Source organism: Euprymna scolopes, chromosome 7 (genome assembly GCF_053919585.1).
Source record: "Euprymna scolopes isolate OS-2025 chromosome 7, ASM5391958v1, whole genome shotgun sequence".
Classification (NCBI taxonomy): Eukaryota; Metazoa; Mollusca; class Cephalopoda; order Sepiida; family Sepiolidae; genus Euprymna; species Euprymna scolopes.
Genome location: NC_136488.1, coordinates 144,264,799 through 144,408,977, shown reverse-complemented (window position 1 = coordinate 144,408,977; position 144,179 = coordinate 144,264,799). Strand labels below are relative to the sequence as shown.

Genomic DNA, 144,179 nt, shown 5'->3' with positions numbered 1-144,179 from the left:
TTCCTTATATTTTGTAAATATTTTAGAAAATACTGAACTCCCCCCCCCAAACAAAAGGAAGGTGGACCTGTAAATTGACCCTTGTCTGTTCGTCCGTTCGTTTATCTGCACTTTTCTCAATAACTACGCCTTGGAAATTTTTTTAAATTTTGCACAAACATTAAATAAGTAAAAAAACAGAACGGATTTTCTGGGAAAACTCCGGTTGTCCCCTCTAGGGGGTTGCCTTTCGAGTTAAAATGGCTAAAATTGATACTTTTGTGCTTATTAAAAAATATTGATGCATTGGAGTTTAATAAAACTTTCTGGAAAGTTGTAACTAACTAATTTCTATATAATTTTGTTTGTCTATACTTCGCAATAACTCTTGGGTGTGCCTCACAGGCTCTTTTAGGTTTAATAAAAACACTCCATTTTTTTTAGACTATTTTACCATATTTGTCTAAAATTTTCTGTGTATGTCTATTTAGTAGTTTAGCATGGTGCTGAACTCAAATTTTAAGGCTTGGAGACTTTTGGGGTTAAATGGGGGGTTGGGGGCAAATGGACAGTCATTTTCTTTCTTTTTTTTTTTTTTTTTTTGCATAGTGCAGAACTCAAATGTACATGTGTTAAAGCCTAAAACTGCACCGTTTGTTCATTTTCACTAGGATTTGACGTCCCCTGGGGACTTTTGGGGGCTAAATGGGTGGGTGGAGTCATTTTTTATGCCTCGTTCACTGTGCACTCACGGGACCATGCATGCTTCACTTGTTTTAATTTTATTCAGCCAAAAACAAAGGCACATTGTCACTGAGACATAAGGTGCTACTATGAATTAGAGGACAAATTTACAGGGGCCATTCTAAGTGGGAAGTTGTGTAGCAAAATGTTTAACATTACATTGAAAATTCTGCATGTTGGTACAGATGGAAACGAGGAGCAGGGCGGAAATTTCAGAATCAAGCAATTTAAGAAAAGATGGCTTTCCATTAGTTAGGTACACTTATAATAGAAGGGGTAGAATTTTTTGCTGATTGGCAGGTTAGTAAGGTGTATTTACACTGAGGAGGCACAAGTGCAGCAAGTGCATTGGGGCATATTCCGTTGAAGTACTTGTAAAACAAAAACAAGGATGCAACATTGCAGTGATGGGAAAGAGGCTGAAGCCTTGTAGACAGTATGGCACTTATTAGACTCTTTTTGAATCATGTCTGTAGGAGAGATTATTGCTTGGTGCACCTATCCAGATGTGGCAACAATATTCAATCTATGGGTGAATGATGACTTTGTAGAGGCGTAGGATACTAGAACGTGTTGGAGGTTTTCTAGCCGGTAGAGGGAGCCCACATTTTTGCAGTAGACTTGGCAGTATCTTCTATGTATTTGTTGAAATTCCTGTTGCCTGTGAATGTTAGCCCAAGGAGTTTTTGTAGGATGCTGTTAGCCATGGCAATCAGTGGTTGAAAGTAAGCTTTGCCTTAGTAGCATTAAATGTAGCCATTCACATATGGTTTCATTCCACTACAAATTGGAAGTCTTTTTTTTTTTTTTTTTTTAATGGAAATCGCTCTAGATAAGGCATGAAGCCACTTGATGTAAAGGAGCTGAAAAAATACTATACTACTCCAAGTTTAAAAACTTGCCAATGATAAGTTGGATTGGATATATTCTGACCCAGAAAATGACAATTCTTCCTTCTTTGTCTGAAACATAATATAAATCTCACCCGTCTGTTTAAATGTATGTATGTTTGTATGTCTGCCTAAAACTTTCGACAAAGGCGACGGATTTTCACAACATCAGTATCATTTTGAAATTCAACCTTTCAAACAACAAATATAAAAAATTGGCTAAAAACATTAATTCCTTCACCCTCAACTGGGCACTTTTCTACAGGGAGGGGTCGCTTTTTTCACTGATTTTTCGATTGGCTAGCCTTGATTTAAACATTTGTCACTTCCGGTTTGGTGATGGGCACAACAGCAAAGACATCACGGTTTTTTTTTTTTTAGGGGTGGGGCTCCTTTGTGGTATAGGTTCGGGCTTGCCTGCCTACTACCACTTTTTTTTTTTTTTTTTTTTTTTTGCTCAACATACACCTCCAAACATCCGGGCAACGCTGGGCACCCAAGCTAGTCACTAATAAAATATGAGGACTAAAGAACAAAATAAAGGAAGCAGGACTTATGAGGCTGCCAAAAGAAAACCCAAGATCCACTTTCTACTTTGCTGATTTGTCCGCATGTAGAGAATAAAGCATGGTGTCATCAGAAAATATACCCATCTCTGATGCAATTACATCAGAGAGGTCGTTTATGAAGATCAGGAATAAGTGTCCAAGGATTCACTTATGGCACACCTGCATTCATGTCATTTTGTTTAGATGTACTACCATCGAAGACAACTGGGATCCTTGTTTTGGTTAAGAACAATCAGATTAAAATGTTTGTTCAGTAATCGTATATGCATTAATTTTCATAAGAGCTTCATGCGAAATATTGTCAAAGGCTTTGGATATATCGAATACTATCACCCTAGTTTACCCCTCCTTTATCCAGTGCATGGTATATACATTTAGAAATGACGTTAGAATGGCCACAGTAGAATAGGGTTGCCTAAATCTATACTATTAATCGGAAAGAAGTTTAACATTTATGAGGTGATCGACTATTAATTAGTGATTCAAAGCTTTTAGTGATAGTTTTGCTTAGATAAACTGTCTTCTGTTATATAAAGTTATGTGAGTTTGGCAAGATGTCGTAAACTGCACAAAAACACTTAAAAACTTTACATAATAAGCTTTGGTGTGGACCCCAGCAATTCATATTTAAAAAAAAAAAAAATGCGTTAAAATTCATTTAAAAAAAACGCGTTAAAATTCATAAAAAAAACGCGTTAAAATTCATTTTTAAAAAAAGCGTTAGAATTCATTTTAAAAAAACACGTTAGAATTCATTAAAAAAAAACGCGTTAGAATTCATTTAAAAAAAACGCGTTAGAATTCATTAAAAAAAAACGCGTTAGAATTCATTAAAAAAAAAAACGCGTTAGAATTCATTAAAAAAAAACGCGTTAGAATTCATTAAAAAAAAACGCGTTAGAATTCATTAAAAAAAAAAACGCGTTAGAATTCATTAAAAAAAAAAACGCGTTAGAATTCATTAAAAAAAAAACGCGTTAGAATTCATTAAAAAAAAACCGTTAGAATTCATTTAAAAAAAACCCGTTAGAATTCATTAAAAAAAAACCGTTAGAATTCATTAAAAAAAACGCGTTAGAATTCATTAAAAAAAACGCGTTAGAATTCATTAAAAAAAACGCGTTAGAATTCATAAAAAAAACGCGTTAGAATTCATGAAAAAAAACGCGTTAGAATTCATTTAAAAAACGCGTTAGAATTCATTAAAAAAACGCGTTAGAATTCATTAAAAAAAAACGCGTTAGAATTCATTAAAAAAAAAACGCGTTAGAATTCATTAAAAAAAACGCGTTAGAATTCATTAAAAAAAAACGCGTTAGAATTCATTAAAAAAAAAAACGCGTTAGAATTCATTAAAAAAAAAACGCGTTAGAATTCATTAAAAAAAAAACTCGTTAGAATTCATGAAAAAAAAACGCGTTAGAATTCATGAAAAAAAAACGCGTTAGAATTCATGAAAAAAAAACGCGTTAGAATTCATTAAAAGAATGTGTTAAAATCCATATGATAAAGATTAGCAGGGACCTAATTCGTGTATAAAGCTGGGAAGTGGTTTAACAATAAGTGGTTAAAAATTTTGAATGCAAGAAAAAAGATTATTTTAAATTTGAAAAAATAAAAATCTAACAGGACCTTTTTATCTGGGTCAAATTCACTGAGCAACAATAACAAGGCAGAAAAAGAATTATTAAATGAAAGATATTAAGTACATTTTTAAATATTCTGTTTTATTTTATAGCATCCCGAGTAATGCCGGGTATCCCTACTAATATTTTATAAGATTTAGATTTTTGTTCATTCTTTTTACTCTTTCCATTTTATCTTTTTTTGTTATACATTTTATTATTTATTCATATATCCTTAATCATGTTGTTCTTTGCACGATTCATATTTTGTATTTACTTTGAGCAAAGTTTAATGGCATTTAATTATGATTGGCAGTGCCATCACTCTTTTGCTGATCAAATATTATCCCTTTATATTTTAATGTTCTGTCCACAACTCTCATTTAAGGAATTGTATCTGCAATTTTATTAAAGTTTTTGTTGCCAGTCTTTTTAACTTTCTGTTGTAAAGTTTTAATATCAAACTAGATTAAGGGGCGACAATCTACGGCCCGTGAGTCTGATGCAGCTCGCATGAACCTGATTACCAATGACTCTTAACATGAGAGACGATGCTTTCGAATTCAACAAAAGTCCTACGAAAGTCTTCCTTTGATCTATCAAACCGAATTTGAATACTATGACCACATAAGCACGATCAAAACCCAATCACCTCCATTTCTGCATAAAATATTACAAAAACAAAAAAAATTGAGAGCCAATTTGACTGACCGACTGGCAACAGACATTAGATAGGGACAGCTTCAAAGTGACAATGTTGTCTCACTCTGCTTTGTTTCATGCCTGTGGATATTACCACATATGTATGCACGTAAGTGTATATGCTTGCAACTATTTGTAGTTGTCTGTATGTAAGTGGTTCGTTTATGGTACAATTTTCGATAATAGTTTCAAACATACACATCATAATTTCATTCATTTCACTTCAATCGATTTTTTTTCTCTTAAATATTTTGATATTCCATGAAGAAAATCAAAGTTTTGTTTAATGTTTTTAATTTTAGATTTTCTTTTTTTTTTTTTTTTCTTTTTTTTTTCTGATTACTCACTGTTTATTTTAATTATGATTTTAAGCATTTAGGTTGACCTGGATCTGCATATTTAATTTTCCTTATTTTTTTTTTATTAATAACCTTCGTCTGGCCCATGATCAGTAATAACAGGTTTCGGCCTGTGGGATCGAATGCATTGCTGATTCCTGAACTAGATCGTTTGTGATCCATTGTATTAACATCGAGATATAGTACATTCTTCATTTATGCATTTATTGCCTAGGGTAGCTATTTTGTACAAGTCCTGGAAATGAAGAGTTTTCACTGAGTAGCTGTTCAGTATAAGTCTCAGATTTTTAAATTTGGCAGGCAAAGAGCAAAGATCTTTCTTGTGTGGACAATAATTGGTTTCTAGCAGAACACGGTTTCATTTAATTGGTCATTTCCTATCGCCAGTGTCTATAAGTATAATCTTACATTTTTTTTTTTTTTATCATACCCTCTTTATATAAAAAAATATTGCTATATATATATATATATATATATATGATGGCAGTAACTCGTTATCGAGTATTGCCATTACTTAATATATCTCTGGCTCAAATGACACAAACATGAGCGCAACTAGCAGCATGTGTCAGACGGTCACCTCTATGAACCTTCTGTAGTCTAGTGCATCCATTGATGACTGGGTTCAAGCTGTGATGCCCTGAACACCTACCAGGCCAGACCCTGGAAGTTCCAGAGCCTGGCCCTGAACACCTACCAGGCCAGACCCTGGAAGTTCCAGAGCCTTTATTGCCATTCACGCCCATATCTGCATCAGTTCTCATTGAATGTCCGTTTGCCGCTTTGTTATCGAGATACACACTGATTGCAAAGTGTGTATTCCATTGCATATCAAGTAATGCCTGTGCTTGAGCTTTTTATAGTAAGGAAAAACTTTGCACTGAGACAATCCCACTCTCTGAACAACTGCCACATTGAACCAAAAAGAAGAGCAAGTCACCATCATTGGAAGCAGCAATTGCCGCAGTTTTTATATCTGGGTTTTCCTTCTCCTAGAGAGGTTGCCTTCGCCATGGCTTACAGGAACCCTCTCCACCCACTATGCCATTTGATCCATGACTGGGACTTAGGTTGCTGGGCACTAGAGCATACTCCACACGCCGGTGGGTCATGTATGCCGCAACTGACAGGGCCTAAGCTCCTCTGGAGGTTTCTGTCAGGGTTACCTCACCCTTAGCCTTTGGTTAAAAGAACTTTGGCCCACAAGGCAGTGGAGGTCCAGTTATACAGTGTAGGACACTTGCCGTTCATCAGAGCCTTGTCTGCGTGGCAGTGGTCATGACGTGCACGTGGGGTTGATTTGTCTTAGAGAAGCACAGCATAACGCTAAGACATCTGTGTGCTTTTAAGACACGCACACACCAGACCTTGACCACCAATATATATTATACACACACAATATATAAAATATAGTCTGAAGAATCCAAATAATACCGATAATCAGTCCTTATCTCAAAAGCTCAGAAAAACTTGAACTAATGTTTCCATTTTTTTTTTTGCCTTAAAGAATTTCAATTTATCTATATAGTTTAAAGTTAAACTTCTTTTAAAAACCTCATTACTAACCAGCAAGTCAACCTCATTGGAAGCACCGCTGTCTACTAAGGAAAGAGTCTATTTGTATGTGATGTATGGAAGTAAAATATGGCCATTGACGATATATATATATATATATATATATATATGAGAGAGAGAGAGAGAAATAAGAACAATGCAATCGAGTTGCAATGAGAGTTTTAAAGGCTTACTTGGATCTAATGACCTTAGGAAGATTAGATCTTGACGGTGTAGGAAAATGTGTTCAGGACAGGAGACTTTGTTGGTTTGATCACATTAAAAGAACAGATTAGAGTTATCGGGTTAGTAGAATAGGTGAAATCGTATGTTCGGTTGGCAGACGAAGACCAAGGAGACACGGGATGAAGTGATGGATTTGAGAGCAAGTGAGATAAAGATCTGGTTAAAGATCGGTTGGTTTAGAAGTCAATTTCTAAAAGCTGTTCAACACATACAGGCATGTAAAAACAAATGTTAAATCGAATATTATTATGATGATACCTTTTTTTAGTTGAGTCATAAAGATAAAGGAAATAGGAAACTTTTTTTTTTTTTTTTTTTTTTTTTTTTGAACTTTCAAGCGATGTTGTATTGTAACAGACATAAGCTCTTCTGTGATTTTGGTCTTATTTAAACAATTCTATCATTCAAGGTTGGGCATATAACCCAAAAGCTTTCCAGTAGGGAAGTCCATGAAAATCCTAGTCTTTTCTTTCTCTTTATTTATTTAACTAATTTTTATTTTGTTTGTGGTTGTCATCCAAGTTCTAGTTAAATCAACTATCTAGATTTGAGATCTGATTTATTATTTCAGTTCATATAATAATGAAAAAAAAAATAATTGTAAAATGTCGGTCTTTCGCTATAGCAAATGAGTCTAACACAATTATGTAGAAAAGAACAATTGTGGTTTTGTTTCATTTAATGTTTTGTTTTCATTTGTTTTTCTTTCTTACACGCCTAATTTGAAAATTATCAAATTACAAAAATGTTTGTCTATTTATTGTGTCTTGTTTTATCTAATCACATGACTTAAAAAAAAAAATCTCACAATATCTGTATATCTATAAAAATGAGAATGGCGGTGTGTGAGGACAACTCTCAACCTATATACTCAACGAATTTTTGATCTACAGACTTGAAATTTGATATATAGGGTATTCAGACGTGTGGAAAACTTTAATCGGTTCGTCCAGAAAAAAACGGACTGCTAAGAGGTAAAAATTGAAAAATTGGTACTTGCAATCATCTTAGCAACTGTTTCATGACTGCGCATGTGCGAATTGTTCACATGACAGCTTCCTTATGTTAAGAATAAGTGGGTTTGAAAAACATTTTTAAAGATCATGGCGAGCTGGCCTAATGGTTACCATACTTGACTCTGTCTTAAGGTTTATCTTTCTAACTCAGCTCAAGTATTGTTTTTTTGTTTTTACTTACAAGTGAACTGTTTAGAAAAAATATAATACCCACATGCGCATGTCTCAGTTTCTACATGAATAAAAATATATTTATCCATATTTTACAACCGAGCAACGCCGGTCGACCTGCTAGTACAATATAAATTTATAGGTCAAATTTTAAATATATCATTAGATAGACCCCAAAAATTTTTTGTGTATAATTTTTGGTAATTTTTTTTACCATTATTTCTGAATTTATGCAGTATATTCTTAAAGTGATTTTCATTAGATTTGCTATTTTTAACTTGTGTTTTCTGAAAGCATATTACTCTACTAGAAAACAAAATCTAATTGTCTGATAGATTTAGTTGTTGAAATTTTTCTTGCCAATAAATTATCAGGGCAAAGAAAAGGAAATTAAAAAAGTTAAATACGAGACAAATAGCATTATAAAATGAAAAAAAAAAAATTGGTTTACAATTTTTATTTTTTATTGTGGACAGTTATCCTCATCTTTTTTTTTATTATTAGTTGTTTCATGATGTTTCGGCCAACTGTTCCTCTGGCTTTCGTCAGGTGGTAAACCGCGACGGATAAGAACTTTGAATCTCCTGACTGCAAAAAACGTGAGATGACAACAACTGCGGAAGACAGTAATTGCAGTCAGGAGATTCAGAGTTCTTATCCGTCGTGGTTACCACCTGACGAAGGCCAGAGGAATAGTTGGCCGAAACGTTGTCAAACGACTAATAATAAAAAAAAGGGGATAACTGTCCACAATAAATAAAAATTAATAAATAATGCGCATCTCAATGAATTCTAATTAAATAATTTATGATTTTTATTTTCTTTTTTATTCATTTTTATTTTATTTTATTTTTTTATAGATCCACGAACAAAAGATTGGTTTTTTATAGAGAACAACCCGCTAAAAGTATGGGTCCTTACTGCCTTATACATTCTTTTTGTCTTCTATGGACCAAAATATATGCAAAACCGAAAACCTTATGATTTGCGGATCTTCATGGTTACATACAATCTGGCCATGGTGGTTTTATCTTTATATATGTTGATTGAGGTGAGTACCTTTTTGATGTTGTTGGCTTAAAAATAGAAAATAATGCTTTCTTAACGAATGGCTACGCACTTATTAACAAGTCATTAGAAGGAAATGATCAAAGTTGATTCCTTTATTGAATCTTTTGATTAAAATTAAAATGGTTACAATATTAGTTCAAAAATGAAAATGTTAAAACAATTTGATTTTAAAATGTTGCTTTACCAAGATTTGGATGTCTAGTCTACCTTGCTAACCTATGCATAAAAGTTGATAAAAGAAATATATTTATACTTTCACCACCCCTCCCATGGAAGGATTGGACCTAGTAATTCACTCCTGTTTGGTCAGTTTTCTCAATAACCATGCCTTGGATTTGTTTTTTTTTAATTTTGCACAAAATTACTCATGGTAAAAGTAAATTTTTCACTCGTGGAAGGGAAGGGGGACCCTGCATGTTCAGTTTTTTTTTTTTTTTTTTTTCTATAAAGAATGAGCTTAAAAATAAACTCCACAGAAATGATTTTACAAGCCGCTTAAATAATCTTATCTAACATATGCAAAAAAAAAAGAAATGGTAATACTGACAACTCATACATTTTACTGATATGAGCTTTGTTTAATTGTAACTTTACATGCATACATAGTCCGATGCAATAGTAAAGGAAAAAAAGAAATTTAACTTTTTTTTACTTAAGGCATTTATTCCTGGTATTTCCAACAACGCACGGCGTCATGTGTTAAACAGTTCATTTCTAAGTGTTTATCTCGTCTGCCATGGCTTAAGATGCTCTTGTCACACACATGTCATCCACATTTATTTTCTGGCCACATCTAGAACACGGGCTTCTGTCGCTTCTCCAATCGAGTGACTTTTTGTCTGTTTTTTTTTCTTTCTATGACGTCACATTGCACACTGGCTCGGTCATTTGCATATGTATTATGCGGCTGCTGCTATCAGCATCAGTGGCTATTTTATGTAACATATTTTTCATTCAGTCAGAAACGAATATGAAATATATAACTTTGTAGAATACAAAATTTATGACATAATTCTAATAGAATACACTATTCACATAAGTGACGATGCATCTGTTTGACATATCAGGTGTGTGAATTGCAGAAAGGAAAAGAAATAAGATTTTTTTTATGTGGCATTAATTTGCATATGATAAGGATAGCTGTTTTAGGTGGGACAATTAGAAGAGACAAGGAGTGGAGTGTTTAACAGCTGAGAGTAAATATCAAAGCTGACCATAGCTTGGAGCTCAGACGAGCACTTACCATGAAAATAATGGTAATGCAAAAACAGGTCTGCAACATCTTTTCTATGGGAAAGAAATTGCACGAAAGAGAAAAGCCCCCCCCCCTCACTAGGCTATGAAATCTATTTTGAACTCTGTCAAAGCAAGATAAGCCGCTTCTAGTAGCTTATCTTGCCTAGATGTGGCAACAGTACTTCATCATTGGACATACTTGGCTCTTGTACAGGTAGAGAATTGCATCAGCAGTGAGATATCTACTTGAGTGGTAGAACGATCCCACCATTTTTTTTTCAGCAGCCTTGGCAACGGATTTGATATAAGGGGTAATTTTATGTTGCTCAGAATTGGATGTTAAATTTAAAAAAAAGTTATAATTATCACTTTCTTTAATTTGGATTATTGGGACTACAATTTTCGTCTTGGTTGTTTTCGTGTTCCAATCAATGTAATCGTTACCTTTTTTTTATATTCTATTAAAACAGGGCATATGTTACTCTCTGTATCTTACCTAAGACATTTGTATGATAAATGTAAACTAAATCAACCTGCTAAAAGTTGAATGGAAATTTTTTTTATTTACTTTTTTATTAAAATTCTGTGCTAAATTGATAGTTTTTTTGTTTTTTTTTTGTTTTTGTTTTTTTAAGAATTAAAATAATAAAAAAAAAATAAAGATTGATTTCTTTCAATTCAAAAAGCAAATTAAAAAAAAAAAAAAAAAAAAATTTGTATTTCAGGAAGATTAAAATTGTTATTAGGTAAAATAACAAAATAAACTTGGCTTGATGTCCTGCAGTGTAATGCTATAATTTATCAGAAAATTTTTAGTTTAACTCTTTGATTGATTTTTCTCTGGAACTCATTTAGATGTCCACCTATGTATAGCATTTTTCTATGTGACTACTAACATTAGGATAAACATTTTTGGAACTATCCAAAACAGTTCGATTTGTATGATGTTCGTTCATTGCTTGCAAAGATGATCATGTAATTATTCTGTGAGTCCAGAAATGACTCTTCCATCCTATTTGAGGTCTGAAATATCTCCCACATGTGAGACACCTGTGGGATGATTCTGCAGCAGTAGTGCTGATTGCTCGTTTTTCTAATAAATATGATGTACATAATGTGGGTGTGCTTAAAATATAATTTATTCAATAAAACTCAGATCAAATTTTTACAAGAATTTCACAAAAACTAGTTATGCACAAGGCATTAGTTTACTACTGCAACATACTGAAATAACACTCGCCCTATGCGAGTTGAACCAGCTTCCTCCAAAGGAGAAATTTTCATAGGAATATGAAACTCAAAAGCGGTCACCAGTCGCATGTATAGCCCCCATCAGGGGAGATGACATTAGGTTTTTGCAGCTCTTACAAGGTGTTGACATCCTCCTACATACATTGCCTGTTTTCCTGTATGGTCACCCATCTGGTACTGACCAGGCTCAATGTCATTTAACTTCAGTGATCCAATGAGAACCGGTGTGTCATGTGATTATGTTGTACAAGACACTAGTTTGATTATTATATTCACATTTCTTTACATAAGTGAGAATGCAGGTCAGTTTAGTTTTTTATGTTACATGCAAAGTGTAACATGTAAAGGCAAATATTTCTGGGTTTCTGATTGGCTAAAATGTGTCCTTGATTTTGTCCACTCGAGGCTAAATACTTTGTAACAACATTCGTTGGCTGCTGCTATAGTGCTATATCCAAGGTAACACTTTGGCAAAAGCCGATCAGGCTGGTTTTAGTGATGTTCTCATGTGTGTGAAGTCTGAAAGAAACTGGGAAATTGAGATAAAGCACTGGTGTGTTTAGTTTTTGTATTACGTGCGAAATATTGTAACATTTAGCAGCAGATATTTCTGCACCACTGATTAGTCAAAAGATTTTGATTGAGATCTTGTTTAATTGAGTTGCTTACCTCATTCATTGCTGCTGCATCTCTGATGGTGAAGTACATTTATTTTCTTACTTGACACTGCATCTTATCCAGATTTGCCAGTCATACAGCTAAACCTTCTCATACACAAATAATACCACTGACTTTGTGTGATGTGTCATCTATAAATATGAAAGCGAAAATTTGTGTGTGTATGTATGCATGGGCACTTTTTCTGTATGTCCGCAAAAGGCTTTTTTTCAGGGGAGCGCTCGGTTGGCTCACTCGTTCTTAAAACTTTTTATATGATAATATGTACAACTTAACAACGGGGGTCGCACGTGTATTTAATTTGCCTGACTTTTAAACGCTATTTTTTCCAGATTTTTAGATCGCCGCATGTTTCTTTCCCTATTCGATATAAAAATAAGGGAAACTGTATTTGAATTGGCTGGGTGGTCTCCAGAAAGCGATGTAAACGTTTGGTCAATGTCGGCTTTTCACCATCATATCAGATGATTGCTTTCATTTAGACAACCCCCCCCCAATAAACGGGGAAGCTGCATTTCCTCCACAAGTTAGGTCTTCAACTCATTAAAAACTGTCCTGCAGAAAATGTTAACTGCTGATTAGCCATTGCTTACATCGTCGTAAATCTTAACTCCGCAACTTCTATTCGACCTCATTAAGCGGGCACCTGTCAATTCTGCTTAAATAAATTCAAACATCTTTCACTTACTCTTTCTTGCTGGCCGAGCGGTTAACGTCTCACATTTTTTTTCCAACTTCGCCTCAGGGCTTTGGATTCGATCCTAACTACTTACCAAAACTCTGGGGGGAGGGGGAACCTTTCTGTCACGCTCTGGGAGGAGGGGGAACCTTTCTGTCACGCTCTTTTCTCTTTTTCTCTTCTCTCGTCTCCTCTTCTCTTTCCTCTCTTCTCTTTCCTCTCTTCTCTTTCCTCTCTTCTCTTTCCTCTCTTCTCTTTCCTCTCTTCTCTTTTCTCTCCTCTCTTCCCTCTCCTCTCTTCCCTCTCCTCTCTTCCCTCTCCTCTCTTCCCTCTCCTCTCTTCCCTCTCCTCTCTTCCCTCTCCTCTCTTCCCTCTCCTCTCTTCCCTCTCCTCTCTTCCCTCTCCTCTCTTCCCTCTCCTCTCTTCCCTCTCCTCTCTTCCCTCTCCTCTCTCTTCCCTCTCCTCTCTTCCCTCTCCTCTCTCTTCCCTCTCCTCTCTCTTCCCTCTCCTCTCTCTTCCCTCTCCTCTCTCTTCCCTCTCCTCTCTCTTCCCTCTCCTCTCTCTTCCCTCTCCTCTCTCTTCCCTCTCCTCTCTCTTCCCTCTCCTCTCTCTTCCCTCTCCTCTCTCTTCCCTCTCCTCTCTCTTCCCTCTCCTCTCTCTTCCCTCTCCTCTCTCTTCCCTCTCCTCTCTCTTCCCTCTCCTCTCTCTTCCCTCTCCTCTCTCTTCCCTCTCCTCTCTCTTCCCTCTCCTCTCTCTTCCCTCTCCTCTCTCTTCCCTCTCCTCTCTCTTCCCTCTCCTCTCTCTTCCCTCTCCTCTCTCTTCCCTCTCCTCTCTCTTCCCTCTCCTCTCTCTTCCCTCTCCTCTCTCTTCCCTCTCCTCTCTCTTCCCTCTCCTCTCTCTTCCCTCTCCTCTCTCTTCCCTCTCCTCTCTCTTCCCTCTCCTCTCTCTTCCCTCTCCTCTCTCTTCCCTCTCCTCTCTCTTCCCTCTCCTCTCTCTCCCCTCTCTTCTCTCTCCCCTCTCCTCTCTCTCCCCTCTCCCCTCTCTCCCCTCTCCCCTCTCTCCCCTCTCCCCTCTCTCCCCTCTCTCCCCTCTCCCCTCTCTCCCCTCTCTCCCCTCTCCCCTCTCTCACCTCTCCCCTCTCTCACCTCTCCCCTCTCTCACCTCTCCCCTCTCTCACCTCTCCCCTCTCTCACCTCTCCCCTCTCTCACCTCTCCTCTCTCTCACCTCTCCTCTCTCTCACCTCTCCTCTCTCTCACCTCTCCTCTCTCTCACCTCTCTCCCCTCTCTCACCTCTCCTCTCTCTCACCTCTCTCCCCTCTCTCCTCTCTCCTCTCTCTCCTCTCTCTCTCCTCTCTATTCTCTCAAACTCCTTTGCTCCAAAGAAGCTTTATTATCAGCTATACCTTTTCATCTTGGAAGTTAATTCTTATCACCTAAAGGTGGTCTTGTCACTTAACATAAAACATGTGGTCTACTGCCAATATATTCATGGATGTCAGCTAGACTCCTTGTCGACGATGTCGACTTACTGTCTGAGAAATTACTTTTTTTCTAGTATATCAGCCATGTAAACATATTCATTCGTTTCTCCACAATTTGGTCTATCTTAAACCTTGCGTCAAGCACCCCACCAAACCTATAGTCTGTAAGAAAGGTTACTTTGTATTACCTGGCGCATGCAACAGTGTTACATAATCAATCCTTATCTCCAAAATTCAGACCGAAGTATTGATTTATCTTAAAATGATATGAAGTTAAAAACTGAACTCTTCAATTGAAGTTTCACATGATGCCATACTTGATTCTCAGCACAACATGTTCACATTGTTAAATCATCTTTTTAAGGAATCTCAGATGTTGTATTCAAATACTTACTCTACATCTTATAGAAAATCTAATTCTGAAAACCAGTGGAAAAATGTCATGGTTGCATTTAATGTTAATTTTTTTTTTCTTGTAGATTATACTGAGTACACAAGATTTGGGTTACACGATTGTTTGTTCACCTTATACAAAAAAGAGTATTCAAAATCCTAAAGAAATGAGGGTAAGTTTACAGTTTTGTGATATTTCATTATGAACAAAAACATTTTTTTTTTGTTTGTTAAAAGTTACAAACTAATTTTAAAGATATGATTTTATTGTCGAAATGAGAAACAAATAAGATCGTTGTACTTTCATTTAAAAGTAAAAATGACCAGGAGCAGTAATAACCATTTTATAATTGTTAGTTCTGCTAAACAAAAAGTAATAACTATTTCATAATTGTTCTACTACTAAACAAAATGTAATGACCATTTTATAATTATTACTACTATTAAACAAAGTAATGACCATTTTATAATTATTACTACTATTAAACAAAAAGTAATTCCTATTTTATAATTATTACTACTATTAAACAAAAAGTAATTCCTATTTTATAATTATTACTATTAAACAAAAAGTAATTCCTATTTTATAATTATTACTACTATTAAACAAAAAGTAATTCCTATTTTATAATTATTACTACTATTAAACAAAAAGTAATTCCTATTTTATAATTATTACTACTATTAAACAAAGTAATGACCATTTTATAATTATTACTACTATTAAACAAAGTAATGACCATTTTATAATTATTACTACTATTAAACAAAAAGTAATTCCTATTTTATAATTATTACTACTATTAAACAAAAAGTAATTCCTATTTTATAATTATTACTATTAAACAAAAAGTAATTCCTATTTTATAATTATTACTACTATTAAACAAAATGTAATGACCATTTTATAATTATTACTACTATTAAACAAAAAGTAATGACCATTTTATAATTATTACTATTAAACAAAAAGTAATGACCATTTTATAATTATTACTATTAAACAAAAAGTAATGACCATTTTATAATTATTACTACTATTAAACAAAATGTAATGACCATTTTATAATTATTACTACTATTAAACAAAATGTAATGACCATTTTATAATTATTACTACTACTAAACAAAGTAATTCCTATTTTATAATTATTACTACTATTAAACAAAATGTAATTCCTATTTTATAATTATTACTACTATTAAACAAAATGTAATGACCATTTTATAATTATTACTACTATTAAACAAAAAGTAATGACCATTTTATAATTATTACTACTATTAAACAAAATGTAATGACCATTTTATAATTATTACTACTATTAAACAAAAAGTAATGACCATTTTATAATTATTACTACTAAACAAAATGTAATTTCCATTTTATAATTATTACTACTATTAAACAAAATGTAATGACCATTTTATAATTATTACTACTATTAAACAAAAAGTAATGGCCATTTTATAATTATTACTACTACTAAACAAAAAGTAATAACCATTTTATTACTACTAAACAAAACGTAATTCCCATTTTATAATTATTACTATTACTAAACAAAATGTAATGACCATTTTATAATGATTACTATTACTAAACAAAAAGTAATGACCATTTTATAATTATTACTACTACTAAACAAAATGTAATGACCATTTTATAATTATTACTACTATTAAACAAAAAGTAAAGACCATTTTATAATTATTACTAGTATTAAACAAAATGTAATGACCATTTTATAATTATAATTATTACTATTACTAAACAAAATGTAATGACCATTTCATAATTATTACTACTATTAAACAAAGTAATGACCATTTTATAATTATTACTACTATTAAACAAAGTAATGATCATTTTATAATTATTACTACTATTAAACAAAGTAATGACCATTTTATAATTATTACTATTATAATTGTTCCACTAAACAAAATGTAATGACCATTTTATAATTGTTCGTACTGGTCTCATAACCCACCAGAGTCGTAAGGGTACTGCATGGTGAATGAACAATGGAGCAGCTGGCTTCAGTTGGTTGTGAGTGAGTGTCTGGGTAACACCAAAACTTTTCTCTGTCCAATCAAGGATATTGTCAGCCCACTTCTTTTTCTATCTGCTTCATCTTTTCCCCCTAGACTGTTCCTTGCAGGATAGTCTTTACAAGTCACATTACATGCCCATACCTCGGAGTCCCCTCTTTTTCATCATGGTCAGTAGGTTGTCATAGTGACACTTGTTGAGTGACCTTTCTGCGGACTTCATTGTTGGTGAATGAATGACAATTTTATTTTTTAGTTGATGATTTGTTATAGAACTTGATTTCTATCAGCAAGTTATCAATGCAGCCTCCTTTACATTTATCAGGGGTGTTTTTAAGACACCAGTCACTGTTAAAAAAAATAGGAAAAATAGTAATAAAATGTAAAAAGAAAAATAAATTACATAATGTGAAGGTTGTCATTACATGTTCTGTGAATAAAGCAAAAAGAAAAAATCTTTTAAAAGAATGTATGCTTTTAGTATCTAATGTAGACGCATGTAAAATGGAAGTTGGAATGAATATTGTACGTAGGTTTTGGGAAAACAGTTTAATTGTAGAAATCGGTAGGAAAATGTAACATTTATTAAGAGTTTATTAAACTCCAGTTTCTGCTTAGGTGAACAAGTTTAAAGGTCTAACAGCGTGTGTAACTGTAAAAGGTAATTTCAGAAAACTGAACTGAAATAAAATATTTGTGGGAATAGAAAATTAATTTAAAAAATAAAAATAGGCTAGCTTGAATCAAATACACATAATACAAATTACTATTTGAATCTGATTTTGAAAATCCAATTTATATATATATATATATATATATATATATATATATGAGAGAGAGATTGTATGGCACAAAATGATCTATATGGTTGATGTTCAATAAAAGAAATCTTAATCCTTAAGTTTGTTAACATTTGATAATCTTGATGTCCTTTGACTTGTACATAATTTGTAAGAAAGAAAATCTAACATTTTAATCTTAATTATACAAAACTTCTCTTTTTTTTTTTTTTTTTCAGTTAGCTAAAGTTTTGTGGTGGTATTTTTTTTCCAAAGCCCTTGAACTAATGGACACAGTCTTAATGATATTACGAAAGAAACATGATCAAGTATCATTCCTTCATGTATTTCATCATGCGACCATGTTGAATATTTGGTGGTGGGTCATGATGTTTATTCCTGGAGGACAGTGTAAGTATTTTGAAATAAATTAAAAAAAAATTTTTTTTAATTAAAATATTTCACACATACAGAAAAATCATGGAACATCATTTAATTTTTTTTTACTCAAAAGTATAATTTAATTATTTTTAACTCGATACTTTAAGTGTTTTTTTTCTCCAAAAAATTTCCAGAAATATATAAAAGATGCACAATGTCTTTGAATTTAGAGTAAACCCCTTCCCCCTAAAGGTAGTCTCTTATGAATAAAGGTTGAGAAATTCCCATGTGGTAATGGTGCAGAGAGACAGAGACATAAGTGACCAAGGTTAGCATGCGCCCACTGTAAAGAAATGGTAACACACAAACTTAGAACCATTTGAGTACGAAGCGAGGGCGATTATGCAAATTTAGACGCTATTAGGAGTAATAAAAGGAGACAGATATTTTTATCCAAGAAAGTTTTTGTTTTGGACACGGTCATTCACGTTTTTTCTACTCTAATCATTCAATCTTTGTTATTGATGAAGAAAGGACTGCTGCCACTTATGCAAAGACTGAACATCTTTGTCATTAATGAAGAAAAGAAAATAATTCTGCTTGCATGTGTGTACTTTTAACTTGAAATAATTTATGTGATTGAAATAGGAATTGATTACTTAAAGACTGCAAACAGTGCCGAGATAAACAAAGAAAAACTGATGTTATTTCAGAGTTTTCTTTCTATATTAGTTGCACAACCAAGTCTTTGGAGTCTAGTTTGCTCTATTTAATCCATGGTACTCATGCACTTATTGATCCGTGCCGAAATAATGTCTTAACATGGGGAGGGTGTTTTGTACCTAGTCTGTACTTTGACCTTACAATTGAATAAAAAAAACATATAAAACATATAAAACTTTAATTTAACTTGGAAATACGATTTTAAAAAATAGCGCGGATCAGTAAGTGCATTAGCACCTAATCCATAGCTGAAGGAAGGTTGTATGGATTCATACCTTTCAGATATTCGTGAAAGTGATGAAGTATCCCTGACAGAACTCGAACCTGCCACACTGAGTTCACAGTCTATGCCTGTAACTATTACACAACACCGATATCATTTAGAATATGATGTTGATATACACTACATTTTATCATCAAACAAGGTATCATTAATAATATCCTGGCAATGGTTACTCTCTCATATGAACTCTAGAAAACAAGTGCCATGAACTGTTAAAAAAAAAAAAAAAAAAAAAAAAGTATATTTTCTGGTTATATAAATTCCATTCAAGCAAAGGATTAATTTTTTTGTGTAGAAAGAATAAGGCTATGTAAGTAACCTATCTGGTTTTGTAAAAGTTATTGTTTTCTTGAATTGTTTTTTATACTACGCCATCGTTACTGTTCTTGGTCAGTAGAGAAATTATTCGGTTATTCAGAATTCAAGTGTCCTTAAGGGGGGGTAACTCGAATTGTTGGAAAAAAAATTTTTTTCAACTACATTTAATGTAACAAAGTTTTATAACATTAATAACAAAAATGTAAAATGCGCCGATATTGTAATTTTTCTTAAAACATTTGAATAGTTGTAAGAAAAAAACGATTTTTTCATGTACTTTAGTAAAATAGTTAACCTCCTAAGAATAGGTTAAAATTCCGAATAACCAATTTTAGATTTTAGTCAATTTTTATTTTTGTCCTGAGCCAGATTGCTTTTTGGTATTTTTTTACGACCTGCTCTAGCGTAGTATAAATACCCCCAATCACCCTATGTTAAGAATGGCTTTCAGAATATCCCCCCCAATGTTAAGAACGGCTTTCGGGGTTGGGGGTATTTATTCCGAAAGCCGTTTTAACATAGGGAGGTTGAGGTGTTTATAATACGCTGGGGCACATCGTAAAAATGTACCCCTTTTTTTAACTGTATTTTCTCCCACCAAAAAAAATCAACCTTGTGTTAAACTTTGCTCTCGTGCAAAGGCATGTAAATAAGAACCGTGTCTTAGAAACTAGTAGTGACCCAGAATTAGTTTTGCTTTCACTAATAATTTACGTAAGTGAAATTTAAAGTTTTTTTGTTTTTTTTTTTTTGTTTTTTTTTAAGTAAAAAGTAGACTAACAATACAGAATTTTTTTCTTTTTAGTAGTTAAGAAACAGCTGAATAAAGGGAAGTAATTTTGTTTTGACAAATACAGTTACTTCCCCTTTTCATTAAGATGCCATTATTTTGAAAATAATTTTGTCAGCAAATTAATCAAATTACACTTGTAATTTACCAACCTTTTGCAAAAACGAAAACTGACAAATCAGAATCAGACATTGATTTCATAGGATGAAAACTATCAATGGCTCAAATCGACAAACAGGCTAATCTTATTTTATTATATCGGAGAAGGAATAGAAAAGACCCACTTCTAAAAAGAAAAAAAAACACTTGACTCTGAACAATCGCCGACATGCACCCAATAGCAACGCCAGTGCAAACTCAAATAATATCGACACAGACTAAAAACGACCTAGAAATCCACCAACTCTAATGCCGTCCTCATATTGCTCCTGCGCGAATGCATTCTCGTACCTCAAAAGGTCTTCAGTGAGAGCACACTCATACTGTTCTCAGGCGCTTCACTGTGTGCTCATCATAATCTTTCCATAGGTAAGATGGTGGAAATTATTAGTATCTATTTAATTCTAGATTCATATGAATCCATTTTTAGCAACAGTAAATATTGTAGAAATATCACCATTTCATTGCCAATAATAATATAAAAAAAAATATATATCAAATATGTCGGAATTTTCAATGAAATAAGTCTTTTATTTATGAACACCATTCTTAAACTATATGCACACACACAAGGCATTAAGAACTGAGCTCACTTTTAATATTTACTTTTTGTTTTGTTTTTTTTTCTAGCAAAAAATGTGAATTTTACATAAACTTCACACAATCAGTTTTTATTCAAAATGGCTTCATTTTTTTTTTTTTTTTCATTCTATTTAATTTGTTAAAAAAAAACTAAAATATACATTTTACTTTCTTTTTTTTTTCTTTTCTTTTCCTCAAATCTATCAATATAGGGAGGGAGTAATTTAGTTTTTTTTTTTTTTTTTTTTTTAATTTGTATATTTTTTTCCCCCTCCCAGCCTGGTTTGGTGCCTGCCTGAACTGTTTCATCCATGTTGTTATGTACACTTATTATGGCTTGTCAGCTGTACCTTCGCTCAAGGGGAAATTATGGTGGAAAAAGTATATTACTAGAATGCAATTGGTAAGTAATCAATTTATTGTCATTTCATGAAACCATATCATTTGATTCTCTGTTAAAAGTTTGTGATTCTTAAATAAATAATCTGATCATGCTAAGATCCCCCCCCTCCTGTTAATAGCGACCAGGGAAGGGGGGGGGTTGTAACTCCCCAAATTAAATATTTCTAAGCTACATTTTCAGTATGACACTGTTTTGGTGTCCTACATCTTGCACTTATTAATGGTCTAAGCATTTCTTAGAACTAGCCTGTTCTACTAGCATTACATATGCACGCACGTACACACGAGACATTTTAGCTCATTAAAAATGGCCCAAAATTGTAGCCTATTAATTTAGAATAAGTGCTTTGTCAAATTGATGTTTTAGTATGGTTAAATTTGTACTCATTTTTTTGCATTAAATATTGATCCATGTAAATCGCTAACTGTGCACCGAATGGATACCATAATACTTAGTTTACTGCACCTTATAAATAAAAAGTGAAATGGACTGACACTGAAATATAACATAAATTACTATTCATATTGTTGATTTGTGGTTTATGAGTCAGCAATGTTTTTTAATGAATGTCATTATTTTGTATATCTCTTTCCAGTGTCTTCAACCTGTCTATTGTACATGGAGACAAACAAGCAAGCAAGATTTACATAGTTTTAGTAGTGTAAATCTATATATCTATAAAAGGGAATGTGTCTGTCTGTCTGCACATTTCCATACGCAATAACTCTATCAATTTTCAGTCTGCAGACTCGAAATTTGATATACATGGTACTGAGATTTGGAAAAATCTTTAATCCTTTTTCAGCCAAAAATTTGGCTGTTAAGGGGGTCAAAGTTCAACGATTTGACCTTTGAGAACCCTACCAAACTCTTCCACCAATTTTGGGTATAAACAATTGAAATTTTAGATATAGGTTCCTTAGACATGGATATAACTTGATTTGAGCCCAAAACAATGAATGTTAAGGGGTCATAATAGGGGTCAAAGTTTTTAAAAAATTTGACCTCTGCAGTCTCTACCAAATTACTCAGACAATTTATGGTCTAAACATTTGAAATTTTACATAAAGTGTATTCAGAGATAGGGCAAGCTTTTTAATCGGTTTGGGTCGAAAATTTGAGCTACCAATATATAAATGTATGTATGTTTGCATGTCTGTCTAAAACTTTCAACAGAGGCGACGAATTTTCACAAGATCAATATCATTTTGAAGCTCAACCCTTCAGACGACAAATACCGAAAAATTGGTTAAAAACATTAATTTATTCACCCTCAACTGGGCACTTTTCTACAGGGAGGGGTCGCTTTTTTCACCAATATTTTCGAAAGTCATCCCCTCTTTTCGATTGTCTAGCCTTAATTTAAACCTACGTCACTTCCGGTTTGGTGGTGGTTGTAACAGCAAAGACGTCAGGTTTTTTCCCGTTCTTTTCCTCTTTCACGGTACGGGATTGAGCCTGCCTTATTTATTTTTTATTTTTTTTTAACACACACCTCCAAACACCCAGGCAATGCCGGGCTGAAATGCTAGTATATAATAGTTGCTAACTAAGCGTTGCCATTGCTTGATTATTTATTAAATCATTCATTGATGCATTTCACTTTTTAGCATTACTAAATAAGGGATCTTAAACTGTTTGTGGAAACATTTAGAAAAATTCTGACGACTTGCCAGAGGTGTTCATGTTTATTACAACTCTTGCAAGAGGTCCCCCCCCCCCCTGCAATGCTGCAACATATCAAGATATATTTTCCATATTGGTTTTGTATTATAAGACTAAGCTAGCAATCGTCTCTTTTAATTTTTTTTTTTTTTTTTTTTTTCATACGATAATTTGGGACACTTTATAAGAAAAAGATGCAACTATTTTTTGTAATTATAATAGATAATAAGGGAGTCACCACTTATCAAGGCCCATAGGCCACTCAAGGTTAAAGAGTGCACAGTGGTCAAAAGAATAATATATTAATCATTATAAGTGTAAATTTGGTAAATTGGATTAAGGGGAACGGCTCATCAAGAACTTGTTTACATTAGACTTGAAGACGGCTATATTGTAGTCAACTGGAAAGCAGGGAAACGGAAGAGAGTTCCACAGGTGTGTAGTTCTAAGAAAGAAGTTTTCTCATGGAATCTACATTTAGGTTTAGGCACAGATAAAGAGTGAGGGAAATTATTGATAGTGTTTTCAGCCAAACGAGTGTTTCTTGTGAATGTTTGGTGAGAGGGGACCGTAGATTGGAGCTCATACAAACACTTGCCATTAAAATAACGATAAAACAGACAGGCTTGCAACATCTCTTCTGTGAGAAAGAGGTTGCAAAAAAGAGAAAAGGGCATCTCCCACTAGGCTACGAAGTCTGTTCTGAACTGTCAAGGCAGGATAACTGTCTTCCTAGCAGCTCCTGCCCAGATGTGACAGCAATACTCCAACCTTGGACGTACCTGGCTCTTATATAGGTAATAGCATCAGCAGGTAGATATCTATTGGATCGATAGGATCCCACCATTTTTCCAGCGACCTTGGCAATGGATTTGATGTAAGTGTTCCATTTTAGATCAGGAGTAAAGGTCAAGCCCAGAAGCTTGTCAAAAAATGGAGACTCCCCAAGACTAGAGCCATTCATTTCAATTGATGTCAGATGGGGATCAGAACGTTGATGATGTAAAGGTAGAAGCTTGGTTTTAGATGCATTAAAAGTAACCAGCCACTTTTTTCCCCCATTTGTACCACATGCTCAAGATTGAAGGAGTGAGAATCAGAGTAAACTTGGTCGTTTACAGCGTTTGATGTGCTGCCATAGATGGTTGTGTCATCAGCAAAAATATCTACGAATGATGTAAGGATGTGATTTGGAAGATCATTAATGTAGATCAGGAATTGAGTTGCGCCCAGGATGGACCCCTGAGGAACTCCAGCATTAATACTGTGAGCTTCTGATTTCTGCTCATCAACCACTATTATGAACCTATCAGAGAGAAATGATTTAATAATTGAAAAGACATTTCCTGCTATACCATAGCTGGAGATCTTGTGAAGTAGGCCTTTGATATGTCAAGAGAAATTGCCCCAAAAAGGAAGCCTCCGTCAAGAGTTTCACTAATCCTATGAAAAATAACCGTAAGCACATCCACTGTAGATCTAGCAGAACGGAAACCATATTGCATGTCACTAAGGTTATTTTTGCTGAAGTAGTTGGGTACTTCTCTATTTAATACTTCCATTTATTCAAATGTTTTAAGAAAAATTATGGTACTGGCAATCATGAAAGATGTGACTAAATTTTTTTTTTTTTTTTTTTTTTTTTCAAACAAATGTTTTTTAAACTTTTATTTAATGTAACAACTTTTTTCTAAAAAGGTAAATTAATAGATTAATTGGGCTAGTGTTAAGGAGAGAGTGAGTTGTACAAGATTACAAGTTAAAAAAATAAAACTTTTCAGATTGACTTTTATAAATTATAAAATGAATACACTGATTAAATTGAGAATCATTAAAAAATGTATAAAACTATCTGATTTTTCCAGAATACCTAACAAATCAAAAAAGGGGAGTTAAAAAATAAATACACAACTAATAAATGTTACCAAAGGTAAGCTAAGTCACTTTTCTATCTACAGGGATAAGTTTTTTAAACTTAAAAAAAAAAAAAAAAAACTTTAAAGCTTTTTTTTTTTTTTTTTTTTAGTTAAAAATATAGGTAGTGTAAAATGCCTCTAGTTATAAGAATAAACAAAATGCTCATCTCATTTGAGTTATAGTCGAGATTCAATAGTAGCTTGAAAATTAAACAAAATACTGGTAGAGCATTACATTTTCACAGGATTCGTAATATTTATTGAATTTGTTTCTATAAGCATTTTGTTTATGTTACAATTTTTTAGCCATTATCAAAGCTCAAATGAGATCGCCATTTTGTTCATTTTAACACATTTTGCACTACCAATATTTTTAACTAAAAAAAAAAACACTTTAAAATAAGTTTAAACACAACAAACTTATCCAGGATAGGAGAAGAGCTTTCCTTTGGTAATATTTGTTTCTTCACCTTTTCTTTAATTTTTTTTTTATTGGCTATTCTAGAAAATCACCTATCTTATTTTATTTTACTTTTTTTTTTTTAATTCTTTTTAGATTCAATTCTGTATCACATTTGTGCACTCAGCCAATTCCATACGAATACAATGCGACTTTCCAAGTTGGGGTGAATATTTGCTAACTTGCTACATGATCTTCATGGTCATTTTGTTCAGCAATTTCTACATTCAAGCATATATTAAAGGCAGAAGGAATCCAAAGGCGCAAAACAATCAATCACAGAAGTCTAAGAAAAAACAATTACCAAATGGAAACCTTAATGGTACAATCAAAAAAACCCATTGACGTTAACTTTTTTTTATATATATATATATATATATATATATATAATTTCATTTGAAATTTCAGGGTTTTTTTTAGTTTTTTTTTTTTTGTTTTTTCAATTCAGAAGATCATTGCAGATTTTTTCTTCATTTAAACTGGAAGTGGGGAGAGTATTTTATGAATTAAGTGATTGGAGAAGAATGGAAAATATATACATTTATACAAGAAAATAAAAATTGTTTTAAAAGTAATACAAACACTTTTTGGTTTATTTTTTTTTAATTTTATTTATATATATTTTTCAATATTATCTTTTTTATTTTTAATTATTGGAACTCTAAAATCTTTTCAACACATCTGATTTATTTAATAACTGATAGCTCTTTACAAAAAATTATAATTTTATTTACAAAAATAAAAAAGCGTTCTTTTTTTAACAAGACTTGCCAAAAATGCCTCAATATTTAAAATATTGTTAATCCAATAATTATCTCAAAGTATGAAGCAGAATGTTTTTATTTTTATATAAAAAACATTATTATTGAAATATAATTTTCTCATGGAACTTTAACTCTTATTATATATCTCAAATCGGAAAGTATTTCCTTTTTAGATAATTTTCCACAAGATAGTTTGCATTGTCTAAAACAAAATAAAAAAAATAAAAAAAGGTAGGTACTTTGTAGGTTGATTGTAAGAGAAGAAAATAAAGCTCAAGAAAATCTTTTTCGTGTTTATATTTTATGAAAGAAATGTAACTATGAATTTTTTGATTGAATCCAATTGTACACACCGCTTATTTTTTTATTTTTTTTTTTTTTTACTCCATTCTTTTTGTAAAAAAAAAAAAAAGTTAGATTTTTTTATTTATTTTTTTTTTTAAATTGTTTGGACTACTATTTTTATATTGGATAGCAATGCGTTTCAGCCAATGTAATTTCTTTTGGTGCATCTTGTCACATGATGCAATGGATAAAGGTGTTAAGTGACAATCAGCTTTATATGAATCTTCTGAAGGTTAATGGTTCAGTCCTTAATACAGGTCATATTAAGAATTAAAATCGAAAAAAAAAAAAATACTTAAGACTTCTGCCCAATCATGGTTAATGAAACAAGAATAATCTACCTCCATGGAATAAATACACGGTTCAACTTGGAATTCCGTATAGATTTCCAAGTTCGACAAGATGTAACTGAAGAAGGGCTGAAGTTACACCAACTGAAACACTAGAATAACATCTATGACAAGAAAGAATAGTTTGAATAATCTTGCTAATATATGTTGATTTACATATTAATGAATGTTGAGATAAAAGATTAGCTCCTGTCTTAGAATTCCCTCTATATTAAAAAACAAAAATAAAGAAAAATTTGTATGATGTATGTATCCATGATAAAACAAAAATATCATTCCAAAAATCATGTAAATTTCAAGTAGTTTTATTTTCTATACAGAAAATTGTTTTTATGCGATTACTGAGAATTTGTAAACATTACAACAAAAATCTCGCAGGTTTGAATTATTGTTGTGTTAGCTCCCTTGTTTCTTGAGTATTTCTAAGATAGCAGCATGAGGCAGTTGCTTCTCCCTTACTTATAAAATTTAATTTTCTTAGTCAAAAATAAAATTACTTAATCAATTTATATGATTTTTGGAATATATTTTTGTTCCATCACAAATATATATATATATATATATATATATATATATATATATATATATATTTGATTTTTAATGCAGGGGTAATTGTGGACAAGAACCAAAACTTCCAATCAAATAGTATACATTACAATTTATGATAAATTGCTTTTAATAAATAAAATCAACATGAAAATAATCTTAGTTATTATCAAATATATTTTATATTGTGTCTGTAGTAAAGATTGTTGAATGCAAAGCTTCATTCACTGGCAGTTGTTTAAATTATTTATTAAAATGATGAAAATAAGAAACAAAAATAGCCTTTGTTGACAGAAGTTTCTTTGGTTTTATTTTCAATGATTCATTAAAACTTTATTTTTAGGAAAATCAAAATTGTAATTCAGTTTGATTTGTTCAATGCAGAAATGGATAATTTTAAACTTGGTAAATTTGTACATTTCAAGGATCAAAGAATATTTAAGATATGCATTGATCTGATTAAATGTTGCTCATAGGGCATTTAGAGTTATATTTTTGGTTCTTGTCCAAAATTCCCTCATATTTGAAACAAATTTAAAGAAAAATTTGTATGATGTATGTACACATGACAAAACGAATATACATTCCAAAAATCACATAAATTGATCAAGTAGTTTTATTTTTTAATAAGTAAATCAAATTTTATGTGTAACTGAAGAACAGCTGTCTTGCCAACCATTTTGAAGACAGTTAAAAAGCAAAGGGAGTTAACTCTACATAATTCAAACTTAGGAAATTTGTTGTAATGCATAAGACTTTCCATTAATTGCTTAAATTACTTTTTTATAATTATAAAACTAATTGATCAATTTATATAATTTTTTAAATATGATATTTTTGTATTGTTAGGAGTGTATGTACATCATACACACTTGGTTTTGTTTTTTTAATATGAGGGAATTTTGGACAAAAAGCTTTTTTTTTTTTTTTTTTTTTTTTTTTCTAATAAACGCAAAGGTGGATGGATATTTATACTTCAAGAAAAATTGGGCTCAAAATCTATTTTTAAGCCTTAGGTTACAATTCATATTGATTTTGATAAACATGAAACAATCGATACCAATAATTAAAAAAGAAAGAGATAAATAGAAATTTAGGAGTGATATGTTGTCATTCATAGAAAAATTTCTATTTCTTTCTGTTTTCTATTAGAAATCACTGTAAACTAAAAATTATGTTGTGCGGTTATTTTGATATTTCAATATTTTTAAATCTACATAACTTCAAATGGTACTTAATCAAGACATTAAAAAAGTGAAAATAGCGAAAAATAAAAAAAAAATGTTATATTGTACATATCCATTATGGAATGAAGTTCCCCAAGAAAAAAAAATTTCACATCATGTGATACAGTAGTTTTTTTTCATTTTTTTTTTTTTATACAGTGAAAAATAATTTATTTGTTATGATTCGAGTTTTAGGAAGAAAAAAACTAGTATTTAAGATGGGGGGAGTGTCAGCATTTTAAACGGTCATCTCCCTGTGGCGTGTTCTAAAAATCCAAACCTAGCTACATTCAGCATGCTGTCATAAAAACGTATTTTTCCGCTGTAAACAAAAAAAATACTCAATCAAATTAAGTGAAATTTTTTTCGGAGATCTTCAGTCCAAAATAGATGTACAATATAACTTTTCAATATTTTGATTTTTTAATGTCTTGATTAAACTGTAAAAGTACCCTCCAAATATACAGATGGATGATGTACAATTTTATGAAAACTGATCATAAGAAAGTGATCTTTATTAAAAACTACCTTCCAAGTGAATGTATCTACGTTTATATAAAAAGAAAATGTATGTTAAAAAGAAAAAAAATGTGGATGCTTAAATTAATATCTAAATGCTTACGTTAAGATTTTTGTTAAGAATTGAAAAGTGGGAGATGTTTTTTTTTTTAATGCTAAGCCATAGATTTGTCGGTTCTTATATAGAGTTACACTTAATTAAAAAAAAAAAAAAAAACTATAAGCACATCTTTGTCATATACCATATTCCAAAAACCATGTAAATTGATCAAGTAGTTCTTTCTTTTTTAACTAAGGACACCAAACTTTACGATTTTTAGTGATTAATTTAATTATTGGTAATTTAAACAAAATCTAGACAGTCGAATTGATTGAATTTTAGCACATTCTAAAACAAAATGGAGGCTCCCGGCTTCCATATCATAAATTAAATTTTTTAGTTAAAAAAAAACAAAACTACTTGATCAATTTACATGATTTTTGGAATGTGACATCTTAATTCTGTGACAGGTATGTATATCTTAAATTTCTTTAAAGATTTTTTTTTTTTGTAGTGAAGTCGAATTCTAAATAAGAGTCGATTTGTTTTCCTAAATTTTATTAAATTCAACCAGAATTTTTTTTCATTTAAAGCTTTGCTATAGACTAAAATGACGTAAAATTCTCTGCAGTATATTTTTGTCTTTTGTTACAATTATTTATAATCACACAAAAAAATATCAATGTGTACATTTAATTTTATTTGTTGATTTATATACGTTTCCATTCATTGCTATAATTTGAATTTTAAAAAAGAAATTAAAATTTGTAAAAGGAAGAAAAAAAAATTATCCATTACAAATTTTTCAGAATATTTTTTCATGTTCAACATCGACGCTTGTGATGTTTCCATAGATGAACACTGAATTCGAAATAAGATTTTAATGTAAAAAATAATCTTCAGAATTTAAGCATTTCATAGCTAAGTTATCTCCCTTCAAATTGTTATCACAGACATAAAAAAAAAAATGTTTTGTTTCAACTGATCATAATTGTTTTTTTGTTTTTTTTGTTTTTAAATAATTTGCTTAGTTTATCGGAAACCTAGTGATTAATTTGTTGAATTAAAAAGAAAGTTTGCTTGAAATAAATTTTTATAAAATAACTTTGTTTTGTGTGTTTTGCTTTTTTGTTGTTTTTTTTTTTTTTTTTTTTATAATTGTTGACTTGTTTGTTCTTTTCCTTCTTGCAGTCATGATTCTGCAGGTTTATTTTTAGTTTTGCAGGCTGTTGTAGGAGAAACGAAGGACAGTTTTGTGAGATTTTAAATTCGGTGTGAGAAATACCGATTCCGTGTCTGTTTGAATTAAATAACGTCTTGTTCTAAGAGAGGTAACTCTATTTTACTAAGAATTGTAAGAAAAAATGATTACCCACCCCACAACTAAATTAGTAGCTTAATGCAAGTTTTATAACATAAATAAATAAATTAAAAAAAAAATGTAAAATGCAACGATATTGTAATTTTACTTAAAAAAAAAAAAAAATCATCCGAGTAATTGTAAAAAAAAAAAAAAAAAAAATTAATTTTTTTTTTTGTAATTACTTTAGTAAAATAGTTACCTCCTTCAGAACAATGAGTTAAGCTTCCAAATTGTCAATGTTTTTCTTTTACTTTTGATTCCCTACGAATTATTGCGATTTGCAAACTTTGTCTTTTACTAGAAAACGTAGCACTTGTCTGTTTTAAAATATAGAAGTAGAATAAACTTACCAATTGTACGTAACTATGAAGAAGAAAATGAAGGGTTATGAGCTTTGAAGTATGCGGACAGTTTTACATGTTAGGCATTCGATTTTCAGTTTAAAGGGAGCTTGTGTTTATAGTCAACTTTTTATAGATAGCATTCATTTGATTGGTTGGTTTTTGTTTTACGACATATCAACCCTTTTCAGGTTATTTAATGCAGAATCCAAAAATTTTGAAAAAATTTTTTAATAGAATATATTTGTTGTTTTCAAGTCGGTTTCTATTTAATCCATAGTTGGGACCCTAACAGGTACTACCACTCCGGGTCAGAGTGGACCTGGGAGCAATGGCAATTAAAGGGTGGCTCCACACTCCCCAAAGCCTGCAAGCTGGGGCCACACCACTGGATATAGTTTAAGGTCATATTCAGGACCAGCATACATTTGAGTATGAGAACAACTACGAGTAGTGTTCCAAAAGTTCCTATTTTTATTCCGCCTAAATGGATCAGAGGGATTGTAAATTGCATTGTTATGATGATTGAACTTAAGCATTCATAACCAGAAAGTTTCATCTTTCTGTTGTAGATATTGGTGTGAGATTCTAAGAAAGTAACCCCCTATCATGGATGAGCATCAGGAGCAGAGATACGTTATTGAATTCCTGGCAAAAGTACATTGTGAATAGAGGTGGCTATGTAGAAAAATAAATCCCGGAGCACAAAAGGTCACTCGGTTTGATCATACTACTTCAGTCTTTGTAGCTCTTCAATTTTTTGAGTTAGATAAATAGGAAGCTTTACTTTTGGAACAACCCTTGTACTTTAAGAAGGATGTCGTGAGGAAGACGGGTAGTTGAAATTTTGACAGCTAAGAAAGAACATCGGATGTGAGATTTATCGGTGGTCATTGCTGTGTTGTTAAAGAGGAGTTCCATTAATTTCCTTACGAGGTTACAGAAATTGTTTATTAATGCGAAACGAACATGATTAAAATGTGACGATAAAAAAATTTACTCTTATAAGATTAAATGCACTTTGCTTATTGAGTAGCCATTTGCAAGCGGTCAAAGGTGCATTTTCAGTGTTTCAGTTTTTGTAGACATCAGTGATTTTCATGTGTGGACATGGACTTGTTTTAGAAAGTAAGGTATGATGAAAAAAGCTGATGTGCACGTGAGCTGACAAGAAAGAGATATGGTTGATCCACCAGTTTGTTTTCTTTCAGCATTTTTTTTTTTTTTTTTTTTTTTTTAACAAGAGTTTTTCCTGAGATGTAGTCTGCCGTTGACACTTTTTTGTGCAGCAAAAGACATTTCCGTTTGTTACTATTCCCCAAACCGGTCGCCTTTAAATGCTAGAATAGTAATTTTATCCGGTTACCATGGCCAAGTTTAGAATCAATGTTATAATATTGACGTCCCCCACCCCAAAAAGTTTTTAAAAAAATAAATAAATAACAAGAGGAAATAAGTTTTATTTTATTTTATTTTATTTATTTATTTATTTATTTATTTTTTTTTGCATTTTCACCCCAAACAAGGCACAGTGCCACTTTAATGTAAGGGCTACTATCTGGGACATAAGTTGCAGGGATACTACTTATTGAGTTGAGTAGTAAGATGTCTGTCTACATTACACTTGAACTTCTGCATGTTAGTACAGTTGAGGGAAGCAGGAACTCGGAAGGGAATCGCAAAGTTTAAGAAACTATTAGAGTAAAAGGCTTTTTGGCATCTGGGAATCTCTCTGTGAAGGAGTGGGATTTTGCTGTTTCGAGGGAGGTACAAGAGCTGGTAGTTTGTCAGAGCAACCACCATTAAACAGTTGTAAAACAGGCACAGGGATGCAACATTTTGTCAATGAAACAGAAGTTGAAGCCTAGTTGACAGTTCGGAATCTATTACGTTGGCGACTCTTTATTTTGAACCCTGTCTAGAAGTGAGACTAGTAGCAGATGCACCAGCCCAAATGTGACAGTAATACTCCATACATGGGCGAATTGTGACCTTGTAGAGGTACAGGATACTCTCAGGCGTAAGTAACTTGATGAAGGTGATTAGCAGAACAAAGATATTGAAAGTGAGATTAGTGGGAAGGAAGTTGTTCAACAAGGCGCACAAAAGAAAGCTGAAATAGGATAGTTGACCAAAGTGTGACCGGGACAAAAGACCGAACACAGGTCAATATATGTAGAGTTAGTTTACAGGCTGTTTTAGGACTGGGAGTGAATTTTGCAACAGTTTACAGACCGTCTTGCAACAGTTAAGGGTAGTTTCAAGGTGGGGACAGTGGACGGCAGATTGTGGCTCAAAACAGATCCAGATGAGTGGATGTCAACCAACAACAAAGAGGCCTCTACAGACGACGGAGATGTGAACATTAGCATGTAGATGATCGTTTTCCACGATGGTGTCATGCACACACATAGCCTAACTGATATATATAACAGAATGTGTCAGAGTTTGTGTTTGGTGTGAGTTTTCTCTTGAGTTGTTTTTTTTTTTATATATATACTTGCGAGCCACTATGCTCACCTCCTTGGTAGTCACCAATGTGAGAGACGATGACGCAGCCAGAATAGATGAAAGTGAAGAAGACTATGGAAACGGTGTTGGAGGTCAGCAATTGTTGCCGAGCAGGGGAGCGTGTAGTTGCATTAAACAGAAGTTCTGCATGAACAAGATCTCATTAGATGCCGTTGAATGTGGCATGTTTGATAAAGTAACTGGAATCATGGTGATAATAGATGCAAAGCAAATCTATCAATGTTTGCTTTGTGTCGATGTATCACAACACATGATATATAGTAAGACTTTGCTATTGTTTTGCAATCTGAAGAATTACAGTTTGTTGAAAATATGAATAAAATATTTAGCTTCTTCTCTTTCACTTTTTGATTATCCGTTTAAACAAGGCAAAGGCAGATTTTTTTTATTTGCTTAATTATATTTTTTGTCTATTTGACTGAGTTGTTATTTATTTATTTTTTTAGTCGCCCGACAAAGGATTGGACCTAGTAATTCACTCCTGTTCATTTGTTTGCACTTTTCTCAATAACCACGCCTTGGATTTTTAAAAATATTTTGCACAAACATTAAAGTGAAAGTAATTTTTCCCCCTCGTGGAGAGGGACCCCACATGCTCTTTTTTTTTTTTTTTTTTTTTTTTTAATAAAATTCTTGATATTTTGTAAATTATATGGGTTTGATGTTCGTTCTGTTATTATCCAAAGTATTCTCGGTATTCGCATCATGTGCACACCCACACACATGTACACAGAACTGAAGACCAAAATAAAGTACGAATTGAAAAAAAAAAACAGGCAAGATTTATCACACTCCAGAAATGTTTGATTCTATAGTAAGCAAACAGCTACCTTGTGGTGACTGAATCGCAAAACCATTCTGATGAACATTATAAAAAAAAATAAATCAAATGGCTCAGATAGCTTACCTTTTTTATTTTTCTGCTTCATTTGGATTTCTTTACTTTGTCACTCCCAAAAGTAAGCAAGTAAGTTTCCACAGGAATGTGTTAACTGAAGGTATTCACAACCAATGACAATCGTTTCCCCCCCCCCTCAGTAACTCTGTAAAAGCAATAAGCAAATGCGGACTCCTATAAAACAAACAACCAAAAGCTAGACAGTGAGAAAGAGGCTGCTGTAATGAAAGAGCCAAGAATGTCTGCTCAGCAATCCATCCACACCCATGCCTTTGACTGGCCAGGTAAGTTAGAAAGGGATTTTCAATGACTCACATACAAACCTTTATCTCCTGCACACTAGTGCAAACAGCAACTAACTGCTATGCGTCTCTACAAACGCACTAACAAAGCAAGGTAAACCAACGCACATACACATTACACAATGCCACACTGCCAAATACTTACATACACATATATTCGCACTACTACTTACTAACTGAATATTTGCCAATTAAAAACAATTTTTATACTCTTATAAAATTTTAAATGTAAAAATTTTCTATCGTAGATTTTTCTTTTTTAATTTTTACATTTACGAAACTTTTTGTTTTAGTTAACTTGTTGTTTTGACTCTTCCATTCTTTCAAATTTCATTGCTGTTTATACAAAGAGAGGCGACAAATTCTTTTTTCTTTTTTAAATATGTCCTTTAAGCAAAAACAATATTACTTATTTCGAAAATAGTAATTTATCCAAAAATAATGAAAATTCATTGAGTAAAAAGTTATTTATAGTTAAAAGTAATTTTTTACAGAAAATTGCATTTTTCGTAGATTTTTAGAATAGACGATGAAGATTGCAGAAATAGGGGATAAAGCATATTTTAGATTACATCACAATGGCGATCAACATGTTTAGGCGATGTACTTTATTTTACTAAAAACACAATGGCAGTTGTTTTACGCAATGAATTTGTGATTTTTGGACATATTACTATTTACAACATGACAAATAAGTGATATTGATTTTGCTTAAAAGGGCATTTTTTTTTTTTTTTTTTTTTTTTTTTTGAAATCTATCCGTTGCTTCGGTTTGTACAAACACTGTTTTATTCATTTCCGTTTTTATTATGTATACATGTCTGTATATAGCCTTTATTTTTTTTCTTTTTCTTTTTTCTTAAAACTTATCTCTAATTCATATTAAATGTTGGTGTGGTTCTTGGCTATACACAAAGATGTTATCATCACAAAATTGGCCTCTACCAAGGCTAGGGACCATGCCAACATGAATGACAAAAAGCGTGACTTCAAATGAAGCGAAGAAAAAAAGGGTAAGCTATTAGATCTATTTACATTTTTGCGTTTGTTCAGTCACCACAACCTCTTCTTTTGAACATCACATCAAAGAAGCACTAATGCAAGCAAACAACTCTGACAGCATAATGCCACTCACAATAAGCAAGATGTCTATGGTCATTAGTCAATCTCTAAACCGTACATAGATCTAGCATTTACACACACACACACACACACACAATAAAGGATAAACAATCTCATCAACCGAAGTGAATTTGGAAAATTGACAAAGCCCATGATCCTCCTGCTCTGAGTAGAACAGGGGCAGCAACCACTATGATGCATTCACATAAATAAATCAAATCGTTGAGTAAGACTTGGAACAATGGCACTGAATTACAAGCTGTAAAAATGGTGATAAAAATAATAATCGATTACAGAAAGGGAAAATACATACTTTTCTCAGACTTTTTGTCTAACTTGACAGCGATTACAAAAAAAACTCAAATTGTTTTCGCATGAAATAGAGTAAATTTGAGTTTATAGTTGGCAATACAATGCAGAGATGTAACAGACAGACACAAACTGAATCAGATTAAGATCTGATGGTGGAATAAGTTTTGCAGTTTCACCTTTATTGATCCAATATGTGCATATATATATACAGTCCTGGTCAAAATCATAAGACCACTTAAGAAAGTAAGTGTTTATGCATATTATCGAATTTTTAATCAAACAAATGGTTGAAACCATTGCCAAAAGGGAAAATATGATGGAAAAAAATGAAATCTGCTTCATTCGAAACCTTAACCCTGATCTAATAATTATTTTTTAAAAAACAAACATTTTCACCTGGTCAAAATGATAACCAAGCCCTCAATAGCTGCACTACCCTGAACAATTACCCTATTCCCCACCTCCAAGACTTTTCAAATTCTCTCCACGGGAAATTGATATTTTCTAAAATCAATCTTGTATGCGCATACAACCAAATTCCAGTCGACCCCAAAGATATCCCCAAAACTGTGATCATTACCCCATTCGGACATTTTGAATTTTTACTAGTAGCCAGCTCATCAAAAGACGAACACATTCAACACCTTCACCAATTGTTTGACAGACTGTCAGAATATGGCGTCATAATCAACCCCATCAAATGTGAGTTTGGAGTTTCCACACTATCCTTGCTCGGTCATGTGATCGATTCAGATGGTATCCGTCCGCTCCTAAAGAAGGTTCAATCCAATGTCGATTACCCACCTCCCACTTCGCTGCATAAACTCTGAGAATTCTTCAGGTTGATCAATTTCTATAGGCATTTTGTGCCTCGCTGTACTGAAATCACACAACCTTTAACTGAATTACTCAGAAATAAAAAGAAGAAAAATGAAGAGATTACGGTGAATGAATCTGAATCATGCTCTTTCACCAAAGTAAAAGAAGCTTTGACAGACGCAACGATGTTGGTTTTTCCTCACCCAAACGCACCCTTGACCTTGTTAGTAGACACATCTGATATCAGCATTGGAGGGGTCCTGCAGCAGTTCATTAATAATGCGTGGCAACCACTATCCTTTTTCGCCATACGACTTCAAAACGCTGAGACCAAATACAGAACTTTTGGCAGAGAACTTCTAGCCACTTATTGCGCAGTCAAACATTTCCGTTACATGTTAGAAGGCTCTGATTTCATCATATATATGGAACATTGTCTCACACTTACTCGCCAAATCTGGCAAACATTCGCCCAGAGAAGCTCACCATTTAGACTATATTTCTCAATTCACTTTAGATATCTTGTACATCAAAAGCACCAAGAACATGGTCGCTGACACATTATCGTGCACACAAATTAATGCCATTCAAACTACCAATAATATCGATCTACACCAGATCGTAGTCGACCAGAGGAATGATGAAGAATTGAATTGCTTACTACATTCTGAAAACCTAACGTTCAAGCAATTTCCTTTACTCTTCTCCAATGAAGTGGTATGGTGTGACACCTAAACTGGTCACGAGCGCCCCCCCCCCTATCTGCCCTTCAAATATAGGTGAGTTGTGTTTACAAAGCTGCACAGTCTATCACATCCTGGCATCCATTTGACTCAGAAGTTTTATATGAACTGCCATCAATAGAGATATACGAGAATGGACATGGGGTCGTATCCCTTGCGAGAAGTCCAAGATTCATCCACACATCAAGAGTCCTCCTGCAATGTTTTTAACCCCTGAGGCTCGTTTTCAGCATACCCACATAGACATAGTGGGTTCACTCTCACTTTCGAAAGACTAAACTCATCTGCTAACTTGCATTGACAGATTTTCGAGATGACCTGAACCCATCCCCATTAGAGATATTTCTGCTGAAACTGTTGTCAAAGCAGTCGTTACACATTGGATATCTCGTTTTGACGTGCCTAATACTATTACAACTGACAGAGGTAGACAGTTTGACTCACATGTTTTTTCTGAGCTCTCCCGCCTGCTTGGATGCATGTGCATATGCACTACAGCTTATCATCCAGCAGAAAACCGCATGATCGAATGCCTGCACCGGCAGTTAAAGGCATCTCTAAAGGCATACTCTGAACCCAACAGATGTCTCCGCCAAAATGGTTTACAGAACCTCACTGATCTTACTCGGACAGATAGTTGCACCAACCACTCCTCAGTATATACCAGACTGAACGAGCTACACTTCTTGCATGAAGGAATACATGTCAAAACCCCTGAATGTTAAACCAAGAGCACAAAATGTCACCATGCACATTCCCCAGGATATTGTCTTACGTATTCATCTGGAACGGTGAAGTGCATGGTAGTCTTCAGACACTTTACTTCGGCCCTTACAAGGTACTGAAGAGATACCTAAAATTCTATGTGATCAAAATCAATGGCAGACGCGATTCAGTTTTTTTCAATCGCCTGAAGAGAATGATTTTTGACAACGAAGCTCATGGCGATACCACAACTCAGGAACCAGTGTATCATACGCCTACAGTGTTTTAGCGATGATGAGTCATCTAAACCAACACCATCCACTAGGTCAGGTAGACATATCAGGCGTCCTCACCAATTCACTAACTATACCCAGTAATAGTTTTTGCTTCCCTATCAACATTCTGTCTAGTAGGGGGGGGGGGTACTTGTAGCGACACGGCAGAGACATTAAAGTGGCTAGACAAGGAGCATTTTAGTTGTGCATACATTTGTTAAATACACACCCATGCAAATTCTGTGGGCATAAAAACTAAAACCTTGCCTTTCCGCATGGACGTAGTACTCCGCAGTACCACGTGACAGGGTCCCTATTTGTTATCCAATCAGCACTCAGAGAAAACATTTATTAAATTCTTTTTTTCTGATAGCTTTCTTCTGGAACCGATCAAAGCACATAAAAAGGCACTGCACGTGAAACCCAATCAGTCAAGTCAGATCTTCCTTTCAGTTCAGTTCAGACCAGGACAAACCACAACTGCTCTCTCTCTCTCTCTCTCTCTCTCTCTCTCTTGATTTGATTTTGCATGCCATACACTTAAAGCTTATGAATCTCCCTGGATTAATTACCAAAAGAAAAAAATATAACTGTGTTGCATCAGATATGTTCGTGGAACTGATTAAAACAGTCAACCTTATTTCTTTTTTGTAAAAAAGAAGAAACATTTTTCTACAAAAATGACATTCTGCCTCAGTCAGAGAAAGATTTCTCTCTCCTGCTGTTCACTACATGTTTTAATTCAAATCCTATCAGACTCTTTTAAAAATATATATAAAGTCCTAGCGACTATACATCCAGTTACAAACAGCATTTATGCCAGAACACGTCTCTCAAGAACATTTTCACATTCTCACAAACATTGGACGATTTATTAATTTATTATTTTTGGCTCGTGTGTTGAATCGGCTCACACACATAAAAACGTACGTCAACAATAAAAATATGATTTATTATTTCTGGCTATGTTAAATAAAACCATATTATAAATTTTTATACTCGACTTCGTTTTGATGCTGATTTGAACACCTTTTAATGTTTTTGTTTACGTCGAGGGACTAGAAAAACGTTATCACATTCACCCTCCTAACACTAATACACTCTCCCTTAATCTGGTCCCTCGTCGTAACAGTTTATAACAGTATTTGGGGGGGGGGGCAGCAGTCACTTGTACAGTTTAGTCAAGACATTATAAAATGAAAATATCGAGAGAAAAAAAAAAAAAGGCTATATTGTACGTATCCGTTTTGGACCGAAGATCCCCGAAAAAAAAAAAAATTTTCATTTAATTTGATCGAGTATTTTTTTTTTTTTTTTTTTTTACAGCAGAAAAACACATTCTTATGAGAGCGCGTTGAAGTCAGCCATTGTGAAATTTGCTGGAGCTGAACAGCATACCACGGGGAGATAACTCAGTGTAAAGTGGCGACACTCCCTCCCCATCTTTAATTCTACCTTTTCTTCCTAAAAATCGAACCTTTTCATCGGTATCATAACAAATTGTTTTTTCTCCGTAAAAAAAAAAAAAAAAAAAAAATAGAACTACTTGATGAAATTAAGTGAAATTTTTTTTTTCGGAGAACTTCGTTTCATAACGGATACGTGAAATATAACGTTTTTTCGATATTTTCATTTTTTAATGTCTTGACTAAACAGTACAAGTACCTTTTTTTATTTTTGTTTTGAAGTCATTATTAAGATTTCAAATACTTTGATAACATTTATTTGTTATAGTATATTCATTTTGGCGCTTATGTCAACGACCATTAAATATAAGGGAGATAACCAGCATAAACATAGCAAAAATATGCATATTTTGCTATGTTTACTGATTTTTGCCTGTCACTTTTCCGATACCTAAGGATTCAAAAAGCTTACGTAGATTTCTGGGGATGACAGGTTTTTACCGCAAATTAGTCCCTAATTATGCATCCATAATTTTACCATTATCCGAACGGATGAGGTTGGATCCTGAAGCAAAGACCGAGCTTAATAAGGAAGAAACTAATGCCTTCAAAACAATAATAATAAAATTATCGGAAATTACAGCGTTAACTCATCCACAGTCTTCAGCTACGGAATACCACTTAGTTACGGATGCTAGTCAATACGCCGCTGGTGCTGCATTACACCAGTTGATAGATAAGAAACCAGTACCTATAGGTTTCTTTTCCAAGAAATTTTCTCAAGCCCAAACCAAGTAGTCCACGTTTGACAGAGAGCTACTAGCAGCTTATTTTTCAATGATACATTTCTGCCACCTCATAGAAGGTTGTCACGTGACATTATTCACTGATCATAAGCCATTATGCGGAGCCTTTTATAGTCAGACACCAGCAAAGTCAGATTGACAACAGTGACACTTATCAGTGCTTGCCGAATATATTGCTAACGTGGAGTACATTAAAGAAGTTGCAGACTGTATGTCTCGGCCTGCATTAGCTGTGCAGATATATGCATGCGACTTGGCCGAAATAGCCCAGGCAAAAAAAGGTGATGACGAAATAAAGTCATACACTAATTTGAAAGAATACTGTGTGCCAAGCAAAGTCGCCTCAGTCCTATGCGATACTTCAACTAAGTACCCCAGGCCGTTTATCCCAAAAGAGCTTCGTCAAGCTATTTTCAACAGTTTACATAGCTTGACGCATCCTGGTACGAGAGCATCTATAAAACTGGTCAAGTCCAGATAATTTTGGCCTAGATTAGATAAAACGATTAATTCTGTGCAGAATGTGTAGTGTGTCAACAATCAAAAGTTCACAGACACACAAAGTCTGCAGTCCAAGAATTTGAGTTACCATCTGCATGTTTCCAGACGGTACATATCGATATCGTTGGCCCCTTGCCCTTAACGCGCAATGAGTCCGACCCTTACCTGAGCCCTTACAAATATTTGCTTACTTGCATCGATCGTGCAACTCACTGGATTGAAGTATAACCTATGACTGAGATAACTGCACAGTCGGTAGCAGAAGCGTTTATCAATGCATGGATATCTCGATTTGGAGTCCCACTGCATGTTGTAACTGACAGAGGTAGTCAGTTTGAGAGCGAATTGTTCCAAGAATTAGCCAAGGTAGTAGGGTTTTTACCGATTGAGGACAACTTCGTATCACCCTCAAAGTAACGGGATGATCGAAAGAGCACACTGTACCCTTAAAGCAGCAATAATGGCTCGAAAAGAATCATGGATGAAAGCGATACCAGTGATTCTGCTGAGTATACGTAGCACCCCTAATGAATCAGGCTTTCCCCCTTTTACGTCTGTTACTGGAGCTCCGATATTGATTCCTCAGCAGTTGATACACAAGCAGTGAGTAGGAGAAACTCCAGTTAATAACCAGTACATACGTATTTTGTGTGAATGGATGTCCCAAATTGATGTACTCAACAACCGAAAAGGATATATCCATGACAGTCCCAAAACATTTATACCAAAAGTTTTATCTTCCTGAGAAAAAGTATGGCTCAGAGTTGATTGAGTTAGGAAACCATTAGAAGCACTGTACTCAGGTCCTTATAAAGTTTTGACTCGATCAGATAAGCATTATCAGATCAATATGAACAAGGGTACTCATACACATGTATCAACAGATAGATTAAAGCCATACATAGAACCAACTAGTACTAATAAAATTAGACCGACTGAGAAGGCACAGACAAATGACGGTACTACTAATGATAAACTTATTAAGACAGATGATACCGACAAAGTTGAAGATAAAATTGCTGACACATATAAGTCTAGATCTGGTAGGAAAATAACATGGAAAAAGAAAAATGAATACTTTATTTTTAAACAAATTTAGGCAATACACATTTAATAATTCTGTGGAGGGTACTTAACTCCATTATTTGGAGGGGGACTCGTGTAGTGAACTACTACTATGACGCTGCTACGGTATGCTTCCCTTATTTCTCTCTTTCTCCATACTCTTCTACTTTTCCCTTCCTTTCTTCTCTCAATGTCATCAGAGGTTTCAGCCAATCGAAATCTGTCTCAGACATGCGGAAACGATAGAAGCATCAACACATGACGGACCAGTTTTCCTGGGTAAAGACTCTTATAAAAAAAAAATGTATTATCCTCTTTGTACCCCTAAATCTTGGAAACCTTTATAAAACATCATCAATCCTAAAGTCTCGTCACACTTAATTATAACCCGGTGTTTTCTTTTCTCCAACCTTTTTTTTTTCAGCACTCTTGCTCTCTCTCTAATGTCGGAGGTGTCCCAAAAAGGGGACCGACCGAAATGGTGACCCTTTTCAAACGTCGTTAAAATCTATGGTAATCGCCATACACTAATCTTTCATTTCTTTATTTTTTATATATAAAAAATCGGCGCTTTTATGTCAACGGATCATCAAATCGAAGGGAGATAACCAGCATAAACATAGCAAAAAATAAGTATATTTTGCAATATATAATTACACGAATACGCCGGGTGAGGTTGAAGTTAGTTCCGGAAATTTCAACAAAAAGAAAACAAGTTAATCAACAAACTTAAAAATATAACAATGTTAAGTAACAAAATAAACTTATTAATTAACACAAAACAAAAGTAAACAACCTGTTACAATGAAATCATGTTAATTAATCAACAAAAATTAAATAAAATAAACTTCTCCCTGATGGCGGTTACCATAAATTTTAACGACGTTTGAAAAAGAGTCACCATTTCGGTCGGTCCCCTTTTTGGGGCACCTCACCTCCGACATTAGAGAGAGAACTAGAGTGCTGAAAAAGAACGGTGGTGGAAAAGAAAACATCGGTTAAAATTAAGTGCGACGAGACTTTAGGATTGATGATGTTTTATAAAGGTTTCCAAGATGTAGGGTACAAAGAGGATGGTACATTTCTTTGATAAAAGTCTTTACCCAGGGAAACTGGTCCGTCACTTGTTGATGCTTCTATCGTTTCCGCATGTCTGAGACAGATTTCTTCTTTGTATCTCCCTCCAAGACAGTCCTCTATTCCGATTGACTGGAACTTCTGGTAACGTTGAGAGAAGAAAGGAAGGGAAAAGTAGAAGAGTAGGGAGAAAGAGAGAAATAAGGGAAGCATACCGTAAGCAGCATCATAATAGTAGTTCACTACAATTATACAGGGGAATACTTCTCCCTTAACATCGTTTCAAACAAGTTTATTTATTTTTTGTTGTTGATTAATTAACATCGTTACATTGCAACAGTTTACTTTTGTCTTGTGTACGTTAATTAATAAGTTTATTTTGTTACTTAACATTGTTATATTTTAAGTTCGTTGATTAATCTCGCTAACTTTTTGTAAACTGCTTCAACAATTTCTGGGACTCGGCTACAGTAATCGTGTAATCATTTTGAGGGGGGATTTTTTTTTTTCATTCTTTCATTGTTCTGCTGATTATTTCAGCGTCCCAAATTATAACTTGCAAAATGCTTATTTTTGCTATGTTTATGTTAGTTATCTCCCTTAGATTTAAGGATCCATTGACATAAGCGCCTTATCGGAAAGCGGACAAAATAAATAAAACAATTAAAAAATAAATAAATTAATAAATGCAAGGAACTTGAATCAGCTGATCGCTGTTATGAAAGGTCAAATCCGCCAAGGAGAGTGATCTCCCTTGATTTTCAATCCATACATTCGCTCGTCGAGGTCGTTTCAACCATCTTTTACCACACGTACGTGTTTTGTTTTGATTCATTGTTGGTTTCAGAAGTTTATATGCATTATTTAAACAAGAATGATCATGAACTTATTCGAAAATTATTATTCTCTGTGTTTACATTCTGTATTTATGGCGGTTATAATTGCCTTTTGTTTGTTTTTATGTTTAACGCTAAATTGATTATTAACCACCACCACCAACACCGCCAACCGGTTTCATTATTTTCTTTTATTTTTTTAAAAATAAAACTTAATTATTTTGTACTTTATTATTATTTATTTATTCGACATTATTTACTATCGGTATTACATGTTGCTACAACATTTAGTTTTACTCGTTTTAAGCGAAGGTGAACAAATTTTGAAAATATTTTTTAAGCAATGAATTTGGCGCTCGTTGGACCGAAAGTTTCAGATTTTGAAACAGGTGGCTGGATGTACGTGTGATTGATTATACATTTTGTTTAATGATTTAAAAATTTTTTTTTTTTTTTTTAGTTTTAATTTTATCTAAGAAATTAAATTTATGAGCAAGCAAAGAGGGAGGGACCCTCGCGTTGCCATCTTGAAAAAAAACAAAACAAAAAAAAACGATACTTATGCAGAGAAAGTGCCGTACCGAAATAATAACGTAATTTCAAAAACCATTCTTAACATGAGGAAAAGGGGTGTTCTTTCTATACTTTCACCTAACAATTACGAAAGGATATCGTAAAACTTGAATTTAACTTGAAAATACTATATATAATATATATATATATATATATATATATATATATATATATATATATATAAGCACGATACCTTCTCTGTATAAGTTAAGTAAATATAGGATGCTTTTTCGGGACCCTTAAAGATATATTAAACGGGGTCACCAATTTACATCCCATGATAAAGAAATAAAAATAAATTCTGGAAAAGATGGCACTCAATAAAGAACACGAAAGCGCTGGGTCTATATAAAATAAATAACGTTTACGTGAAATAAATATTAAAATAAAGTGTTCCAATATAATTGTTTTCTTGCGTTTGAACATTTTAAATGCATGATTATTAGTGTGTGGATTTTGTGAACATAGCACAAGGCTTGAAAGTACTGATTTTTATGATAGATATGCCACATGAGGGCTTGGAGTCCATATTTTCTGATGGAAACGGTTCGTAGTCCATATAAGTGAATATGTATGTGTGTGTTTGTATTATAAGGACAATGGTTTAGAATATGAATATTTAAAAGGTTTGAGTTCTCGCTGGATGTGGTAAATTTCCACGATAGGTATTGTAGTTCACCTGTGTCCCGCATGAAATTATGATGGGTGTTTTTTAACATCTCACAAAGATGGAGCTTCTTCGAACACGTGTTGCACTTAATAATTTGGAGAGAAACTACTTTGATTTTGGCGTGTAAAAACCTTTAAAGTGCCTGCCTACTGCTTCGGGAATGATCACTGTATTCAAGCGTCAGGAAGCATAACATAGTTCCTTTTCTTTTATGCATGTGTATGGTTGCATCACAGCGTCATGTTCCTACGCATTTTTGATAACATGTAGGTGTTTCAAAGCAGTGATGAATGTGAAATGACTGTGAAATGTTCCTGCCTGTCCTTTATTCTGGCCGGATTCTGTGGGTCACTACAACACTCCCTTCCTAGACAAGAAGTTGAAGAATAAGGAGAAGAATAAAAACACTGCAAATATTTCACTGGGTGTAAGTAGCAAATCTGAGTGGACGCTTTATGTGTCTGCTGGATTTGGTGGAAGTTGTAGCACGGTATCGTTAGAAGTGGCTTAACTGACCCTGTTTGAAGGGTATATCTTGGTTGATGGCAGTCCAAAAGAAAAGTAATGTCATCAACTTTTGTTTTGCATGGTTGCCTGGTGCGATAAATGATATCATTTTGAAGGTAATGAGCCGCTTGTGTTTGAGGGGTACGTAATGGAAGTTCATGCTCATGTGGAGTATACCGAGGAGCTGAGCAATAGATGAACAGAATGTTGTAGGATATATAATTTCTAATCATTCCTTTAGTTTGCTGCAATCTGTTGTAGATCAGTGTTATTGATGGCTTGAATGGCATCAGTATGCATGCGTGTGGTGTATCGGCATTGCGTAAGAATCTGATGTACTTGTAAGAAGGCCCCTTATGTATGCGTGAAAATGTATCGGGATTGCCTAGGAATCCGATGTGGTTGTAATTGGTTCATTCTGAAGGTGTCGTGCATGGCTGAAAATTCCACACATGCCGAAAATAGCAGTATTTCTAATATGACCTGTGTGCTCATGGTTGATGTTAGAGCACCTGTCTCCATTGTATCACAAATTTAACAGGAGATTCAGCATTAAACAGGCGTTGATAATCACCGCTGGCAACGATGTAGGTAAAATTCTGTTGGTGGGCGAATTGTCCAACATGCTGACTACAGGACCGCTAATCTGTAGGAGGACTGATGTTTCATGTAATGCCAATTCACCCTAGTCAAAGTCCAATTTGTAGGGAAGCCATGTTTTGTTTAATTTTCGATTTTTGAGCGATTATTGGGATAAATCGCTACTTTATTGAGACCAGTGTTGCTAGTTTGCCAGGTGATCTATGTTGTGCATCGCCATTTTATTGAAATCAAAGAGAGATAATTCTGTTTTTGTGTGTGTGTATATATGTGTGTGTTTGACTCCATCTGAAATTGATTTCTCTTGCAAATGTTTGAGTTATCTACCTTGACTTCCACAATCACGCCAATAATGGCAGAGGTATTCCTTGCATGACAAAACTTATTTTTTATAAAAACAAAACTACTGGATGAATTTCTGTAATTTCTCAACAAACAATATTTATTTTACTTCCCAAGTAAATACATCATAACGATCTCTTGCTATGTATTTTGACATCCATATTCCATTTAGGTGTAATAATGGAGAAGCAGCCATTTTTCTTTCTACTCAACAAGGTTAGAAGATAGACATCTCTGCAACAACCCTTTCCTCATACCATTTGCGATTCATTTTCCTAAAAATTGGAAATGCTACAAATGCATTACCTAAACATCAATAAATTTTCGTATTTGAACAAAAATATATTTTGATTTTCTGGTTACTTCTAACTTGCTTTTGGCTACGATATAGATATAACCTTTACCTCTCCAAATTAAATTTATCTTGGAAGGACTGGTGCTACCAGATCAGGCCATCTATTAGCTTTCTGAGACGAAATGCGCCTACATCGATTTTTCTGTTTTTGTTTTCTATTCTCTTTTGTAAAATTAATTATGTTCTACAAAAACAACAGCCCCCTTCCCCTCTCTTTTCTTTTTCCTTCCCTACTTCCCAACCCTGTCGGTGGGGCATTAGAATACACAGACTATTCCCCTGCAGAGAGTAAAAGCCTCTCAATGGGGCCACCTGTTGGCTGTGGGTGGCGACCCGTAATGCCTAGGAAAAGGATCCTGGTGGCTGAATAACTGATATCTAGGGAAATTAAAGGTATCAATTGCAACACTCCACTTTGGCCTCGTACAAGGCTAGACGGGCGGTCGGAGGGGCCTGATCCGATCAATCGGCTAATTACATCAAGGCCTAACACATCTTCTACTTTTCTATCAATTTCCTCCAAACTGTAACAAATACAGTTCTACCCTGTAGACTATATACATATTTTCCCCTCTTTTCCATGTGTTAGAAGGCGGTGGCTAGGGTCAAATGTGCCAAATGATTAAAGTCATGGCATGACTGTATAGTGCCAGAAGTTACTACAAATTACTTGGATTGTGTAACCTAAGGATTATGGGTGCTCATGTTTTATGTAGCCCTGGCATGACAAGGTGAATGGGTTTCCCTCTTAACATGCCCCAATATTGGACTCCGAGGTGGGTGGGGAGCATAAACAATGAATTTTAAAATATACATATATGGCCAATTACAAAAATTCCAAGTGCTTACATGTTGACTCAGATAGTTCAGATAATGAACTACACCAAGCATTCTCAAAATTTATTGTATTGGAATCCACCAAAGAAACCAATATAACGGACTTATCACCGTTTATTATACACAAAATTATATCAGCATATATTACCCCCAAAAATGTAAAAACTTAAAAAAATAAAACTTTACTGGTGGAAGTGGAAAGAGAAAAACATGCCACTTTTCTTCTAGGAATGAAAACTTTCCACAACATAAATATCAAGACTTATCCACACAAGAATCTGAATACATCCAAAGGTGTAGTAAAATCGAAAGACCTCTCAATGTGCACTACTGAAGAGATAACAAAAGAACTTAAAAACCAAGGAGTAATAAACGTTAAAAGAATTACAATAAAAAAAGAGAATCAGACTATACATATGAACACTTACATTATGCAGTTCGATAAACCCACTATTCCAAAAGAAATCAAAATTTGGTTCAATGTTGAAAAAGTTGAACCCTTTATCCAAACTTTAAATGCCAGAAGTTTGGGCACCATGAGGGTGCATGTAGTGGACGAGCAGTGTGTGGCAGATGTGGCCAGAGAGGGCTGGACCACACTGTCAATGACTGCAATCTCGATTGCAAATGTACAAATTGTGGAGAAAACCATCCTGCTTATGCTAGAGCATGCAGAATCTGGAAGAAAGAAAAGGAAGTAGTGTCAATAAAACAAACCAAAAACATTTCCTTCCTCAAAGCCAGGAAAATACTAGATGGATACATGAAGGAAAAGATGTACTCTCAAGTCACCTCAAGTTGTATATCATCCAACATCACTAACCAAAACTCCAAATATGAAATACTAATAAACAAATTGTTACAATTGGGACCAAACGACTGGCTCAAATTTATAAATGAAATCAGACCAATCATATCATCAAAAATTAATCATCCCATTAAATCATCAACTAATGTTACCAATAAAACAAATTCTCAACCAAAATCAGAACATTCAAGAAAACAAAGTCGATCAAAAGAAAGACCACAAAAATCACCAGTATGTCGTGCAGATGCTGAAAAAGACGGAACTAAGGAAAAATAAAATCAGTTAAAAGAAAGACCATACAGGTCACCAATACATCTTCCCCGTGATGAAAAAAACACACTTGAAAAACAAACAAAAAATACATCTATCAAAAAACAAAATAATATAAAGAAATTACCACACTGGCCTTCGGGACAAGATCAAAGTGTAGTATCTGTTCTTCAGATGTTGCACTTCTATTTCTTGTTCTCTTTCGATGGAGGAGAAATCCTTCACGACTGAGACAATTTTTATTTTTGTACCTTTTCTCCACGTTAAAAAACGACCCTGGTGTCTAACTCTGTCCCGTGGGGAGGCATAGTAAATAGGTACTACAAACAGATTTCCGAAATTAGAAGACATGGAAACTGAAGTTACTCCTCAAAGCAAAAAAAAAAAAATCACCATGAGTTACAAGATAATCCAATGGAATTGCCATGGATTAAAGGCAAATTACAATGAAATTTTATTGTTGCAAACCAAATTAAATCCTTTGGTTATTTGTCTCCAAGAAACCTTCCTTAAGAATGAGGACAATTTGAATATAAAACACTATCAACAATATAACTACATTCATAATACAGGACTTAGAGCCTCTGGTGGTGTTTCAGTATTCATTAAAAATAACATACCCCAGAGCCAAATTGAATTAAAAATAAATTTGCAAGCAGTTGCCATAAGAGCAACTTTACACAAACCGATAAGCATTTGTTCTTTATACATACCTCCACATGAACAAATAGATGAAAATGAATTGGAGAACTTAATAGGGCAAATACCCAAACCCTTTATTTTCCTAGGGGACTTAAATAGTCACAACACCTTATGGGGATGCAAGGAAACGGATAGAAAGGGAAAGAAAATTGAAAATCTAATACATAAAAAAGAAGCCACTCACATCAATCCAACAAATTGATCACTTAGTTCGCTTGATTTAACTATATGGGACCCTTCCACTTATCTGGATTTTTCTTCGAGTGTATTCAATGATACCTGTGGTAGCGATCACTACCCAATCATTCTCAAAAACCATGAAGAAATATTTGAACATGGAAGCTTAACAAAGTCAACTGGTAAAAATTCAAGAATCTCTGCTCAGAACAATTGACAGAAAACCACATCGATACAATCGAAACATTTACACAAACATTAATATTAATAGGAGAAGAGTGCATTCCCAAAAACACTACTTCAGGAAAAAAGAATAGACCCTGGTTTAACAAAGAATGTAAAGAATCAATAAATCTATGAAAATCAGCATTAAGAAAATTTAATAAAGAACCAATAACAAGCAACTTAATTGAATACAAATTGCATAGAGCAAAATCATGCAGAATAATAAAGAAAGCCAAAAAAGAATGCTGGCAAGAATATGTCAGCTAGATCAAGGTTTCCACTAAACCAAAAACAGTTTGAGAAATGGTTAAAAAATTTCTGGAAAGCATAACCCGATACCATTTAAACATCTTTTTACTGAAGATACCAAAATAACAGAAATGAAGGCTATAGCGAACAAATTAGCCAAAACATTTTCAGAGAACTCTTCTTCAAAAAACTATAACAAAGAATTCCAAACAATCAAAATAAATCTCGAAAAGTACAAGCTAAACTTCAATTCCAAAAACTTTGAAGAATATAATAAACCTTTTTCAATAAGAGAATTGGAAAATTCCATAAACAAATCACACAACACAGCCGTAGGACCAGATGAGGTCCACTATAGGTTTTTGAAAATACTTCCAAAAATTTCTTTGGAACTTTTACTAAAAATCTACAATGACATCTGGATAAAAAAGAAGTTCCCCGAATCTTGGAAACATATAACGATTATTCCAATACCAAAACCAGGAAAAGATTCTTCAGATCCTGGAAATTATCAACCAATTTCACTAACAAGTTGCACGTGCAAAACACTAGAGCGAATGATAAATCATCGCCTAATTTGGTATTTAGAAACAAACTAATAACCAATGCACAGTGTGGCTATCGTAAAAATCGTGGATGTCTTGATAATTTGGTAACTTAGAATGCTATGTCAGAGAAGCCTTCATAAGAGAGGAACATGCCACAACTGTCTTTTTCGATCTAGAAAAAGCTCACGATACTTCCTAGAAATTCAGAATTATGAAAGATCTATTCGACTTTGGACTTAAAGGTAGACTTCCCGAATTTATTCAAAAATTTTTAACGAACAGAACCTTCAAGGTACAGATAGGGTCTACTCTAAGTGATATAAACAGGAAGGTGTGCCACGGGTAGTATATTATCAACAACCTTATTTAATATAAAAATCAATAACATAGTAAAGGAACTTACTCCTGACATAAATAGAACATTGTACGTGGATGATGGCTCTATAAGCTAGCATTCCAAGCACATCCATACTATTGAAAGAAAATTGCAACCCAGTATAAACAAAATGAATAAATGGGCAAAAGAAAATGGTTTTAAATTTTCAAAAAATAAAACAAATGCATTCATTTTTGCAATCAACACAAATTACACAATGATCCCAAATTACAACTCAATGGAGAAGATATCCCCTTTATTGATGAATACAAGTTTTTAGGAATGGCTTTTGATAAAAAACTAAATTTTATTCCCCCACATGAACTATGTTAAAAAAATGTAATAAAGCACTGCAACTTCTGCGTGTTGTAGCTCATACAAACTGGGGAGCTGACAGGCAGACCTCGTTAAACCTGTACAGATCCCTAATTCGATCAAAAATTGACTACCGCAGCTGTATATACCAAGCAGCAAGAAAATCCTATGTTAAAATTTTTAATTCCGTTTACCATACAGGACTGAGACTTGCACTGGGAGCTTTCAGAACATCCCCAGTAGAAAGTTTGTATGCTGAAGCAAATGAGCCTCCACCTAACCTCAGTTATAACAAGTTAGCACTGCTATATTATACGAAATTGAAGTCAGATCCCAACAATCCTGCACACGACTGCATGTTTTATTCCAAGTACAAACATTTATTTCAACAAAAAGAAAAAGCCATTAAAACATTTGGCCTACGAATGAAACCCATTATTGAAGAAGCAGAGTTCCCAATAACAAAAATTCACAAAACATTTACTCCAAAAATACCTCCTTGGAACATTATAGTACCAAAAGTTGACAAGTCTTAGCAAACACTGTAAGGGAAAAACTCACCCTCTTGTTTATCAAGAAGAATTTGAACAAATTAAATACAATTATCCTAAACATGCATATATCTTTACGAATGGCTCAAAACAGGTAGATGCAATAGGCAGCGCAGCTGTATATAATAAAAACATTTTTTTTAAATATCTCCTGAAAGAAACCTCAATCTTTAATGTAGAGGTTTGTGCAATAGATTTAGCACTTGATTTCATCTCCAGAGATAACAAAAAAAAATATGTAATTTTCTCCAACTCGCTATCAGCTATAACAGCAATAAAAACACAAAAATTTAATAACGCCGTTGTTAGTAAAACTACAGGCTAGAATAAGCGAATTTTTAAAAACAAAAGAAATCGTGCTCTGCTGGATACCTAGCCACCTAAATACCTAGAATGATAACCTAAATGAAAGCTTTAAAGTTCAATATATAGATTAAAAAAAAATATCAATGAATACATTAAAAAACAATGGCAAATTTATTGGAATGGCTACACTAGCAATAAATTATATCCCATTAAACCAACAATTGTTAATTGGGAACAAAGTTTCAGAAAAAATAGAAAGGAAGAGGTTGTATTGACAAGATTGCATATAGGTCACACATACCTTACCCAACCATATTTACTTAAAGGAGAAGACCAGCCAATGTGTATTGCATGTCAGGTTCCGCTTACAACAAAACATTTTCTTACTGAATGCATTGATTTTCTGCCTATAAGATGAAAATATTACAAAGACAGCAATAGGAAAGAACTTGTTGAAAACAACCTTAAAGAAATTGGTATATATACAAAAATATAGATTTTCATATACATGTGAATAAGCAAGACCACTTAATACAAATCGATACGGATTAGTATTCGTAAACTAATCCTTTGCACATTTAATATACATAAGTATAATTAAATGAAATTTTACTTTCTTATACAAATTAACACAAACGTAACTACACCTTAGTAGTAAATATTTACTAATACAAATTTAACACACATAATGCAAATTTATTTTAAATATTTTTTCACAAATATAACACTTTTATACAAATTTACACAAACGTAACTACACCTAAGTAGTAAATATTTATCATTACAAATTTACACACACATAACGCAAATTCATTTTAAATATTTTTTATCTATTTACTTGCAAATTTACTCGCATTTTAATACATTTTATGCATTTATTTTTGTTTTATTTTTGTATTAAAATGTTTATGGATTTAATCAAATTTTAATGCAAACTATACTTCAGCTATAAATATATTTATTCAAATAATTTTGTTTTAAAAAAACATACTTAAACATTAAACCACGATTCTGCATAAAATAACCCAACAAGGGTAGACATGCCGTTAAACATACACAAAAAATAAATCTTGGAAGGATACTGGCCACTCTCCAACTCCTCTCCTTCCTCATTTTCTCCCACATAGTCTCCACTCAACTTGGAGATAAACCTGCTTCTTCTTGGTCCTAAACAAACCGGAAAACAATGGGAAATTTGTTCCTTAGAAAATGTTGGGAGGTCCTTATAACCCGCTTTGTATTTTTATTGTTCCACTCTCCATTTTCAATGAATTTGTGTATACATCGGATCAGTTGATGTAGCTGGCACATACAGGAAAGGTTGAAATTCATTCACGAAATGTATAACTTCAAGTATTTGACAAGAAGACGAAAAAGTGAAAATAATATGAATAAAATATGCATCAAGTGCGCTTGAAAGCCAAATCACAATGTAATATTAGGAAAAAAAAAATATTTTACTTGTTTGAAATTTATAATTTAGGTATATTTTAGAGCCAAACTTCATCCTCGGTATGTTGTTTTCTTTTTTTTTTTTTCTCTTTTTTTCTTGCCATGTTGTAAAGTTGGAGAAAGAAAAGTCTGTTTGTAAAGAGCCGCGCGTTAAAAAAAGTCTGTTTGTAAAGAGCCGCGGTTGTATTTTGAAATGTTGGAACCGTGCATTGGCAACACGAGATTAACGATAAGGGTGTAAGTCCCATTATTTTTTTTATTTTCCTAATATTACGTTGTGATTTGGCTTTCAAGCGCACTTGATGCATATTTTATTTTATTCAAATTAAATCACTGTTTCTATAATGGAATTCACACCCTTGATGAAAATAATATATTTATGAATAAGATTTTTCAACACTTTTAGAATAATTTAAGTAGGATACCTTTTTAGAGTAGATGTAGTATTGTGTTAACAGCAATAATTCTAACTAAGAGTAGGATAGACAAATAGAATAGACAAAGGATGACCTTCTTTTCCTACTATCCCCATTTTCCTCCACTAACCTGTTCAAAATTTGAACTAATTTTTATATTTATTTTGCAAATAAATAATTCAAAGTGTAATATCTGTTTTTATATTACACTTCATTTTTTCTGTCCTCGGCCAGTGAATTAGAAATCCTTCTGAACTGATGCAATTTTTTAATTTTTGTCCCAGTCCAAAGTGCTGCTTTTTGAGAGCTGAATTTTCCTTGTATTAAGAACCGATTTTATATCTAATGTTACCCTCATGGGGAGCCAAGTAAATAAGGATTCATTTTGTGTAAATCAATGCCATAAATTCTTGAAATGGAAAGTTTGCAAATGACAGGCAAAGAGTTATAAGTAAAAATGAAAAATAAATAATAATAATAATATCTAAATACTAACAAAAACATAAAGTTGAAGTTAAATGTGAAAATGTATCAATCATTTTGGGACACTAAACAAGGAAAATAACTCATTCTTTTTTTTTTTTTTTTTTACAGATTCAAAATATTATTTCATTGATTTGTTTTTTTTTTTTGTTTTTTTTTTTTTAGCAGAAAAATAAAAAGCCATGAATTATGCACGGTTCTTTAATAAAGTCAGCTTGGCAAGGCAGCCATCAATAACCAGAGTTTTGAGTAAGTCCTTTTTTTTTAATCATTTCTCATTGTTTAACATTTATTGGAGAATTTTTTTTTCTTCTAATGATTAAAGATTTATCCATTAAAATTGGAATCAAACTAAAGAATAAAAATAGCACAGTATACATTTGATTCATCATTAAAATATGTACGTTGAAAGGAATACAAGTTGTAATTATGTGAAATCATTTGAGTTATTTGCTATTATAACTTTGTATCTGGCATGATTAAATTCTATTAAATTTTATGATTCCAATCTTTATATGCTAGAATATAAACCATTGAGTTATAAACAAAGGTACTGCTAGGTCACAAGAGGTCATTCATCAGGATTTACTTCCTTTTCTGGAAGAATTATATTATTGCTGGTCATCTGAAATGATCGTATCGGGGAATGGTGACTGGACTGATCTATGCTATTTTTTTTTAACCTTCAGGATTTCTTCCTATGCTAAACTGGCTTCATTTCTAACCTTGCTGGAGTTAGGATCAGATAAATACACCCTGCAAATTGCATGCTTATATCATAAGCTGTTGTTGAGAGAAGGACATTGTTGGAGTAAAGACAAAACAAAGTCTCATTCTAATATTTAATAACGGCTTTATTGATTATCTTTGGTAGTTGGTCTGTATTGTGAAGGAGTTTTTTTTTGTTTTTTTTTATTACATTTTCACTCCACACAAGGCACATTGCTACTTTGATGTAGGGGGCTACTATCAGGGCTACTATCAGGGACATAAGCTACAGGGGCACTATGTAGGGAGTTGGGCAGCAAGATGTCGATTCACATTACACTTGAACTTCTGCATATCAGTACAGTTGGGGAAGCAGGAACCCAGAAGGGAATTCCAAAGTCTAGCTGTTCTAGGGAAGAAACTACTGGAGTAGAAGGCTCTCTTACATCTAGGGATCTCAACTGTGAAGGGGTGGGATTTTGCTGCTTGTCGGGTTTGTCGGGGGGGAATTTACGTTGAGGGGGGTACAAGTGCTTGCAGTTCGTCGAAGCATTCACCGTTAAAATACTTGTAGAACAGGCAGAGGGATGCAACATTTCGTCTATGGGACAGAGGCTAAAGCTTAGATGACAGTTCAGAACCTATCAGGGTTGGCAACACTCTTTTGAACCTTGTCTAGGAGCAAGAGACTAGTAGCAGATGCATCAGCCCAAATATGACAACAATACTCCATACATGGGCGAATGGTGGCCTTATAGAGGTACAGTATACTTTTGGGTGTTAGTAGCTTTTTAGCACGGTAGAGAGAGCCTACCTTCTTTGCAGCAGTCCTGGCAATGCTCTCAATGTAATTGTTCCAATTCATGTTTCCTGTGTAGGCCAAGGAGTTTAAAAGAAGTACTTTCAGATAATGAGTCTTTGGTCATTGCTATTGGTGGTAGAGAAGGTTTCTTGTAATTATTGAAGGAAACAATTATGTGTGTGTGATGCATGTTTTTATTTGCAACAATTTGAGTTTTGTTTTTTCAGCAAACATTTTATTACAAAGTCCACCAACAATGATTTCCATGGCAACAGGAATGCCTAATGCAAGTCTCTTTCCTGTGATCGAGGGATCTTTTAAACTCAAGTGAGTAAATTTGCGTTTGTCCCAACCACTTAATTTTTTAATTGGTTAATTTTATTTTCAAATAGCGGGGCTACCCGGCGTTGCTCGGGATCGTATAAACAATGAGAAAATTTAATTTGATGTTGAATATATTTGTTAAGAAAGATTCCCTGCAAATATTAAGAGTATCATTGTAAATAACAATGTTTTCAAATGTTTTTATTTCAGCACAGCCTCCTTATATTAACAGAAGAAAGTCAGCATGAAATCAGTAATAGTTTGATGTGTTCCAAATCGATTTTCCTGAAAATTTGAGATTTTACGTTTCATAAATGCGATAATCACGATGGTATAATTACTTTGACCGGAAAATAAATGTTCTTACATGTTGGTACACCTCAAAAAAAAAAAAAAAAAAAAAAAACTTGGAAATTGTCCCCCCCCCCTCCTACACACACAGACCAAAAAAATGAAAAGAAAAGAACGATGGCAAACTTTCCCGAACGCACGGAAAACTATAAACAGAAAAAAGAAGAATCAAACGTCAAGAAACAAAATAAAACGGAAATGACTTAGTAAATGGTACAAAAAAAAAATTGGAAGAAATAACGATGTGAAACTGTCCACAAAGATCGAAAAAATGTAAACAGAAAAAAGAAAAATCTTAGGGAACGAAACGAAATAAAACGGAAACGATATAATGTATGGTTTATAAAAAATATAAAAAATGGAAAGAGTGTGGAACTGCGAAAAAAAGTAATCAATATATTTGTCTTAGTGTAAAAATGTGACCTATGTAAAACTAGGCACGGTTTTAGGTGTAAAATTGATGTTTTAGATTACGAAATGCAATAATTACGATGGTATGTTTAATTTTACCGGAAAAGTAATGTCTAACTGTGGGAGCAGAAAGAAAGAAAAAAAAAAAAAGAACGCTATCAAACTTACCAGAAAGTTCGTAAGAATGTAAACAGAAAGAAGAAAAATCGAACTGGACGAAACCAAATAAAACGGAAGTAAATATATAAAAATAATGATGTCAAACTTTCCAGAAAGATAGGAAAAATGTAAACAGAAAAATAGAACGAAACGAAATCTAACGAATATCATGTAATATATGGTTTCCAAAAAAAATAAAGAAATAAATACAGTGTATAAATGTGAACAACGTATAAATAGTCCATGTAATTTATTTGTGTGTGTGTGTGTGTGTTTTTTAGTGTTAAAAAAATCCGGCTGTATTACGAAGAAAGAAACGATGTTAAAGTTGCGGAAGGAAGAGGACAAGCGGAAAGAGAGAAGAAAGAAATAAAGAAAATGTAAAGTTCGTAGAAACAGAAACAGAAAAATAAATAAATAAAAATGAAAAGAAACGATGGTGAACCTGCCGAAAAAAAGAGGAAACACAGAAAGAGAGAAGAAATAAATTTAAGAAAGGGAAAGAACGGGAAAACGAAAAATAGGGAAGATACATGGACCCCCCCCAAAAAAAACAAAACAAAAAAAACGATGTTGTAATTGCCGAAGAATGCGAAATAAAACCGATTTGAAGTATCATAAGTTTTAATGCACTGTAAGAAAATGTAAAGTTTTTTGGTTTGTGTTTGTTTTTATTTTCAACCAACGTAAAAGTTAGCGTGGTGCGTTTCACCTAAATTGCAGTCCAGTTTTTATGAAAACCTAAACCGGCGTTTGTTCTTATTTGTCTCCTGTGAATGGTCATGGACGGTGTAAATGAGTGGCGGTGGAAGTATGAATTTTTTAGAGAGAGAGATGACTGTACTATTTCCATTGATCGCAACCGGTTTTGGCAGTGAACTCTCACCAGATATAATATAGGAAGCTCCCATCTGTGAATTAGTGGATAGCTAATATGCCTATAACACAGATATCGTGATGCAGTTTGTGCATAGTACATCTGCACAAAATGTCTAGATTCTTAATCCTATTAAGGTCAAAGTCAACGGGCAAAAATGAGTTAATTTTATTTATATAGAGAAGAGATTAGTGGTTATCAGCTGCATTTCCTTTCATTAATTTTAGTATTCAAATTATTGAACTCCCTCATAATTTAGTATTCAAATTATTGAACTCCCTCATAATTCAAATAATAAAATATAACAATCTCCGCTCTCTCTCTCTTTCTTTTTTTTTTTTTTTTGAAACAGATTTTGAAGAACTAATTTTTAAAAAGTATAACATTAAAATTTTTTTAATTCTGTTTTTTATTTCTAGTCATTTTGTTAAATTATCACAAGTTGTAATTGTTGAACTCCTACCCCATCCCACCTGCCAATTCGATCTTGTTAACTCATCCTCTAATCAAAATGATGGTTTCTAAAATGGGGGGGGGACAAAAAGACAAAACAAACTCATCTTTTTAAATATTTTCCATTGATTTTCTCTCAATTGATTTTTTTCAGTTGTTGCTGAGTATCAGTCATCTGTTTTGTATGACTCAGATGATTATTGTGGGCATTCAATTTTCCAATATCTTTCTACATAGAATTGTTTCTAGAAAAACATTGGGTATTTACAAGAGGGACCACATGAAGGTTGCCAACATCCCTAATTGAAAGTGTTTCTCTGGAACAAACTGGATTTGAACTTGGCACACCCAGGTTGTCAGTTCATGTCATTAACCACTGAGCCACCAGCACCTCCATGGTTTTGCAGTTACATTTGAGATCCACACTTTTATGAAACTGAAATTCATTGAGTTCAGTATGCCGCATGTGTTCTTTATTGTTGAACATTGCACAATACTTTGTTGATAATATTCTTCTTAGTTGAAATAACAGAATCTTGATTACTCCTAGTTGCTTTCTTAAACATTCTCAAGAGATGTACTTGCTTGTATTTGCAGCAACATTCATCCTGATTGAGTTGAACTGACCTCTTCTCGGACCTACACTATGCTCCGGACCATAGCGGCCCATGCACAGCAGACTTGAGTGAGGTCACAATAAATATTTAAGCAATCACGATTGCAATATTGAAGAGTGACCACTGCAAAGAGTTTGGTTTTAAATAACGGAAAAGGTATTCATTCTTTTGCGGACTGTTATCTTTATCTTCATTGTTGTTGCTTCAAATTATGGAGCCTCATCTCAAAGAAATAAAACTAACCAAAAAGGGTTGATATGCCGTAAAACAACCAACCAACCTTCTCTTAGACTAGTTGCCGTACCAAGGCTAGAGAATCTGGTCTACCCTAATGTAACATTTTCATAAACAGAAGAATATTCAACAAACGTTAAACAGATTTAGATGGGAACATGCTTGTGCGTTCCAACAAACACGCACTCACTGCACCTGTTATTGCCTATGAGCTTCCTCCGTGTGCACTGTGATGGGTCTCCACCTAGAGCAGGAAATCAATTGTTTTGATTGAAAAATAGGCGATTTTATCAATTTTGATGACAATAGAAATATAGGAGTGTGAAACATTTGTTGATCCTCATTCAATCCTGGGCAATATCCGGTCTCCCTGCTAGTCAATAATCTTTTCTACATCAGGTTTGGTCTTCATTTTTTGATCATCACTTCCCATATGTGTGTGACTGTCGATTTGAATCATCCAGTGGCTTTGATCTTTGTCACCAAACACGAATAAAATTTATACATGGAAAAACAAGGATACCTACTGAATATTTAAAGGTTTTATTGAGGAGAGAAGATTCGTTTGTGAGGAGAGACCAAAAAAAAAATCCTTTTTTTTTTTTTTTTTTTTTTTACACAGTGATCACCACTTATCAAGGCCCGGAAGCCACTCAGGGATAAGGGTTATTGCAAGTACATTACGTTAGTGAGATTTGATGAAATGTTTACTTAAGGGGGCGGTTCATTAGGAATTTGTTAATATTGGACTTGAAGACAACCAAGTTGTAGTCCGGAGGGAAGCAGGCAGACGGAACAGAGTTCCACAGGCGTGCAGTTCTAAGAAAGAAGCTTTGTTCATGGAATCTGCGTTTTGATTGAGGCACAGATATAGAGTGGGGGAAATTTTTCACAGTGGATTCAGCTAGACGGGTGTTTTTCGTGAAAGATTGGCGAGGGGGGACCAGAGATTGGAGTTCAGACGAGCATCTGCCATGGAAATAACGATAAAACAAGGACAGGCTCGCAACGTCTCTTCTGTGGGAGAGAGGTTGCAGGGTAGAGAAAAGGGCATCCCCCACTAAGCCACGAAGTCTATTTTGTACTCTGTCAAGGCAGGATAGGCTGTCCTTAGCAGCTCCCGCCCAGATATGGCAACAGTACTCCATCTTTGGACGTACTTGGCTTTTATATAGATAGAGAATTGCATCCGTAGTGAGATATCTTCTGGAGCGGTAGAAGGATCCCACCATCTTTCCAGCGACCTTGGCAACAGACTTGATGTACGTGTTCCATTTCAGATCAGGAGTAAAGGTCAAACCCAGAAGCTTGTCAAAACACGGGGCCTCACCCAGACGAGAGCCATCCATCACAATTGATGTCAGATGGGGATCAGAGCGTTTATATAAAGATAGTCTAAAATTTATTTCTTCTTACTTATCCTTCTTGCTTAATTTAAAATTGATTGATAAACGTACAGTCTCAAGGAGATTCACTTTAGATTCCTACATCATGAGCACGTGTGACTCAGACGTTTACTTACTGCAAATTACCTTGAATCTCGATGTCAAAAACAATTTCAATCTAACAATTCGACATCTTCACTCATTTTGTCTAGAGAGCTAACCCTTTGACCCTTATTGCTTCACTCGCTGGGTGTACTGAGTTCATCTCCATTTAACAGGTCATCCTAACATGCACTTAATAAAACGCTGTCGGAATTCATACTAGTTAACTTAGTCTCTACCTACTGGTATAGGGCCCCAATATTTAACACTAGTATTTAAAATCATAGCTGAAGCAAGAATTGATGCATTGAAGGGTATTTAGTAAAACTGATGGAGTAACCTTGACAGAATCCATGCTATTGATATATCTAATTTTTTTTTTTTTTTTTAGGTGAGGGGGATTTGTTGGTTTATTACAATCAAACTATGTAGAATTTTCACTGAAATGTTTCGATTAAGTAACATAGCGATTAAAAATGTTTAATTCTATTGATTTTTGATCAGATAAGATTGAAAATGATTCCAATCCCAATTTCATTAGACTGAATAAAAAAAAAAAAAAAAGGACTAATCAAGAACCTGACCCAAGGTTGCATCGGCATCTTTTGGCGGTTTATAGTAAACCCTTGGGAAAAGCCGATATGATTAGCCAATCAGCAATCAAATCAATTGTTTTCATTAATAGGAAAAACAAACAAACAAAAAACATTTTTCTGATACTTGAGGAAAAAAAGATGTTTTTGATCATTGTTGTTCCAATGTTTTCGCCTTTTTTTTTTAAAAAACAAAAAAAGGAAAAAAATCTTATTTCTTTCAAATATTTGTTAAAAGAATTTTCTTCCATATAATTAAACTTACAGTGAGCCATATCTTATGCTAAAGTTTTGTTTTCAATGTTCAAAGGAATTTATTGTCTGGCAGTGCTTGTGTCAGCTCTTTTTGGTAACTTTTCTGGCTACTTACCATAAACTGCCAGATGCTAACGTGACCTTGCGTCAGGTTCTGGATCAGTACAAAAATATATATAGTTTTTAAGCTGATCTTATGTTTAAACGTTTGGTGCCCCCCCCCCTCATGTTGAGGGATGGATCACTTATATTGATTCTTTTTGTTTTGATGTTTGCCTTATTCTTGTATATCCATTTTCTTTGTAGTGTTTTGACAATTTCAAAATATTTTACAAATTTATTCATAATTTAATATATAAAAGGCTATATGTCTGTCTGTCTGTCTCCATATTTTCAAACTCTATCTCCCCCGAAACTAAAAGTCACAGAGCAGTGCTAGGACTCTCAAATGATTGGATTTTTTATGCACCATATTTTATTGGTCTTAAGCCGGTTAAAATAGTTTTTAAGGGGTCAAAAATGGGTCAAAGTTGAAAAAATCGTTATACATTTTGTATATTCATCTTAGTTTATTTTTAATTAGTTCATATGCGTGTCACATTGGTACAGTGGTAATGTCGCCAGCTTTGAATGCTACGGCTTTGCTTTTGGTTTCAATTCTAGCTGATGGCACCCAAATACTTTTTTTTTTACTTTTGAAACCACAACTCTATAATAATATATTCAAAATCTGGACAAATCAAAATATCATATTTAAGCATATTTTACAACCAAGCAAAACCGGGCGCCCCCTTGTTAGTTTTTACTAAAACTATTGAGAGGCCAGATTATTTTATTGTTTTCTAATAATTCAATTAGAAAAAAAAAATGGATCTTATTTCATACCTAAACGAGAATCAAACTTATAAAAGATCAGCAAGTGTGATTTTATTTCATTTAAAAAATTTTTTCCATTCATTAAGTACAAACATTTGCTGATTTCAGAGATGGTACTTCTTTCCAGTTGTCTGGTGCAGAGATGAGCCGTGCCCAACAATATTCTCAATCCCAAGGGTATGTATAATAAGTATGTAATCTTGCCAATGTAGAACTCTGATGGATTCTTTGAAAAATGTATTTATTTATGAAAAATACAAAAATAAATTCGGTAAGTGGTGGGGGATTGGTCTCTGATCAACCTAAACCTAAACATAGATTCCATGAACAAAGTTTCTTTCTTAGAACTGCATGTCTGTAGAACTGTATTCCATTTGCCTGCTTTCCAGCTGACTACAATATGGTTGTCTTCAAGTCCAATGTAAACAAGTTCTTGATTAGCCATTCCACCTAAGTTACCAAATTTACCAAATTTCCATTACTAACGAATACTATATTATCTAATTGACTACTGTACACTCTTTAACCCTTATCCTCGAGTGGCCTCTGGGCCTTGATAGGTGGTAATCCCTATGTAAAAAAACAAAAAAACAAAGAAACCTTGCCACTGTACTTTATATATGTCTATCATTTTCTTAGCTAGAATCTTCGATCATTAAAATACTACATTCACTCTAAGAGTCGTCCTACTTAAGATTCTCAAATCTATTTAAAAAGAATTTTTTTTCTGAATGGTGGCTCATCACATAAACAGCTGCAGTTTTGTTGCATAGATAACCAGTAGCAGTAGTCCATTATCTCGCCTTATTAGTGTTCTATTATGATGCGTATTGATTAAAATAGCACAAAATAATTTGAAGGTTTAACAATTCTTTTTATTTTTTTTACAATTTACATGAATGCCCTGTGGATCTTCCCTCATTGCACCACCATAGGAGAAAGGAGCAGCTATCCCAAACCCGACCATTCTTTTCTATGGTTCAGAAAAAAGAGAAAGATTTTATTAGCTTATCTGTTACATGTTACTGGCGACTTACTGTCCATGACTTAGCATCCTGAACACTTCTAATTCTACTCTTTAACTTCTAATATAATTTTTCATTTCTCTGATTACTCTAGCATTTTGAGAAAAATTCAGTTTTTAACATTATTTTTATGCACCCACATCCAGTCCTGTTGCATAGATTATGTGTAGCAGCAGTTCATCTTTCTCCTTGTATGATGATGCATGTTGATTAATTATTGATAATAGGTTATCATCCAAAATTATCTTCATCAGAATGCGTACACACTAAGAGGTTAGAATGAAATTCCATTGCTTGAAAAGCTTCATAATTGATGCAATAATGTTTTTTTCCTCTCAGAATTCCTGAGCTTTTGGCTTGGCTGAAAATGTTACAGAAAAACATGCACAGTCCACCATTATTTGATGCATCTGGTGCTGAACAGACTAAAATAATTGTGACAAATGGAAGCCAAGATGGTTTATCAAAGGTATTTTCACGTTGCATGCTTTCTTTCTTTTTTTTTATTCAAATATTAAAATCAAACAATTAAAAAGAAAATATTGGTTGAAATTTTTTTCTCACTAAAAAGTTTATATTTAAAACTAACACAGCTACCCAGCATTGCCCGGTGGAATAGTAGGTAATTTATTTAGTGCTTATTTAGGAAAACAAAAATAAAGAATAATCTTTATGGTGTACCTATTGTCACGGTATGAAGGTGTTATATTCAAAAAATCACAGAAATTAATCAAGTAGTTTTTTTTTTTTTTTTTTTAAAAGAAAATCAAATTTGACGCTTTTTAGCAGTTAAGTATTTTAGTAGACATTAATGAGCCCTTGATTCTGGAGAGGTTATTAATGGGGAGATAAACATGAATGACTTTTCTTCATGAATTCTGTGCGAGGTCACAAACGTGACCGACCTTATTCACCTCTGACTCTTAATCAACATAATTTACTAAATATTTCAAATTGTCACCTGATAGGTTTTAACATACATAAGTCAAATAAACATCTATAACTAATATACCTGTAATGCCGTGAGAGTTATATGAGCGACTTTTCCCTATTTGCAGTATTTTTGGTGACACGCATGACTAAGAATGGCCCATTATCAGTTATCGGTTATAGTCAGCCAACGTACTTCCTAACAAGGCAAATCAGTTCCTTCACTTTTATTGTTCTTCAGTATTTCTATTGTGAAGCAATTTATTGAAATAAAATATAAGAAAAGGACATTATAGAAAAGTGTTACGTGTTGAGACATTATGTTGAACAAAGATGGTGGCAGTAAATCAAATCGGCGAAGAATCAATGCAGTCACGATCTCGAGTGTTGAGTAATTCTTAGTAACAAAGATGGCGGCGAAGAATCAATGCAGTCACGATTCAGTTGTTTCAAAACAGGTTTGACAGGGAACTGAATTAAATCCAAAATTCGATATTTTTATAATGACGTCGAAAGCCTCTCATTGGTTGATTGTCGAAATCGTTTTTATAACCACGTTAAAATGTTTTTGACTAATCTATCTATATATCTATAAAAGTGAACGTGTCTGTGTGTGTACATTTCCATACGCAATAACTCTGTCAATTTATAGTCTACAGACTCGAAATTTGATATACAGGGTACTGAGATTTGGAAAAATCGTTAGGATCAGTGTTCGGCCAGAAATTTGGCTGTTAAGGGGTCAAAGTTCAACGATTTGACCTTTGAGAACTCTACCAAACTCCTCCGCCACAATTTTGGGTCTAAACACTTGCAATTTTAGATATAGGTTCCTTGGACATAGATCTAACTTAATAACTTGATTTGAGCCCAAAACAATAAATTTTAAGGGGTCATAATAGGGGTCAAAGTTAAAAATAAAAATTGACCCCTGCGGTCTCTACCAAATTACTCAGACAATTTCTGGTCTAAACATTTGAAATTTTACATAAAGGCTATTCAGAGATAGGAAAGCTTTTTAATCGGTTTGGGTCGAAAATTTTTAATTATCAATATATAAATATATGTATGTATGTATGTTTGCATGTCTGCCTAAAACCTTTGACAGAGGTGACGGATTTTCACAAGATCAGTATCATTTTGGAGCTCGACCCTTCAGACGACAAATACCGAAAAATTGGCTAAAAACATTAATTTCTTCACGCTCAACTGGGCACTTTTCTACAGGGAGGGGTCGCTTCTTTTCACCGATATTTTTGAATGTCATCCCCTCTTTTCGATTGTCTAGCCTTAATTTAAACCTACATCACTTTCGGTTTGGTGGTGGTTGTAACAGCAAAGGAGTCACTTTTTTTTTTTTTTACATTCTTTTCCTCCTTCGCAGTACGGGTTTGAGCCTGCCTTCCTACTACCACTTTTTTTTTTTTTTGCTCAACACACACCTCCAAACACTTCAGGCAACGCCAGGCACCCATGCTAGTAATGTATAAAGTATACAATAAAAATTAACAAAATTACACAAATTTATGAGAACAGTTCAATAAGAACTTGTTTTCTTTGGACTTGAAGACGACAATGTGATTAAAAGTGTCACGAAACAAGAAATTAAATGTGAACACCAAGGAGAGCTATTTAAATATATGTTATGCTTAACATAAACAAAAATATATTTTTACTTAAGCCAACAATGACAATAAACTTCATAAACCTAGTGACAGGGAAAATGGAGAGAGAAGGTCACAGTACTACTAGCTATAAATACGTGTAAATGGAACTATTCTCTCCTCCAGAAGCTGGCAATATATTAAATCTATCTTTACACAAAAACACTTTCACCTATTTAACCCGTTTCTCTCGTGTACATGCTACTAACAAAGATGACAAATAAAGTTGCTTCTGAATATAGAATGAAACTCCATTTTTTTGTCTCTTCTATATATAGAAAAGTGAAAATGTGTGTGTGCATTTTTGTGTATGCCCGCCAAAGGCTTTTTTCGCCGGGATTCTCGGGGGGGGGAGGGTTACAATTTTTTATAACTTTTTATATGCTATCGAGATCATATTATGTAACGCTTATGAAACGACGTCGTAAAAGTCTTTTATTTCAGCGACTTTTATCTTACAAAATTCGCGCTGTTAATTCGTTTTCTCTCTACTGCTCCTCCTTTTTTTTTTTTTTACATGGGGTTCACCACTTATCAAGGCCCGAAGGCCACTCAGGGATAAAGGTTATTGCGTGTACAGTAATCAATGAGATAGTATTGTAGTAATCATTAGTATTGGGTGGTTAGATAGAATGTCTTACTTAAGGGGGCGGTTTGTCAGGAGTTTGTTTATGTTGGACTTGAAGACGTCCAAGTTGTAGTCAGGTGAGAAACAGGCAAGCGGCAGAGAGTTCCACTGGCGTGCAGTTCTAAGAAAGAAGCTTTGCTCATGGAATCTACGTTTGGATTTAGGCACAGATAAAAAGTGGGGAAAATTATTGACAGTAGTTTCAGCCAGACGGGTGTTTCTCGTGAAAGATTGGCAAGGGGGGACGAGGGATTGGAGCTCAGACGAGCACCTGCCATGGAAATAACGATAAAACAAAGACAGGCTCGCAATGTCTCTTCTGTGGGAGAGAGGTTGCAGGGAAGAGCAAAGCCCCCCCCCACTAAACCACGAAGTCTATTTTGTACTCTGTCAAGGCAGGATAGGCTATTTTTAGCAGCTCCTGCCCAGATGTGGCAGTAGTACTCCATCCTTGGATGTACTTGGCTTTTATACAGATAGAGAATTGCATCAGTAGTGAGATATCTTTTGGAGCGGTAGAAGGATCCCACCATTTTCCCAGCGTCCCTGGCAACAGATTTAATGTACGTGTTCCATTTCAGATCAGGAGTAAAGGTCAAACCCAGAAGCTTGTCAAAACATGGAGTCTCCCCAAGATGAGAGCCATCCATTTCAATTGATGCCAGATGGGGATCAGAGCATTGATGATGTAAAGATAGAAGCTTGGTTTTGGATGAATTAAAAGTGACCAGCCACCTCTTCCCCCATTGTACCACATGCTCAAGATCAGAGGAGAGAGAATTAGAGAGAACTTTGTCATTTACGGCCTTTGATGTGTTGCCATAGATGGTCGTGTCATCAGCATAGATGTCAATGAATGATTTAAGTATGTGCTTTGGTAGATCATTGATGTAGATCAGGAAGAGAGTTGGACCCCTGAGGGACTCCAGCATTAATACTGTGGGTGTCTGATTTTTGCCCATCAACCACTACTCTTATGAACCTATCAGAGAGAAATGATTTAATGATTGAGAAAACATTTCCAGTAATATCGTAGCTGGAAATCTTGTGAAGTAGGCCCTTATGCCATATCTTATCGAAGGCCTTTGATATGTCAAGAGCAATTGCCCTGGAAAGGAAACCTTTGTCAAGAGATTCACTAATGCTATGTGATATAACCGTTAGCACATCTGCTGTAGATCTTGCAGAGCGGAAACCAGCTGCTGCTGTGGCATGAGATTTGACCTAGAAAACTACCTGGGTTTATAAACACTATTTTCGACTCATCTAAAGTTACTGCCTTCGCAGTGTTGTGTTATGTCATCAGACCTCAAGGCTTTGGTTGGTTGTTTTTGTTTTATGGCATATTAACCTTTTTCACGTTATTTAATGCCGAATCTAGTTATTTTGAGGAACGATTTTTAATGAAGTATATTTGTTTTTTAAGTCGGATTCTATTTAACCCATAGTTGGGACCCTAACAGGTACTACCACTCTGGGTCAGAAAGGACCTGGGAGCAATGGCAATTAAAGGGTGGCTCCACACTCCCCAAGGCCTGCAAGGTGGGGCCTCACCATCGGATATATATATATATATTTGTTTTACAAGGTGGTCACCACTTATCAAGGCCCGGAAGCCACTCAGGGATAAGGGTTATTGTAAGTACAGTACGTTAGTGTGGATATTTAATGGATTTGATAAAGTGTCTACTTAAGGGGGCAGTTCATCAGGAATTTGTTTATGTTGGACTTGAAGACATCCAAGTTGTAGTCAGGAGAGAAGCAGGCAGACGAAACAAAATGATATAGTTTTAGGTCATATCCAGGACCTCAAGGCTTTGGGTTTGAGCCTACCTTTGTCCTAAAACTTTTTTGTTTTGTTTTTGTTTGTTTTTTTTAATATTTAAACAGGGTTATTACTTTTAGTTTCCAACACACACATCTATTTTTCGCATTCGCTGTTTTATTTTTGTTTTTATTTTTCAGATGTTTTAAAGAATTTTTAACATTGTTGTTTTGTTTTTCCATCACGTTCACGTTTTCTTTTTTTAGTTTTTGTTTTAACATCGTTCGTTTTCATCACGTTCATTTGTTGTTTTTTTTATAATATTTAAACAGAGTTATTACTTCGCTTATTCTTTTGTTTTGATTTACCTCCCCCACCCCAACACACACACCTCTAACTACCCGGGCAATGCCGGGTACCCCTACTAGTCTATAAATATAAAAGCGAAAATGTATGTATGTGTGTTCGCTTTTTCTGTGTGTCTACAAAAGGCTTTTTTTAGAGAAGCGGTCGCTCGCTTCACAACTTTTAAAACTTTTTATATCACATATAAATCGTAATATCTCACAGTTAACAATGAAGCTCGCTTGATTTCTGGAAGATAAATATTCAACATTTGTCGCTCACCGCATGTGGGTTAGTCTTTTTCCTACAACATCTGGGGGAAAAAAAAAAGCGTTCAGCAGTAAATGAAATCCCACAGTCAAACTTGACCTCATTAACTCATTAAAACGGGCACCTGCTAAATCCAAGTAATTAAATACATTCAAACATGTTTCCATTAGCATGTTGCGGTGGGGCGATAGTTAACGTCGCACATTTTTTTTTTTTTCACACTTTAATTTACAACTTTGCCTCAAGGGTTCGGGTTCGATCCTCAAACTTACTTTTTATTTTTTAACCCCCCCCCCCCCAGAGTTTCCACACAGACCTCCAAAAACCCGGGCAACGCCGGGTACCCCTCGCTAGTATTCTATAAATCTCAAAATTTTAAATTCATGTTGCCTTTGGTCAGAGAAATAGTTTTAAAAAGTTTCCGCTTATAAAGAGGATTCTTTCGACTTGATTTATAACCTTGGAATCACATCGAAACTGATGTTGAACTCATTACATCGACAAACCAGCAACTGCTGGGTTAGCATAAAAACCTTTTTTTTTTTCTTTTTTTTTTCATAGAGTGCCATCGAGTATTCAAATGTTCTGGAAAGTTATAAGACCTACTAGATTTTTCTGAACCTCTCTGTTTCTTTTTCTTAGTTATTGTAGATTTTCATGAAAGAAAATCTTACTGAAATGACTGATAAGACCTCTCGCTATATAAAGGGGAGATAAATTTAGCCCTCATAATGATACCACTAAATTAATGCTGTATTTTTTTTTTTTTTACTAAATTCTTTCTAAAAGAAACATTTTCTCTTTTTCAGTTGTTTGATGCCGTAATCAGTAGAGATGATTGCATTTTGATGGAGTCTCCCTGTTACTCGGGAACCATGTCGATGGTTGGTAATTCATTTGGGATCTTTTTTTCGACTTATTATAAATCAATCATTTTGCATCTTTTATGCTAAATAATAACCTTGAAGAGAACTCGACAAACGTCTCCTTGTGTTTTTCCTGTATAAAAAGTTGTATTTGTCTAGCAACACTGATATTTTTTTGTCATATTCTGCATGTCTGAAGTTTCGTCACCGACTCATAATGTTTTCATTAATGAGCAATCAATAAACGAAATAAATGTATTTATACAAACTAGTGGGACCTGTGGAAATTCCACAGTGGTATCTTTCATATGTAATATATTGCTGCTGGACATTTTGTGGACAGTCAATGCGACCCCGTGATATTATTGTAGCCTTTTTGTTAACTGTAAAATTATTTATCTAAGTAATCTGGTTAATGTAGTGTCAGAATATATCTGGTTATTATGGTTTATCATCAATATCCTTATAAGAATCTGTGACATATTTCCATTGTATGGACACCTAGCGCAAACGGAAACCCCACCATATCATGATACCGTCTTTAGACAAAACAGATACTACCTTTGGATCCTAGCCAAAAGACTAGGAAAGTATATTTTAGTTTCACGTACGGCTCAAAAGCAACATTAAAAAAACTTTTTTTTTTTTTACATTGTGTCTTCGGTGATCAGGAGATCCTATTTATTAAAAAAAGAGGATAGAAGGTGATAATATACTACGGACGCTTAATTAGCATATCTATATACTAATTTAATGTTCGTAGTATGTTATCACCTTATATCCTCTTTTTTAATAAATAGGATCTCCTGATTGAATAATTTATAATCTGGAAACCGTGACTCATGTGCATATGTATGTTAAAGGTACAATGGTATTAATATATAGATGTGTACGGGGTATTTATACGTACCAGTCTTTTACGTGCTTAACGCTTCTTTTCACAGTCGCTATCTCATCTAATATTCATTGCAAGATTTGCATCATCTTCATCTTTTCTTATGGTCATGATTTGTCATCAGTGTTGCTAGACAAATAAAAGTTTCATGCAGGAAAGATACAAGGCAATGTTTGCTTAGTTTTCTTCAAGGTTTTATTTGGAGAAAATAGACTTAGGGGAGAGAAACTGTTATTGTAGTAATTATTTACTTATTAAACTTAACTTTCTAACTTAACATTTGCTGGTTATCATTTTTCCACATTAATGGCCATGTCTCGTTTACATAGCTTCCTGAGAGAGACTGATCCGAAAATCTTAGTTGTCTCCTGCTCAAAACGCATGATGTCACTCGTCATCGTTCAACTCCTGTTTTGCTATGGTGTTTGACTTATTGCTCTTTCCTTGTCACCCATCTTTCATTCCACTTTAGGAACGATTCTGTTTGCAGATTAAGGTTGTCATGACATGCACTAAATGTGATCCTTGTCAAAATTCGCGCTAGCTAATTGTTACTAACGTAGGATTCCTAACATGTAACACTCCCAATTTTTCCTGTCTGTTGTGATTTTGCTTGTGCCACTCGCCAGGATCAGGTTGTCATCAATTGATTTCCTCCATGTCTTGAGTGGCTACCATGTGACTTTGGGTCATTAACATCCACGTGGGATACACTTGGAAGCATTTCGGATGAGATGATGTTGTGCGATTAAGTACAAAATCTAAACGTGAATAGAATACGCAAGAAAAATCACTTTTGTCAAAAAAGAAAGAAACCCAATTAAACAGACTTTATTGACACGTTCATTAAAATAACCATTTTTTTTTTTAACAAACTTCATGTGTCTATCATCATTAAAGAAATAATACAAAAATTCCACCCTTATTTTGTCTTTAGGTCATCGCATTCCATGAGACAAAGGGGAAAGAACTGCTGTTTTCTGAATAAGAATCTAACACTTATTGTCGGCTATTTATTTATTTATTTTTTGGTACTAGTGCAGAGAGTGATCCAGACGTAAATAATAACGTTATTATTTAAAAAGCCGTTCTTAACATGGGGAGGGGAAGGTGTTTTGTACCTATTCTATACTTCAACCTTACAATTGAATAAAAAAAATATCATAAAACTTTAATTAAACTTGGAAATACGATTTAAAAAAATAGCGCGGATCACTCTCTGCACTAGCACCTATTTTTTTTACCTTGAAAAATATTTTCTTTGTTTTTAGCTCCTTACATCAAGTGCCTTCATGCCTTGTCTGGAGTGATTTCCATGAAAATAAAATTTACAATCCTTTCTGCAATCCAAGTATATTTGGCACAAATAAACGTTAGTCATTGCCTGACTTGTGTCCACCAAGTTTCAGTCAATAATGTCCAACAGTTTTTTTTTGTTTTCACCTTTCAATGATATGTTCCAAATGTGCATCTCTATGTCTGGATACAAACAACATAGGTTGTTAAGTTTTGCACCTTTACAAACCCACTAATCCTCCATGCATGGAGTATTGTTGCCACATCTGGGCTGGTGCATCTACCACTAGTCTCTCCCTCTTGAATAGGGTTCAAAGAAGAGTCTTCAATCTAATAGGTCCCATTTTGCCAACTAAGCTCCAACCCCTGTCCCATGGCCCCAATGTTGCATCTTTGTGCCTGTGTTACAAGTATTTTAATGGAATGTGCTCTGACGAACTTGTAGCACTTGTGCCCCCTTGACGTACATATCCCCGACAAACCTGCCTAGCAACAAAATCACACTCCTTCACTATTGAGGTCCCTAAATGCTAGAAAGCTTTCTACTCTAACAGTTTCTTCCCTCGAACAGCTGGACTTTAGAATTCCCTTCCTGCTACCTGTTTCCCTGGCTGTACTGATATGCAGAAGTTTAAATGTAACATAAACCAACATCTTGTTAATCTGTCTTAAGCATGGTCCCAAATAGTAGTGCCTTATGTCCAAGTGGCGATATGCTTTGTTAGGGGTGAATGCAAGTAAAAAAAAGAAACCGTCTACACCTGGCTTGTCCACCAAGTTTCAATTGTGAATTTCCAACAGTCTTTTATTAGTGTTCAACGATAAGCACAACTGGACACGATGTGTCAATAACTTTCAAACGCTTCTCTCTCGGCGCTTTACCGATTTTGGCTGCGATGACCTTCTTCAGTTCCGGAATCATCTGGGGATTGTTTTGATAGACATTATCATTGAAATAAATAACCCTACTAGAAGGTAAGGTTCGGTGAGTATGGATCCCATTCAGGAGCACATTTTCTACTGATGAGACAATCACCAAAGTGTCCTCTACATATCAATGAGCGACAATAAAACAAAGACTCTTGCACATTCATGGCTGAAACTTTGATAGACATTATCGTTGAAATAAATAACCCCACAGAAATAAATCTGTTCAATGAGTGTGAAACCTATTCAGGATCACACTTACTACTGATGAGATGATCATCAAAGTGCCCCCCACAACCGCATGACATTAAACAGTGATAATACAAAAGAATCTTCGACACAGACTGATGTTTGGTAGTTGTATCAAATCTGGTTTGATTGCAGAAATGATTGTGAATTGTATTAAAGATCAAATGGATGGCATTTCTAGGGGTCACCTAGTATAATTCTCGAAACCCAAATTGTGTGCAGAGTATCAACATGATTATCAGCTAAATCCCATCAGCACCCCACCTCTTACTAACGATATGATCATCAAGTATCTCTGGTATTTATGTATTTTTGGTACCGTGCTGAAATAATGTATATATTTATACGATAATATGTGTGTTATTTTCTGTGTCACGCTTACATCAGGGTTGTGTAATTGTTATGTACTTCCATTTCTTGTAATAAATAATTTTACCAAGAATTCTTCATAAGTTTTGGTTTAAGTTTCGATTACAGCTGATGGCACTCAAGTCATTTAATTTTTTTATAAATAATTTTACGAAGAATTCTTCATAATTTTGGTTTCGATTTTAGCTGATATCACTTAAGTCATCTAACCAAAACTTATGTTGTTATTTGGGTTTTCTCCAAATATAACTTCAAATTATGATTTTTCATCACAAATTTTTAATTAATTCTTGGACCTTTTCAAGAAAAATAAATATAATAAATTATGTGTCTTTGATTTTTCAAAATTAAACATTGACTCTCTTTTTTTTTTTTTTTTTAATTCTCAAATTTTTTTCCAAGAAATAAATTTGTCTTCTCAAAATTGTTTAAATCCAAAAAATGACTTAATATTAAATTTACTTAACTAAAAGATCAATCGTCTGAGCTTCTATGTTTTGAAAGTATATTAAAATAACCTGTATTTGAATTTCTTCTCAACATTTTCTCATATTGAGTTCTCATAAAGAAAAATAATCACACAGTTTACGTGAACACAATTTTCATAACATAAGAAAACTATTCACGGGGATGCAAAAATAAGTTGTTGATTTCTTCAACCCCAAAATTTCATCTGAAAAAGACCAACTAAAATATTTGTAATCGTCATCTGCACATTTGTTGACATCACGTGACTCAAATCAACCAATGAAATGATGACACAAAAGCAATCATTCTAACATAAACAAAAGATCGTTTGGTCATTATTTTAAAACAAAATTCAGTAAAATTTTGAAACCATTAAAAAACAATCTTATAAAATTTATTTTATCCTGAGTTTTTTTAATTTTAAATGATATAAGGCCATTTAAAAAATATATTTTGAAATCCTTATTCCAATTTTGATCAAAACTTAAAGCTTAAGCCTTAAGGCACCTTAAAAAAAAAAATTGAAATTCAAGGAATCTTGCTTAATCTGTGTCTAATGACTATGGATAAAATTTAATGCAAATCTGAAATATTTGAATTTTTCAAATGGGAGATTATATCTATATACACCTTCTAAAAATGCTTTAAAAAAAAATTAAAAATGAAACTTTCGGGAATATTTATTAATTGGTGTCTAAGACTTATTGTTAAAATTTCACAAAAATCTGAGATATCTGAATTTTCATGAAGGGTTTCCACTCCCTGTTTGCCCCCTCTGCATACAATTAAATGTAGCCAACATTACCTACCCTTACACCTAGCAGATGTAATCCAAAATTCATAATGATCAGTTAATTAGTTTAGCAATGAATCCTATTCATAGAAATATATAAACCTATACATATACTTTATAAATAAAGATGTTTTAAAAATGCTTTGTTGAATTTCTGTTCATTAAACAAAGTTCTTCATTCTATCTACAAAACAGGTGAAACCTCTTAGCCCCAAGATTTTAGATATCAAAACAGATGGGAATGGCTTGATTCCAGAACATCTGAAGGAAGTGTTGTCTCGGTGGTCACCAGAAGATGCTACAAACCCTCAGAGCAACATCCCCAAAGTGTTATACACAGTGCCCACTGGAGGTAATCCTACCGGCTGTGGACTGACCTTGGAACGAAAAAAGGAAATTTACAATATCGCCTGCAAATACAATTTACTGATTGTCGAAGATGATCCTTATTACTACATCCAATACAAAAAGGTTTGTAGGTGCTTATTTAGAATTACACTTATTTAAAAATGTAGGGAAAATCGTAACTTACCTGAATAGCGTATGTGTGTATTTTGTAAGGTTTGATCATTTGACATGAAAAAAAATGGCGACTCACAGTTGCTTTTGTACTTGACGATCATGCATGAGTAACGCAAACTCTCACCATTTCTCTGCATATGAGATAATAGCAGGTACATAAAAGAAACCGTGGAGAGAATGGGAGGTTGAGTTGGAAGAAGGTATGTTATGGGGATGGACATGTGCAACAGAGTTAATTAGAAAACTGTAAGCGGAAAAAATCGCACAACTCTATTGAAACAAACTTTCAAACTAGAAAAAAAATACAGAAAAATTTTTATAATGTATGTACTTGTCATAGAACGAAGATGTCATATTCCAAAAACAATCATATAAATTAACTTTTTATTTTTTAAGTAAAACTATCAAAATCTTGGCAATTAAAGTTTTAATTATTTTTAATACAAACCAAATTTCTCTAACTAAATTGAATTGTCGCCCTTGAATTTTAAAACAAAATGGTTGTTGCTGGACCATGTCTCACTTTTTCATAAAATTTGATTTTCTTAGTTAATAAGAAAAATCTACTTGATTAATTTACATAATTTTTGGAATATGACATTTTCTGTATTTTTTTTTTAAAATTATCATTCTAAATAAGCATCGTTTTGCATTTTTATATTTAAGATTTAGTTGGTAAATGCAATAATCTATAGAAGAAAAATAACAGCATAAAAGGCATGGTAAGGTACTCTTCTACCTACCTGGATAAGTTTGCGTCACACTTCCAGAAAAATCCACAAGTGGCTGAGAACTTCCACGACTTAACTATTCCCATCACCACACAACTTACCTGATTACAACTCCATGAACTATTGTGTATGGAGCACATTTGTGAAAAAAGCCTAACCATACTGGTAGCAACATAAAGGAGCAGCTATGAGGACTACATGCTCCAGGTTCAGGTACCACCTGGAGGTTCAGAGCAGCTTCATCGAGGTTGCAGTATTCAATAAAAAATACATCAAGAAACGAACGAAAAAAGGAAATTTACAATATCGCCTGCAAATACAATTTACTGATTGTCGAAGATGATCCTTATTACTACATCCAATACAAAAAGGTTTGTAGGTGCTTATTTAGAATTACACTTATTTAAAAATGTAGGGAAAATCGTAACTTACCTGAATAGCGTATGTGTGTATTTTGTAAGGTTTGATCATTTGACATGAAAAAAAATGGCGACTCACAGTTGCTTTTGTACTTGACGATCATGCATGAGTAACGCAAACTCTCACCATTTCTCTGCATATGAGATAATAGCAGGTACATAAAAGAAACCGTGGAGAGAATGGGAGGTTGAGTTGGAAGAAGGTATGTTATGGGGATGGACATGTGCAACAGAGTTAATTAGAAAACTGTAAGCGGAAAAAATCGCACAACTCTATTGAAACAAACTTTCAAACTAGAAAAAAAATACAGAAAAATTTTTATAATGTATGTACTTGTCATAGAACGAAGATGTCATATTCCAAAAACAATCATATAAATTAACTTTTTATTTTTTAAGTAAAACTATCAAAATCTTGGCAATTAAAGTTTTAATTATTTTTAATACAAACCAAATTTCTCTAACTAAATTGAATTGTCGCCCTTGAATTTTAAAACAAAATGGTTGTTGCTGGACCATGTCTCACTTTTTCATAAAATTTGATTTTCTTAGTTAATAAGAAAAATCTACTTGATTAATTTACATAATTTTTGGAATATGACATTTTCTGTATTTTTTTTTTAAAATTATCATTCTAAATAAGCATCGTTTTGCATTTTTATATTTAAGATTTAGTTGGTAAATGCAATAATCTATAGAAGAAAAATAACAGCATAAAAGGCATGGTAAGGTACTCTTCTACCTACCTGGATAAGTTTGCGTCACACTTCCAGAAAAATCCACAAGTGGCTGAGAACTTCCACGACTTAACTATTCCCATCACCACACAACTTACCTGATTACAACTCCATGAACTATTGTGTATGGAGCACATTTGTGAAAAAAGCCTAACCATACTGGTAGCAACATAAAGGAGCAGCTATGAGGACTACATGCTCCAGGTTCAGGTACCACCTGGAGGTTCAGAGCAGCTTCATCGAGGTTGCAGTATTCAATAAAAAATACATCAAGAAACGAACGAAAAAAGGAAATTTACAATATCGCCTGCAAATACAATTTACTGATTGTCGAAGATGATCCTTATTACTACATCCAATACAAAAAGGTTTGTAGGTGCTTATTTAGAATTACACTTATTTAAAAATGTAGGGAAAATCGTAACTTACCTGAATAGCGTATGTGTGTATTTTGTAAGGTTTGATCATTTGACATGAAAAAAAATGGCGACTCACAGTTGCTTTTGTACTTGACGATCATGCATGAGTAACGCAAACTCTCACCATTTCTCTGCATATGAGATAATAGCAGGTACATAAAAGAAACCGTGGAGAGAATGGGAGGTTGAGTTGGAAGAAGGTATGTTATGGGGATGGACATGTGCAACAGAGTTAATTAGAAAACTGTAAGCGGAAAAAATCGCACAACTCTATTGAAACAAACTTTCAAACTAGAAAAAAAATACAGAAAAATTTTTATAATGTATGTACTTGTCATAGAACGAAGATGTCATATTCCAAAAACAATCATATAAATTAACTTTTTATTTTTTAAGTAAAACTATCAAAATCTTGGCAATTAAAGTTTTAATTATTTTTAATACAAACCAAATTTCTCTAACTAAATTGAATTGTCGCCCTTGAATTTTAAAACAAAATGGTTGTTGCTGGACCATGTCTCACTTTTTCATAAAATTTGATTTTCTTAGTTAATAAGAAAAATCTACTTGATTAATTTACATAATTTTTGGAATATGACATTTTCTGTATTTTTTTTTTTAAATTATCATTCTAAATAAGCATCGTTTTGCATTTTTATATTTAAGATTTAGTTGGTAAATGCAATAATCTATAGAAGAAAAATAACAGCATAAAAGGCATGGTAAGGTACTCTTCTACCTACCTGGATAAGTTTGCGTCACACTTCCAGAAAAATCCACAAGTGGCTGAGAACTTCCACGACTTAACTATTCCCATCACCACACAACTTACCTGATTACAACTCCATGAACTATTGTGTATGGAGCACATTTGTGAAAAAAGCCTAACCATACTGGTAGCAACATAAAGGAGCAGCTATGAGGACTACATGCTCCAGGTTCAGGTACCACCTGGAGGTTCAGAGCAGCTTCATCGAGGTTGCAGTATTCAATAAAAAATACATCAAGAAATACCTTTTGATAATACATCAATTATTAGCCAGGATGTTTTTTTCTTTCTTTTCTAAAGTGTCAAATCTTTCTTGAACACTTTGAGTGTGTGCATATATATATATATATATATATATATACACACACACACACACACACACAAAGTGTTCAAGGAAGATATATATATTATATTATATTGGTTGTTATCGATTGATTTCCTAGATGTAAAGCCAATGAAACTCGCATGATTATTAAAGAGTGCTCAATGCAGGACAGAGCTGGTATACAGTCTGTTTATTATACAAACATTATTGGTTACATATGTGCATACATGTTTCAGTGGAATCCCAATTCAAGGGTAACACTTCATCAGACCAAAAAAAAGGCTTCAATATCGCTCCTTTTTTGGTCTGATGAAGTGGTATCTTTGAATTGGGATATGTAACCAATAATGTTTGTATAATTTACTCACTATCTATCTATCCATCTATCTATATATTCGTGCTGACACTGGTTCCCATTAAATCACCAAAGTTAAGCAACATTGTATCTGGTTAGTACTAAAATGGGTGAGAATTTGGGAATTCCAGGTGCTGTGTGTTCTCTCAGCGTTGTTTCTAGTCATCTAGCACTTCTCCTTGCCACTGGACTCCAGCAATGCCGATTCAGGCGAGGTGTGGGGTGAGCGATTGCACAACTCTTGCCTCACAATTACATGTGCAGCTATTCTTACAGTGGATATCCATTGTTTGTTGAGACTGAATGGAGGCATCGCATATATATATATACCTAGCCTGTGTAGACAAAAGATTTTGAAACATCAGTTGGAAATATTTACTGATTTAAAACCGCCTGAACAGTGAGAATTATTTTTTTTTTTTTTTCTCTCACTGGTTTTCCAACTGAAACCAATTTCCCTCTTTCCTCATTCGATTCTTAGCTTTTAATTTATCATTCTGACGTTTCCTCTTAGAGGGTCAGACGATAAGGCCTTAAGGAAATTTTAACAATTCCACCTGCCCGTTATTTTTTTGTTTCTTTGATCTTTTTGATTTAAATTAAATTATGTTTCCTCTGAAATTTCTCCTTCCATTTTGCTGTACCAAGAATTTACTTATATATATATGTATATATATACTAGCAGAGCAGGCTGTCTGGTGTTGCCTGTGAAATTACTTTCATTTTGGACCCCCTTATGATACTATAACGTGAACCTGACATGGACCTGAGTCACTAAGTGCTGAGAGGGGAGGGTGGCAATAGACAAAGGAATAGGAAGTGTCTTACAATAAACAAAGAGATGGGAAGTAGCAAACAATGAATCTGTAGGTATTTTTAGATCGAGCCTTTTAGATTGGACATTGACAATAGAAACCTACAGAACAGATAACATAGGGAAGGGCAGCTTCCGGTAGCCAGGGTGGGGGTTCTTCAGATACCAACGCGAAGAAGACAGTTGACAACTAGATGCTGTTTGCGGTGGATGGGAGCTGATAGCGACAACAGTTAGACAGTTTTTAGAGTTGACTGCGAAACAGAAATAGACGAATTGCGACTGACAGACGAACGTAACATCAACAGAATGCGGAGAAGACACACACACTCACAAGTCCAACCGTCAAATATATGTGAAACATCGACGTTTTGTGTTTTTCGTGTTTGTTTTATTCTAATATTTGTGGACCCACGTGTGTTCACATCGACAGTCGCCAGCGAGAAAATGATGAATAATTGAACGAAAAATCTACGACACACGACATTGGGAGTCGGCGATCTGTTGGGGGCCACACACGTGTGGGCACACCCTTCATACATGACGTCATCTACTATGTCATAAATGGCATTATAGCATACATATGTTATAATGTCATAAATGACATAACATATGTATGCTATAATGGCATTGTGAACAAACAAACAGACAAACAGACAGACAGGAATACGGACTTATCATAATAGATACAGAGAGAAAGAAAAAGAGATAATGAGTTTTAGCATTCTGTGACAAAAACAGATAAAGTATTAGCTAAAGTTCAGTTTGTATGCGGCCTTGTTCTGGAGGTTGAAGGCCCAGTCTTCAGTACAGGCGATACTAAGAATACAATTGCAAATTACTTAAGATTTTTATCCAATCATGACTGATGGAATGAGAGCATCCTACCTCTGTGGATTAAAAGGTTCCATTCAAAATTCCGTGCAGATTCCTGAGCTTTCCAAGATATCTGAAGATGGTCGGAAGTTACATCAGCCGAAACATTGTGAGAATAATGCTCAAGATGAGAATAGTAATCTGAATCGTCCAAATCATCCAGGTTATCAGTCGTCATCTAAAGAAAATCAGAATCAATTTCAGCATCCAGTTGTGACCTCTTTACAATGTCTTGAGTAGCAATTCCTTGATAAGCAAAGATAAAACATGTGTCATATATTTTTACTCTTAGTAAAGTTACCGGTGAGATTTGGTTGTTAAATTAAAAACCTTATGTAATTTTCATTTCTACTTTCTGTTTATTTATTTATTTTTTTTTTTTACACAAAGTCATGCCGGTGTATATCAAGAAACAGTCCCTTCTGATTAATGTTTATGTGATGGTTTTCAGTTTTTTTTGTTTTTTTTTGCTTTTTTTTATAAATAAAAAGTTAGCAAGATTAACAAAGGTTTTTTTCTTCAGATTTTTTTGCAGAAATAAAATATTTTAGATGTGAAATATTTTAGTGATGTTTATTTTATATTTCAAATATCTTATTGGATCAGGATTTAAATAAAAACAAAAAACATTTCAAATTAAAGACTATTTTTTAAGTAAATTTTTCAAATATATTTTAGTTTTCTCCAAGCAAAGTCCCCCGATGGATGATGCAGGCCTGTCAGACTAAACAGTGAAGACTCAGAATAATCCTTTGTTTTTATTAATTACTAGTGGGGTGCCCGACGTTTCCTCGGGTGTGTTTAGGTGGGTAGTAAATAACCCCGGAAAAAAAAGTGGTAGTAGCGGGCCGGGGGGGGGGGGAACAAGTGATAGTAGGGGGAGGGAATCGAAACAACAGTAGGCAGCTCGGGTGGAGAGAGGTTTTTAAAAAAAAAAAGTGGTAGTAGGCAGGCAGGCTCGAACCCATGACGCGAAGGAGCAAAAAAAAGGTAATGTTTCCATTGCGCAACTGGAAGTCGAGAGCATTGAAATTAAGTGTAGTCAATCCAACGGTGACGATGACTTGCTAAAATGTCGGCGAAGAAAGCGACCCCTTGTACAAAACTGCCCAGCTGAGAGTGAAGGAATGAATGTTTTAAGCCAATTTTTCAATATTTGTTCTTCAAAGGATCAAATTTGAAAATTGATACTGGTTTCATGATGATCCATTGCGTATGTCAAAAGTTTTTGCGAGACATACACACACATACACACACACATCTTATATACATAGATTATAAAACTTTTCCATCATGAAATAATCTAAACACTACTTGCATTGTGAAATAACAGTCAGGAACTTTACTTGAAAAAAAACCTGTTTTTTTTTTTTTTAAATTTAATTAAATTTTTACTGTGCGATCATTTATATCGGTGAAAAACGGTCCATTAATGATGTCTTATGAGCACAAATTCAGAATAGGGGCATCGGCAACTGTCGGGGAAATTTGCTTAAATAAAGCCTATTTTTTTTATTATTATTATATAAAACCATTTTACAAAAAGAAAAAACCCATTTCAAAGTAAAGACTAAAAACATATTTTGATTCTAACATGTTTTATCAAAAATAAAAACCATTCTGAAAAAAGCATTTCAAAGTAAAACCTTCTTAATGCAAACTTCTAAAATCAAACTGGAATTATGCAAACGTTAATCAGAAGGTACTTTTCCTTGGCATATATGGGCATGACTTCTGCTAAACAGAAAACAAGTTAAAAATAGCATAAGTTTTTTCAGTTTAACCGGTTTAGTTAATATTTGTAATCATTTATCATATTTTCTTATTAACCCTTTATAATCTGGTTAAACTAATTCTTTCAGTTGTAAATAAATGAATATAATGGCATAAATAAAATGGGAATTGATTCAAACACATCTTGTACATATTAATTCAGTATGTGGGTAGATGCCAGATACCTCCAGACTGCAACTGTCCATTGCTTACATTCAGTATGCTGCCATCTAAAATTAACAATAAATATTTTTTTTTAATTATCTAAATCGTAATTCAGGGCATAAAAGGTTAAAAATGCCAATCACTATTCTTGCTGATAATCTTGAGCGTTTTATCATTTCTCTTGTAGGATTATGTTCCAAGTTTCCTTTCGCTTGATGTTGAGGGTAGAGTTGTCAGATTTGATTCCTTCTCAAAACTGCTTTCATCTGGGTAGGTAAAATCCTTTTTAAAAAAATTGAATCCTTTTTTTTGAATGAGTATGTTGGCACTTTGTGTTCTATGGCAAATTTTGATCCACCAATAGCAGGTATAATAATGTACATACATCCATCTTTTTTTTTTAATGTAAACATGTGCAACAAATTTCCATCATTTTGATGGAAATTAAATTTATATTTTCATTTTAAATATGAATTTTTATAAGCAAAAGTTTTACAATAGTTCCATAGTGTAGCACTGCTTCTGTAATTTAAATATTTTAGTGTTATGAAAGCCACATCAAATCTAGTGCTTTTTTTTGTATCACAAACTGGATATGAAGTAAACATACATGATACGCAGAAACTACACCAATAAATAAAATCTAAAAAAATATATATTTCCACCTTAACATTTTTCCTTAAAATGACTATCTTTAAAGGTTTTCAGGTATGCTGAAAACGAATTTCGCATTTAAATTTTCCATAAATGAATAGCTTTCCGGATATTAAGTAATGTCATTTCTTATGTTATTGCTGGTGGCCATCTTGGTATGTGTGTTTGCGCATAGTTTCTCGGGGTTAGGTTTGCGCGCTCGCGCATACCAAGATGGCCACACCAGCAATAACATAAGAAATGACATTGCTTAATATCCGAAAAACTACTTATTTGCAGAAAATTTAAATGTGATATTTGTTTTCTGCATACCCTAAAAAAAAAAATAATCATTTTAAATGTTAAGGTGGAAACAAGGTAAAAAAAATTACCGTTTTATTTCTTTGTTTACATAGTTGAATTTTCAGTAAAACAACAGAAAATAGGGGTATATTTTGGGCCAGATAGAGAGGATTTACAAAATTGAAAATTGGACTGGTCCCAAAATGCATAAGTTCTGGTCGACTATGAGACTGAGATTAATTCATATCTACTCAATTTTTTATTTCTTTGAGGGGAGTAGTAAATACCGGCCATGAATACTCTTTAGACATTCAATGGCTACACTCAGATTTAGCTCTCCTTTGGTGATGAGGCAGGAAAATGCCTGCTCTCAATAAAGCTATATTTAAATACCACTATAATACTTAGTTTTGTTCATGAATAGACACCCACTGTATGATACCATGCGCCAGTTTAAAAAAAAATTGAAATTTGTACATTTGAATTTATAATTTGTGGTTTATGGTAAAGAGATACATCAAATTTGACTGCATAATCAGAAAGAGCACACAATTTTATATAAGAGTGCCAAGTTTCATGGGAATAGCTTGAAAAATAAATGAATGGTGGCGAAATTACTGAATTTCTTGAAATGTTGAGGTGCGTAATTTAGCCCACTTTAAATGTCCTCGGAAAAGCCTAAATTTAGGCACTTAAAATTCTCATAGCTTTTGAACTACTGATGGTATTTGCATAATTCAAACGGTTTTTTAAGCATCTTTTATATAGCTCTTTTCAAGCAAGTTGACAAAATAACAATTATTTAAAAAGAAAAAATCAACTTGCAATGCTAATATATATAAAATTTATAGTTTTTTTGTATTTAAATTTAATTCAGAAAAATATAATTTTTCAAAACAAAAATTTATTATTTGAACAAAGAATACAATTCTAAGTAATTTCCTTAACCCATAGATTTTCGATGCAGGCTCATCTCCTCAGAGTAAAAGTCATTAGCAAAATATTAAATATGAAATAATTTTGCTATTCAACACATACATAGAAAATTAAAGATTAAATCTTTTTAAGGCACATAGATAAATAAAATAAGGATTGAAACAAAGAAAGGCTATGAGATTTTGGTATTCGAATGGACAAATAATCCTTGAATAAAAAAGTGATGGTGTTGTTAGATTCTAAATTGGTTGAAGAAATCCACATTGAAGGTAAATTCCAATTCTTTTCAATAAGTAAGACTTGATACCACAGGATTCAATAATCTGGGATCCTATTCAGCTCAAAATTCTAATATATATTGACATAATATCATTGGAGGGGGACAATGTATTCATTTAATTGATTAATATTATAAAACTTTCTTTTCCTAGTTTTTTAATTTTTTTTAATATAAGATCAAAAAACAAAATTAATCAATTTCAGTATGCGATGCGGATTTGTAACTGGCCCGGCTGCTGTTCTCGACAGAATTGTGCTTCATTTGCAAACATCAGTTTTACACATCAGTGGATTAACTCAGGTGAGAGAAGAATGGACACCATTTTCTTTTTCTTTTTTTTATTTTTCTGCTTTTAATGTTAATTAATTATATTTGCTGATGACACCACGCTCTATAGCAGGCACGTGGGGAAAACTAATGAGGACATATCTAAGGTAATGGCCGAAACCCTTCAGTCTGTAGTGGAATGGGGACAAAAATGGATGGTAACATTCAATGCTGCCAAGACTAAACTCGTTTCCTTTAATAATTACATGAAATCTTACCAGCCACCAATAGCTATGGCTAGCGATACTTTACCTGAGAGCACTTTGTTTAAGCTACTTGTGTTATATATCGGGGTTTAATTGAGAGAGTCTTATTGAGAGATGCTTAGAAGGAGTCTTATTACAGTGAGGGATGTTGAAAGACTCAGAGAGAGATAGAAGTTGTTGTAAGAGACTAGATAGATATTAGAGAGATTGTTCATATTATTACGATTCTTATATATTAAAATGTTCATTCCTTGTTGTGTAGAATGGAAGAGAAGGAGAAAGCTCTTGAAGTGAAGGGATATAGTGTTCAGACAGTTCGGACATTTTGTAGACATGATGATGTTGAGACGTGTATGTAAAGACATATAACACAAATATATAATACAATTGAACTTTACCTTTTTTTAAGAATCATAAGACACAAGACGAGCTTTACAAAAAACACTTGATGGTTTATTCTTCACACGGCCGTGATTCCATCATCAAGAATTCAAAGTTTCACATTTTTTCTTGAAGTGATGTCTCGCTTCCAGACGTCTGACTGTCCCTGAGTTTTCTCACTGACTGCTTCTAACTCTAAAGTTTTTCTCTATTCCTCGAACTTTCTATTTTCCGTGACGTCATACACATGTTAAAACATGTGTCTTCTTTCACGTGTCCTGGACATACGTGTCCCAAACTTTTCCTATTTCTCAGTAACCTATTTCAATATGTTAAAAACATTATCTTATAAGCTGCATTCTTTCAATTTAAAATTTCATAACAAACTTGATAGTTAACATTCTTTCCTTGAAATATTTATCTATATTCTAAACAACTGTTTGTTTTACATTTTTAAATTCTCACACGTAATCTATTTCTAAACTAGATTACGAGGTTCGAATTTGTCTATTGCTATTTAATTTTCATTTTAAACTAAATTCTCCATTTTTATACTTACATGAAAAGGGGACAGCCCTTATCATGTAACATCCCTCCCTTCCATATTTCACAAAAAAAAATGTATGCATTTTTAAATTTAGTACATTTTTTATTTTTACATCTACACAACCACACGTCTAGAAAGATCAGGCTAAAAACAAACGAGAAAAAAAAATCTCTTTCAGTCAGCCCTTCACGGCCGACTTCACAATTATTTATTTTTTTATAAGATCAGAACCTTTCTGATCTTCGTGGCATTTACTTTTTTGGGTGTAGGGTCTTTACCTATGATTCACATCAGCTATTTTCCAGCCACCCATATGCCGCAGACTAGAGGTTTTCACCTTTCTCGAAATGGACGACTTCCTTCGTCTCAAAAGTGTTCTGATCTCTCTTTCCGCATGGTTAGTCTTATCAAGTATGGCTTTGTTTTTTATTCTATAACTATCTTACACGGGACATACCAAAGCTCATATACTTAAATCTTTGTGGTTGGCTTCAGAAGTTTAAGATACACCTTTTTTTTTTCTCTCATACGGATTCACTCGGATTTCCTTGCTTGGATTCTTGAAACTTCGACGAGGATTTAGAAATATCACCCTTAACTAACTAACACTTTTCACGCCCAACACCTTAATAGCGCTCTAAATACTATCTAATAGCCCGATTTTTTTTGTGATTTTTCTTTTCTCTCACCAGCTTCTAAGATCCAGCAGATATATCCCACATTCATGCTTCTCTAAAAAAAATACAAGGTTATATCTTTCTTACGTAATCTACGGCATATTTTTGCCTGTCTCTTACTTCATTAAGCTATATGTGATTGCCTCAGGACTACCTATCCTCGGTTTACTGGTCCCCTTAAGAATTTTCGTATTCTTTCCAACGCCTGTTTATTAATTAAGCCAAGACTTACCACTTTGCTTGGAGTCGTTACGTGCAACCAGCTTATTTTAAGCACTTAATTAATCAGGTTCCCAAATTTTTTGTATAGGGGCACTTCTTGTGCTTATCGATCCCTACCAAGTCACTTTTCTTGGAGAAAAATTTTTAGGATCTCTAAAAAAACAACAAAACCAAATGCTAAAACAAAACATCTTTCTTACGGCTTATCACATCTAAAAACTCTCCAAATACCCGTTTATGTAATTTTAATTCTTGTCCTCCTTCTAAAATTCTAACTGAATCTGTAAGCCAACCATACGTCTTAATCTTATTTTCTACTAGATCATTTTAATCTAATGTATTTTTACTGCTGACTTTGAATTCTTGCTGTGAAAATCAATAATATTACATACATAAGACAATTTACAATATTTGTTCAACATCATAAAAACATTTTCAAAAAAAAAAAAATACCTTAATACATTTAAACATTTTGCAACAGTTATAACTTTTTTCAACAAAAAAAAAAAAAAAAAATCATCTGTAACAAACAACAATTCAACAGTCTGTCCAAAACAATTGTCCCTTTTTTTTTTTGAAAAAAAAAAAAAAATTCAAATGAAACACACAAAAAATAAAAAACCGAAAAGTTCAACTATGAACACAAAATGCATTTCCAAACAGACTTTACACGCTGTTTCAGAGAGTACATGCGACCTTTGAAAAATTCCTGTTTTGATTGACAGATTAAATTCAACAATTCGTCCAAACGATTTCATATTGACACAATTTTCTAATTGACACTTCATACAAATTTCAAAACAATAATGGGTGACCCCCAATCTCTGCATTTGCGTGTATGTGTGTGTGTGTGTTTTTTTTTATCACCAATTCATTTATCAATGAATTACGCATGGTGACGTGTTTACTATATTTCCATTCATTACTACAGATTTCTTTTACGGCATATCGGTCTTTTCTTCTTTTTCTTTTTAATATTTCTTGTATCTTTTGTTCTCTGTGTGCATGTGTGTTCAATTTTTTTTATTTTTTTTTTTTCCGCATTTCTGTGATCGTGTAAATTTTTTTCCCGTGGTATTATTTATTATTTTTTTTTTAATTATCTTGGACCCTTTTAAAACGTTGTGTTTCTTTTTCTTTTTTTTTTTTCGTATTTTGTGATCGTGTAATTTTTTTTTTTTTTCCGTGGTATTATTTATTTATTTATTTTTTAAAATTATGTTGGATCCTTTTAAAACGTTGTGTTTTTAATTTTTTTTTTTTCGTGGTATAGACCCCAGGTTCGTTTTTTTTTTTCTTTAAACCCACCCTTGCTGGGTGGTCTGGTCATTTACGGCATCAAATATGTATATGTTGCATATAGGTGTATATAGGGGTTTAATTGAGAGAGTCTTATTGAGAGATGCTTAGAAGGAGTCTTATTACAGTGAGGGATGTTGAAAGACTCAGAGAGAGATAGAAGTTGTTGTAAGAGACTAGATAGATATTAGAGAGATTGTTCATATTATTACGATTATTATATATTAAAATGTTCATTCCTTGTTGTGTAGAATGGAAGAGAAGGAGAAAGCTCTTGAAGTGAAGGGATATAGTGTTCAGACAGTTCGGACATTTTGTAGACATGATGATGTTGAGACGTGTATGTAAAGACATATAACACAAATATATAATACAATTGGACTTTACCTTTTTTTAAGAATCATAAGACACAAGACGAGCTTTACAAAAAACACTTGATGGTTTATTCTTCACACGGCCGTGATTCCATCATCAAGAATTCAAAGTTTCACATTTTTTCTTGAAGTGACGTCTCGCTTCCAGACGTCTGACTGTCCCTGAGTTTTCTCACTGACTGCTTCTAACTCTAAAGTTTTTCTCTATCCCTCGAACTTTCTATTTTCCGTGACGTCATACACATGTTAAAACATGTGCATTCTTTCACGTGTCCTGGACATACGTGTCCCAAACTTTTCCTATTTCTCAGTAACTTATTTATCCAATATGTTAAAAACATTATCTTATAAGCTGCATTCTTTCAATTTAAAATTTCATAACAAACTTGATAGTTAACATTCTTTCCTTGAAATATTTATCTATATTCTAAACAACTGTTTGTTTTACATTTTTAAATTCTCACACGTAATCTATTTCTAAACTAGATTACGAGGTTCGAATTTGTCTATTGCTATTTAATTTTCATTTTAAACTAAATTCTCCATTTTTATACTTACATGAAAAGGGGACAGCCCTTATCATGTAACACTTGGCTTAACGTTCACAGGAAACATGAGTTGGAATAATACATTGAGATTATTACTAAGGCTGCTGCAAAGAAGGTGGGCTTTCTTTATCGTGCTAGAAAGTTACTTACACCTGAAAGTATCCTGTACCTCTACAAAACCACCATTCGCTCATGGAGTACTGCTGTCACATTTGGGCTGGTGAATCTGCTACTAGTCTCTCGCTCCTGGACAGGGTCCAAAAGAGAGTAGCCAACCTAATAGGTCCCGAACTGTCATCTAAACTGCAGCCCCTGTCCCATCGACGTAATGTTGCATCCCCCTGCTTGTTTTACAAGTGTTTTAATGGTGGATGCTCTGACGAACTACAAGCCCTCGTATCCCTCGACGAAAATACCCCCAACAAACCCGACAAGCAGCGAAGTCTCACCCCTACACAGTTGAGATCCCTAGATGTAAGAAAGCCTTTTACTCTAATAGCTTCTTCCCCAGAACTGTAGGACTTTGGAATTCTTTTCCGGTTTCCTGCTTTCCCAACTGTACTGATATGCAGAAGTTCAAGTGTAATGTAAACCAGACATCTTGCTACTAAACTCCCTACATAGTACCTCTGCAACTTAGGTTCCTGATAGTAGCCCCCTACATCAAAGTGGCAACATGCCTTGTTTGGAGTGAATGTGTAAAAAAAAAAAAAATTTTTTTAAATGGATGAAACATTTTGCAAAATCAGATTTTATGGAGTGAGGGGGGTGGGGTTACTAATGATGTTTTAAATTTTTATTTCAAGATAATTTCTTGCAAATGTGCATCTCATATCAACATCTTTTAGTTTAAACAAAATAATAAGATCAAGAAAACCCCACGGAATGAGAAATATATTTAATCAACAAATATGTTTTTATAAAGCTGATATTTTTCTAAATAGCGCAAAAAATTAGTCGTTTGGACGGAAAGACCAATAACAGGCAGAAAATATGAGTTTATTAACATTTCTATGAAAATAGTGTCCATTATTTTAAATATAGAATTGACCCACATAAATAAATACTAATAAATACTCAGAAAGTAATATTATGCTGCATAGTTCAATACAAATAATAAAATCACATTTTAAGAGACAATACTTAATTTAAGCCTTCAGTCCAGCATCTCTTGGCAGACAATGTTCTTTTTTTTTTGCCCTGTTTCTTTCAAATGTTCCCTTTTTTATATAGCATTTCGCTGACTTCTTTCTTTGAAGAATCGCTGCACATTGAAATTACTATGAGTTCCTTTCTCACACCATTACAACAATGATTATATATTATTGTTATTATGATATTCGAAAACGGGGCTACATCAAAGGGAGTCATATTCTTGTCCATGGTTGCCAGATTGACCTTTTTAAAGCCAAATTTTGTGAATGCGCAAACACTGTTACGTAAGCAAATGACATTGGTCTCCACATTGATGTAGACTTTTGTAGCGGACCAGGATATAAATACCCTAGCTCGCCACAAGAAAATAATGAAACGAATGGAATTGAAGGAAACAAAGACTCAATTGATGGATAAGATAAACGTCGTTTATTTGCTGTTGAAAGAATGAACGTTTTAGTTATAACATGTGTTCATGTCCGCGCGTATGTAACCAATGTTCGTTGCGGGACTGGTGTTGTAGCAAGAAAAGGAAATGTGTGTTCATCTCAAGTTCAGGTTGCTATCGTTTGTTCGCGCGTGGGAAGAGAAATGAATGTTGTAGTGGAAATGAGAATGATAGTCCAGCGTGTAGACAAAGAAGAGGATATGAGAGTTGACATCAGTTAGTAGTCAGCAACGCGAAGGTGTTCTCAGGCACCAGTAGTAGATAGAGAGAGAAAGAGTGTGAATGTGTACATACGGTCTGTTAGCTCGTGCCCCATACATAGTCGCAGGGGTGTGGACACGCGCGAGTGTGCGCCTCCCTTTCGGGAGGCGGCTGGTTAGCCTAACCTCTCTGGTCGAGAGCTTGTCCTAAAAGGATTAGAAACAGCTTGTCTCTTTGTTTTATACTCGTTTCTGGTGGTGTTTTGCGCATGTGTATATTTCCCCAGAAAGCGGAAGTGACGTCGTCCATGTGTGCATTCGTGTGTGAATACACATGTGTGCGTTAGTGTGTATATATATACGTGAATGTGAGTGTATGTACGCGAACATGCATATGTGTACGTGTGTGGATGTGGGCGCGTATGTTTGTGTGCGCGTATGTATATGACATTGCTTGAAATACGAATGTGTGTTATTGTGTGAGACTTGAAAAAGGCTTGTACACTTTCAATGTGAAAGGAGAGATAAGGGCTCTGGTTGGTTCAACACTGAAAGAAGTCGCTGAGTTTACATATCTGGGCAGCAACATAGCTTCCACAGAGAGAGATATCAAAATTCGCATCTCAAAAGCATGGACCGCATTGGATGGGCTGCGTTCAGTATGGACTTCGGGACTAACTAACAAACTGAAAAGGCAGTTCTTCAGGGCAGTGGTAGAGTCTGTCCTTGTTAATGGTGCTACAACCTGAACACTTACCAAAAGATTGGAAAGAAAACTAGATGGCACATACACCCGTATGCTACGAGCAGAATTAAATATATCTTGGCAAAATCATCCCACAGAGCAGCAACTTGATGGCAACCTACCTGCCATAGCTAATACCATCAGAAAAAGACGCCTACGATTTGCCGGTCATTGTCTGAGGAGCAAGTATGAATTGGTGAGTGATGTATTGCTATGGACTCCACGACACGGACGCTCAAGTAAAGAACAACCTAGATCTACGTACATCCAGCAAATAGCACACGACGCTAACTGTGAACCTGAAGATCTGAGGCAGCTGATGGAAGACAGGAAACTCTGGAGAGGAAGAGTCACATTGGTTCGGGCAATGATGATGATGACCTTCAAAAATTGTATTTAGCCTTTTTTCAAAGTATAAAGTACAAACTATCTAAAGGAGCAAGCAGAATATTATATAGTATAGTTTCGGCTTCAGACAAATATGTATCAAATCTCCATTAGTAATCTATATATATATAAAAGGCAAAATGTGTGTTAGTGTTTGCACATTTTTTTGTAAGTCCGGCAAAGATTTTTTGGAGGGGGGGGAGTCACTGTTTCTTAGAACTTTTTATATACTACCTAGATTATAATATCTACAATTCACGAAACGAAGTTGTGTGTATCTTTTATTTGGGCAACTTTTACACACTATTTTCGGAATATTTTTTACTCTTCGCGTGTTTCTTTGGCTTTTTCTGAAAATAAGCAAAACTGAATCCGTAGCAAAAGAAAGCTCCCTGGCACTTGTGCCTGGGATGTTCAGAAAGCAATCAGCTTTGATCAATGCGGCCAAAACCTGTCATATCAGGCAATTGCTATTCATTTGTACACTCCCCTTTTATGGGGAGCTGGTTTTCCCCAATATCTTGGAGGGAAGCAAACAAATATGCAGAAACTGGCTTGCAGCCAAAGCTAAGTTTCCTCTATGGTGTGATGTTTGACCTCATTAAATTTATGCACCTGTCACTTAAATTTTTAATCGTTAAATTAAAACGCTTTTCATTTCCTGTCCTGTCATGGCCGAGCTGTAAGCTGTCAGGGTTTTTTTTCACACTTTCTTTTTCACCTTTGTGTCAAAGCTTCGGGTTCGAGCCTACCCAACTTTTTTTTTCTTTTACACTTCCAAACACCCGGGCAACGCCGGGCACCCACACTAGTTTATATATATAAAAGGCAAAAGCAACGCACGCATTTTTGTATATCCAGCAAAGGCTTTTTTCGCCGGGGTGTTGGGGTACTGTGTCTTAGAACTTTTTATATACATCCTAGATTATAATATGTACAATTTGCAAAAGGATGTCGTGTCTAGATTTATTTTGATCGACTTTTATAAAATTCATGCTGTTCTGTTCTGTCGCGTGTTTGTTGGTGTTTTTCGTATAAACAAAGTGAAACTAATCTAAATGAAGGCAGTGGCTTTCCTGCCAGGGACATCCAGAAAGCAATCAGCTTTGATCAATGTGGTGAAAACACGTCATATCAGAGAATTGCTATTCATTTGGACAGTCCCCTTTTATGGGGAGATGGTTTACCCCCAACATCTTGGGGAAGCAAAACCAAAAAAAACTGCCTCGCAGCCAAAGTTAAGTGCGGGATTTCATTCCTGTATGGTGTAATGTTTGACCTCATTAAATTTACGCACCTGTGTGAACTCATTCACTTAACTTTTTAATCATTTAATTTCAACCATTCTCACTTCTCTGCCTTCTATGGGTCGTGGTAAGATGTCAGGCTTTTTTTTTCACCTCAAAGCGTCGGGTTCGAGCCCACCAAAACTTTTTTTTTTCTTTTACACCTCCAAACACATGGGCAACGCCGGGCATCCCTGATAGTCTATAATATAAATCTCACCAGTTTGTTTAAATGTATGTTTGTATGTCTACCTAAAACTTTCAACAAAGGCAACTGATTTTCATTAGATCGGTATCATTTTGAAGCTTGACCCTTCGGACGTTAAATATCAAAAAATTGTCCAAGAACATTAATTCCTTCACTTTTAACTAGGCACTTTTCTACAGGGAGGAGTCGCTTTTTTTCGCTGATATTTTCGAAAGTTATCACCTCTTTTCGATTGTCTAGCCTTAATTTAAACCTACGTCACTTCGGTTTGGCGATTGGCGGCTACAGCTAACACGTCACGTTTTTTTTCACTTTCTTTTTCTCCTTTGCGGTACAGGTTCAAGCCTGCCTGCCTATTTCCAATTTTTTTTTGTTTTGCTCAACTAACACCCTTACACACACCTCCACTTTCTTTTCCGCCTTTGCATCATGGGTTCGAGCCAGCTTGCCTACTACAACTTTTTTTTTTCTTTTGCTCAACACACACCTCCAAACACCTGGCCAATGCTGGGCACTCAGGCTAGTCTATAATATAAATCTCACCTGTCTGTTTAAATGTAAGTATGTATGTTTGCCTAAAACTTTCGACAGAGGTGACAGATTTTCATGAGATCGGTATCATTTTGAAGCTCAATCCTTCGGATGACAAATATCGAAAAATTTGCTAAAAACATTAATTCCTTCACCCTCAACTGGGAGGGGTCATTTTTTTTTCACTGATATTTCCGAAAGTCATCCCTTCTTTTCGATTGACTAGCCTTAATTTAAGCCTATGTCACTTCCGGTTTGGCAATGGATGCAACAGCAAAGATGTTGCGTTTTTGTTTTTTTTTTTTTCACATATTTTGCTCTTTCCTGTTACAGGCTCGAGCCTACCTGCCTACTACCACTTTTTTTTTTTTTTTTTTTTTTTGCTCAACACACACCTTCAAACACCCGGGCAACGCCGGGTACCCCCCGCTAATAATATATATATTTCATATTTCTTTCATTTCACCCTACTTACAAGTTTTACTGAGAACCTTTTTTCAATAGTAATTTCTCATACTGTCCTCCTTGTCACTGCTGAGTTAGATACTCCTTATATGTAGACATGTTAAAACTTATTAAGCAACTTACTAGAGTTAGAGATTCACTCCTCACTTTCAACTATGCAAACTAGTGATGGGATGCTTCACAAAATTTTTCCTGATTCCAATACAATTAATGATTCCGAATAAGTGAAAAGATTTTCACATTTTAATTCTTAAGACAAATCTAATGCATCACGTAATGTCAGTCTGTTCATCATTTTTTTTTTTTTTTTTTTTAGAAAATTCAATGTTTGATTTTGGTTCTTTACTTCTTTTGGTGCATTGTTGCCACTTCTTGTTAAAAATAAAATGTAATTCGATTTAATTTCTTCCAGAAAATACTTTGAGTTGGAATTATTTTCAGTGTATACCTAAACTATAATAGTGAAATTCGAAATTTTTAATATTGAATTTCAAGACAAGCCAATGATCTCTATTTAATTGTTATGTTACAGTAATGAATGTATTCAAAAATTATGAAAATCGATAAGTTAGAAAAAAAAAAATATTAAAGAAAACATTTTTCGACAAAAATTAGCAAAAATAAAATAAAAACGCAGGAGAGTTCCAAGAGGAGGTAAATAGCATGTAACTATTTTTTTTTTTTTAAATAAATTGTGTGTTGATCATAAATGTGTGCTTTGTTTATAGCATAACTGGGTTACTTCCCTTGTTCTGTCATGTCTTCCAAAAGAAATATGGCAGGGTTTTTTTTTTTTTTTTTTTTTTTTTACAATAAAGATCATAAACTCGTTTTTATTTCGTTTTTTTTTTTTAAAATAATGCGGTAATATTTAAATACTTCTGACATGCCAATTAAATAGATATCATTGCTTTTAGTTGAAATCGACACAAAAAAGTCAGTAGAGACCATTGTTTTTGTTTTTAAATTGATTGATTGTTAGTTTGTGAATTTAGCTGTTATAGTGTAGTTGTATCTTATTTTCAAATGACCGCCATCTTTAAAAAAAAAAAAAATAAAAAATAAAAAGGGAAATAACTCTGTATTTTGTCCATGCAGTTTGCTTGGAACAAAATAAAAACAAATGAAATCAGGATACGAAGGAAGAAACTAAAAATGACCATACTGCCACACTGCATTCTCAATCAACCCATTTTGTCAATTCAAGACATATTTATAGAAGCTTCTTATTTCACTGTTTTAATTGTTTTATTATATTGTTCTTTTTCTACATTTATAATTAAATTTATTTCAGCCATCCAGTAAATACTAAACAGATAATATAAAAAAAATCTTGCAAACATGTTCAAAATTGATTTAAATACACAGGAAAGGATCAAATGTTTATTTTATTATTTTTTTTTTTCCAAACAGTTTGTTATCCTTAAGATTCTAGAACTTTGGGGTTTGGAAGGTTTCAAAAGTCATGCGTTAAAAGCAGCTGATTTTTACAGACAGCGAAGAGATGTTACAATCGACGCAGCTGAAAAACATTTGAAAGGTAAGACAACTATTCAGGTATATTAAAAGAAGAGAAATACTTTTTCTATAAAAGTATGTTGTCTGAAAACTTTTTTTTGGTCCCCCGATAAAAGGAGGGTGGATCTGTTAATTCACCTATTTGTCCATTTGTCCATTCGTCCGTCCGCACTTTTCTCAATAACTATGCCTTGAAAATTTTGAAATTTTGCACAAACATTAAACATGATATGAATAAAAAAGTAACAGAACGGATTTTCTGGTAAAACTCCGGTTGTCCCCCCTAGAGATGCCTTGCAAGTTAAAATGGCTAAAATTGACATTTTTGTGCTTATTAAAACAAATTGATGGTTTGGATTTTTATAAAACTTTCTGAAAAGTTGTAACTAACTGATTTCTATATAATTTTGTTTGTCTATACTTCACGATAACTCTTAAGTGTGCCCCAGGGGCTCTTTTAGTGCTAATAAAAACACTCCATTTTTGTAACTATTTTACCATATTTGTCCAAATTTTTTTGTGTATATCTATTTAGCAGTTTTGCATGGTGCTGAACTCAAATTTAAATATGTTAAGTCTTTGGGGACTTTTGGGGCTAAATGGGGGTGATGCAGATGGGAGGGGGGAAGCAAATGCTGATTTTAGTAATTTCTTTTTTTGCATGGTGCAGAACTCAAATCTACATATGTTAAGGCCTAAAACTGCACCATTTGTTAATTTTCACCAGGATTTGATGTCCCCTGGGGACTTTTGGGGCTAAGTTGGCGGGGGGCTGAATTTAGTCATTTTTTTTATGCCTCGTTGACTGTGCACTCACAGGGGACCATGCATGCTTCACTTGTTTTAAATTGAAGTGTTACTACTTGAATTCATCTCAACCTTGACAGGGGCATAAAATTGACAACAATTAATAGTCCTCCACTTGTGGACTATCACAAATCACTGCCTTTAACCTAAAAAATTAGTATGAACATGTTCTTTTAAAATAATAAACTAAGAATAAAATGTAATTTGATTTAATTTCTTCCAGAAGATGCTTTGAATTGAAATTATTTTCAAATGTGTGTGCGTGTTTTTTTTTGTTTTTTTTAACTACAGTCAGATATTTTCTTTCTGATGACTGTGTAGTGTAGGAGTATTAGAGTGGAAGAGCTTGAGGGACACCATAAAAGTCAGAGGTGATCTGCACAAAGACATCAATACAACCAGATGATTTGTGGATATAAAACGTGACCATTCCCTGAGAGCTCAGTAAGAGTGGGGACGATCACATACAATGTTGCTAGGTATAACAAGACAAGCGATTTAACCCTGACCTAATCATATTGGTTTCTCTTTCTCATGCATAAAAACTCCATCGGTTTTCTGTTTTAAATAAATCCTGAATGTTGATGTCCATGTAAATTGCATCTGAACTGAAAAATAAGGAGAAACTCGAGTTCACAGTGAAATACAGCCGTAAAAAGAAATATATACTCCCATAATGCAACAGCACTTTTCTCATTTTAGTGGCTTTAAGAGCGAGTTTAGAATAATCTCATTACTGGTATCATATAATTTGAATCATATCATCTCTACATGTATTTTTTTTTTTTAAATGGACCGAGTTGTATGTAAAGACTCACAAAGAAAATTTTGACGCAAACTTATTTTAGGTGAAAGAAAAAAAAAGTTATTTATTTCATCTGTTTTCGTACACAAGTCGTCGGCACGTCTTTTCAACCTGATACAATAGGTTCACTCCTTCTTTCCCTTTCTTGGTCAGATAGCAGTCCTTTGTTTTTAGCTACAAGCCACTGTTGTGTGACAGTAATTCTTTCTAAGAGCAACAGGTCGGCTGGCTCACTTTCGAAGGAGTGGTGGGTAGAGACTCGCATGTTTCTCAAGCGTACCTTTCAATTCATGCGTTTTTGTCCTTTTTTCTTTTCAATCTTGATGCCTATACATGCATTTCATTCTGTGACGTCATGCTCACAGCTTAAATGCTGACATGAGTCATCAACATATGCACATATTTAAATGACGGAGCCCGTGGTTGAAGGTGAGGATATTAATGATTTTAGCCTATTTTTCGATATTTGTCGTTTGAAAGGTCGGACTTCAAAATGATATCGATCTTGTAAAAATCCGTCGCCTCTGTCTAAAGTTTTAGGCAGACATGCAAACATACATACATACATTTATATATTGGTAACTTAAAATTTTCGAACCAAACTGATTAAAAAGCTTGCCCTATCTCTGAATGCCCTTTATGTAAAATTTCAAATGTTTAGATCAGAAATTGTCTGAGTAATTTGGTAGAGACAACAGAGGTCAAATTTTTTTTAATTTTGATCCCTTTACATTTATTGTTTTGGGCTCAAATCATGTTAATAAGTTAGATCCATGTCCAAGGAACCTACATTTAAAATTTCAAGTATATAGACCCAAAATTGTCAGTGGAGTTTGGTAGAGTCCTCAAAGGTCAAATCATTGAACTTTGACTCCTTAATAGCCAAATTTCTGGCCAAAAACGGATTACACAGATTTTCACAAATCTCAGTACCCTATATATCAAATTTCAAGTCGGTAGACTTAAAATTGACAGTTATTGCGTAGGGAAATATACACACACAGACACGTTCACTTATATACAATTATTTCCACAGCCAAACAATGTCGCAGCCCACAAGAGTCATGACAGCCAACAAACCGAAAGTCCAAGACTCAAGTTTCGCTCTCATTTGGGCTCATCAGACATATTCGAAACCGGGATTCGAAACCAGAGCCACTTGCATGCGAGGCAAACACTCTGCCAACTGAGCAAACACCCCGTATACAAGAAAGTCTATTAACTGACACAGATCAAGCAAACCGCGTCGAAATCCGACTGTGGAATTGCCCTACTTCATCTTGACAAGGGACGTGGTCATCCAACCAGCTATAACCCAAACCAGTGTCTCAACAAGTAGAAAAAAAATTCCTACTTGTGAGACACTGGCTTGGATTATAGCATCGGCTTCATCTGTTAAATTCTAATCAACAGTCGTTGAGATTTGGAACTTATAAAATGGCCAAAAAAGGTGGTATGTATACATATATATATATATATATATCCATCCATACTCGTAGCCATATTGAAATGCTCATATCTTTGGTTCTATGGGACAAAATTACATGAAAATTTGCAGGCTTTCTGAAGATTATAATTAGGGCTAGGACAAGAGCATATTTTTTTCATTGTTTTAACTCTTGAGTGTGTATCCGTTAATATCTTATATGCTTTTATATAGTGTGATGTGGTTCTCGGTTGATTAACTGTGTCGGATATATACTCGAGAGTAAAAAAAACATGAAAAGAATATGCTGTTGTCATAGCTCTAATTATAATATTATTCTATAGTTAAAATTTTATGGCAATCAGTAAAAAAGAATCTATATTTTCAAACCAATAAAATATGCCTAAATTTGCCTACATAGTGTCCTGGCAGACCAGATTCAGTTTTGCTGTTTTGGTTGTCTCCACTGTGGCCTTGCCAGGCCACTAATATATATATATGTGTGTGTGTGTGAGACAAACTCAAAACACTTGTACCTCCTCAACGTTAATAGCTCTGACTTGACAAGCAAAATACCACCCCTACACTGTACATATCCCTAGATGCAAGAAACCTTTTACTTGATTTCTTTCTTCAAACTGCTAGATTTTGCAATTCTCTCAGACAGAAAATGTGAAAAAAAAACCCAGACATCTCGCTGCCCAACTCCCTACATAAAATTAATTCCTGTAAATTTGGTCCCAAATAGTAGCCCCTTACGTCAACCGTGCCTTATTTCGGGTGAAAAAGTAAAATATAAAAACGGCTCCGTTTAATCTTGTCAAACATGAATACCCACTGATAGGGTGCCTGCATGTGAAATTAATGAGGCAAGAGTTGCACACACCTCCTGAGTCGCCACTGTTTTAATTCTAGTTGCAATTATATATAAGCTCAGGATGACCGGAAACAATACCAAGATAAGCAGAGATCACATACAGCACCTAATGTTTTCAAATAGTCACCCATCTGGTACTGGCCAGGCTCATTGTTGCTTAACTTCAGTGATCTGGCAAGAACAGGTGGATCAACATGATTGTGTGATTATCAGTAAAATATACACACACACACATCGATGATAAAATTATTCGCATGTCTGTGACTATTGAATAATTTGTAATATTTAATACTCTATGATGTCAGATTCTTTATATGTTAAGTACAAAAAGAAAATAGACAAAATTATTTGTACATGAAAACTTTTAAAAAATTAATTTTCACAATATTTGGGTATTTATTTCTCTCCCACGAGAAGATGTGACACAATGGTTGGAAAGTGGGAGTGAAGAGCCAGCGCCCAAAAAGAGGAGCACTGTGGCCTGCCAAAAGTCCCTGGATAGCACAGCTGGCATTTCCTGGTAGGGGCACTTCGGACGATTAGTAATAAATTAACCCCTTCTCAAAAAGAGAAGGCAAAGCCTGGAAAGGTGGATTTTAAATTGCACAGGAACGGACCAGCAACATCCCACAGGGAAATGGCATTTTAAAAATGGCATAGATGCTGTTGATTTTGGTGCCGGGGTAGGTGGGGAAATTCCCTGTCTTAAGCAATATTAATAGCATGACTTTTCATCTTTATAGCTTGCTGTAATAACGTTTTGTTTTTAGTGAGATTTAAACAAGTCTGTTCTAGAATTTCGTTCTATTCTTCAATTGTTACATGTTAGAATCAAGTTTTTTGGTGATCAATGATTTATTCAAACTTAATTGTTGCCATAGATTTATAGTCAGATTCAAAACTGTGGCAGGATTGTAATCTTTTGTTCCTGAAACCAGTCAACTGGTTTAGACTTATGTTCGGGCTCATCATCTTGTTTGGATATCTATCTCTCTCCCCCAGTTAGATGTGACACTGAGGTCAGAAAGTGAGATTGAAGAAGTAAATCTCAGACCTAGATCAAGATTTTGTGCCGAGTTGTAGATTTTAATTCAGAATATTGATCTTGTCTTCATATTTCATTATTTGTGTAACAATCCTACAAAAATTAAATAAATAGTCACCTTCATGCTTCAATGTTGGCACTGTCTTCTTTGAACATGACAATATACAAAGCAAGAAGGTTGGAGTTTTCACGTTCAAATATCTTGTCTTTCTCTCCTTCGTACATTTCCTGAAAAGCAATTTAAACAGTAACAGGATTTGTGAAGAGGAGAGGCTGGTTGCTATCTACACTCTTACTCGAACTTTCAGCAATATTGTTTTTTTATTTATTTATTTTTTTTACACTCTTTCACTCCAAACAAGGCATATTTCCACTTGGATGTAAAGGACTACTATTTGGGACCATCTCTACAGAGACACTATGTAGAGAGTTGAACAGCAAGATGTCCGTTCACATTACATTTAAATTTCTGCATGTTAGTACAGTTAGGTAAGTGAGAGGAAATTCCAAAGTCTCGTAGTTTATGGGAAGAAACTATTAGAGTAAAAGGCTTTCTGGCATCAACTGAAGGGGTCAGATTTTGCTGCTTTTTGAGTTAGTCCTTAAGAGTATTTACGCTCAGGGGGCACAAGTGTTACAAGTTTATTAGAGCCCATTTCATTAAAGTACGTGTAAAATGGGCACAGGAATGCAACATTGCGGCGATGGGACAGGGGGTTGGAACTTGGTTAATAGCATGGGACCTTTTAGGTTGAAGACTTGTTTGGACCCTGTCTAATAGGGAGAGAATAGTGGTAGATGCACCAGTCCAGATGTGACAATAATACTCCATGCATTGGGAAATGGTGGCTTTGTAGATATATAGGATACTGTCAGTTGCGAGTAGTTTTCTAACATGGTATATGGAGCCCACCTTCTTTGTGGCAGTCTTGGCAATATACATTAGTGTTGTCTTGTTTGTTGCTATCACATTTTATCATGCCTTTTCACTTTTTATTTGCCAATGACAGTTGTGGTACACTCGAAAATTGCTCACTGTATATCCCTATCCATGACATTGCTCCCATTACACAATATTTTTAGAGGGTAGTGAGTAAATCATTTGTAGTCATCAACACAATGACAATCATTCAACACGAGCTTTATATTAAAAATTCTAATTTTAGACGGATAAGAAACGTTTATTTTTGTGAAAAAATAAAAAATAAAAAAAACATGTGAAGCATGCATCGTCCCCCGTGAGTGCACAGTGAACGAGGCATAAAAAAAATTTACAAAGTTCAGCATTTACCCCCTCCTACCATTTAGCCCCTAAAGTCTCTAGAGGATATCAAATCCTGGTGAAAATGAACAAACGGTGCAGTTTTAGGCATTAGCATATGTACATTTGAGTTCTGTTCCATGCAATAAAGGAAATGACTAAGTTCATCATTTGCTCCCCCCCATTTAGCCCCAAAAGTCCCCAAGGCCTTAACATGTTTAAATTTGAGTTCGGCACCATGCAAAATGGCTAAACAGAAATACACAGAAAATTTTGGACAAATATGGTAAAATAATCCCAAAAATGGAGTGTTTTTATTAGCCCTAAAAGAGACCCCGGGACACACCTAAGAGTTATCACGAAGTATAGAAATCAGTTATAACTTTTCAGAAAGTTTTATAAAAATCCAAGGCATCAATTTGTTTTAATAAGCACAAAAATGTCAATTTTAGCCATTTTTTAACCCGAAACGCACCCCTGGAAAATCCGATCTGTTACTTTTTTTTATTACTCATATCATGTTTAATGTTTGCGCAAAATTTCAAAAAATTCCAAGGCGTAGTTATTGAGAAAAGGTGCGGACAGACGAAAGTGAATTTACAGGTTCACCTTCCTTTTGTCGGCGGACCAAAATTCACAAAACAATTTAGAGTGAGATTGGATGATGAATTAGAAATGAAAGTTTTAAACGAAAATAATGAAAAAATATTTTGCAGTTATTTTTCATTTGTAAATATTAGAGATGCCAAAATCGATTCCATTAATACATAGCAGCTCACGCCAACATCATAAGCAATTCTCAAAATTGAGGAGCTTCTCAATGCGATTCAAAAATTGTTTTGTAGGGATTGCTGAATGGGATGTTCCAACTGGAGGAATGTTTTTATGGTTGAAACTCATAGGCGTGGAAGATACGTACAAATTAATCATGGAAGAAGCTCAAAAGAAGGAAGTACTTTTTGTACCTGGAAATGCATTCATGTCGACGGACGACCCGTGTCCTTATGTGAGAGCAGCATTCTCCCAGTGTTCATCTGAAAACATTTATGTGGTGAATATTATGCTTTGTTTCCAATCCATAGCAAAATTTATTTTATTTTTCAAACCTTGTGTTAAAACTTTAATGTGAAAAAATCTATAATCAATCCAAAAAAATTATTCCAGGAAAACAACTTAAATATCTTATACTAACGTTGCTGTTTCATATTAACCCAAAAAAGATTCATGAAAGACTTGCCGGGTCATAAAATACACTTAAATATTTTTAAATCCATGCACATTTTGTATTTATTAGTACAAAGCCAATTCTCTGTCAAATATTATATTGTACCTAATATATAGTACTGATTTCAAAAGTTTAAAAACAAATAAACACATTAAAATAACTTGGGTGCCATCAGCTAGAATCGAAAGCAAAACACTTAACGCTCCAGCTGTGTTTTCTACAGTTTGACCTATGGCAAGATAGATAAGAAAGATTTAATTTTAAATTACCTTTGAATTTGCGCATGCACAATCCATGATTACTCTGTATTTAAAAAAAAATTTTTTTTTTGTTAATCAAGTTGAATTTTAAATAAGAACGAAATACTGATTATCACACAAAGTAAATTTCATTTGAAATGAAAATATATAAACACAAGTGATTAAGGACAGAAACATATGTGAATATTGTAAAACGATTGCAGTAGAAAATTAACTGCAAAACTCATTTTCTTTTTATTTTGAATCTCAAAGTTTATTTTTATTTTGCAGGCGTTTGAACGTTTAGCAGAATTGGTACGAGAACACAGAGGGTATTAATTCTATGGTGAAAAGAACTATGACTACTTCAGTGGGCAGCTACACAAAATAATGTTAAAGAATATATTTTCCTATGAACTCTTATGTAACCAAAATTATGATGGATAGGTATGCCAATTTGAAAGGTCAAACATAAAAAGAAAAGCACTTATTTTCACTTTATTTTTTTTTTTTTTACCATTTGAATTAAGTTAGACAATAACAAATACCTGTCCTTAACTCCAGCACAAAGTCTGGGATGAGGGTAGAGACTCTAAATTCGATTTCATCTCAATTTAATAAAAAAAAAAAAAATGATTACAGATTATCAATATAAATTATATAAAAAGAAAAATGAAAAATTAAATTTAAAGATTTTTTTCCTTGATAAAAATCAAGAAAAATATTTCTTCAATCAGGCGAAGACATTAAAATTTGTTTTCCAATGAAGGGGGTGGATTGTATAAAAAAAAAAAAAAAAAAAAAAAATTTGGAACTACTACGCAATTTCTAGTCAATTACAATTAAATACCATTTTAGATGAAAGTGCTTACAGATAACAAAAATAAAATGTATACTATAACAAAAAGAAAAGTGAACCCGTTTTATGTTCCTTTCATAATTTTATTTTCATAAAATACATTTGAAGATGGGATAATTCTGACATTTATTATGTCAGTATCTGTACAATAATCCAAGAAATTTACACCATATTTTACAATTGTTTCCCTTCAGAGCACTATTGATATGATTCTGTGATTGCCAGATATGCTGGAAGGAGGGGAGGGAGGAAGGGGAAGGTGTAAAACTGAGGAAGAAAAGGGAGTAAATAAAATTTTATCAAAGAGTGGGAGGATACAAGGAGAGGCAGTCACAGAAGGTGGTTAGAAATATACAGTATATTATTATTAATAACTGTAGAAGAAGAATAAGCCAACAAAAGAACTGAAGGATTTTGATAAATTGTGGACACAGAAAACAAACTTAACTGAAAATGATACGAGAATGTGATGAGAGGGTTCATTGTAAACTTTAACAAAAGTTTTTTTTCTTTTTTTTTTATGTAAGTTTAATTTTATAATTTTCTTTTTCATCAAAAATTGACTAACTCTCCCCCCCTCCACAACATTATTTCAAATTTATGATTGGTTAATTTTGTAAGATCTACGGTGTCTTGATTTAGTATGCAAGTATTTGTATAGCAAAGCAGAAAGGTGAGGAGAAAAAGTTCTTCACCATGAAGAGGAAGGGGCAGTAAACAAATTGGGGAGGGAGAGGTGAAGTTTATAAAAACCTTTTTCTGTTCACCAGTATATAATGAGGATTTTCACCTGCGATGCTACATTTGTTTTAATCTTGCAATATGAACAAAACAAAACAAAAAAAAAATATCCAATAGATAATAAAGAGATTGGGGGTGAGTCAGAGCTCGTAAAAGGAATGTAGACAAAACCTCACCCTCCAACTCCACACAAATTTCATGGACTTTTTCTCTCCCACAAAGGATGGAATCAGTAAATTTTGTGATTTGTGCAATAAAATGCACAGCTTGAAGTTTATTTTTGATTTTTTTTTTCAGTTTTATCTTTCTTTTTTTTTTTTTTTTTGAACTGTGAAAAAAAAAGTTTAATAGAATTTTCTAATAAGACAAACATCAATTTTGGTCATTTGAAAAATGATAAAAATTGCCAACCTGTGATTTTGTTTTTAGATGAAAGTTTGTTTCTATAAAACAGTCATCAATGCGATTTGAATCGACTAGAAACAGAAATTTAATTCTAAATTTGTTTTTTTAACTGTGTAGAAGATTTTTAAAATGCACGCACACTATATATATATATATATATATATATATAGTTTGATCAAATGTCATCATGTTAACAAACTGCCCGTTTTGATGGACTGGCCAAGCACATACAGTGGGAGGGGGCTTTAAATGATAAAAAATTACAAGAACAAAAAAGTAATGATGTTAATATCGCACATAATCCTAACTCAAATCCAATTGTTTTTAAGAACACAGACGACAACAGCAGTATGAATGTGACCGATTAAGTGAAATTCTAAAAGAGATGAATGCTTCACTAAGTGTTTTTTCATTTTTATTACATACACGTACGGTAAAGAATTATCGGAGCAAGCCCAGAATTCAACCTATATTAAAAAATAAAAACACAGAAAAATCTTTATGATTTACATACCGGTCATGGACCAGGAAGATCATATTCCTAAAATCACAAACTGATCAAGCTTTTGTTTTATAATAGAAAATCATTTTTAGCAATTAACAGTAAATTGTAGCCATAACAAGGCTGATTTTGATTTCTATTTTTGAGGAAGCTGTTAAGGGGGAGGTAACCAGTTATTTTTTTTATTAAAAAATGATGGGTGAGCAACACACTTCATCCTGGCTTTCTCATAAAATACTTCATCAATTCATGTAATTTTTGGGATATATTGTCATTCTGCGATGTGTTCATATATTAAAGATTTTTTTTTTTTTATCATAGGTTGAATTTTGGACTTAAATAAAAAAATAAAAATTAGAATTTTTTTTTTTTTAATGGAAAATTTTCAAGATAAAAGAAATATAAGAGATTATCTAAATCAAAAATCATTTAAATCTAAAGTTCTACTTGTGTTTAATTTGAAAAAAAATATTTTTAAAATAATATTTCTATGATGCTTAAAGTCTTTCCTATTAAAACAAAAAAAAAAAAAATCGTGGGCAAGTAAAAAGCGGAAATAGAATGGAAAATAGATTTGAAATTTTTCATAATAAATTTTTTCTTCCGGAGAGACTTTAATAAAACTGATAAACATAAAAAAACTTTGAGTAATGCACTTTAACAGGTTAGGAATTTTAATGGCTTTTTAAGTGATTTGGCATCAGTCATAAACTTGTTTCCTATTAAAAAAATGTTAAATTAAAACTCAAATGATTAAATCTGAGCTCATTTAATTTTGAAATTAAAAGAAAGAAAAAAAAAGACCTAATAAAATTTATAAAAAATACTTTTTAGATTGTAATAAATACTACTTTTTACGATAATTTGAATCCATACCAAAACAAGGCAGCTAATTTCTTTTCTAATACATTAACTGTTTTTTGTTACTTGTCCAGTATTCCCCTATATAAAAAATAATATTCTGTGGAATGTATGTACCCAAGATGAAACAAAAATATCTTATTCCAAAAATCACATAAATTAATAAAATTGTTTTATTTTTATACATAAATTAATTTTTAAGCGATTAATGGGAATTCATAGGCATTACAACATAAATCTCACAAGTTTGAATTATTGTCGAGTTATCTCATTTCTTGGGGCTGTTTTCAAAATGACATGATGGCTCCTTGGTTAGCCATAAAATTTGATTTTCTTATTTAAAAATAAAGCTAATTGATCAATTTACATAACTTTTGGAACAGATATGTAGACCATACCGATTTTTTGTGTCTTTAATACAAAGGGAATTCTTGACATCCCAAAAAATCATAATATTTATAGAAATGCTAAATCATGTCAGATTCTTATGATGTTTGCATTTTTAATTTGTTAAACTTAGAAAAGTTCCTGAAAAGAAATTATGATGATGCTATATTTAAAAAATAAATTTATCAATAATTTATCTTTTAAAGACTAAATATTTTTCAAATGTTAAATATTTAAGCTTTAAAGAAAAAAATAGTAATTTTTTTCTTAAAGAAATATATATACATATTTTTTTTAGTTTTTTTAGGCATTAAATAATGCAGAATGTCATGGATTTTAGATTTAAAAAAAAAAAAAGAAAGAAAAAAGAAGCTTGAGATAAAGAATTTGACAATTCATATTAAATGACCAAATCAATAGAAGAAATGATAACAAGGGAAATAGAAATAAAAAGGGCAGAAAAAAAAATCTGGAAATTTAAACCAATATGGGATTTCACTCTAAAAGATTTTGCCCATAGTAAGTATTTATACAACGCAAATATTGTTGGTTTTACTGTTGCTAATTGGGCTTATCAAGTTGTTATCAAGTGCCTGTCCTGAGATTTACACATATTCAGCTGTTTAAACAAACAAGATGAAATGACCAGATGAAACCACAAGTTAAAAAGAAATTATAAACAAAATAATTAACAATATTGTGTCCCGGGTATGTCACCATTTCTTATAATTTGGTCAAACAGGAGAAATTTTATTTTTGTTTCTGTTTTTCATTTAACTTAAGTCATATTTTAAAATACTAAAAATAGCATCAGTTATGTTTAAATTGCAAAGGTTAAAATTTCCAAAACAGGAAAATAATTAAAAAAAAAAAAAAAAAAATTATTTTAATTTAAAAAAAAAAATGTTTTAATTTCTGTTTAAGAAAATACAACAGTTTGAACCCATCAAAATATAAACAAAAATAGAAGGCAACAGAATGAATGTTTGAAACAAAAATGTTGAACGATTTTGCATGATTTGTGTAAGCAAGCATTCAAACTAAGTTATATTCCTTAAAGTTGTTTCTAAGAGTTTCTAGCATTTAATTTAATAAAACTTGACGGGGAAGAATGTAAAAAGGTTATATTTGCAAATTTAAATCATTTTCCAAGTTTGAGATTAAAGAAGATGAATTTTTTTTTTTTTTTTTTTTTTTTAAATATTAAGCAAAATATATTTCCTGTCTTTGAATAGGATTCGTTAGTGTGTGTGTTGCTAATAGAATTTACCATTTCTATTGTTGGAATTTTTTTCTTTTTTTTTTTCTATCGTTTGATTTTTATTTACTATCTTGAAGAATATACAAGAGAAAGAAAAAAAAAATAACAGAGCCAGTTTTGGTGTTGTAAAAAAAAAAAAAAAAAAAAAAAAAAAAAGGACCGAAAATGGTAAAATATGTCCATCAAAAAAATTATAAAAGATGCTTTTAACCATTTCATATACAACCATCAAAGGAGGCTCTTTCCCATGATCGTTTAATAACAGAACAAAACATGATTATAGTTGAATTGAGATAAGAGTTATTAACATAAAAAAATGGTATTTTCCATTTAATTTTTTTCCATTATCTCCATTTTTGTTCGGCAATTACAATATAATTAAAAGAAGTTGTCCATGACATTCAGAATGAAAAAAAAAAGTTAACTATTGAGAGGGGAAAAAAACTGAATGAATTCTAATTATTTTTATGACCATCTTTACCTTATTTGTCCACTAATCAAGTTCCTTAAATTTCAGATTACCCTGTGATTGTGTGTTTCAGCATATGACTGTCAAATTTCACAGAAAGTTTTATTATATCTTTAGTAATAGTAATGATGGTAGCGAACACACATTTCTGTGATAAAGAGAAAATATTGTCATATATATTTGGTGTATAGATGACATGGTCAATTCCAAGTTACCAAAATCAGTCCTGACTGAGTCTTAGCAACAATTGTATTATTTACCTATTTTTTTCTTTTCCCCTTTTAAAGTTATTGTCATACAGTAATATTAATTTTTTTGCCAATCCTGGCTTTGTTGCTAAAAAAAAAAAAAAAAATTAAAATAAAAACATCAAGATATCGGCTCCGTATTCATTTTCTTTGTTCATAGATGTCAATGCACTTCTGTGCTCAATGTCTTCTTGATGTCGTCAATTATGTTGGACAGTAATACTGACTCTGTACTCTTAGCATCTATGTTTAACTGATTATTTGGCTGCAAATAAAGCAAAAACAAAGATCAATTTTAATTTAGAATAACAAAAATACATTCAAAGCTTCAGCAAATTTGCCAACATAATTTATAACATTAAAAATAAAAAAAAAAAAGGTTAATAAATAACTGATAATTTAAATAAAAGATGTTTAAAGTATCAAATTATTTAATACTGTGGATACAAATATATAAATAAAAAAATAAAAAAAACTGAAAAATATGCATAAAGTTTACATCAGCTCAAGCCAGCATCTGCATCAACCAGTTTGTGTACCATTTCTTTGAACATTGTTCTCTTGCAGCAAATTGAATCCAGTTCAGTCGGTTCTCTCCATCTTCCTTTCAACTTTCTACCAACAATTCTTCCCATCAGAAGGTTCATCAGGATGTATTCACCACGGATGACATGACTGATAGCGGGTGCATTGTTTCATCACTTGGTAAAGCAGCATCTTTTTTTTCTAGACACATATGACCAAGTACTTATTCACGATTCTTTTGATCTGATTTTTAACATTTTTTTAGTGCACCATAATTCGAAGGATCAAATAAGTTTCCTATCTTTCTTGCTCATCATCTAGGTTTCAGCCCCCATATTTCAATAAAGTCAAATGTAACATTTTTGTAATGCAATCATATGAGGAGTTACAGAGGAAAGGTTTGAATTTCATGAACTAATCTTTGAATCTGATGATTCGACACTTCTATATTATACAAACGAAAAAATAAATAAATTGAATTTCAAGTGAAAAAAAATGGTACTTATGTAACTGTCAGGTCTCAAACAGTAACATATCCAAAAATTAGGATTACCAAAAAAAAAAAATTTGACAGGGGGAGATAATTAAGTTCTGTTGCTTACGTCATGTGACAAATGTAATAAATGGTAGACAAAATTTATTCCCATATAAACTTTATCGAAAATCGTTTTTCATTAACAATTATTTTTCTACTTTATCGTTTTCCGTAATTTTTGGATATGTTACTATTTGCGACCTGACAACATAGGTACCATTTGATTTACTTGAAATCCAATATTCTTTTTTTGTTATTATAATATAGAAGCACTGATGATTGTTTTTAATTTCTTCGCAACATTTTTAAAATTCCATTTTCACTCCAAACATGGCGCAGTGCCACTTTCATGTAGAGGTCTACTATCAGGGACATAGGTTGCAGGGATACTATGTAGGGAGTTGAGCAGCAAGATGTCTTCACACTAAATATGAATTTCTGCATGTCAGTACAGTTGGGGAAGCGAGAACCCGGAATGGAATTCCAGAGTCTAGCATCAAGGGAATACAAGGGCTTGTAGGTCATCGAAGCATTCGCCATTAAAATACTTGTAAAAGAGGCAGAGGAATGCAACCGTTCATCGGTCGGACGGAGGTTGAAGTTTAGATGACAGTTCAAGACCTTTCCACTACCATATATTTCTTCCGTGCTAAATGAATTGTTTGATTTGAAGTATGACTTCATAGTTGTATTTTTGCATAGTTGTTCTGGTTTTCCGTAGAAATGTTTACAGATTTTGCAAATGAGTCATCACCTGTAGATTGTCATTTAGAAAGAATGCTTTTCTCTAAAGATGAGAAAAAAATATATCTTTCAGCAAATTCACTGGCGATGACAAATGCAACCATTAAAAACATGCCAAACAGAAACATTTGCTTACACAGAGTTTAACAGACAACAACCAAAATGGATTTTATTTAAGTTCTTTGTACATGATGGAAATAGGGAGTCTTGTTTTACAGAACATCAATCATATATATGCCCCTATTTACTTGCCTTCTTACAAGGTCGGTTTCTAATGTAGGGAAAATACAGCTTTAAAAAAAAAAAAAAAAAATGTACTTTGGATTGGAACAAAAATAGATGCCTGAGTCTAAAAGGTTTTCTCTTTCACTGAACAAGGACAAAAAAAAAAAAATGTAATATCACAACATAAATACAATTCGTTAGTGATAGTTGCTATTAAAACCTGGTGTTTCTATTAGAAAATAATTTTAATTCTTTTCTATGATTTACTTTTTTATTATTAGCTTGAAAAATATTCAATCCTTATTTAGAAGTAACCTACTTTAAAAGAAAAAAAAAATTTATGATGCATGTACGCATCACAGAATGAAGATGACATATTCCAAAAATCACATAAATTGATAAAGTAGTTTTACTTTTAAATAAGAACATAAAATTAAAAAAATTAACTGTCTTACCCGCCATTATGAAAATAAATGTCAAGAAGCAAAGGGAGATAAATCTAATAACTATGAATTTTGTTATGTTATAATACTGACAAATTCCCATTAATCCTTAAAAATAATTTTCTTTATTAAAATAAAACTACTTGGTTGATTTACGTGATTTTGGAATATGACATTTCTATTTTGATAGGTATATTATAAAGATTTTTCGGTGCTTCTATAAAAAAAAATATTGAATTTCAAGTAAATCAAATGATACCTACGTAATTGTCATGTCGCAAATAGTGACATATCCAAAAATTACGGAAAATGATATGGTAGGAAAATAATTATTAATAAAAAAGTTTTTGATAAAGTTTAGATGAGGAATAAAATTTGTCTGACATATTGAATTATGTTCATTATGTGATGTAAGCAACAGAACTTAATTATCTCTAATTAAATACTATAGTGAGTAAATAATGACAATGAATATAAGTAATATTTAATATTTTATGATTAAGGTAGCAGTGTCTTAATAGCCTTGAGCCCCTGGAGGGGCATAGGCCATCCACAACTTTTTAGATGCTTTTGTAGCGAGAAGTTTTTTTCTGGGGGTGAGGATGCTGGCTCCATGCCCAACTTTCCCAAAAGGTACATACAGTGCCTAGCATTCCCAAATGGTCACCCATCTGGTACTGGCCAAGCTCAACATTGGTTAACTTCGGTGATCTGACAAGAACTGGTGTGTTGATTGTGCTGTACATAAACAGTGTCTGGAGATAAATGTAATTTGTATGCGCCTAAAAAGTTTTCAAAAAAAAAAAAAAGAATGTTAATTATTTGTAAGAAAGGGAATAAAAACTTACAAGAAATTTAACAAGCAAGCAGACATGGTGATCTTGGATGGATCTACTATACAGAGATGCACTATGATCAACTTGTTCAACAACTGAAAGAAAAGAGTAAACAAATTAAACAATAGTAAACAATAACATAACAGCATGTGATAACTGACACTCTAAAGCAATAAGAGAAAATGTTTGAACCTTAAATGTGAACTACTACATGCTCGTCCGCTTGAAAACGATCGCTGATCCCAACATTGGGTGCTGTCATCTTTTTCTTTTATCTTTTCTTCTGGCCATGTCATAGTCTCTTACAATGGCAGCTACCGAGGAGGCATGCACGGTTCACGTATAAAAAAAATAAAACAACTCAAGACACAGAAGCAAAAGACTCCAACACATTCTGTATATATCAGCTATTCATATAAAATGATGTCTGAATCAGTGAAGTTAAAAAGGAAATAAGAAAACGTCTCAAGCTGGAAAGTTTACGAAACTGAAAACAAAAGAAATGAAACAAATCGGTATAGAAATCAGAAAGAAAAAAAAAATCATTTCATAATAAAAATTAATTGAAATCAGGGTGATTTTGACTTGCTATTAGCATCCTCAATACTTGAAATGGATGCATCTGGCAGTTTCTTTTATTTGCTAACTTTTGTGCAACTGCAGAGATGTATAGCGATCTTTTGGTCTTATGATGTACTGCTTAATTGAAAGATCCTGATAATTACAAGTTTATTCCAAGTTGTTTTTGCATGAAACAATTGTAAAGTTACTGAATTGCATTGAATTTCAACAAGAAAAAAAAAATGTTTTAGTTTTGATTCTAGCTGATGAATCACTATTATATATTAGGTACAATATAATATTCATAGAGAATTGGCTCTGTAATAATAAATACAAAATCTGCATGGATTAAAATATATCCAAGCATATTTTATGACCAGGAAAGCTCCTGCCAATAGTTTACTTATAAAAGATCTACATAAGTATTGAGTCTTTTGGAAAAAATATTGGTTTTCTTAGTTCAATATATTTGAACTTATTTAGTGTGTGTGTGTGTGTGTGTGTGTTTTTTTTTTTTTTGATTAATCAGAATCAGTAATTATAAAAAAAATCAGAAGTTTTTGAGGTATCAGAATTGGAAAAATTTGTATCTATTTCATCTGATGCCAAAAACGATTGATTTGTTTCTTTAAAGATCGTTTTGTTTAAAGCTTAATTTTCCATTGCTGATACTAATGATAAAATGCTAAAGATTGATTTTAAAATTCCCAATATAATTAAAATGTAGAGATCATCTCCACAAGTTTGTTTGTTACATTTGTGAAAATATATGCAAACAGCATTTGTTTATACAGTAATCTGAAAATATAAGACAATAGCTCTATAATTAAATATTTAGATGTTTTAAAAGAATTGGAACTGTAATTGGTAAGGAATCTAGAATAGAATCAGTAATTGTATCAGAGTTGGGAACATATTAGAATCATCCCATCACCAATATATATATATATATATATATATATATATATATATATGGGAAAAATAAGCTTTCTCAATTATATTTTATTTATACCAATCCTTATATTTATGAAGCTCAATGTACGTTAAATGTAACTACAGAGCATATACAAATAGATGACAAAATGTTTGTTATATTAGATCCATGTTTGATTAAATAAAATATTTTTCGGATTTATGTGATCATGGCCTTTTATTTTTTTTAATTTTCTTTTTAAAGTTAAAAAGTTTCTACTTTTCTGAAGAGTTTGCATGGGAAATATTCAAAATTTACATAATTATATGATTGTTCCTGCGTTATGAAACAGATACCGTCAAGAGTGGACGTTTTGACATGCGGAAATAAGTTAATAAGATGAACAACATTGGAATTTGGAATTGTTTTGTCATCTATTTAAATATATATTTTATGTGAACACAAATAAATGCACATTGCTCTTTATTATAGAGTGAAAATATTTAAAAAAAAAAAAAAAGCACTATATAATTCTATAAAACTTTCACCGACTCCTAAAATTATCACAAAAGTGAAGATGAAAATATTTTCTATTCACTTGAATAAAAATAATAAAAAGGAAAGGAAAAATAAACAACGTACCTGTAAAGTGAAGATAAAAACACAACTTGGCTAATATATGTGAAAATTCTGTATCGACTGGATCAATTTTGGTACTGGTTTTTGCAGATAATTCTCCATTGCTGAGTAATGAGGCAAAGTTTGGTCTGAAAATATTAGAAACGCAAAAATGATTAAGATTCTGAAATATATTAGGTTGATGTAAAAGTTATTGTGGAATTTTTAATTTTGATTTAAAAAAATGTATCTTCAAATAAGTTTTTGTTGTGTTATTTTAAAGAGCGTTTTTCGTTTTATCTAATCATTTAAATTACAATTGTTTTAAAACAATTATATCTTCTTTTGAGACTGATGAATCCAAAATGGAAAAAAAAAAAAGCAACTTCATACAATTTTCTTATTCAAGCTAGGCCGAAAATATCAATGAAGCATTTAACCCAGAAACCACTACAGCACAGTGATGGTTTAATAAATTTTGTGGCTGTGACGATAGTCTTGAAAATGATGGTCGGCCATCGGATGTTGACAACAAATCAATTAAGAGCCTTAATTGAAGCCAATCCATGCACAACTGTTCGAGAACTTGCTTTTGAATTAGATGTAACGTATGCAGCAATTTCCAACTACTTGAGAGATTGGAAAAACAAAAAGCTTAAATGGATGCCTCACGAATTGAATGAGAACCAAAAGAAACGCTTCTTTTACACAACAAGAATGACCTCTTTCTTGACCGGGTTGCGACTTGCAATGAAAAGTAGGTTTTTTTTTTAAGGACAACTGGCATGCTCAGCTTAGTGGTTAGACATCGATGAACCTCCACAACACTTCCTGAAATCAGAGTTGCACCAAAAGATAGTCATGCTGGCTGGTTGGTAATCTGTAACTGATCTCATCCATTAGTATTTTGGATGCAAGCAAAACCATTACAGCAGAGACATATTGTCAACAAATGCATCAGAAACTTCGACAATAACACCCATCATTAGTCAACAGAAAAGGCCCAATTTTCCTACATGACAATGCTCGATTACATGTTGCTAAACTGACCCTGCAGAAGTTGAACAAATTGGACCACGAAACTGCATCATCCACCATACTGTCCAGACCTCTCACCTACCGACTACCACTTTTTCAATTATTTCTACAATTTTCTGAGTGAGAAATGCTTCAAAAACCTAAGTGATATCAAAAACGCCTTCAGCGACTTCATCGCCACCAGAATGCAAGATTTTTATGTTACTGACATAAATACACTTGTTTTGCATAAGCAAAAGTGTTCATTCTGACGGTGCTTATTTCAATCAATAAATTTTTGTTTGAGCCGAGATATGTTAATCTGAATTTAAAAGTTGAAAACTACAAGAAGTTTCTTGTCAACCTAATATTTGAAAGTATTAAAATGATTAATTTTCAATTAAACTAAGCACGTTTAACAAAAAGCAACCATCAAACGTCTTACCCTTTACACTGCGTGCCCACCAGATAAGCGCAACAAGGCAAACAGACTTTGAAATCTATTTTTTCATGTGTAGATCCATCAGCAGTCTGAAAAAAGAAAATCAATTCATTCTTTTTTAAGTGTTTCAAACCGAAATTTTAAGAAAACATTTTTACAGTTTTAATATAACTATCAAAATCAAGGCACCATCTGTACACATTTTTTTTTTTTTAGTATTCATACAATTTTTATTGTGTACAAATGAAAATTGTATTCCAAGTAAAATTTCTTTGATATACTTACATATCACATAAAAATAAGTATTCTTACAAAAAAAATTAGAAAAAAAAATGATTAAGTAAAATTTTAATTAAAAATTCAGTTTTATCATATTTTGCTGATTCACCATTGACAACAGTGGAAATCTTGTAGATCAGGGGGAGATAAGTCAGTCTGTTATTTAACCAAGTAATAATGAATGGCGCATTAGCAAAATACACAAACTGATTATTTTTATCTTTAATTAAAATTGTACTTAATAATTTTTGCCTAATACATAAGTATATATAAAGATTTTTAGCACTTCTACACTATCAGAACGAAATTTTGTAGTCAATAAAAGGAGTTTTTAGATGAAAACTAATGTTTTCTGATTTTTTTTTGTCAATTCTAATAAATTACAATGTTAGCTTCCAAATTATGCAGTCGAAATTACCTGAATATTACTGAATTATTCAGAAAAACAAACTTTAATCGTGTTAGCAGGTGAAAATTTGCAGCCATTTTGTTTTTATAAAATAAATCGAAATGGAAAATTTCCTCCCTTTTGAATTCTCCTGTGTTTTACACAAGCAAATATGATTGTTTTCTTTAAATTCTATTTTCTTTAATAAATAATTTTCTACCTGATCAATTTTCATAATATTTTTAAAATAATCATCTTAAAAATATGAGGAATACGTAGATACCATTGTTTTCATGTGAAATTCAGTATTACTATTTCCGAAATTTTGTCCTAATAGTGTAGAAGAGCCAGACTTTTATTTGGAATCTGATTTTCATTTGTGTCCCACACTGTATATGTGCACAATTTTTTTAACAAAACTTTGCCATTTTTCTCAAATGTTTCAAAAATTCTCTTGGCAAACTTTAACAGTGGTTACTAATCTTCATGGGGTGGAAAGGTCATGTATAATTTAAGCTATGAATCTCATTAAAAAAAATTTATTTGATTCTTATCCAGAATTCCCCTAAATTAAAAAACAAAAATAGAAAAAATCTGTATGATATGCATATCTGTGATGAACCGAAAATATATTATTCCGAAAATCACGTAAACTGATCAAGTAGTTTTATTTATAAATAAGAAAATTAAATTTTATGATTATCTAATGAGCGACCGTTTCGGCCATAATTTTTTTTTTTTTTTTAATTTTAAGAAACAAGGGAGATTACTCAATTCATACTCGATTTATGTTGTACCTATTTACTATGCCTCCCCACGGGACAGAGTTAGACACCAGGGCCGTTTTTTAACGTGGAGAAAAGGTACAAAAATAAAAATTGTCTCGGTCGTGAAGGATTTCTCCTCCACCGAAAGAGAACAAGAAATAGAAGTGCAGCATCTGAAGAACAGATACTACACTTTGATCCTGTCCCGAAGGCGTTGTAATCCCTACAAATTCCCTTTATTTGCTCAAAAATGATTTTATTTATAAAAATAATTCATGTAGTTTTTGGAATGACACTTTCGTTTACTCACTAGTACATACACTATACAGATTTCTTTGTTTTTTTTTTTTTTGTAATACCAAATTTGGGACAAAACATTTTACTATAATACAAATTGGAAACATTGTAGGCTTTCCCTTTCTCTACTAGGTAGGAGGCTGTGTCAGAAGTGTGATGCAGAACACCTACTTAGCTCATTTCTCAATCTTCAATATATTAACAAAGCACTGATCAGGGGGCATGCAATGACTCTGCATATCATCCTTAATACCTTGTTGGCAAAATTGAACATACCAAAGTTTGATGATAGTTATGTTAGTTTGGCCACACTGATAGAAACATTTCCCCCCACAGAAAATTTTTTTTTGCAATTCTCCGATATAAAAATAAAGATATCTTGTGATGGAAAACTGAAGAAAATTTGAACGACCCAAGAAAACTTGAACGCAAAACATGAATCTCAGATTGTGGAATTTGAATGGCATCGATCCTCAAGACTGCCAAGCTTGCAGACTAGGATTGCAGGCTGTTAGAAAACAGACCCTTGACCAAGAAGAAACAATTCAACAAAGTGGATATGCATATTAAATGAAAACATTCATTATAGCAATTGTTATTTAGTATCATGTCCCTTTCAAGTAACGTTATTGTGTTGGTTACAGACATACAATGTCCATTATAGTAAGGAGCAATATTTACAGAAAAATAAAGTAACAATTTAAAACCAGGGTTTTCTTTTTTCTTTTTGTTTAAATCATTTAAACATTCTCTTATCAATAAAACTTTTTATGAATATTTTTATCTTTTTAAATTCTGGAAATTTCATTCTTTGGAAAGTGGAATCATTCTTAAAAATCTTTGGTGCTTATTAAGATATAGTCAACAAATCGATTTTTTAAAAACAATATTACTTAATTGTCATGTCGGAAATGGTAACATATCCAAAAATTACAAAAATTTGAGTAGAACAACTGCTATTGTGTTTTTAGTAAAAAAAACAAAACAAAGTCTATGGCTATAGACAACAAATATTGCAGCCATGACAAGTAATCTAAAATATTCCTTTCGGAATTATGTCCCCTATGTTTAGACTCCAGACGTCTAAAAAAAAAAAAAAAAAAAAAAAAAAAAAAAATGCGATTTTACCCAGTTTTCCATAAAAATTACTTTTAACTATAAATAAATTTCTATTTGATGATTTTTCTTAATTTTTGGATATACTACTATTTTCGGCATGACTATTAAGTATGTAATATTGTTTTTGCTTAAAACGACATTTAAAAAACTTGACCTGTCGACTATCTTAACAAGCTCAAATCTGTACTTTTAAAAGCCTGAAACAGAAAACCTACCTTCATTATATAAGTGAGTGTGCCTTTCAGTTTTTGAGGCATCGTAATACTTTGTACACTGAATGCAAATTGACCTTCATTCTGGCTGTTAGGAAGTAAGATGAACGGAACCTTAACGGGATCATGTTGAGTTGAACCAAACTAGGAGAAAAAAAAGAGGAAAAATATTTCACCCATGTATTAAAATATAATTAGAACTAAAAAATCGCATTCAATAATAGAAAAAGAGGCAACATTTTTTTTTAATACACCAACGTCCAGTTTGTGATACTTTTGTGAAAGTGTACATGTAAACATTCTAGCATCAGATCAATAGTTCACAGCAGTTTTAATAAAATGCTTTATATTTCTTTGAATTTTTCAACACTAAAAATCTATGCATCATTTTTTTTTAAATTCATCTGACAGCAAAACTTTTAACCAAACATTAAAATAAAGATAAAACTTTTTTTTTTTAGAATTCAACTTAAACAAAAATACAAAAAAATCTTTATGATGTACATACCAGTCACAGAACGAAGATCCCATATTCCAAAGATTATGTAAATTAATCAAATTTTTTTAACTAAGAAAATCAAATTTTATAACAAGCAAGATGGAAGTGTTGTTTTAGAATGTGTTAAAATTCAAAGGCAACTACTCAATTTGACTGAGATTTTGTTTGTATTCAAAATAATTGAAACCTTTTAATTATTGAAAATCGTAAATGATTTTTTTTTTTTTTAGTTAAAAAAAGAAAAAAAAAAAAAAAAAAAAGAAAAGATGAATTCACATAATTTTTGCAACATGACATCTTCGTATGCCACATGTACATACACCAGAAAAAAATTTTCTGTATTTTTTTAATCAAGTCAAATTCTAAATAAGTAAAACCATGAATCCTATTTGAATTAAAATCTTGCCACCATACACTTACTGCTGCTTACCAACAAAATATTAGCATAGATATTTAAAGATAAAATTTCACTTTTTCTCTACTTCTTGAATTTTATCTGATGTGGTTTGTAATGGCTGGTAATATCCGATACAAATTAACATTTATATTTTGTCACAATCTGTTTTAGCTCAAGGGTAGGTTTTTTTGAATTCTGAAATGATGTCTACAGTAAAAAAACAAAATGGCACAAAAAATATGAGCACATGAATTTAGTTTAAATAAGAAATTTATATTATTTCGATTCATCGGACTACTGTTCTCATCTTGAGTATGATTTTCACGTTTCGGTCGATGTAACCTTCAACAGGTGTATCTTGTCGAACTCGGGAATGTTTTTGTCGAACTTGGGAATTTGGATGGAATTTCTAGCGGAACCCTTTATTTTCTTTATGGGGGTGCTCTCGTTCCATTAGTCATGACTGGATAGAGGTCCCAAATAATTTGCAATTATATTTTTCGGTTGCCCACACTAAGGATTGAACTCTCAACCTTCAGGAGAATATCACTTTTTACAATTGATTTTTCCAAGTACGCTAACCACTGCGCCACGGGTCCTTGCAGAAAATCACACTCAAGATGAGAACAGCAGTCCAATGAATCCAAATAATATAACCAATCCTCGTCTCAAAATGAAACAGGAATAAAATATAATGAAAATAAAAATGAATTGGTTTTCTTTTCATAGATATCCGGTATTGCTTGTAACATTCAATACATATGTATGAATAGTTCAAAATCAATATTCATTCGTTTGCATATCTTTTTGTCTAATAAGACACAAGATCTTTCTTACTCAATTATATCTTTTTTTCCCTTAACTTTCAGCATGACATTGCAATTCCAAAAACTTTAACATTTTGTTTCTTCTCAAATCTTTTTCTGATTTTTATTTTTCCCCCAAAAAACTCAAACTTGACTCTCCAAAAATATTGTGCATAAAAAAAAAAATGGTCTGCTGTCTTTCAATTTAATTCTCTTTTTCTTCCTCTTCACACTGGTCTCCTCCTCCTCCTCTCACTAATGCTGTATTAAGTGAAGTCCCAATGAATGAAGAAAAAAGAAAAACAATTTACTTATAACACCTATTTAGGAATTTCAAACAAGATAAATATTTTTTATGCAGTAAATAGTCTAAATTAGCAAACAAAGGAACATTTTTATTTAGTAATTTATTATCAATTAAGAATAGAAAGAAAAACATTTCATGACAATGACGATACTCTAAGAGAAAAAAATGTCTGCTTATTTAGAATTTAACCTATTTTAAAAAACTAAACTGCAGAAAATGATGTACATACTCGTCACAGAACAAAGATATCATTCTAAAAGTCACGTAATTAATCAAGCAGTTTATATATATATATATACACACAAAATTTTTTTTTCAATTTTGATAGGAAATTGTAGCCATTAAAAAATTCAGTAATTCAAACGGTGTTGTCTTCCCCTTATTAATAAAACATGACGAATCAAAACAATGTCTTGCTTCATAAAATTGAATTTTTTTTTTAGTTAAAAATTATATATATATATATATATATATATATATATATATATATATACTAGCAAAAGTACCTGTTGTTGACTGAGTTCAAAAACAGCCTACAGAAAATGGACTGATTTATGAAAGTAATATAGGTTATGAAAAGGAAGGGTTGTAAAGAGATAGCTTCGAATTTGGGGGTATCAAAACCATAGCAAAATATGATGAAAGTAAAAATAAAATAGATAAACCCCATAATTTATTATACCATACCTGTTCACACTGAAACACTTATCACAATATTCTGTGGATCTATATTAAAAAAACCTTGTTAAACTTTGTGACATATTTCCATTCTATGGAGGTCATGCGCGAAAGAACACCCCATAATTTTATTATACCATATTTCTTCAAACTGAAACATAATTATCAAAGTATACTTATGCAGATAGATATGAAAAGTCTTTATTAAAGTTTGTGCCTATTTCCATTCTATGGAGACCAGGCGCAAACGCAGACCCCACAATTTTATTATACCATCCCTATTTAAGTTAAAACATACTTATCAAAGTATTATTATGTACATCTATATCAAAAACACTTGTAAACGTTTTTTTTTTAATTTAAAATTTTTTTATTTCCATACTTTGTGAACCAGTCGCATACGCAGACCCCACAATTTTAATGAACCACCGTTCTGCCAGATCAAACATACCCATTCCTGTGTCTCGATACATCTTCTATCTTTATATGTGATCAGTTTTCTATAATAGTCAACCATATAGGAGCCTATTCGTGACCAGACATACACACAAGCATTCAGCTTTATATTATAGATATATAGAGAGAGACTTAATTTACATGATATTTTGAATATGACATTTTCATTTTGTGATGGGTACATACCTCTTAAAGATTTTTCTGCACTTTGTTTTGAAAATAGGTTCAATTCTAAATAAGCATAAAAAAAATGTTACTTACCCCTCGTAGTAGACGTGTGTTGAGAGTATCAAGAACATTGAATTCAATATCTTTTATGTGCATTGATGACAAGTTAGTAAATATCACAGATACTACAATTTGATCACTACGTTGATGACTAACTCTGGTTTCATAATCCTACAAACAAAAAAATAAAATGCAAAAAGTTGTACAACATTAAAACTAAAAAATTTGATAGGAAAATAATTTTAAAATGCAGATAATCAACGATCAATTACTTCAAAAACAGTTTTATGGGCCATTGGGGCTTCATCAACAATTATTACTTGTGTGTCTCATATTACTTTGTTTAGAGTTTGGAGTAAGAGAACATGTAGGCTCATCCATTCTATATGTATTCAATGGCACTTTGAAAGTGCTGTGCAAAGTATGCCCTCCTTCCAAAAGCGTTGCTGCAATCTCACTTGATGCAGTTGTTAGCACAATGTTTTTCTATGACTTAAATTTTGTAAAAAACCCTGTTCCTCCAGGTGCATCAAGGAACATAACATTTTTATGATCCCCTCTTTCACAATTCACCATCTCAAAAAAGGCTGCATAAGCATTCCTTTGATCCTCGGTTAAGTTTTGATATTGGTCGTTAACCCTGGATGCCAGCTCCTCCTGATTCTAATTTATCTCACGTCTGTACTCACAACAAAGCTGCTCATCATCAATATGGGATGGTGTTGGCAAGCCATATGCTGTCAAGGCAAGTCCTCCCATCATGAGGACTTTGTTTTTTAAATAGCACAAAGCTTGATAGAAAATCAAATCTGAGACTGGAGTATCTGGATCATTGATACACCTTCGATGTAGTTTCAAATAATCATCTGACAATACCTCTTTGAAGATTTCCCAAAGCTGTGATGGATTACTTGGTGAACATGCCGTCAGGATTATTACAATTAGGCATTTCATGTTTGCGAGTAATTGCAAAATCTTTGCTTCTTCTATGGCTAATTATAAATGGTCATCGTTCTCCAAAGGCCCTCTAGCAAGGCAAGCTTCTCTGAATGTCGAGCATATATTATCATCAACAATTTTTAAATCTTGAAATGAAGTTGGTCCTCTCACTTAATTCAGTAGAAATTGCAAAAAATAATGCTCTCCAGCTCTTGGTGTAAATCCCACCAATAGCCTGAAGTTTTGAAACCATGCCATACTCATTAACGACATCCATCAAAATGCCTCTCTTGCGACGATTCCATGTCTTTGTACTTTTATTCCAAATATAATATTGTGGCAATTCAACATTCTTCAATGTCTTTGCAAAGTCATCATCTTTGCAGAGCTGGAAAACAACTGTCAAAGTTGTACAAGGTGGGGGCCCAAGTGCAGCCTGTAATACATTTTCCATATTAAAGAGGACTCTTTGCCCATTCTCAAGATGAACTGCCAAACCAACAACTGGTGGGAAATGTTCATGTGAAGATGCCCAAGAATTTGGCATGCTGTTTCTGATGAGGACACATATGCTTTGATTTTAATATTGGCCGATTTCATCAATCACCTATGATTCTTGACGTTCGGCTTGTACAGCATTTTGTAAATCAAAAATAGCTTGATCTGATCCCTTGGATATATATTTGATGCAATACTTGATTGAATTAATTGATGAACAAATTTCAACATTCATATGACAGTTGAATTGCTGCAACAAATATGGATGGTAAGGCACTACCCATCGATTGGTGAGTTCTTGTTCAACTTGGCAGTGATTTTGCCTCATTTTCATCATACCAATCTGACCTCCATCTTCCGGTTTCCTTCTATATTTAGGATAGGAATCGTTCTCCTGTTCAGTAGATTCTAATAAAGATTTGGGAAATTCTTTGAAACATTTTTTGTCTATCATACATGGGGAGGCTTCATTTAGGGGATCACATAGGCTATGGATCAGGTGTTTTATGACCAGATCATGGAGTTCTTTTTCTTCGTCTCTAGAAGAAATTTCTGCAGAAATTTTTAAATCATATTCTTCTGTTCTGAGTTCATGCTCTGGAACTATCCACGAGATAAACCTCTTTTCTAGTACTCAATGGTATACAACCATGCTTTCAAATTACCAAAAATTCTCTTTTCCATGAATTTTTTAAACTTTTACTCTGAACACTGAACACTCTTACAGCAATTTCTGGTTGATCATGACTTTCTTGTCCAACAGCCAATAATTTCTGACCAGTGCAGATTACATGTCATTGTTATAAAATTATCTACTCTGACATAATGTCTCATAAAGGCCATTGCATCTGACCTTTTCTTATGAAGATACCAAGAACCACCAATATAATTTGCAGGAAACAATTCGACGGCCTAATCAAACTATCACATACATTTGAGTAATTTTCATCACAGTGACTTTACTGTTCTCCTCTCAATACTAATCTTTCAGTTTCTATTTTGCAGTTGCATCTACTAAGAATTGCCGGAAGAGTTGCCTTGCAAGCAAGAGATAATTACCTTCTCTGCACGTAATATGGAAACAGTAAAACTGCAATTGTGTGATTTTTCAACCATTTCTTCCTTGCAAATATATGTGGTAGCTATCTGTTCCATATGGAAAAAATAAAGGAAGGATCATAGGATCAATGTCACTCTGAAATTCTCTTCAGACCAACTTGTTTCAATTGAAGAACAATACCTGTTTTCTGTAGAATCATTTGATATTAAAATTGCAACTTCAGCCCTGGTTGGTGCATTAAAATGCCACACACATTCTCTCTGGGGCACTTCATTTCCAGAATTACAATTTTCTTTTCATTAATATTTCCTTGTTGTACTTGTTTCAGTGTTATCTTTAATGTCTTTATACAATGGTTATTTTCATTTCAAGAAGCCGCGGTCACCCGGTGCTGCGCTTTAAAGATGTGGCCAAACGGAATCTGATCGCTCTTGGCATCGATGTGAATGTGTGGGAAGAGCTAGCCGAAGATAGACCAGCATGGAGGCGTGCCTTGAGTAAGGGTGGCAAAGGACTTGAGAACCTTTGATTCGAGAGGCTGGCGCAGCGAAGACAAAACTAGTGACTACGTTTACTGTTGCTTGCATTAATCTTTCATAGATTGCTTGCCATTATTATTATATATTTTCATTTAACTAGACTAATCCTTTTTAACACCTCAGCATTCAAGTGTTGACGCGCTTCTCTCATTCTCAGTTGATATTCATGTGTATCCAAAAAGTACACTTGGATATATCTTGCTCTTCCATCTTCAGGTGGTAGCAGTGATCCGAGTTGATGATAGATTTCACCTTGGATCTTTACAGATGGATTCCAACCCTGAACAGATGCATCTTTGTGACCAAAGCTGGTCATGGCAAAGAGAGTGTTACATTCCCTAATCCTTGATAAAAGTGTTCGCTAAGTCAAGTTTGCCCAGTAAACAGATAATGTAACACCCGAGGCAGGGGTGGAAGTGGATGCGGTGTAATTTTTTTCATTTCCACAACAAATTCCTGGTGATTCTCCTTTAGATTTTTTTGTACCACAAACTCGACACTATTTGTCCTATTGCAGCCTTGTCACATGAGTCATTTTTATAAAGTAATGCAGTACGTTTAGCATTTTGAAGTTCGTGCTGTCTTAAATTTTGATATCTGTTTCTATAAACATTCAGATGCAATTGTCTCTTCTTGTGACTGATTTCGTCTTGCAACCATATGGTACAATCTATCCTGTTCATGTCTTCTTCGACAGCACTCTGTTTGGTATTATATTTGTCTAGATAGCCGTTCTTCTCTTTCAGCAGAGTTCTCATTCTGGCATGACTCTCTGCCTTTGAAATGAGAGTCATTTTTCTCTTTCTGTAGAGTTCTCATTTTGGCGTGATTCTCTCTGCCTTTGTCTTTCATCCCATTTCTTAGACTGATGATGAAGCGTCATCCTTTCGGCAAGTCGAGTTGTTAAAATACTTCTGTTGTGCTTCATAATAGAAGTAAGTCTGTGGGCAGGTTAAGAAAAAATGGAAATCCCAAGGCACTTTTTAATATGGATAAAAAAATAATTTGCCATAATTTAAAAACTAAATGTCATTTTTAAGATTTTTTTAAATTAATTTTTTTAATTGACCCAAGAGATAACAGCTTTTGTGCTTCATAATAGCTGAAGTATTTTTTAACCAGAGTTATGATTTTGTGTGAGCAGTCTAAGAAAAAAATTGAATTCCTTTCACTAGCTTTTTTTTGTAAAGGCATTTTCTAATATGGATAAAATGTAATTTGCCACAGTTCAAAGAGTTTTTGTAGGGAAATATTGTATTTGATCCAACAGGTAGCATTCAGAGGAAATAATACTAAACCGGTTTCTAAAAAAAAAAAAAAAAAAAATCGATGTCAGTAAAAATAAATTAATTATCAACATAAATCCACTTTAAATAACAATAAAATAGAACACTTTAAACAATTCTCATTATAAACGGTAACTAACATACGGCTATTTAGTAAAATCAATTTTCCCTAATGTAATATGCAAATGAGGTTATCTTTTGAGCATATATTTTGCAAGAATCATACTATATATAAATAAATGAAATAAAGTTTATACAAGTTTTTAGTATGAAAATTAATTAGGAAAATAATGGACTTTTTGTATATATATATTAATCAAATTGTGAACAAACAAACAGACAGAAAAGAATACAAATTTATATATATATATAGATGGTTAGTAGGGCTACTTGGCATTGCATGGGGTAAAAGTGCAACTTTGATCACTCTTCCCCCTTCCCTTCCTTTTCTTTGCCCAGCCCATTCTTCTCTCTTAACATAAACATACAACTTGAGTCAGTATAAGGTAAATAACTATGAAAAAAAAAAAAATCAGAGTTACTTTTCTTTACATAACATTATTAGATGTGCATGTATGTGTGTTGTGATAATATTAAAGGATATAAATGGCCATTTAACCCTAAATAAATAATTTTTTTTAATTAAATATTATACATCTGGGTTATGCAGATTAAAAAAATATCAACTTTGTGGGTGCTTGTTGTGTAATTATCATGCTTTAGCTGCACATACATACATACATACATTCATCCCTAATATAATAGATTATAGGTGTCTTATAGTTAAAATCTTGTGATTTTGTGACATTTCCTTTTATGAAAAAGAATTGTAACCACAAAAATAAAAAAGGTACATACCATTTTTAAAGAGTCATTTGCAGCCAACAATCGATAAGAAGACATGGGCTGTAAACAAACAACAAATATTTCAACACAGAATAAAAATGATTACAATTAGGTCACAAAAACAAATAAAATACTTTTAAAAAAGTAAAAAAAAATATTTCTAGGTAGTCATTTTATGTCTACTGTTCCTATGAACAGTATAGAAAATTGATATTTTTCAGAGAATCAAAAAGTTAAAACCAAAAATTTCAATCTTTTATAAGTTGCTTGGAATTTGCTATAGATCAATAGTTAGCATGAAGCTAGCATTAGTAGCAGAAAACTTTTTTGGTTCATGGTAAATTTCTCCAGTTACGAACCAAAAGATTTAATTGGTGAAATCATCAAACGAAAGTTTAACAGAGATAATAAAGTGTTTTGTGTTACTAGATGTCATGGCTATTCAAATACCATTAAAAATATCATGGCGATTCAAATAACATTAAAATACAAATACAAAATAATATAATAAAAAAATAAGATTCTTGTTAAAAATTTTCATATATTAAAAAAAAAAAAAAAAAATCTGAATGTATGTATCTGTGATGAATGAAAATATCAGTATTTATTTAGAATTACATTTAGTAAAAAACAGAAAAATCTATGAAGATGTTTGTACTCATCATGGAATGAAGATGTTATATTCCAAAAATCATGTAAATTGATTAAGTATTTTTTTTTTTTAAAATTAAGAAAATGAAATCTTATGCCCGATACACCCAATCAATATGCAAGTCTCTTAGACCTTTTTCTTTCAACTTCCCCTGAGCTATGTTCATGTACCGTTCATTCTCCTTTAGGATCCTCCGACCACTCCGTCGTATCAGTTAAGATAAAAACAAAATGTAAGAAGCCATCAGACGTACCCCTCCACCGTACTGTATACCGATACTCTATGGCTGACTGGGATAGCTTCCGTACATTCATATCTGATTTACCTCTGCACTCCATGTTTAAAAAGGAAGTGTCCTCTATAGTATCAGATCTGACCGAATGGTTAATTGTAGGCATAGACCAATTCATACCATCAAAAAAATTCCAACAAAAACCTAACAGCCAGCCATGGTTCTCCCCAGAATGTGCTGCTGCTATCGCGCACAGAAATCACTTTTTCCATAACTACCAACGTAATAGATGCACTGAGACTAAAGCTGCTTTCAGGACTGCCAGCAACCACTGTAAAAGAGTAATAAAAAATGCAAGAGAGCTATATGCCCAGTCTGTTAAATCCAAGGTAGCTGATCAGCGGCTTGGTTCCCACCAGTTTTGGCAAATAACAAATAGGATCCTGAACAGAAGTGTGCGTTCTATCCCAACCATTATCAATGGACCAGAGGTTATCTCGTCAGCGTCAGACAAGGCCAAACTATTTGCAAAGAACTTTGCAGCTAATTCTACCCTATGCGACGAAGGCCATCAACTCCCCATATTTCCTCCTATAACACAGAACAAGCTAGGTAATATACAAATATCCGTGCATGAGGTCGCCAAGCTAATAAAAAACCTAGATTCCAGTAAAGCAACTGGCCCTGATGGCATCCCAATTATAGTGTTAAAAAAGCTTCAACCAGAACTTGTTCCCATACTTACGAAACTATTTAAGAGCTGCCTTAAGGAGAAGTGCTTTCCGACCCCCTGGAAGACCTCATCAGTTTGCCCTGTATTTAAGAATTCAGGTGATAAGTCATCTCCCTCTCAATACAGACCAATAAGTCTTCTCTGTGTTATGAGTAAGTTACTGGAATCAATATTAAATAGAGAAATAGTCAACCACCTCAGCAGAAACAACCTTCTTAGTGACACACAATATGGTTTCCGCTCTGCAAGATCTACCGCAGATGTGCTGACGGTTATATCCCACAGGATTAGTGAATCTCTTGACAAAGGCTTCCTTTCTAGGGCAATTGCTCTTGACATATCAAAGGCCTTTGACAAAGTATGGCATAAGGGTCTACTTCACAAGATTTCCAGCTACGGTATAACTGGAAATGTTTTCTCAATCATTAAATCATTTCTCTCCGATAGGCTCATAAGAGTAGTGGTAGATGGACAAAAATCGGAGGCCTGCAATATAAATGCTGGAGTCCCTCAGGGGTCAATCCTCGGCCCAACTCTCTTCCTGATCTACATCAATGACCTCCCTAAACACATACTTAAATCATTCGTTGACATCTATGCTGATGACACTACCATCTACGGCAACACATCAAAGGCTGTAAATGACGAAGTTCTCTTGGATTCTCTCTCCTCTGATCTCGAGCGCGTGGTTCAGTGGGGGAAGATGTGGCTAATTACCTTTAATGCATCTAAAACCAAACTCCTATCCTTACATCATCAACGCTCTGATCCCCAGCTGGCATCAATTGTGATGGATGGCTCTCGTCTGGGTGAGGCCCCATGTTTTGACAAGCTTCTGGGTTTGACCTTTACTCCTGATCTGAAATGGAACACGTACATCAAGTCTGTTGCCAAGGTCGCAGGAAAGATGGTGGGATCCTTCTACCGCTCCAGAAGATATCTCACTACTGATGCAATTCTCTATCTATATAAAAGCCAAGTACGGCCAAGGATGGAATACTGTTGCCATATCTGGGCAGGAGCTGCCAAAAACAGCCTATCATGCCTTGACAGAGTACAAAATAGACTTCGTGGTTTAGTGGGGGATGCCCTTTTCTCTAACCTGCAACCCCTCTCCCACAGAAGAGACGTTGCGAGCCTGTCCTTGTTTTATCGTTATTTTCATGGCAGGTGCTCGTCTGAGCTCCAATCCCTGGTCCCCCCTCGCCAAACTTTCACGAGAAACACCCGTCTAGCTGAATCGACTGTGAAAAATTTCCCCCACTCTATATCTGTGCCTAAATCAAAACGCGGATTTCATGAGCAAAGCTTCTTTCTTAGAACTGCACGCCTGTGGAACTCTGTTCCGTCTGCCTGCTTCCCTCCAGACTACAACTTGGATGTCTTCAAGTCTAATGTTAACAAATTTCTAATGAACCGCCCCCCTAATTAAACACTTCATAAAATCTCCTCACTAACGTGATGTACTTGCAATAACCCTTATCCCTGAGTGGCTTCCGGGCCTTGATAAGTGGTGATCACTGTGTAAAAAAAAAAAAAAAAAAAAAAGAAGCAAAGAGGAGATCGGGAGCAACCATATTGTTTTAAATGTTGCCAAAACTCAAGGGAGACAATTTAATTTGACTAGAGATTTTGTTTGTATTCAAAATAGTTAAGACTAATTACTAAAATTCATAAAATTTAATTTTTGTAATTAAAAAAAAACTTGATCAATTTATGTGATTTTTGGAATGACATCTTCATCCCATGACTGGTACATACATCAAAGATTTATTTTGTATTTTTTTTTTTTTTTAATAAAATGTAATTCTAAATAAACACCACATTATCATACTTCAAAAATTACGTAAATACCTCAAGTAGTTTTTAATTTTTTATAAAGAAAATCATTTGTAAGTGATTAATGGGAACTTGTAGGCATCTATATATATATATATATATATATATATATATATATATATATATATATAAAAGGTAAAACGGCTGCACATGTTTTTGTATGTCCAACAAAGGCTTTTTTCGCCGGGGTTCTCCGTGGTGTTACTATATTTTAGAACTTTTTATATACTCCCTTGATTGTAATATCTATGATTCGCAAACGGTCGTCGTCTTTACATTTATTTTGAGCGAACCTGTTTCTAGTGTTTGTTTATCTTTTTGCATAAATAAAGCGAAACTGAATCGAATAAAGTCAGCTCGCTGGCCTTCATGGCAGACAATCAGCTTTGATCAATGTGGGGAAATACTCTTCATATCAGACAGCTGCTGTTCATTTGAGAACTCCCCTTTTTTCAGGAGAGCTTGGTTTCCCCAACATCGTGGGGAAACAAATAAATGAAACGGCAAAAGCTGAACAGGCCTTCAGCCAACGTTTATTTCTCCACCTGCATATTCACTTAAGACAACTTTTTGATTGACATCGCTAAATTTGAATGCTTTTCACTTCCTATGGTTTCGTAGCATAGCGGTAAGATGTCACGTTTTCTTTCATTTTCTTTTCCGCCTTTGCATTACGGGTTCGAGCCTGCCTGCCTACTAACACTTTTCTTTTACACCTCCAAACGCCCAGGCAACGCCAGGTAGCTCTGCTAGTCAATAATATAAATCTCACCTGCCTGTTTAAATGCATGGATGTATGTATGTATATTTGTATGTCTGCCTAAAACTTTTGACAGAGGCAACGGATTTTCACAAGATTGGTATCGTTTTGAAGCTCGCCTCTGCAGATGACAAATATCGAAAAATTGACCAAAAACATTAATTCCTTCACCCTCAACTGGGCACTTTTCTACAGGGAGGGTAGGTTTTTTTTGCTGATATTTTTTGCAAGTCATTCAATCCTCGCTTCCACGATGTTGCATAAAGGGCGTTATTTCAACCGCCCCTGACATCACATCCACGGTAGGCACATCAGTAAGACCATTTGGTTTTTTTTTCACCTCTTTTTCCTCTGGCACGTTATGGGTTCGAGCATGTTTACTACTATTTTTTTTTTCTTTTTTTTTTAGCTCAACCAACACCCTTATACACACCTTCACTTTCTTGTCCACCTTCGCGGCACAGGTTCGAGTTTACCTGCCTGCTACAAGTTTTTTTTTTTGCTCAACACACACTTCCAAACACCTGGGCACGCTTGGCACCCAGGCTAGTCTATAATACAAATCTCACCTGTCTGTTTATGTGTATGTATGCCTAAAAATTTTGATAGAGGCCACGGATTTTCATAAGATTGGTATCGTTTTGAAGCTTGACCATTTGGACGACAAATATAAAAAAATTGGCTAAGAAACATTAATTCCTTCACCCTCAAATGGGCCCTTTTCCACAAGGAGGAGGGCGCTTTTTTTTTGCCAATATTTTCAAAAGTTGTCCCCTGTTTTTAGTTGTCTAACCTTAATTTAAACCTACATCACTTTTGTTTTGGTGATGGGCGCCACAGTAAAGACGTCACATTTTTTTTTTCACACTCCTTTTCTCCTTCGCGGTAGGGGTTCAAGCCTGCTTGCCTACTATCACTTTTTTTTTTTTTTTTTTTTTTTGCTGCTCAACACCCCCCCCCAAACACCCGGGCACCCAGGTTAGTTACAACATAAATCTCGCAAGTTTAAATTAAGTTATCACTGTTTGTTTTTTTCTTTAGATTGTTTTCAAAATGGCAGATAAGACAGCTGCCCTTTGATACTCATAATATTTGAATTTCTTGTTTAAAAATAAAATGACTTGATCAATTTACGTGATTTTTGGAATATGATATCTTTTTGTCACAGCTACATATATCATACAAATTTTTCTTTATTTTTGTGTTTTAATATAAGAGGAATTCTGGATAAGGACTAAATATTATTTTTTGAAAAACGCAATGAGATGAACAGAAATGACAGCTTTACATGAAAGATTCATCAGTCAACATTTTAATCACTAAAACAATAAACTTTTTATCAAATGCTTAATAGAGCAAACAAATTGAAATGAACTACAAACAATACATAAAAAAAAAAAAGAATGAACAAAACTGTTTTATTATTTCAATAGATTTGAATTATTGAAGACTATGCCTTGCTTGAAAAAAAAAATAAATAAATAAAATTATTTCTTACTGGATGTTCTACTTTCATTAAAGTTTCCTGCGATGGAGGTAGGAATTCTTTTGATGGAGTTGCAACACCATCTGCTTCTTCATATTCACTGCGATTTTTTTGTTCTTCATTTTTCTTTTTCTTTTCTTTCTTTCGTTCTTTTGGTTTCTTTTCTTTTTTCTTCTTTTGCTTCTAAAACAAAAAAAATTATTATAATGAATCTTCAAAAAAAAAAAAAAAAAAAAAAAGATAAAAAAATAAATATAACAAATTAATAATAATAAAAGGAATCTTAAAAAATAAGGATCTAAAAAAAAAAAAAAAAAAAAAATTATCTGCCAATTTAAAACTTATAGAATTAAATCTTTTCTAAATCTTTAGTTTATAATTTAATCCATTTTGTGATATTTAAAAAAAATATGCATTAAAACTCTTCATTTATCTGCAATAAACATTACATCTGATACTAGCTAGACCTGTGTCCCAGTCTTTGCCCAGGAAAATTGAGGGAACAAAGAAACTCCTGCTCCTGTCACCTAACCCCATTTAACTATTATTCTAATTTTCTCCTTTCTATATGTAAAAAAAAAAAACTCATTTAATAAAAAATCACTGAAATTGAAAACAATAGAAACAAATAGTTAATTAATGAGAGGTCCTTTTGCAAAGCAATATGCAATTTAGTTAACATTACAACTTTGATTGCATGCACATAAGTATATTGTTATTGTGTTAGGTGAATTTGAAATCAGTGTTTTAATCTGTTTGTGCGAGAAATGACACAATTTTATAAATAATATACAGATGAAAGTAAGACGACTCACCTCCACAGATAAATATGCATTGTCATTAACAGGTTGAGGGACGCTGTTGTCAGTGTCAGAAACTGCAGTGAGACCAGTTCCTCCAGTTGCATTGTTTGTGTCCACTAGAGTCTGAACTTCGGGGCATGTTTGACCACCTGCATCACCCGCTGAGAGCCAAAACTCCAAGTCTTCATGCTGGAAAAGAAAAATGGATTTTGTCTTCAAAATTTATTTAACTTCTAAACAATTTGGATTATTTTCTTATTTTTTTTTATAAATACTATTATGGCATATGTTTTTTAGAATTGTCTGATCTATTCCCTGCTTCCTTTGTTCCAGCTTGTTGGTCTAATGGTCTTCATCAATTTGCTGTTGTGATATCTGATTGTCATACAGCTTATTCTAGTAGTTTTTTCCCAAGAACTGCAAGCTTGTAGAATTCTTTTCTTGCTTACTGTTTTTCTCCCGTCTTTTCAATACTAATGTCAATAGCCATTTTCTGTCTTTGCAATAATCATATTTCATTCTTGTTGGCTCTTTATATCAAGTGGCTTCATGCCTTTTCTTCAGCAATTTTCATTAAGAAAAAATTAAAACTTATACCTAGCCATGACTGACAAAATGAGAACAATCTAATCTCATAGATTAAATAAATTAGTTTGAAATTCTGTATAGATTCCTGAGTTCGACACAAAGATTCTCAATTTCAAAAAGACATATCTGAAAAGTTCAGAGATTATATCAGCTGAAACATTGTGAAAATATCATGAGAATAGTAATCCGAGTAAGCCAGATCATTAGCACACATCTAAAATTCCGAAATTAAAACGTTGTTTAATTAAGACGCACTTCTTTTTCTTTAGAAAAAGACAAGGTTAATTTTTTTTTCATATGCTCCATAAACTCACATTGATTTATGGAAGGTTTTAATGTTAACAATTTTTCAAAGACTTTTTTTTTTTTTTTTTTTACCTGGCTGACATTATTAAATATTCTATGAAGGCATAATAAGTTGCATTATATCAATTTTATAAGGCACGTTTTGGAATAAACAAATTCCAAGATAAACATGTAAAATCAAAAGCTAACGGTTTACTAGAAAACCATAATTGTTGGAGAAAGTTTTTACTGCTTCTAACTTTAGATTATGATTTGCTTAAACACGTTTGATATAAAATTAGAAAAAAAAAATGTGACGTATTGAGTTCAGATTATAGTGTTCGAATCCGGAGTCGTATGGGGGCCAAATCTGTTAAATATACAGAAATAATAACAAAAATCCAAATTGCCCTCTTTTTTCTAATTATCTTTCTTTTACTTTCCAAATATGTGCTAAATAGTACTACTGCCTGTAGTGATATTGACTTATATATAATAGTCTATCCCATTCTTTTTATTCTTTTATTTCTGACTATTAATAAAAACAGAGAGAGTAATTGAAGCAAGAGTAATGGGTACAATATAAAATAAGAGTGGGGAGGCTAAACATACAGTGAGAAATAGTGAAAGTGATAAAAAATTAAGAGATGAGTCACTTGTTGAGTTAATAGTAAATTATGACAAGGGCTATGACAACAGCATATTCTTTTCATTGTTTTGACTCTCGAGTGTGTATCAGTTGATATCTTATATGCTTTTATTAACTGTGTTAGATATATACTAGAGAGTCAAAACAAAAAGAATATTCTGTTGTCATAGCCCTAATAATGACTAATTAGAACTGAAATGGAAGTTCTTTTTTTCAAAAATAGCTCAATCCTAAAATTGAGGAATATTTTACATATATTTTGTAGAATTAAAAAAAAATATAGGGAAAAGCCTTAAGTTTTGTTTCATTGTTTTGCCTCACAGCATATTAACCCCTTTTGGATTGTTTAATGCTGAATCCAATAATTTTGAAAAAAAGTTGGCGCTTCTTCATTGAAATATTGAATTTCGAGTAAACCAATGGTATCTACTTAATTGTCATGTTGCAACAATGAACATATCCAAAAATTATGAAAAACAATAAGGTAGAAAATTAATTATTAATGAAAATTTTTTTTCCAAGACAATTAGCGAAAATTGAGTTTTTTTGCTAAATTGACCTAACATTTTAAAAGTTATCAGAAAATAATTGCCTCCTTTGTTACAATTCAAACTTTCCAGTTTCTTTTTTTTTTTTTTTTTTTTTTTTTTTTTTGCAAAACTTAATTTTTTCAATTATTTCTTTGAAAACTATTTCTATTATTAATAATTATTTTTCTATAGTTTTGTTTTTCATAATTTTTAGATATGTTTATTATTGCAACATGACAATTCAGTAAGTAGATTCCATTGGTTTTACTCGAAATTCAATATTTTGATTTTCGAATTTTGCTATTATAATGAAGAAGCACTTAAAAGTTCTTATGCTTCAAGTTATTTATATCTCCAAATATCTATTCATGGTATTTGATTTGATTATTTTGTTTTAGGGCATATCAACACTTTTCGGGTCATTTAATGCCGAATCCATTAATTTTAGAAAAAAAAAAAGGTTTTATGCTTCAATTTCTTCAAATATTCATTCATGGTATTTAGTTTGATTATTTTGTAGAGAAAATTGTTGCTTTAGTTTTGGGATTTGGAAAAAGAAAAAAAAAAAAAAGCATCAACGTTTGGTGCATTTAAGTCAGGAAACCAATATCTTCAGACAGCTTGACCTAGTAGCACCAAAAGCCTTAAGGAAAAACAAAAAAACAAAAAAAACCCTGATTAACTCTGTTTCAACATAATAGATGCATGATTCTAACTTTACTAAGTTTTCAGTTATATACTTTCTTATTAATTAAACTTTAAATGCACCAATATTAAATAAGTGCAGTTTAAAAAAGTCTTTCTTATAGCAAGCCGTACGTACCTGTGCTTGAGGGTTTTCTTTTGGTAATTGCAGTTTTAAAGCAGACGTATTGCCATCATTTTCATCAATGTTAGCTTCTCCATTTAATTCACCAAGTAAAGAACTAACAGCAGCAGAATGTTTAGTTTTCTTTTCCTTTTTCTCCTGAAAAGAAAAGTTTTTTTTTGGTTTACATTTGCAAATTGATACAGAAAAATAACTTTTTTTAAAAGTGCCAGTTAAAACGATTTTTTTTTTTTAAATCTTAAAAAATAAAATAATAAAATAAAAAAATAAAATAAATACAGAAGCGTCGGAATCATACGAGTGCAAATCTCATCGTTCCAGGGATACACACATATACGATAGAGGACTCGACAAATTAAATTAAACATATACATGTATGTGTGTGTGTGTGTATATATATATATATATATATATATATATATATATATATATATGAATATAAAAGCATATATGAGTACATAAAATAAAAAATATATAGAAAACTCAAAGTAAATTAAGTACATACATATATATATATGTGTGTGTGTGTGTATATATATATATATATATATGAATATAAAAGCATAAAATGAAAAAATATATAGAAAACTCAATAAAGTAAATTAAATACATACATATATATATATGTGTGTGTGTGTGTGAATAAAAAAAAAAATAAAATGAAATGAATCTATAAACAAAAAGGAAAAAGTAAACAAGTAAATAAATGTAAATAAAATTAAAAAAGTACAAGTAAAATAAAGTTCTGATAAATTAATAAAGTAAAATATACATTATCACTAGGGCTATAACAGAATATTCTTTTCAGTGTTTTGACTCTCGAGTATATATCCGACAAATCAACTAAGAACCACATCATTCTATATATATACAGGGTGTCCCAAAAGAAGCTGGTGGTAAAAAAAAAAAAAAATTCATAACTTTCTTAATTTTTTATATATTTCTTTTATTTTTTCAGATCATCTAGAGTAACCCTTCCAAGGTCATCATGAGTCGTTACACTACAGAGGAGCAGATATTTATTGTAGAGTCGTATTTTCGGTTGAAGGAGTTAATATCAGAAACTCAATGAGAATTTCAACGAAACTTCAACACAAGAAATTCCCCTACTCCCAATGCAATAAAAGTTATGGTGGCTCGATTTAATGAGCAAAGGACTGTATGTGATCTCTCTAAATCTGGTAGACCCCGTATGGCAAGAAGTGATGAGAATCGTCAGAGATTAGCAGAGAGTGTGGTCAAGGATCTATCTACATCAGTAAGAAGGAGATCAAGTCAAATTAGGGTCTCTCGATCAATGTGGTTCCAGTAGGACAGTGCAACGGTGCAAGAACCATTAAATCTGCTCCAGGACATATTCGGCAACCAAATAATTTCTCATGGCTGTGAGATAAATTGGCCACCCCACTCGCCAGATCTCACATGTGCCGATTTCTTTCTTTGGGGTTACCTCAAATAGCGGGTATATGCAAACAAAGACGCCACAATAAATGCCCTTAAAAACTATAGAGGAGGAAATTAGGGCCATAAGCCTTGAAACATTAAGTGATGTGCTGGACAATGCCCTGCAGAGTGCACAAGAGTGTGAAAATGAAAATGGACATTTGAGTAACATCATTTTTCATAACTAAAATTACACCTTGTGAAAAACATACCCTAGATTAAGTTGTCTAAAGAAAATTAGAATAAGTAGACTATGATATCTTACTATATCTCAAAAAATCATGGAGAGGCTCATCTATCTACATATGAAAATTGGTAAGCATAACTTAAATATTGAGGAAGTTAATCAAATTTAAAACCCATCAGCTCTTTATATCTATAAAAGTGAAACTGTGTGTGTGTCTGTGTGTACATTTCCCTACCAAACTACTCTGTCAATTTTCAGTCTACAGACTAGAGATTTGACATAAGGGGTATTGAGATTTAGGAAAATCTTAATCGGTTTTCAGACAGAAAAGTGGTTGTCAAAGGATCAAAGTTCAACAATTTGACCTTTGAAAACTCCACCAAATTCCTCCGTCAATTTTGGGTCTAAACACTTGAAATTTTAGATGTAGGTTACTTGGACATGGATCCTTTGCGGTCTCTAGCAAACTATTCAATCAATTTTGGGTCTAAAAATTTGAAATTTTACATAAAGTGTATTCAGACATGCAGCAAGCTTTTTAATCAGTTTTTAGGTGAAAATTTGGCTGCCAAGAGGTCAAAGTTGAAAGAGTTGATCTTTGCAGATTCTACCAAACTCCTCTGCCAGTTTTAGGTCTAAACACTCAAAATTTTAGATGTAGGTTACCTGGACATGGATCAAACTTTAATATATATATATATATATATATATGCACATAAAGTTATGAACAGTACATAGGGCCCGAGCAAAGCCGGGTTGAACTGCTAGTAAAAGCATATAAAATATCAATGGATACACACTCAACAGTCAAAACAATGAAAAGAATATGCTGCTGTTCTAGCCCTAATTATCACACACCAAATTTAATTAGAACCTAAAACCCATCACTATTAATTTCACTTTGTTTTCTGCGTAATAGTTTCAACTCATCTTCCTGTTCTATCACCATGGCGATTTCTATCTTTTGAAACACTCATTGGTTTTTAAAAAACATTTTTCTTTTTTGACAAAGGGATGTTATCCCGAAATATCAAAGCCACCAACCATCCCAGTCCCAAAAAACAGTAAGTCTCCATTTACTAATTTTATATGTCATATTATATGTGACTTTGAAAAATAAATAGACGTACGGTATTTCACTATTCTACAAGATTTCAACCTGTTTGTCTATTTTTGTTCATTTTCCATACCATTTCTCACACCGGCAACCCGCACTGCTATAGCCTTCTAACTACACTTATATTTAAAAAAAAAGTTGAAATTGTAACCTTCTTTTTCTTCTTAGTTTTATCTTTTTCTTTTTTCGTTTTCTTCTTTGATCTCTCCATTTCCAATGGATCTGTACCAATTTCATCGAGTTTACAAGATTCCAGCACAACATGGTGCGTTCGAACTGGTAATTTTTCATCATCCCGTAATGGTCTGGAAAGAAAAGAAAAAAAAACAAAAAACAATTGATTATGAAAAAGGAAATTGTTTAAAAAATTAGAGATATTAGAAAAAAAAACAAAAAAAACAAAAAACGTTCATGAAAATTACTATTAGCAATATCAAGTAACTTAACCAGAAAATCTAATTTCTATTTATTTGATATCTAATGTAAATAATTTAAATTATTTTTCGTGAAAATTTCTTGAATAAAATTGTAACCCTAAATAACATGGTAAATACAGTGGTCGGCCAAAAAAGTGATAGCTGGACAACATCAAGGCTAACCTCCACGCACTAAACATCACAGATCACCTGGTCAATGATTGAAATGCTTGGAGAGCGGCCATCAACAACAGTGGTAACACAAGACATCCAATCCCAGCAGCTAGTGACAGAGGATGTGAAATTGTGCGGTAGTGTGTGTGTGTGTGTGTATATATATATATAGTAAGCAGAAAAAGGCTTATTTTGGATATTGTCTTTATTTTTATATTTAACTGGCTTTACAAACTCATTTTTTCTTGATTCAAACAATTTAACATAAGCTCAATGGCTATGTCACATTCTTTTTCAATACGGACAGTTCAACGTTTGAAGTCACAGCTCATTGAAGTTTCTGGACACGGTTATGGTCTTTGGTGTGGTCTTAAGTGAAGGCTATATCATACAATCTCACACGTTTGAAGCCGGCTTGAAAGTCAATACCAAAGTGCACCTGGATGTGCTGTAGAGCGTGGCGAATCCTTGGTGCAATCAGGTGGCTGCTGGCAGACTCTGGACTCGGCAAGACTGCGCTGGTCCACAAGTCCAAAGAAGCCTAGGTTTGGCTTTAGAAGGAGTGCTACGACTTTGTACCCTTCTCTCATTGCCTCCCTACTCCCAACTTGAACCTGATGGTCTACTTTGTTTGGTCATCACCAACATAACTTCCCACAACACCAAAGCCAACATAATTGCTGCCATCTGTTGAGCTCCTATCGGCGCTTGTGGAAAAGGCATGCTCCCAGTTCCAGACCAGTATCAAGGCAGTGATTGATGCTGAAGGCAGCTACACTGAATAGATGTCAGCTCTACTACATAATCAAGTTACCTGATTTGATTTTTACAAGTTTTAAAATAAAAGTGCAGTGTTGTTTTTTTTTTTAGTGCGAGAAATTTATCATTCCACCCTGTAAAATATTTCCATAAAGTTTTGTAAAAGGCATTCATTAATAAGTAAATGAATTTATTTAAATTTAATAACTTTCTTAATTTTAATAAATATTTAAAATGTCTTTTTTTTCAAAACTGAGCATGTATTAACTCTGCAAATCTTGTTTAAAATTAGATTTTACAATTTGTATATTTAAATAAGCTATTATCATTTTTTTTTCCATTCCTACGCAAAAATAAGAAAACATGCAATCAAATCAGGTTTTTTTTTTTAAAAAGATCTTAAACAAATTCTCTAGCAACATTTAGAAATACAAGCGATCTCATAAATAAAAATCCTGCTCAACTAATGTAGGCAAAAAGAATATTATACTAAAGAATAAAAATATACACAATATATAACTGTGCGACAAATCTAATGTCAAATAACTGAAACATATCAGCAGCTTAAACATGTTTTAAAGCTGCCTAAAAAGACAACTAATTTACAATACTTACGCATCTAAATTAATATTTAACTTCCTATGCGGGTCATCAGCATCCTTGTCATCATCATCTTTATCTGATATGTGAGCACCCTGAAAATAGCAAATGAAATAAAATTTTCTTAATTTATCATTTTCACTTAAATCATTTAATGAAATTATTTGGTTCTTGTCCAGAATTTTAACAATATTAAGAAACAAATAAAGAAAAATTTGTATGTACACGTGACAAAACAAAAATATATTCGAAAAATCATGTAAATTGATTCAGTAGTTTAATTTTTAAACTAATGAAAAGTGCCCAGCTTTGCACGGTTATAAAATATGCTTAAATATATTTTAATTGACGCAAATTTCATATTTATCATTACATAGTCAATTCTCTATTGGATATTATATATATATATATATATATATATATATATATATATATATATATATATATAAGAGCAAACAGTTAATAAAACATGTTAAAAAAATGCTTTAAAAAAGAGTTAAAAACATATTTAATCTGAAAAGGAAACATTTGATAAGTTGATCCACTTATCAAGTGTTTCCTTTTCAGATTAAATATGTTTTTAACTCTTTTTCAAAGTGTTTTTTTAACATGTTTTATTAACTGTTTGCTCTTATTATAAGCTCTATCTCCTACTTGGTTTTATCGAGCTTTTACATCTGGTTGAGATTACTTTATAAATATTAATTCTTTAATATTTATAATATACTTTAGTTTTACCATCTTGGATCATTTTGGTAAATTTAATTGTAATTTTTATTTTATATATATATGTGTGTGTGTGTGTGTGTGTGTGTGTATGCATAATGGTTGTATCGATTGATTTCCTAGATGTAAATCCAATGAAACTCGCATGATTATTAAAGAGTGCTTAATATCACTTCTTTTTTTGGTCTGATGAAGTATTATCCTTGAATTGGGATTCTACTGAAACATGTATGCACATATGTAACCACCAATGTTTGTATAACACACACACACACACACACTCTCTATATATATATATATATAGTACTAATTTCAAAAGTTCAAACAAGAAAAAAATGACATAGGTGCCATCAGCTAGAATCAAAAGCAAAACATTTGATGTTCCAGCCATACTGATAGCATTAAGCTATCGACGGATAGATGAGAAAGATTTAAAATTAAATCACTTAAAAGTTATGAAT

At 33.1% G+C, this 144,179-nt stretch overlaps 3 protein-coding genes across 18 annotated transcripts in view; 2 read left to right on the top strand and 1 right to left on the bottom strand.

The window, feature by feature from the left end:
• Positions 1-30,053, top strand: part of LOC145280022 (very long chain fatty acid elongase 2-like) — a 153,309-nt gene extending 123,256 nt beyond the window's left edge. For all 6 annotated transcript variants that reach the window (XM_080131676.1, XM_080131680.1, XM_080131677.1 and 3 more), the window contains exons 3-7: positions 8,716-8,906; positions 14,732-14,818; positions 17,719-17,890; positions 20,994-21,118; positions 25,256-30,053. In XM_080131676.1, coding sequence (XP_079987802.1) covers positions 8,716-8,906; positions 14,732-14,818; positions 17,719-17,890; positions 20,994-21,118; positions 25,256-25,504 — 824 coding nt within the window. In that variant the 3' untranslated portion in view covers positions 25,505-30,053. The remainder of the gene's footprint in view (positions 1-8,715; positions 8,907-14,731; positions 14,819-17,718; positions 17,891-20,993; positions 21,119-25,255) is intronic.
• Positions 30,054-43,362: 13,309 nt separating this feature from the next.
• LOC145280021 (kynurenine/alpha-aminoadipate aminotransferase, mitochondrial-like) lies at positions 43,363-105,205 on the top strand. Of its 4 annotated transcripts, none has more exons than XM_080131672.1 (12): positions 43,363-43,432; positions 54,980-55,063; positions 56,552-56,651; positions 63,070-63,138; positions 64,326-64,455; positions 70,398-70,472; positions 75,647-75,922; positions 83,544-83,626; positions 85,712-85,808; positions 96,928-97,054; positions 104,099-104,304; positions 105,009-105,205. In XM_080131672.1, the coding sequence occupies exons 2-12, from the start codon at positions 54,997-54,999 to the stop codon at positions 105,054-105,056; spliced, it is 1,278 nt and encodes a 425-aa protein (XP_079987798.1). In that variant the 5' UTR covers positions 43,363-43,432; positions 54,980-54,996; the 3' UTR covers positions 105,057-105,205. The 4 variants fall into 4 exon arrangements, with proteins under 4 accessions (XP_079987798.1, XP_079987796.1, XP_079987799.1 ...); XM_080131670.1 differs by lacking the exon at positions 43,363-43,432 and adding an exon at positions 43,893-44,028; XM_080131671.1 differs by lacking the exon at positions 43,363-43,432 and adding an exon at positions 43,929-44,028 and having other exon boundaries at positions 54,983-55,063.
• Positions 105,206-110,541: 5,336 nt separating this feature from the next.
• Positions 110,542-144,179, bottom strand: part of LOC145280020 (AP-3 complex subunit delta-1-like) — a 388,277-nt gene continuing 354,639 nt past the window's right edge. For all 8 annotated transcript variants that reach the window (XM_080131661.1, XM_080131662.1, XM_080131663.1 and 5 more), the window contains 12 exons: positions 143,008-143,087; positions 141,195-141,348; positions 138,291-138,434; positions 135,428-135,604; positions 134,625-134,795; positions 128,923-128,970; positions 123,776-123,913; positions 120,375-120,515; positions 117,313-117,398; positions 115,875-115,999; positions 113,771-113,853; positions 110,542-110,715 (listed from right to left, as the gene is read on the bottom strand). In XM_080131661.1, the coding sequence (XP_079987787.1) occupies positions 110,614-110,715; positions 113,771-113,853; positions 115,875-115,999; positions 117,313-117,398; positions 120,375-120,515; positions 123,776-123,913; positions 128,923-128,970; positions 134,625-134,795; positions 135,428-135,604; positions 138,291-138,434; positions 141,195-141,348; positions 143,008-143,087 (1,449 nt within the window). In that variant the 3' untranslated portion in view covers positions 110,542-110,613. The remainder of the gene's footprint in view (positions 110,716-113,770; positions 113,854-115,874; positions 116,000-117,312; positions 117,399-120,374; positions 120,516-123,775; positions 123,914-128,922; positions 128,971-134,624; positions 134,796-135,427; positions 135,605-138,290; positions 138,435-141,194; positions 141,349-143,007; positions 143,088-144,179) is intronic.

Excerpts from the sequence above, each read along its gene's own strand:
- LOC145280021 (XM_080131672.1), top strand. The coding sequence starts at position 54,997 with ATGAATTATGCACGGTTCTTTAATAAAGTCAGCTTGGCAAGGCAGCCA. Across the intron at positions 55,064-56,551 it reads ATCAATAACCAGAGTTTTGA|CAAACATTTTATTACAAAGT; the intron begins GTAAGTCCTTTT and ends TTGTTTTTTCAG. Across the intron at positions 85,809-96,927 it reads ACATCAGTGGATTAACTCAG|TTTGTTATCCTTAAGATTCT; the intron begins GTGAGAGAAGAA and ends TTTTCCAAACAG.